We start from the raw sequence: 144,179 nt of genomic DNA, 5'->3' as shown, positions 1-144,179 counted from the left end.
GGCTAACATGAGTAAACCACTTCTGGCACAATGGGACAGCGTGACGGAAACCAGAGCACATGGAAATGCCGTTTACCTTCCTGCCACAGTGGTACCTATTTATCTACTTACACTGGTGTGCTTTTGAACTGCTAGGTTGGCAGGAGCTGGGACCGAGCAACAGGAGCTCACTGTGTCATAGGGATTCAAACCGCTGACCTTCTAATTGGCAAGCCACAAGAGGCTCAGTGGTTTAGACCAAAGCGTCTCCCGTATCTGAAAGTAACCATCTTGTGACTGAATGGAATCCAATGAAACTCCCAGGCCTCGCTTGAATCAGAGTTTATCTAAGTATGTCTTCATTTGTTCTTCTAGAAGTACAAGTGGGAAAGATACATAGGAGGGGGAAGAGAATAACACCCTCTCAGACCAAAAAGTGCAGCCAGGCCAAATAATGGGAAATTGCATGATTCCTTCTTCCTCCACCACCCCACATGTCCTTGTCAAGATCTGTGTGTGAAGCTATCACTACCTTTCATTACCTTAACGAACACTGACAGGTTCAGTTATGATGCTGTGCACTGTAATATGAAACAGAGTGTACTTGCAGCTCAGACTATGATAGTCAATAACCTTCCCTGTGGTAATCTGAGAAAATCAAAAACATCATAGAAGGCGGATCAGCAAAATCCATAAATCTAACCAAGATATCTGCATTAGTCTTTTCTCATGTAGGAGAGACAAGGCAGGCTGCAGCCAGCAGTTGTCATATATTTAATTTCTGGCAGTTTTCCTGTTAGAGTACATCAAGTAGTAGATAGTAGCCACTAAACCCTCAGTTTTGTAAGGTAATAAAAGTGAGTAAGAATGAATGTTCAGGATAAAAATAGAAGCATCAGAGCTGGACATAATACAAGAAGCAAAATCTCTCAAAATCACTTGGAAATGTATGGCCATCTAATATAATCAAAGATGTTTTTATGGTGCTTCACTTATCAAATAAATTGACTGCCTGCAGTATAGCATAGTGCAATATGACTCAAAGAACCACATGCACAATAATCTGGCTGCCCTTCTAGTGAACCTTTCCTCTTGGAATCAACATGTGTTTCTTGAGCTTTAACAACAACTTGCAGTATTTAACCTTGTTTACCAGGGACAGAACATGTTCCGCTTAGTTCTTCCTCTTGGGTTTGAACTGTTTAGGAAGGATGTGCAGTGCTTCTAAAACTCAGGTCCTTGTCAAACCTAGTTTATTGCTGATTTATTTCATTCCATCGCTTCTCGTGAAATATCTCAAGGTGATTTCACAGTAATATCACCAGCAATAAAAACAAGTTCATATGTAAAAAAACCCCCAAACAACTAAAATCATTCCATATATAAACAATTTAGAAGAATCTCATATATGAGAATACTGAATCCAATACACATAGGTGTAAGGACCTTCTGCCATCCCAGCAAATGGAGAAAGATGATAAACCAAAGGTCCCAGAGTTTACCAAGGTGACACCAATCAAAATTCAGTCTGTTGGATCCAATGGAAAACTAACATCTCACCCTGATTTCGGTGAGTCTACGCTGTATAACTGACACCGTCTCGTTCCAGTCTGCTAAACTGAATTAACTTGCTTTTGCCAGCTTTATACTATATTAACTATCCTGGTTTTATCAAAGAATCCTGTAGGAAACTGGTGTCAGGGAGCTGTTTAGAATTATTTCCCACAGAACTACAATTCCCACAGTTCCCAAGAAAAAGAGAATTAGAGTTAGAGCGGTTGAGATCAGCAGCATGGACATTCCACAGTTATTTAACTATGGGAACAAAGACTTTGCCTGCTCCCAAACCTACCAGGACGCAGGTGGCTCTGTGGGTTAAACCACAAAGCCTAGGGCTTGCTGATCAGAAGATCGGCGGTTCAAATCCCCACGACAGGGTGGAAGGTAAACGGCATTTCCGTGCACTGCTCTGGTTCGCCAGAAGTGGCTTAGTCACGCTGGCCACATGACCCAGAAGCAGTACACTGGCTCCCTTGGCCAATAAAGCAAGATGAGTGCCGCAACCCCAGAGTCGGCCACGACTGGACCTAATGGACAGGGGTCCCTTTACCTTTAAACCTACCAGGACACAACTTCTGGGGAACAGAAGTTTTATTAGGAATACCATGTGTCCTCCTTTACAGAGGACTTCAACAAATAAAAATGCCCCACCATTTGTGGCAAGCACAAAATGCAAAGTACCCCCCCCCCCCCAATTAAAACTGCATCACTGAAGGCTCAGGCCAGCAAATCCTTGTTAATTAACAGCCTCCAGAGAGTTTGGACACTGACGTATGTGGAGTGAGAATTCAGACTGGTAAGGAAAGCCGTAGTTTGAAGACACAAGACTACAGTGCAGCAGTGTTTCAAAAAGTAGATCTTGCTTGGAGCAACTCAGTGGCAAAGTACTCCTCTCCAAGCCGGCAGGCAACCATCCGATAAGAAGTGCTGAGGACTACTTAACCCCCCCCCCCCCCCGCGCGCATATTGATTCATTCAACACAACATCATACAAGTCAGCACAAATATTTGCATCAGCTATGATAATGTGATATTATTGGTACAAATTGAGCAAGCGCAGACAGATGAGAAGTTACATTTACATTTTTGCTGCTTCGGCAGATTCAACCAATATTTACTTCGCTGTGCCTTAGCATTAATATGAACTGCAAAGAGATTTCAGTTCCTCAAAATGCTTTGTCTCTTTCGGAAACCAGAATGATGGATGTAAGATGACAACACTGCAATTAATCCAGAATAGGGCAGCTAGACTGGTGACTGGGAGTGGCCGCCGAGACCATATAACACCGGACCTGAAAGATCTTCATTGGCTTCCAGTATGTTTCCGAGCACAATTCAAACTGTTGGTGCTGACCTTTAAAGCCCTAAACGGCCTCAGTCCTGTATACCTGAAGGAGCGTCTCCACCCCCATCACCCAGCCCGGACACTGAGGTCCAGCACCAAGGGCCTTCTGGCAGTTCCCTCGCTGCAAGAAGTGAGGTTACAGGGAACCAGGGAAAGGGCCTTCTCGGTAGTGGCACCTGCCCTGTGGAAGGCCCTCCCAACAGATGTCAAAGAGAAAAACAACTATCAGACTTTTAGAAGACAACCAAAGGCAGCCCTGTTTAGGGAAGTTTTTAATGTCTGGCGCTGTATTGTTTTTAATATTCAGTAGGAAGCCGCCCAGAGTGGCCGGAGAAACCCAGGCAGAAGGGCGGGGTATAAATAATAAATAATAAATTATTATATTATTATTATTACTATGCACCAGTGTCTACAAAGAGCCAGAGGCAGAGCAGAGCAGTGAAAGCATGGGGAAGTAGCAATGTGAGCCCATTCTCTAAACCATGGAGAAAGCCTGTTGTGTGAACCAGGCCCTTCACACGACTGCCCATTTAAAATTATCTACATCTGCTTTTTTTAGTAGAAAGGATGGCATGAGCCAGCCCTCCATACAGTTGGGCATTCGTGTGGCCCTTCTCACTCCACAGGCTGGCTGCATTGCAGAGGCTCACAACATCCCTCTTGCAATAAACTGCAGCCTTTCCTCACTAAATGTATAAACCAGAGCTGAGAGGAAGGGGCATGTAATGCAATTACAAGTAATTTTGCCTTTTTCATGCCTCTTAGTAGTGCACCTGCTGGATTTTCTTTAGAAGCAGCAATTATTCTCCAGCAATAATGTGTTTAGATCTTGCCCAATCACGTTTTTCAAAAGGGAACAAACAGGAGGAGAGGCCCAACTTCAACAATTCCGTCCCCTTGGTGGAAGAAAAAGTTTAGAGCTTAACCATTATTTCTGAAGCAAGCAGTATACTGAAGCAAGCAGTATACTGTATTTTTCTGTGTATAAGACTAGCTTTCCCCCCTTTAAAATAATGTAAAAAATCTGGGGGCGTATATATTTGCATCAGCTATGATAATGTGATATCATGGGGGCATCTTATAGACAGAAAAATACAGTAATTTCTTTCTTTCTTTCTTTCTTTCTTTCTTTCTTTCTTTCTTTCATACGGATACATGTCATAGCAGGGCATCATCTTAGAAAAGACATTCCTCCATGAGAGAAAAGTGGGGGAATATGTCTTTTTAAGACACTGCTTGGCACATGCAGTTTTTATAAACACATATATTACACCAGGGGCTATGGCCACTGCTTCCTCTGCTCGCCAATCTCAGTGCTGCCAATTCCCTTTGCCCCCTTTTCTCCCCACCTGTTCACCTCCTTCCTTTAACACATGACCAGCCCTGCCACCCCTCACTCATCCCAACCAGTGCAGCTTGCTCCAACTGCTCCTCTGCTCCACATACCCCAGCCCCACCCAGCTCACCCAAACCCCCACTCCATTCCCACACATCTTGCCCCAAGTACACAACCCCATCCCTCACAGCTTGCCCCCAACCCATTCCTCACAGCTCATTAAATGCCTAACAGGGGTTGGGTGCTTCAGAAAACAGTTTGCTAAACCACTCTCCGAAGCACTTTCCACCCTTATTTAAATGCTACTTCTATGACCCTGAACGGGGAGGTGCTTCAGAGAACACCATGCCAAACCGCTCTCCGAAGCACCTCTTATCTTCCTTTAAATGTTGCACCTTCCACAACAGCTTGCCAGGGCTGCCTGCCACCTGCACCTCTTGCTCGCTTGTTGTTCTGTTGTCACACTGCAGTCAGCATGGCCACCTAATGGTGTGAACTGCAGAACAATGACAATTATGCCTATATAGAGAAATATAAGGTAAAGGTAAAGGGACCCCTGACCGTTAGGTCCAGTCGTGGCCGACTCTGGAGTTGCAGCGCTCATCTCACTTTATTGGCCAAGGGAGCCAGCATACAGCTTCCGGGTCATGTGGCAAGCATGACTAAGCCGCTTCTGGCAAACCAGAGCAGCACACGGAAACACTGTTTACCTTCCCGCCAGAGCGGTACCTATTTATCTACTTGCACTTTGACGTGCTTTCGAACTGCTAGGTTGGCAGGAGCAGGGACCGAGCAACGGGAGCTCACCCCGTCACGGGGATTCGAACCGCCAACCTTCTGATCGTCAAGCCCTAGGCTCTGTGGTTTAACCCACAGCACCATCTGCGTCCCATAGAGAAATATGTATAGAGCAATATCCATATAATAAAGATACGTGACTGTTGCCATGATGTAGTTTTTGTGCTGGCAGACAGATGGCGCTGCAAACTACTATGTCAGGCTTCCTCAAAGATGTTTTGAGACTACAATTCCCATCATCCCTGACCACTGGTCCTGTTAGCTAGGGATCATGGGAGTTGTAGGCCAAAAACATCTGAAGGGCTGAGTTTGAGGAAGCCTGTAATATGTTATGACAGGCACTGGATGGGTGGCCCAGGACAGGCTGCAGCAGCCTGGTTCCTCCCCATGCCAACCCTAGGCCTTAATCCTCTGGCAACGGAGGAGGAAATGAGAAGCTCCCACTTGAAGCTGAGCTGAGTTGTAGGGACAAAGGTGATGGGATGGAGTTGATGAGCAGAAGCAGGAAGGGCTCTGCCGTTACATACAAACATGTGTTTTATGCATACACATGCATATATGTATTTAAATGCTACCTAAATAATTGGTGGCACCAATTTGAATTTGTTCGTCTTATTGTTTAATCTATCAAACACTACCGCAGCAGTATCCCACAACTTGAAGTTTCTGTTCTAAGGTAGTACGACTGGAGTAACATGAACCTCTACACCATGCCATAACATAGGTATAATTAGAATTGGTGTCCTGGGCAAGAAACATCTGGTGCTTTATTCTCTGCTTTCAACAGTTTTTTCTTGTAGAGCAAGAATCTGTTCCAGCATACCTTTCTTTCCAACATGCACAGATGCAAATTTCTTGCTCTACTTTTGCAAAGTTTCCAGTAACCCAGTTCCATAAGTTTAATCCTGAGCTATGATGGGATTTTGACCTCAACAATTCATGTCTTCCAAATTACGACTGTGTGTGGTCCAGACACATATGTTGAAAGTGCATGATTTTGCATATTCTTGAGAATGCATGACTATTAAATTTATATATGGGTTGAAATTGGCTATATCAGCTCTCCATTCATCAAAAGCAGGTATATTTTGCATGTACATAGATAAAATCTATAGAGGCAGCTAAGTGCCCCTGAAAGAACTCAATTCAATCCCAGCTAACATACCAAATGATAGACTGCTATTGAGCTTTAGCTATTGAGAAGGTGCGCTATGTCATAATTATTGAAGTATGTTTGTTTGGAGTTGGGCAGCTCAGACTTATTAGCCATTTCCAAGATTGTGTATTGCTTGTTGTGGGTTTCTCTCCGAGGTTGTGCCAAAATTATGCCAAGCTAAGCAACCTAATTAATCTTGCTTTATGATTGGTTAGTTTGGTTTACTGTAATTATTTACATATGCTTGGCAGTATGACTGGTGTATATATATATAAACTTTAAACATGGAAAAAATAGCCATTAGTCTGCCCCTTGATTAATATGTAGTCCTAGTTATAATGGCACAATGTCTTCGGTTCCCAGCAATCCTTTAGCTTGTCGGTCAGGTGCAAATAATTCCTGCATATTTTTGAGTTAAGATTCCTGCCGAGGTTCAAATGAAGTATGAGGGAGAACTGTTCAGAACAAACAGCATGGCTGCTGAGCATGCATAATGTAATAGCTCCTAATAAGGCAAAACAAGCAGGCTAATGGGAACTTCTGTAGTGCAATATTATATATCTAATAGGTGTGTTCAGCCTGAATAATGAGGCAAATAGGGGTGATTTGAGTGAGTTTTTCGGATGACCAAATTGGATTGTGTCATTAACAAGCCATATCAACTTGGAACAGTGACTCCCTAAAGTCCCAAGTCACACTCTTAAAAAAAAAAAAAAATGGCATTAAAGATAAAGTGACCAGTGTGGTGTAGGGGTTAGTATCAGACTAAGACCTAGGGGACCTGGGTTCAAATCACCATTTGGCCATGAACCTCACTGAGTGACCTTGGGCCAGTCACTCACTCTTAGCCCAAACTACCTAAAATGTGGTTTTAGGTTGTGAACCACCCTGAGACCTGTGGGTATAGGGCGGTATGCAAATTTTAATATTACTACTACTACTACTACTACTACTAATAATAATAATAATAATAAGGTAAAGGTAAGGTAAAGGATCCCTGGATGATTAAGTCCAGTCAAAGGCGACTATGGGGTTGCAGTGCTCATCTTGCTTTCAGGCTGAGGGAGCCGGCGTTTGTCCACAGACAGCTTGTGGTCAGCATGAATAACCGTCTTCTGGCGCAACAGGACACCATGACGGAAATCAGCACACAGAAACTCCATTTACCTTCCTGCCACAGTGGTACCTATTTATCTACTTGCACTGGCATGCTTTCAAACTGCTAGGTTGGCAGAAACTGGGACAGAGCAATGGGAGCTCACCCCGTCACGGGGATTCGAACTGCTGACCTTCTGATCGGCAAGCCCAAGAGGCTCAGTGGGTTAGACAACAGCACCATTCACGTCCCCTGAATAATAATAATAATAAGAGGAGGAGAACCATGTTTGCTACCTTGAGCTCCTTAGAGGAACAGTGGTATATAAGTGGGGAGGGGGGGAACCAATTGCCTTTCCAAGGAAAACAAGGGTTTTCCTGGAGAAATCACCAAAACCAAAGAAAGAAAGAAAGAAAGAAAGAAAGAAAGAAAGAAAGAAAGAAAGAATTGCTCGGACACAGATATGGAAAGCCCAGACCTGTGCCTAGAAGCACAGATCAAATGTGGGTGAGCCCTAAGTCTCAGTGAAATTTTCAGTGTCATCCAGTGGGGCAGAACTTGGATGGGTTCTTCGCAGATTTGCAAATTCAGATCTCCCACTCTAACTATGATTATTATTATCACCACCAGGAATTCATTTACCCTATGAGAACTTATTTATTCAATGCTACTCATACGACTTGGGACTTACTCATCAAGCCGTCCGGGCACATAGTGGATATAGGTAAAGAATTTGCTTGAAACTGCCTGCCAATGAATTGGCTGGGAGTTGTGCATCTCAAGCACTGCTTGGCAGGGTTTGAGTTTTGGCATACCTTTACTATGAAAGAAAAAGCACAAAAAGAACATTTTAAAGAAGAAGAAAAGTTTGCATTTGATATCCCGCTTTATCACTACCCGAAGGAGTCTCAAAGCGGCTAACATTCTCCTTTCCCTTCCTCCCCCACAACACTGTGAGGTGAGTGGGACTGAGAGACTTCAGAGAAGTGTGACAGGCCCAAGGTCACCCAGCAGCTGCATGTGGAGGAGCGGAGACGCGAACCCGGTTCCCCAGATTACAAATCTACCACTCTTAACCACAACACCACACTCCATCTCTGCATGACCATTAACTGATCTCATTCACGGCTGCCTCCCTAATGTTTCAAAGACCATTGTCTACTGAAGTCATAACACAGTAATCAACATTTAAAAAAAAACAACAACTTTAGAAGAACTCACCTTTTAAAGGAACCCTCCTTTAATCCATTTCCTGTATCCATAACGTGATTAATGATGCCATGTCTTAACAGAGCATTTGGTTAAATGGCAAAAATACTGCTGAGTCCAGGAATTGTCCCTAATTTTGATCAGCTGTTCTGTTACCATCATCAGCACATTTAAATATCTTACTGTTCATTCCCTCATTTTCTGTCACTTATGATAGATAAGGCACTCTAATAGTCTTAAAGATGTTCCCAATGGTTTCTTCACTAATGGCCAGCATGAATATCTGCCATAAATAACGCTCTTTTATACTCTTGCTAATTTTAATATACTGTTTCTTTTCATGTAGTCCCAGCAACTGCATTTTACAAGAAAATAGTTTATGTAACTTTTAAAATGAAATAGCCTTCATTTATCTTTTATCGGCTCAAACAGAAAATGTGTTTTCACAAATCTTTTCATCCAATCAAGGATATCAATGTAGCTTCTGATCTCACGGTCGGCTGTGTAGATGATGCTCAGTTATTGACATCATACTGAGACTGGGGGCAGATAGCCCAATTTCATGAATCATAGAATTGTTGAGTTGGAAGAAACCCCAAGGATCATAGAGTCCAACCTCCCACAATGCAGGAATATGCAGCTGTCCCATACAGAGACTGAACCTGCAACCTTGGCATCATTAGCACCATGCTCTAGCCAACTGAGCTATCCAGGCTGAAGTTATGGATCGTCTGTGTCATGGTTCAGTTCATGGGCGATTGAAGTCCTGGCTGGAGACGTTGGGACCGGGGGCAAGATGGCGGAGTGGGAGCAGGAACGGGAGTCCAGAAGCCAGGAGTCAGGAAGCCAAGAGTCTGAGGGTCAGGAAACCAGGAGTCAAGAAGTCCAGGGTCCGAGGATCAAGAAGCAAGGAGTCACGCAGTCGAGTATACGAGGATCAAGAAGCAAGGAGTCACGAAGTCAAGGATCCGAGGATCAGGAAGCAAGGAGTCAAGGAGCACAAGGCAGGAAACGTGTTGCTGTGGCAAAGAGCCAAGGGGAAATGCTGACCTTATATCCCTTATATCTTCTTGCCACCAGGTGCTGGGAGTTACCAATCGGCCTCACCTGTGAGGCCTTGCCTTGCCTCTTCAGAACAAACTTAGTAAGGCCCCAGTCCTGCAGCCCTTCAAACAGAGCAGACACTCCAAGTGTCCCTGTTTTCCAGGTACAGTCCTGGATTTACAGAAGCCCTCCCATGAGTCCCTCTAATGAATCCCATTAGTTATCATGGATAAATATGTTACCTCAAAATTCCTCAAAGGTTTCAAATCCAGACAACACCCACTTAATGGAAACTATGACTGCTCCTATCCTTTTTCATTTCTTATTCTGCATTTCCAACCCCACCACTACCCCCCCCCCACCCATGCTGCTTTCTTTCTCAAACAGTCATTTAAAATAATAATAATAATAATGGCTGCATTTTGCTTACAGAATGTGACTAGAGCTATTTAAATAAGAGTTGATGTGTAATTTTTCATGAAAGGGTGGCATGATGAAAGTAGCATTTTATGCATACACTCAAGAGACTATAAACACAATAAGAAAAATTGCATGCCACGTTGAAAGTGTAAGCACCAGCAATATTTGAATTTTATTAACAAAGAGCCATTTTAATAAATACAATAGCAAATAATTAATAATTAAACTGAAAAAAGTTGTTATTGCGTTCAGCACAATGGTGCATTTGAAGGAGATGATATGAATGTAGCCAAATCCAAATCGGTTTAGGTTAAATGTCCACAGAAACGTCAGCACTACCTAACAGTATGTACGTGGTGTTTCAAAAGACTCCATAATACACCAGAGATACAGTCTTTTTACCTTCAAAGTTCCCAGTGGGGAACTTAATCCTGCCTTCTTACACAATGACTGTTTTCTCTCAGGAAAATAGTAAAAAATAACTTCAGCTATATGGGAATGCTATCACTGAACCAGTTGTTTGCAACCAAATCCTGCTCAGAGACCATTGACATAGTTTGCAATGTTTATTCACTTCAGTGAGTATACTCAGAGTAGGACTAAACTGAATACCACCCATTGGGACAAAACAAAAAGCATTTTTATATGACACCTTTCTCTTCAGGGAACACATGGAGAGGGGCAGCAGGATCATGCCCAGTAGATTCTCCCCAACCTCCACACAGGCAGCTGAATGCCTTCATAGATCACACACACACACACATATACACATACAGAACTTTCTGCACAGTCACAAACCCCGGAAAAGCCAAGATTCCAGTTGCACAAACACCCCATGTGGGCATTAAATGTGGGCATTCGAAATAAGTTAGGAGCAGGATGTTGAAAAGGTCTATATTTCCACATTTTACATTTCTGCATGTTTTGTGATTTTTTTAATCTCTCCTGGGGCTTTCTCACCAAAGAGTATTTGCCCCCAAACCTGGATCTAGGCACTGAGGGAATCCTCCATTCCTTTTACCAGATTTAGTATTTCCCCCACTAAACCAACCAACCAAACAAACAAACAAACAAACAAAACCCAAACAAATGAGCATGCTAGAGACCATATGAAGCTTCTGGGTTTAACCTGAAAACCTTAATTTCACACAGTCTCATATCTTGCTTCTTTGCCTTTGCTAGTACCTCAGTGTTGTGAATTGAAGTTAATATATAGCTGTTTTTACTTTAAGACAGAAGAATATACTTGCCTTCTGCAGATAACTATAGAGCTATTTTTCCTCATACATTTGTTTGCCATGCATAATAATGCAAAAACTTTTGACACGCTTTCTTTGACAGCTTCTTTCCATAAATAATAGCAATCCGATCCCTGTGAAGCAGCTCGTGGTGATCAGTGTTTTTTGTTCTGTTTAATCTTTCTAGCTCTCCTTCTTACATTCTCTCTTCTCACATATTGGATACCTCTGTGCTCTCCCTTTCCTCTCACCAGCTGCTCTGAGTGCAGTTTCTTACATTCCTGCATTGTTTTCCACCTCCCTAACTATGATGGTCTTTCAGCCTTTTTTCCTAGTAGACCGTGCCTGTCAAGCGCTGGCAAAAACAAAATCAACATTCTCCTCAAACTGACATGTTCATAGTGTCAACAAGATAAATTGAATCATTTATAACCTGCATTTTCCCTACATTCTCATTTATGGTCTAGGACATTTGCATAATTTCTGTTCACATCATAGGAATATTAGCTTATCTCTTTTGTTCTACCCGTAAAGCCAATCACGGAGTTTTGAATTCTGAATTGCCTTCTGTCCTCATCAAAACATTAACAGAGAAGGGATTAATTGTTTATCTTGTGTCTCCACCCAGTAAAACCCTCCCTGGGAAATGAACTCATTTCTTCATACTTTAAATAAAACACACACACCCTGAAAAAAACCCCACACACCTCCTTTTCTGCCATCACTACAGATTTCAGAGACCATCAGTGATTTTCTTCCTAGTCTACAAAGTGAAGCATACTCTGTGGACATTTTGTATCGGGCGATCTCAGTCAACATGATGTACGCTACAATAACGAGAACTGATCTAAGCAGTTTGTCTGTGATGTTAAGATTAGCCAGTCATTTTGGCAGGACATAGTACACACGTAATACATTTTGTGCTCAAAATGTAAGCTAAAAATGTACATCCCTTGTTCTTAACTGATTGGGGTTTTTTAAAACACACAGTGATGGACTGTATAGATAGGAAAAACTGCACCACTTCTGATTTGAGAAGCTAGATTTCAACAAGACACATTAAAATCTGGTCCATCCTAGACACCAATATTTACAACATGGTTCAAGGGATGCATCACTGCCACCATTTCTCTAAAATCTTTTTCTATTATTTAAAAACCGGCAATCCAGATGCCCATAGCCTCAAGCAGCTGGTGCCCAGGGCTTCTTCATGTCACATGCGAATACAGCAGGTCCCTCTGGGAGCAATGACACTTGATGTTGCTTCTGTAGCTGAAGAAAAGCCACAGCTGCCCCCATGTAAACCCCAAATGCATAGTAAACCCATACAGAGATGAAGCTAATCCAAGCACTCCTCTACTCCTCTTGCTGAATACTCCAGGGGCTAATGGGAGTTGTAGTCCTAAACATCTGGAGGGCATCAGGTGGCAAAGGCTGCTTTAGGGAATCTCACCCAAATCTACTCTTCAAACAGCACACCTCTCCACAGCCTGTCATATTGTGGATGGAGATGGGCACACCCATTGCATTCTGGTCTGCCCCAATTCTGCAGGGGGCGGGGCTGTTTCTGTGTGAATTTTAAAATAAAAGTACTTATGAGGTCTAAGGGACATGGCTGCTGTAAGTTAAACCACAGAGCCTATGACTTGACGATCAGAAGGTTGGCAGTTCGAATCCCCGTGACAGGGTGAGCTCCCATTGCTCGGTCCCAGCTCCTGCCAACCTAGCAGTTCGAAAGCACGTCAAAGTGCAAGTAGATAAATAGGTACCGCTCCGGCGGGAAGGTAAACGGCGTTTCTGTGCACTGCTCTGGTTCGCCAGAAGTGGCTTAGTCATGCTGGCCACATGACCCGGAAGCTGTACGCCGGCTCCCTTGGCCAATAAAGCAAGATGAGCACCGCAACCCCAGAGTTGGTCACGACTGGACCCAATTGTCAGGGGTCCCTTTACATTTTTACTTATGAGGTAGTGCAAGGACTCCAGTGTTGCCTTTTTGATTTTTGTTTTGCAAAGCTCCAAAAAGAGTCACCCAGCCATTCACAACCTAGAGTGGCCAGTGCCCAGGTCTTCTTGCCACGAATACTTTTAATAGACTAGAGTACAGAGGCCTCTGTATGTTGGGTTGGTAGCTTTTTTATGCTTTCTCCACTAACCGGAGTCCTCACAACTGGATCTGTGGGACTGCAGATTCTAAAATGGTGTCATTATCCAATAAGGTCTGCCTAGTTTGAATCAGGTGAGTCCAGTTTGGAACCCAAGTTCTGCAGATACCTCCTCCTTTGCTGTGGATGATCTCATGCCATTCAATGCCCATCTAAGAACTGAACTCCCCTTTTCCTTTCAGCATCCTGAGAAACAGGAGTGAGAGCCAGGGACCTCACAGGAACACACCAAAGCCCAGAAAACCTTTGCTTGAAGCCCAGCCCAAATAGCAAGTCCTTTATAGCCCTTTCTGTCTTGGGCAACCCAATCTCAGCCTAGGTAGCTGGAACCAGACTAAAGCCTTGACGGTGTTTCACTTTCAAGAAGTTCCAAGGCAGCTGGACACAGACCCAAAGTTTGCTGCCTCTGGCCCTTGCAGCTTCTAGTTGTAAGACGCAGAAATAACCAGCATGTGTCACAGTGATATAAGGCATAGTCTTGCACAGTCTGTTTTGAGGACCACATCCTTAATGCTGCTCATGTTTGTGATGCCTGTGCTCCTAAAGAAACCTCTTTTATAACACTGTATAGATAATGTTTGTGTGAGCAAGAATTCCTCAATGAAAAAACAACCGCAAGCACCATAAATCGTCCCCGTAATAACAAGCACATCTTCAAAAGGAAGTCTTTGCCCTCACTCACAGTTGGTTTGAAATAAACAAAAAGCTGTGACTACATATAAGTACCTACAGAATCACGAAATAAAAACAAACTTTTAAAAATGGAAATTGCTTTTTTTATATGCAGTCAGAAGTAATTGTAGCGGAGCATTTTTCTGATGAATATAAGAGGTTTGTCATGGAGGGGGGTTTGTCATGGAGGGGGTTTGTCATGGAGGGGACACAAGAGTAAAATTAGTATACTTTTTCGGGGACTTTCAGGGATATGACTTATCACATATGAAGCGACTGGTGATGAAGAAGAAAACATTCAGGAAATTATACTGTGTTTCATTTGCTATCCATCAGTACTGGGCACATGTCCATGCTATGCTCTGGTATTTTTAAGTAAAATGAGCTGGGTTGTTCTTTACAACTCCATTAAGAGTTTTGGAATACTTAACAAATTCCACTGAGACAATCTGAACGTAAATTTGTTCAACTAAATGAATAGCCTGAATCCCCACCAATATTGGCAACTCTTTATTTGCTTAGATCATGGGTAGGCAAACTAAGGCCTGGAGGCCGGATCTGGCCCAATCACCTTCTAAATCCGGCCCACAGCCGGTCCAGGAATTACCATGTTTTTACATTTGAATGTGTCCTTTTATTTAAAATGCATCTCTGGGTTATTTGTGGGGCATAGGAATTCGTTCATTTATTTTTTTTCAAAATATAGTCCGGGCCCCCCCCCCCACAAGGTCTGCGGGACAGTGGACCGGCCCCCTGCTGAAAAGGTTTGCTGACCCCTGGCTTAGATCTTTTTTGTTTTAACAGTGCTTGTGTTACTGCAATCTCTGAACACATTATCTCCTGCAGGAAGACCACCATCTTTTAGATATCAATGTCTCTTGATTTCATAGCTGCTAAAATGCTTTTGGGCACATCTCCATAGCATCGAACCAAAGGCATTCCTCATCACTGATTCTTGCTAACTCCTCTTGTGTTAGGATTTTTAAGGCTCAAATGCATCAGTGACCATAGAATTTTTTTTTTCCTGTGGTGACCCCAGCAGCGCTTCTCAATAATGAGGACAGCTCTGGTTTCCATGCCCACTTTCTCTATGGTGTTTAAGATGGAATATTAGCTTTGATAATTTCGCAGTTTTTGTTTTTATTAACTCTGTGTGTGAGGAAGGAAAGGAATACTATTCTATTTCTATACATAGCCAAAGTATCATATTTTTCCATCTATAAGACGCCCTCATGTATAAGATGCCCCCTATTTTGGGGGACTCAGATTTAAGAAAATGGCCTCAGCACTATCTCTGTGTAAGACACCCCTTAATTTTTGACATAATTTATTAGTCTTATACACGGGAAAATGTGGTTACAGTGGTAGCTTGGATTAAGAACTTAATTCGCTCTGGAGGTCCATTCTTAACCTAAAACTGTTCTTAACCTGAGATACCACTTTAACTAATGGGGCCTCCCGCTGCCGCCGCACTGCCGCCACGCGATTTCTGTTCTCATCCTGAAGCAAAGTTCTTAACACAAGGTACTATTTCTGGGTTAGCCGAGTCTGGGTTACCCTTAAGCATCTATAACCTGAAGCATCTGTAACCTGAGGTACCACTGTACTTCATATCTAAATTATGTACCTATTTGGTATACATAAATAGGCATGCACAATGATTCTGAGGATTATAGCAGTAGGTCCTGATGGCATCACCCACAAGTTTAGAAAGATCTCAAATATGAAATTGCTAACTAAATTATTTATCTTTTCCCTAAGATCTGCCCTCACTGTGGAAGAGCAAAATGAGGAGAACTATTGACACAATTGTTCCAGAGCGCCTACACTGGCACTGTGGAGCTCACTGTATTTCTTGGTTTTTCTCAGGGTCCTATATTAGGGCTTAGCCACACTTCCTCTTTCCCACCGCTTTCCATCAGGGAAAACTGCTCTTTAGTGCTCAATTGGAGTAAATGGAAATTGGGGTTTTTTTGTTTGTTTTTGCCAATTTCTGTTTGTTCTTATTAGAGCTAAAAGAGTGGGTTTTCCCTAGTAAAGGAAGATGATAACCTCTCAGACCCTGCTTGGTTGAGCCCTCCATGTTTAACTATTCCAACGTTCTCAGGTGATCTTTAATGCAGTTATCTCTTTCACAACAGCTGTCTGGTGCCAAGCATCTTTTAGAATTGCTTACCAATCCAGATGGTGAACTGATCCTGCTTCAGACTGCAAACAAAACAGATACTCTGTGCATGATATCCAAAATTAATAATACTTAGATTGAGAGTTTATTCTATGTATCACTAACATTGACTGTCTCTCCTTGTTCTGTATACTTTGGAAGAAATATGGTTACTATGCTATTGGGGCAGGAGACGACAACAAGGATGGTCTTGATAAAATTGTGTGGAGTTTGAAAGTTAGGCTGTAGCTTTTGCAGCTGAACATTTTGTACATACTTGGATGGTCTCTTACTACAAATATGGTTTATGCTGCAATATCCTCTGCATTTTCCCATTTTTATTATCTGTAGTTATAGATAACTATATACTCAGCTAAAAATAACACGTCAGATGGTTCCAGCATCAATCCCTAAGTTCTTTCTCTGATGTCTAGAGTTTACTGCTGATCATTTCAGACAGAACAAAGACAGAAAAACTCTGAAGTCCATAAAATGAACAGAACAGCAGGGTACAAAGCCCACTCTGCCCTCAGAGGCAGGAAATGCAATAATTAAAGTAGACTCTTGAAAAGGTATTAAAGTTAATGGACTGTCCTGCAGTTTCTTGGAAAAGAAGATACAGTACTGTAGACTTCTTTTCAACAAAGTAACTAACTTTCCTCAAAGCCAATTCAGTTAACAACATATTTTACCAACTCTTCCTCTGTTCTCTTTTCACCCCTATCGATTGCCATTAAGAGAAGAAATTGTTTACTTGGTTTGCCAGAGGTATGGCAACTTTTAACCCATGTTCTTGATATTGCTAATGGGAGACCTTATACAGTGGTACCTCGGGTTAAGTACTTAATTCGTTCCGGAGGTCCGTTCTTAACCTGAAACTGTTCTTAACCTGAAGCACCACTTTAGCTAATGGGGTCTCCTGCTGCCGCCCTGCTGCTGGACCATGATTTCTGTTCTCATCCTGAAGCAAAGTTCTTAACCTGAAGCAATATCTCTGGGTTAGCGGAGTCTGTAACCTGAAGCGTATGTAACCTGAAGCGTATGTAACCCGAGGTACCACTGTATGTATCTGCAAAATGGGGGGGGGGCGTAAGTGGCCACTAAACATAACCATAAATTGAGCTATAGTGTATTCACAGCAAAAATAAATAAATACAGAAGACTGTTCATTGGTATGCCAGGGAATCATGCTATCAAAAATAATGACTGAAATCAGGGAAAACCATTGACAAGATTAAGATGCAGGACTTGAGATGAGAAAAGGCTTTGCGGTCCTATATTCATAAACAGTGGCCCTTGACACCCGGGCAGGTTCCTGATACTAATCACAATGTACAGCTCAGCTCCCTTGCTGGTTCGATAGGATGACCGTACTACGTTAATGTTCTCATCCTCCCAGGGATGTGGGTGGTGCTGTGGTCTAAACAACTGAGCTTCTTCAGGTTGCCAGTCGGAAGGTTGGCTGTTCAAATCCCCGCAACGGGGTGAGCTCTCATTGCTCTGTCCCACCTGCTGCCAACCTAGCAGTTTGAAAACACACCAGTGCAAGTAGATAAATAGGTACCGCTGTGGCGGGAAGGTAAACAGCGTTTCCATGCGCTCTGGTTTCCGTCATGGTGTCCCATTGCACCAGAAGCGGTTTAGTCATGAAGGCCACATGACCCAGAAAACTGTCTGTGGACAAATGTCGGCTCCCTAAGCCTGAAAGCGAGATGAGCGCCGCAACCCCATAGTTGCCTTTGACTGGATTTAACTGTCCAAGGGTCCTTTACCTTTTTACCTTACATCCTCCCAGGACTGGGCCCCTTAATGGTGACAGGATAACATGGGGATCATAATAATGTGTTGAAATCTAGCCACCTCCTCCACTCTAAAATATACCCCACCACTTTGCCTACATATGGTGGCCATAGAAAGTATATTGCAAATAATTTTAAAATAGGTATATATTATGTACCTAATTTTTTTTCCTTGCCACCAAAAAGGAATAAACTTGGAACCTTTTGCATGCAAAGTAGATGGTCTACCATTGATCTAGTGCCATGTCTACCTGTCTGGGTGCCTACTGAGACCTTCTCAGAATACTGCCATTATTTCAACAAGTGGGACCCCAGTTGTTGAACTCTCTTCCCAAGAAAGTCATCCGGCATCCAATTTGTGATTGTTCAGGTGCCAAGGGAAAACAGTTTCATTCTTGCAGACATTTAGTACTTCACTCTGCTGTTGGGATTATTATTTTAAAATTGATTGGATTGTTTTAAATTGAGTGTGCAAGACGTATTGTTGATTATATAATGTGTGCATGATTATCGTTGATTTAAGAATTTTGTGGATCCCTCTGTGATACGTTTTGTGAGGAACTGTGTATAAATATGTAATAAATAAATTATCAAACAGTTTTCGGCGGAAGAATGACGGGAGCACCTGTAGAAATGGAGAGATGCCAGTATTTACTTACCAGGTATACGACTACTAGGTACTGAATAGGGTTCTTTGTAAAATAATTGTCACCATTTATGCTCTACTCATCGGTATGGAAAATGATTTATGCCCTCACTAAATCTTCATATTCCATTTTGTATTCCCACCAAAGGCGAAAAAAATTGTGATTAGCAGCTGAAGGCAGAAATCATGTCCGGTTCTAATTTCCTTGTTAGTAGTGAGAAATGGATTCAAAGGTAATAGCATTCACTGAAGTTCACAACATGAACCAGCTGCAACAGCAAATGTCCAGGAATAGAGTGGTACCTGCAGACAAAATCAAGTAGTGCACCTGGTCTTTTTCATGCCAAATGAAGAAAAGGTTTTTAAACAGCGTTTTGGGGTTATCCATAAAAAATTCTCTTGATTTCTGCTATTCCAGTGGTACCTTGGGTTACAAATGCTTCGGGTTACAAAAGCTTCAGGTTACAGACTTCACTAATCCGGAAGTAGTATCTCGGGTTAAGAATTTTACCTCAGGATGAGAACAGAAATTGTCCGCCGCCGGCGCAGTGGCAGCAGGAGGCCCCATTAGCTAAAGTGGTGCTTCAGGTTAAGAACAGTTTCAGGTTAAGAATGGACCTCCGGAACGAATTAAGTTCTTAACCCGAGATACCACTGTATTGTTATTATTTTATATTTATGTTTATACCCACTTTTTCCTCCCCTGACAGAGACTCAAGGCAGCTTTAATGGCAGTATACTATAATGAAGAAATCATAAGGATGGACTAGGAAATATTCAGGCATGAAAGAAGAAAGATTTGTCTGTGATAAACAACCACAGAACAACAGTTGCGAAGTCATATATGTAACTGATGAACTACTAGGACAACTTTGGCATATTTCCAGATCTATCATGCCATGTGCTGCTTCAGGCATTTTCAATATAAAAGTGGGATGCAAATAATGATAGTGCATTGTTATTACAGTAGTACCTTGGTTTACGAACTTAATCCGTTCCGGAAGTCCGTTCTTAAACCAAGGCACACTTTCTCACGGCAGCGGGGAACTCAATTTACAAATGGAACACACTCAACAGGAAGAGAAACATAGAATCATAGAGTTGGAAGAGACCACAAGGGCCATCGAGTCCAACCCCCTGCCAAGCAGGAAACACCATCAGAGCACTCCTGACATATGGTTGTCAAGCCTCTGCTTAAAGACCTCCAAAGAAGGAGACTCCACCACACTCCTTGGCAGCAAATTCCACTGTCGAACAGCTCTCACTGTCAGGAAGTTCTTCCTAATGTTTAGGTGGAATCTTCTTTCTTGTAGTTTGGATCCATTGCTCCGTGTCCGCTTCTCTGGAGCAGCAGAAAACAACCTTTCTCCCTCCTCTACGTGACATCCTTTTATATATTTGAACATGGCTATCATATCACCCCTTAACCTCCTCTTCTCCAGGCTAAACATGCCCAGCTCCCTTAGCCGTTCCTCATAAGGCATCGTTTCCAGGCCTTTGACCATTTTGGTTGCCCTCCTCTGGACACGTTCCAGTTTGTCAGTGTCCTTCTTGAACTGTGGTGCCCAGAACTGGACACAGTACTCCAGGTGAGGTCTGACCAGAGCAGAATACAGTGGCACTATTACTTCCCTTGATCTAGATGCTATACTCCTATTGATGCAGCCCAGAATTGCATTGTTCTTATTCCAAGGCAAAGATCACAAACCAAAACACCTACTTATGGTTTTGCAGCGTTCTTAATCCAAATTGTTCCTAAACTGAGCTGTTCTTAAACCAAGGTACCACTGTATTCCTGTTATTCTTATATTGAAATGCATGGCCCACTGAGGGACAGGATAAGGTTCGAAACACTAATGCCTAGCATCAATTGCCTGGACTCCATGGAGCGAAGACTTGAGAGACAAGAACTGGTATAAAAGATCTAAAGTATTTTAACTATTACTTACAATATTCAGCAGTTAAACACAATCAAGTTTTCTGCTGTAGGCATGTAACTCTTTAGAGTCCAGAGTGGGTAGATAAGTAAATGGCCCCTCTATGGGGCAACTCCACCCTAGCTTGAAGTCACCAGAAGGCTGTGCTCTGCAGCCTACAAAGGAACAGGGTATACTATATCAGATGCAGGCACAATTTCCAAATTAGCAAAGAAACTACAGGTAATACCATCATCTGTGCTTTTATGAGATATTATAGTTTTTTATGTCACTGTAACTAAGCACAATATTTGATCATATTAATGCTTTGCAGCTGATTTGGAGATTCAACTGGGAAGACTACTAGCCCTGCCTTTTTATAATATAAATGTGCTCCAGTAAATGGCTCGTTGCATCTGAATTAGGCATTATCAGTACAGGGGAAGGGAATACATACATTTAAGTGGTACTGGAAATGATACCTCCAGACATCAGCCCAATGCAGTCTACAGAGGGAAACACAAGTATTTCAGAAGCTCAAAATTTTGCTGCACTGCTTCTTAAAATATAAATTGGTTTGGTTGGTTTGCTTTGACTTTAAGGAAATAATATTTGTCAGTGCCACAAAAAAATCACAACACATAGTATTTCAAGGGTGTAAAACACTATGTTTCTGCCAGTAGGTGGCAATAAATATCTACACCACATATAATAGCAATTCAGATTCTCAACTAAAACTTTTAAAGGCATTGTCAGGAGGCAAATAAAATTACCGTATTTTTTGCTCTATAAGACTCACTTTTTCCCTCCTAAAAAGTAAGGGGAAATGTGTGTGCATCTTATGGAGCGAATGCAGGCTGCGCAGCTATCACAGAAGCCAGAACAGCAAGAGGGATTGCTGCTTTCACTGCGCAGCAATCCCTCTTGCTGTTCTGGCTTCTGAGATTAAGAATATTTTTTTCCTTGTTTTCCTCCTCCAAAAACTAGGTGCGTCTTGTGGTCTGGCGCGTCTTATAGAGCGAAAAATACAGTAACATTTCACTCCTTGAAATAAATAATCAGATTCATACCACAGAACAGTTAAAAGCATCATTCAGATCAGGCATGTTTTGAAAACATTTTGACTTTTTTATGGCTCTTTACTTGTGGCTCTGTAGCTTTTGGGCTACATGACAGCTCCTTAACCATAGCTGAGCAGGAGGTCCAGGTTCAGATATAGTGCTAAGCTATGGTTAATATTAAGTATAAACCACCTACAAATTTTGATTAACCATCAACCTTAAGCTACTGGACTGGGTTCACACACAATACAAAGCCATGGTTTAGTTTCATAAACCATGGTTTAGGATTACATGTGAACCAGGCCAATATGAGTTTATAGCAGATTACACCTCCTTAGAAGGATGTACCAAAACAGCACCCAGGTTGACTTAATCAGTATTTATTTTATTAAGCTAGATTTTTACCTTGCTTTTTTAATACAAGATATTTAAAAAACAGCTACAAAACAGTAAAACATATCCAATAAAAAATAGATGGCATAGCAAAACACGCAGAAGAGACACAGAGACTTCAGAAACATCAACAGGTCGCATTCAAGTCAGCAACAAAATCTTATTTGGAATAAAGGTTCTATAGCAGCCTTTTGAAAAGCTAACAGCACAGCAGTAAAATCACTAGGGTTTCTGTAATCTAGATGCCACTACGAAGTGGGCAGCTTTGAAAGTATGGGTTAGCTGGTCAAGTGCCAACCTATTTCTGCCGTCTGTCCTCAACCTCCTGGCAGACAAGGAAAACTTTCTGGAAGCCAACCTGATCCACACTTTCAAATACAGTCATACCTTGGAAGTCGAGTGGAATCTGTTCCAGAAGTCTGTTCGATTTCTAAAACATTTGGAAACCAAGGTGTAGCTACCGATTGGCTGCAGGAGCTGAGTCGGACGTTCAGGCTCCAAAGAACGTTCGCAAACCAGAACACTCAATTCCAGGTTTGCGGCATTCAGGAGTCAAAACATTTCATTCGCAAAGCGTTCGACTTCTGAGGTACGACTGTACATCTCTTCCTTTTCAGGCTCAGAGCTGGACAGCTTCCCACCTAAGAAAAGCAGAGGGGAGGTTGGGAGAAAAGCAAAGGGTGGAGCTGGCATGGCAGCAACTTAGTGGCCTCAATGTGCTCCTTTCACCCCACCCTCCAATCCCATGCTCTGCACATGTTATTGTTGTTGTTGTTTAGTCGTTTAGTCGTGTCCGACTCTTCGTGACCCCATGGACCAGAGCACGCCAGGCACTCCTGTCTTCCACTGCCTCCCACAGTCTGGTCAAACTCATGCTGGTAGCTTCAAGAACACTGTCCAACCATCTCGTCCTCTGCCGTCCCCTTCTCCTTGTGCCCTCCATCTTTCCCAACATCAGGGTCTTTTCCAGGGAGTCTTCTCTTCTCATGAGGTGGCCAAAGTATTGGAGTCTCAGCTTCAGGATCTGTCCTTCCAGTGAGCACTTAGGGCTGATTTCCTTCAGAATGGATAGGTTTGATCTTCTTGCAGTCCATGGGACTCTCAAGAGTCTCCTCCAGCACCATAATTCAAAAGCATCAATTCTTCGGCGATCAGCCTTCTTTATGGTCCAGCTCTCACTTCCATGCATAAGTACATGCAAAGGCAGTCTGAATTCCCTTTTCTGGGGCTCTATCTACCTTTCACATTTTTTTAAAAAAGAGAATTTCTACTTTTCTGCAAATGTCAGCATTCCCATGTGGATGTGCCATTTTCACTCCATAAACAACAGCACTCACCACATGAAAAGTGGAAACAGAGGTTGGTGGTAATATTATGATCATTTCAATTCATAGTTCCAGGTCAGGTTAAAAACACTACGGTGAGCACAGCTAATATGTTAAATACGGAGCATTTTTAAAAAGCTGTGCATTAACAAGTGGAAACATCACCATGTACAGAATAACAAAACTATTATAAAAGCTACAAATTCTGCTAAGGCTTAACACAAACATCCTGTCTCCATCACTTCCCACTCTGTGGAGTCAAAACATATACCCTCAGGAGATAGACAACAATCCCATGACTGCAATCATGGAGCAGGAATTCTAACACCTCCCCCCCCCCAAAACCCCGGGACGATGAGCCCAGCCACCTTTTATTCACAGTTGCATAAGCACTACACTACAGCATGGCCTTAAACCTGTATGTTAAACCACTGAAATACACACCCAATATGTAGCAATGGAGATTTATGTTACTGCTTTATGAATGAACACTGTGTTTTATGAGTGGACTCTGTATTTTTGGAATTACCTAAGAGCCACCAATAGGGAGCTCTAGAATCTGACAGCTAACCAACTGGGTACTACCAAACAGCGATCCCTATTGCTGAAAGCAGGTAACCAGCAGGAAACGCTTCAGCTCAGCCTTTCCACTGTTGACTGAACACCCTCTACTGTGCACATAATGGAGAAAGCTCATAAACTGTACCCCTTCTTTTGTCCTGGCCAACTCTACTACACTGGTGTAAACCCTGGTGCACCAGGAGCCCAGAATAACAGCAAAGAAAATCTGCTCTTATGTCAGCGACTGATAAGACTTGTCAACCTGTTTTTCCAAAGTCTTCCTAGATCTAAAGCTCCAAAATACAGGCCAAAAGAGAGCAGGTCTGGAAAGAGTGAGCCATACAGTGGGCACCACCAGTGAAAAGGCCCTGTTCTGTGTAGCTCCTGCCTTGTCATTTGATAGGGTGCCCACTTGCCCTCCTTCTTAACCTGGAATGGTCTCTATTGGAGTCTCCAGGTCCAGTATAAAGACCATAAGAAGGGAGAGCAGGGACCTTGAAGTTCCCCACAGCTGTTAATCAAGCAAGCAAGCAAGCACACAGGTCACCTTTGTCACAGGACGCCTATGTCCTGGCCAGGCCTGCACCCAATCTTGTTTCTGTACACTCTTGTTTGTTCTCAGTAACAAAAATCATATTATCAACATATACAAGGAGAAAAGTTTTTTTCCTTCATTTGCAAGGAATCGTACAAAACAAAGTGGCACTAATAAAAGTTCCAGGGTGGCAACAGAAAGCAAACTAAAAATGCTTTTGCAGTTCATCAGAACTATCCAGCAATATCAAGTTATAGGAAAACTGGTGCTATTAACAGTAACCATAGTTGGTTAATTGATTTGGCAACTTCCATGCACATAAGGTCTGATGCTAATTCCGCCCGCCCCCAAGAGTTAAATGATAACTCATCAGAGGCAGCTACAGTTGCAAATGGGAACAAAATATCTATGATAGGAAGAGGAGCAGGTTTGTTCAAGTATATTGCAGGTAGAAATACTGTTTGTAATGAAGTGAGAGCAGTAGCTGATTGAATAAACAAATAAGAAAGTTTTGAGAAATCACATGTGATATTAAAATTCATTTTAATGACCTGTCAGGTGATTAACTCATCTGTCAGGAGAGCTATGAGATTCAGGTGAGGGTCATATGGCTTGTCAGTCCCTGCAGGTATATAACAGGAAGGCCGATGGCCTGCCCAGGCCATACCCGTCATCATCCTTGGCTTCACTCAATTTTGTTTATAACACTCTTCCATTTTCTTCTAGTTGTGAGGGTGGGGAGGGGCCTCAAAATTGGAGTAGCCTAGGGCCTCTCTTCATCTAAATCCGGCCCTACTCCTGAGTCTCACAGGGGTGTCGCAGAAAGACTGTAGCCGGTTAAGGGAGCCATGGTCTCAAAAACGTTGAGAACCTCAGCTATAGCAAAATGTACTACATCATTTTTCCCACTAGATGTCATAGTAATGTAGCTGTAGAAATGTTATCTTAAGAAGCTAGGCTGATTTTCACGGGTAACGCTAATAACAGGATTGCAGGTGTGCAACTTCAAGACCGAGCAATAAGTGAAGGGGATGCTTAATGTTTCTCCTGCCTTCACCTTCTCCTGCAATCTCACTGCTTTCCCCACGGTGGGTTTTTATGTGTCAGGATCAAGAGCATTACCTACAGTGAGGACTTTCATTAATAATTTGGTGTAATAATTTGGCTCCTACACATTGTGGAACTATCAAAACCAGATTCTTTTTTCTGGTTCTCATAGCACACTAGGAAGTATTGGGTAGAAATTAAATAAAGAATGGACATCTACGAACGGGGCAACTCATATTTATATTTTAAACTGGTGCCTGGTCCCTCCTTCTTTCCCACTACACATAGTGTACGAACAAATCGTTTTCAAAAATCCAGCCAAATCATAAGTTTGCTCCCAAGATGCCTCTGATATATATAATCCATGAGCAAAACAATGAACAAAAGGCAAGCAAGGTTCAAAGCAGCATAATAGGGCAAAGGCAGCCAGGATGAAAGCATGTTTGAACCATTATAATGTGGCCATTCTGGGAAATTGATTCAGGAGAGTTAAACGGACACATTTTTGCATGGATGCTATATTTATGCTACTTATCTGCACATGTAGTCCAAACAGGAACAGAGGCAGCCCTGTACTCACCTTCACCTCAGAGTAAGCCTTGTGTAAAAGTTCTGCATTGCTTAAGCTTCATTAAAGCACCACATTAAGATCTTAAGTAGAGATAATACTTTGGCCACCTCATGAGAAAAGAAGACTCTCTGGAAAAGACCCAGATGTTGGGAAAGATTGAGGGCACAAGGAGAAGGGGACAACAGAGGACGAGATGGTTGGACAGTATTCTCGAAGCTACCAGCATGAGTTTGACCAAACTACGGGAGGCAGTGGAAGACAGAAGTGCCTGGCGTGCTCTGGTCCATGGTGTCACAAAGAGTTGGATATGAATGAATGACTAAAGAACAACAAAAGTGATATATAGATCACTTTAAGCTTTGTCAAAATTCACCATTATAATAATGTTGTCGACCTAAATCCACATACTTCTTGATGTCTCTCTCTGTGTGTGTTCAGAGCAAAGTCATCACAGGTAAGTTCCCAAAGGAGACCCCAGGTGACAGATGGGGTCTTCTATATCAATTCTGGACTTCCCACTAGGTCCATTGCTGTCTTTGCTCTCAAGGCACTGAAGAGAAGTGGGGATCAAGGGCTCCTAGAACAATAGGATCTAGAATGCAGCAGTCTGATTGGTCCACAGGAGCCACCCAATCCAGCTCCAGGTGGAAGTGAATCCGCAACCTGATTGGCCTACAGGAGAATCCCGGAATTAGCCAATCACGTGGGGCCCACTGTGTAAATAACGTATATAAAGCAGACATTCTGGGGAAACTTTCATTCCTCCTCACCACTATGAGCTGAATAAAGAGCATGAAATCCACTCTCGACTCCGAGTACATTTCACTGGCGATGAGGATGGGATCCCGCTGAGCTGACTGCCACACACAGCACCGCCACCTGCCGCACCGCTGCCTCACAAGGCTTCAGCAGTACACAGCAGTACAGTGGTACCTCGGGTTAAGTACTTAATTCGTTCCGGAGGTCCGTTCTTAACCTGAAACTGTTCTTAACCTTAAGCACCACTTTAGCTAATGGGGTCTCCTGCTGCCGCCCTGCTGCCGGAGCATGATTTCTGTTCTCATCCTGAAGCAAAGTTCTTAACCTGAAGCAATATTTCTGGGTTAGCGGAGTCTGTAACCTGAAGCATCTGTAACCTGAAGTGTATGTAACCCGAGGTACCATTCCCCCACCCCCACCCATCTTCCCCCCCTCCACCCCCCTTTTTTCTCCCCCTAATGTCTCAACCAATGAAACGGATTTGTAAAAATGTTATATGGAAAAAATACGAGAGACATTACACATACTTCTGTAAAACAAGACAATCTTTAATAAAAAAAAAATACTCAAAATGGGGAAACGTTGCCAGCTATGGGGCACAGTTGTGTGAAACAAAGTACATGAAATAAAGTCACAGAGAGTTTTTGCCACGCGTGCAGCCCTCCTCATTTAACCCTGGGGCAAACCGAGGCTTCGCACGCAACGCACGTGGCAACCCAGCCACGCGCCCTGAAGAGCGGCTGGGAGGAAGAGAACCCGAGGAACTTTCAAGCGCAGCCGCGCATGCGCCACTTTAAAAGGAAGCGACCTCGCTGCCGGAAAGCCTTTCTCTTCGAGCGCATGCGTAGCCCCGCCCTGAGGAAAAAGCCGTTGCCTTGGCTGCGAGCCGCGCTTTCCTCGCCCCGCCCACCGTCGCGGTTCTGAGGCGGCGGTTGGCGGCTCGCGCGGACGGCCTTCTCCTCCCACCCCCAATCCCCAGTTTAGCCAATGGGCCGTTGAATGTCTGTCAGGGGCCGCTTTCGTTTCCCGGCGAGAGGGAGTCCAGTCGGCCGGCGGCTGCGCCCCCCGAGAGCCCCGCCGCCGCCGCCGCCGCCGCTGCCCCGCTTCCCTTCCCCCGGCCTCCGCCGACAGGGATGAAGAGGCTGAAGGGGATCTTGAGGCTCAAGAAGAGGCGGGCGGCGGAGCAGCAGCCGGCGTCGGCGGCGTCGAGCGAAGCGGTCGGCGAGGTTGCCGTGTCCGCCTGCGCCTCGTGCCTGGCCAGCGATGGCGCCTACGTGGTGCGGAAGAAAGAGTTGGGCCAGCTGCACCGGGCAGCGGCCGAAGGGAGCCTGGGCGACGTGCAGCGGCTCGTGCAGAGGCACGACATCAACGAGCCGGATAAGGACTCCAGGTGATGAGGGAGAGCCGCGGAAAAGGCACCCCGCTTCCCGAATCTGAGCCGGAGGAGGCTTCTTGGCATATTATTATTATTATTGTTGTCGTTGTTGTTGTTGTTTCGGGAATATAGCACCTCCTCCTCCTCCTCCTCCTCCTCCTCCTCCTCCTCCACGGTTTGGCTCTCAGCTTGGCCTGCTGCTGCTTCCTTTGAAGATCCAGTGGTACCTCGGGTTACAGACGCTTCAGCTTACAGACTCCACTAACCCAGATATAGTACCTTGGGTTAAGAACTTTGCTTCAGGCCGAGAACAGAAATTGGGCGGCGGCGTGGCAGCAGTGGGAGGCCCCATTAGCTAAAGTGGTACCTCAGGTTAAGAACAGTTTCAGGTTAAGAACGGACCTTCAGAATGAATTAAGTTCTTAACCCGAGGTACCACTGTATTCAGAAGCTGCAGCTAGTACTGCATATGGATCCCCATGTTTTTGACTTGGGAGAACCACAGTTATCTTACAAGTGCTGCACAGACTTCTCTCTCTCTCTTTCCAAGTACAGTGGTACCTCGGGTTACATACGCTTCAGGTTACATATGCTTCAGGTTACAGACTCCGCTAACCCAGAAATAGTACCTCAGGTTAAGAACTTGGCTTCAGGATGAGAACAGAAATTGTGCTCCGGTGGCAGCGGGAGGCCCCATTGGCTAAAATGCTTCAGGTTAAGAATGGACCTCCGGAACAAATTAAGTACTTAACCCGAGGTACCACTGTACAGTCACTCCACTGTATCTTCACAGTAGCCCTGTGAGGTATGCCAAGTCGAGAGTGAGTGAGTGAGTGACAGTATCCCAAAGCAAGGAATTCAGTCCCCTCCTAGGTCGGTGCCTCGCCCTGAACCCACTGCATTCTCATCCTGAATGCCGGAGATTGCTTTTTCAGTGGTTCAAAGATCCATAATAATAATAATAATTTATTATTTGTACCCCGCCCATCTGGCTGGGTTTTCCCAGCCACTCTGGGCGGCTTCCAACAAAGACCAAAAATACACTAAAATGTCACACATTAAAAACTTCCCTGAACAGGGCTGCCTTCGGATGTCTTCTGAATGTCAGGTAGTTATTTATCTCTTTGACATCTGATGGGAGGGCGTTCCACAGGGCAGGCGCCACTACCAAGAAGGCCCTCTGCCTGGTTCCTTGTAGCTTTGCTTCTCACAGTGAGGGAACCTCAGCATCCGGGCAGAACGATGGGGGTGGAGACGCTCCTTCAGGTATACTGGGCCAAGGCCGTTTAGGGCTTTAAAGGTCAACACCAACACTTTAAATTGTGCTCGGAAACGTACTGGAGCCAGCTCCTAGGGGTGGAGGTCACTTTGGCCTCCCCCCCTTAAAATATTTGAGGGGGCCATTCCTCATCTCCCCAATACTTTATTCAAGTTGGCACCAATTGAAGGAGTGCCAGGTGATATATGCAACAGTCACTGTATTTTCACAGTAGCCCTATGAGGTAGGCCATGTCGAGAGAGAGAGAGAGTGATAGTACCCCCTAAGCAAGGAATTCGGTCCCCTCCTTGGTGGGTGCCTGGCCCTGAACCCTCTGCATCCGAATTCTGGACGCCGGAGCCCTTTTTCAGTCATTCAAAGATCTGTAGGAGCCAACTCCTAGGGGCTGAGGTCACTTTGCCCCCCCTAAAATATTTGAGGGGGCCAGCCCCCACCCCCAAGTTGCTGGGCATGGCTATTCAAGTGATGTGTGTGCACCATGTCTTGTTGATTGATTATGTGGGGTGGGGCTTACCTGTTGTCGTTCAATATTTTATTCAAGTTGGCACCCCTGGAAGAAGGGCAGGGTGATATATGCAGCAGTCACTCCGCTGTATCTTCACAGTAGCCCTGTGAGGTAGGCTAAGTTGAGGGGGGCAGTACCCCTAAGCAACAAATTCGGGCACGACCTTGGTTTGTTCCTGACCCTGAACCCACTGCATCCTGGACGCCAGAGCACTTTTTCAGTGGTGCACTTGTGTCCAAAGATCCATAAGCACCAACTCCTAGGGGCCAAGGTCCGTTCGGGCCAGCCCCAATAAAGTATTTGAGAGGGCCACCCCCCAAGTTGAGGGGCATTGCCATTCAAATGTGTATGTGTGCTGCACCATGTGATCTGTTATGTGGGGCACAGCTTTCCTCCCCCCCCATATTTTATTTAAGTTGGCACCCCTGCAAAGATCACATAACGCCTTTGAATGCTTAACATCTGGATTTAGGGTGGGTCGGGCAGTTCCCTCGCACAGGGTGCTGAACTGAGGGGTGCAAAATTGAGAAGATTTGTGATTGGGAATATTTATTAGGGGGTGCCAAATTTTGGGCTCACACAGGAGGCCATATTATGAAAGATTACCAAAGTCTGCCCCTAACATTACATGAATAGGAGCATAGCTAAACTATGTGTCTTAAAAAGCAGCAGCTAAAGATGCTTCTGAGTAGGAAATAATTGGTCATTTGCATGATGTTTCCCTTACAGGGTAGAATGCAGGGATTGTGTAAAGCAGTCTTGGAGTCTTCAGCCCCTTCAGTACAGTGGTACCTCGGGTTACATACGCTTCAGGTTACATATGCTTCAGGTTACACACTCCGCTAACCCAGAAATAGTGCTTCAGGTTAAGAACTTTGCTTCAGGATGAGACCAGAAATCATGCTCCGGTGATGCAGTGGCAGCAGGAGGCCCCATTAGCTAAAGTGGTGCTTCAGGTTAAGAACGGTTTCAGGTTAAGTACAGACCTCCAGAACGAATTAAGTACTTAACCCAAGGTACCACTGTACATTCCTTGGGGTTGTTCTTGCCTCACTATTTTCAGGCACCTGTTAACTTCTTGCAACTTTTTACTTAATAAAAAAATAATGTAAATAATGCATTAATATTGACCACGAGAAACAGTAGGTGTGAGGAGTCTTTATTAAGTTGTGTCCATACTTGTCCCGTGAAGTTTAATAACTGTGTCAATCAATAATCTCTCAGGCTTTACTTTTAGGGTTGTTGTGAGGGGGAAATGGGCAAAACCAAAAGTGTAAGATAACAAATATTAAGTCAAATAACACATAGGAAAAAACTCTTGCTGTTCTGAGTGATGTATTGATTGTACTTAATGGTATGCCTTCCAGAACACCTTTGCATCTTGCCTGTGCTGGTGGATATACAGATATTGTTGCTTTCTTGGTAGGCAACAAATGCCAACTAAATTTCCGTGATAATGAAGGGAAGACTCCATTAATGAAGGTATGTATGAAGCAGTAATACAATACCACATTCTATAAATGCCATATCTAGTTGAAAATGCCAGTTTAGTACCACTTTTTTGTTAATGACAACCATCAACAAGTTAATTATTATAAAGTTAAAGTTATTTCTTCATGTTTCATTAAATTCTGATAGCATTAAATATTTGTTTGTATTAACATAATTTGTGGGCCTAATTTCCATTCTTTAATTGTTGCAGGCTGTACAATGCCAGCAGGAATTTTGTGCAATTTATCTGCTTGAGAACGGAGCAGACCCTAATATTGTAGATGCTCACAGTAATACTGCCCTCCACTTTGCTGCTGCTAATTCTGGTATAGCTGTTACAAAACATCTCCTTAAATATAATGCTGATATTGAAGCACAGAATGAGGTAAAGTAAAATTAGCTGAATACCATAAAATAATTTTTACTTCTGAATGCTCTTTTGAATGTTAAAATAGTTTATTGAATAAAAATAATTTTGCTTATGTTGTCAACTTGCATGCAACTTGTCTTTTGTGGCAAGAGAACATTGTAATGAGTAACTTTTGTATATTACCCACCCATCCCCAATCAACAAGTGCAACATGTACAATTTACCAAGCATTCATGTGAAAGCATAGCATGCTGGTTCTGGGTTGAGTGCGATATTATTCAAATTATTCCCCCTCTGTGGGAACAGGAAGGAGAAGAGAAAGACCTACTCAAAGTAATTAGGGGGTGGCGCTGCCCTGTCCTGCCATTGGTTACCAAAGTGGGAAGAGAGTAATTCAAAGAAGCCTGAAGCCATCCTATGTGCTTTTAGCACCTTGTATAGTACTAGTTTGGGTGCACAAAGCCCTAGAGGCCTTTCTTAAGGCAGTATTCTTCAATGAGACCTGTGAGTATAGGGTGGTATATAAATTTTAAATATAATATAATATAATATAATATAATATAATATAGCCGGGAACCTTATATTATTATTATTATACTATACTATACTATACTATACTATACTATACTATACTATACTATACTATACTATTATATTATATTATATTATATTATATTATATTATATTATATTATATTATATTATATTATTATTATATTATATTATTATTATATTATATTATAGGGTTCCCAGCTGTGTTGGACTTCAATTTCGGTCATCCCTAGACAGCTTAGCAAGCTGTTGGGGATGGTGGGGTTTTTGTTCAACAATATCTGAGAACTCTGGATTGAAGAACACTGTCTAAAGGAGCTCCCCTCACCTTCAGACTTGGAGTTCTCCCACCTTACTTTGTGCAAGCTCTGTTGGAGGCAGACAACTTTGGTCCACACACAAATGTCCTCAAGTTCTATGGAAAACAGTAAATATGTGTGTATTGCAAATTTTGTCTGCTAATTCAGTTTTATGCTTACAGGATGGGAATACTCCTCTAATTGTTGCTGTCACAGAAAACAATCGAGAAATTGTAGAGTTTCTTTTGGAAGAAGGAGCTTCTGTAAATGCCACAGATAATTCAGGAAGGTACAGTATGGCTCATTTATCTGATCTAAAGACTTAAGGACTAGTGGGGTGACTAGTGGGGTGCCACAGGGTTCTGTCTTGGGCCCGGTCTTATTCAACATCTTTATCAACGACTTGGATGATGGACTCAAGGGCATCCTGATCAAATTTGCAGATGACACCAAACTGGGAGGGGTGGCTAACACCCCAGAGGACAGGATCACACTTCAAAACGACCTTGACAGATTAGAGAACCGGGCCAAAACAAACAAGATGAATTTTAACAGGGAGAAATGTAAAGTATTGCACTTGGGCAAAAAAAATGAGAGGCACAAATACAAGATGGGTGACACCTGGCTTGAGAGCAGTACATGTGAAAAGGATCTAGGAGTCTTGGTTGACCACAAACTTGACATGAGCCAACAGTGTGATGCGGCAGCTAAAAAAGCCAATGCAATTCTGGGCTGCATCATTAGGAGTATAGCATCTAGATCAAGGGAAGTAATAGTGCCACTGTATTCTGCTCTGGTCAGACCTCACCTGGAGTACTGTGTCTAGTTCTGGGCACCACAGTTCAAGAAGGACACTGACAAACTGGAACGTGTCCAGAGGAGGGTAACTAAAATGGTCAAAGGCCTTATGAGGAACGGCTAAGGGAGCTGGGCATGTTTAGCCTGGAGAAGAGGAGGTTAAGGGGTGATATGATAGCCATGTTCAAATATATAAAAGGATGTCACATAGAGGAGGGAGAAAGGTTGTTTTCTGCTGCTCCAGAGAAGCCGACACGGAGCAATGGATCCAAACTACAAGAAAGAAGATTCCACCTAAACATTAGGAAGAACTTCCTGAACAGTAAGAGCTGTTTGACAGTGGAATTTGCTGCCAAGGAGTGTGGTGGAGTCTCCTTCTTTGGAGGTCTTTAAGCAGAGGCTTGACAACCATATGTCAGGAGTGCTCTGATGGTGTTTCCTGCTTGGCAGGGGGTTGGACTTGATGGCCCTTGTGGTCTCTTCCAACTCTATGATTCTATGATTTCTAAAGAAAACTGTTGCAGTTTCTGTCCCATGAATTGTAATATATGAAGAGACTATGGGTTGTATGCAAGAAAGTAATTGCACTTGCAGAACTACTTCTACTCTTGCAACAAAAGTTCTCCCACCGCGTGCCCTGTAGACCCCCCTGCAATCTGCTTTGAAGGTTCCTCCAACCCTTTGGAGCGGATTGAGGTAGGGTCTGTTCTTAATAATTGCCAGCTCTCCATGTTTTTATTCTCGCAGTAGAATTTCACAACCTTTAACTAGTATGCTATGGACAAAGGCTGCTGCAGTGAATAGACTTTGAATCTCATTCTGAAATGTTGCTTTGCTGGTGTAGCAATATAGTAGCCTAATCTTGACCAAAAAAAGAGAACATCTGCATGGAACTTCCTTCCTGTGCTGCCCACCCTTTCATGTCTCTGCTTTCTTCTTGACTCTCATTTCCATGCTTCCTACTCCGTCCTTTTTGGCAACCTGCTTTACACCTCCATTTACACCTTCACTCCAGTCTTGTAATGTGCTCTATGTGGGGCTTCCCTTGTGCCTGATTCAGAAGCTGCATTTAGTGCAGAATGGTGCAGCAGACCTTGTCAGTATATAACACCTGTGCTCAGATTCACACTGGTTGCTGATTTGTTCAAGCTGTTACTATTAGTATATAAAGCCCTTAGGAACTTGGGACCAATTCACCTGCAAGATTGCCTTACCTCATATATGCCCACTTGACCAGTTTGATCGGTGGAATCAGCACTAATACAGGTTCCACATTTGTAAAATCAGTCTTTTGGTGTGGCAGCATCTGCACTTTGGAACTCCCTGCCTATTGATATCAGGCAGGCGCCCACCCCGAAACACCAGATTCTGTGAGTATACCCTGACTACTAGTGGCAGGGATTCCACTAGTGGTAGCTTACACCTGTGCTGGATTTAGATAGGCACAGTTGAGAATTCTGCAACACTGGTCCCACTCACTACTGGCAGAGTTTGACAAAGCTGGGTGGAGGGATGCCTTGCCTTATCTACATTATTTTCAGTGTAGCAGATCTTGGTTTGTATTGTTCTGTTATCCAGCAGTGGGTAGAAGATCTAAGTTAAATTCATCAATAAAATTCAGCCGTTCTTGCCCTTTCTGTTTCAGAACTCCACTGTTGACTGCTGCTTCTGAAAAAAACCGTGATTTAACAAACATTCTTCTTCGACATGGCTCAGATGTTTTTCATAGAGATGGAAGTGGATGGTCAACAAAGGATTATGCTCTGAATAGCGGAGATCCCATGTAAGCTTTTATTTCTAACATTTAAGATTATTCATTGACCATAAAATAAATTGGTTGAATTTCTTCAATCATTGCTGGAATGAAAATATCTAATTATCTAGCTACTTGTGCATGCACGCACACACAAATAAATAAATGGATCAACTGTTATGTGAGAGTGGATCTTTAGAAAGTCAAAGACCCTTGCAAAAATTAGGGTTTTACTCCTTGAGTTGATGTAAAACTGTTCTTCTGGTTTGAGGTATGTTCTTATTCTCTTCTGAAGAATCAATTGTTTGTATTGTCATGATTTGTAAATATTATCTCCCTTCTACCCCTTAGTCTTCTGCAATATGTATCTGAATTTTCGAACTACAAAAATAAAGAACAGAGCTCTGGAGATAAAAAAGTATTAACTTTATTGAGCAGCCCAGAAAAACCTGGATATTCTGGCATGTTGGGCGCACCAGCTACAAACAAAGAAGGTACAATTTTATATACTAAAAATTTTATATACTAAAACAAGAGAATCTCTCCTTGTTCCGACATGGAATCTATGCAACTGAAGTGATCAGGCAAACTGAAGCTACCCTTTCTATGTTTCAAGTACCCAACTGGCAACTAATAATATTCACAAAATGATGAGAGTTGGAAGGGAATTTGAAGGTCAGTTTAAACCCTTGTTCATTGCAGAGTAGTAGGGGTTGTTGAGTTTTCATCCTGAAACAAGCCTGTACAGTATGTTAATATAGTGCAGAATGAGTGTGTGTGCATCTAAGGATTTCTTAAAGTTTATGGCACCTGAAGAATTCAGGCTTTAGGCTACTGAATTACACTGTAGCTATATGCAAACTTAGTTAAATGTATGCCATATTTGAGAGGCTAGAATAGAACAGCTTCTATAATATTGCAGTTACTTTGTGTCGTTGGCTGCTTAGTAAAAAATATCGCATTTAAGCATTTAAGTTTATACACACACTTTATAGAAGTAATTAATAAGTATTTGTCCTCTTAAACTCTCATTGTAATCCTGAACTTAATCATAATATCTCCCCCAATGGGGAAAGGGGGTGGCGTGGGACTTGGGAAGGGGTGGTCAGTTTGGAGAGAAGCAAATTCCATGACAAGGGACAAGAATCAAAACAGCAGTACACTAGGATTACTTTTTTATTCTTTGTGGGGTGTCTGCTTATTAAAATAAAAAGAAGTTCAGAATCTTGCAAGGAAGGTTCACTCTTTGATCTGCAAACTTAGTGCATGTGTATATTTACAAAGCTAGGCCCTGATACGAAAAATGATTGCCACAATGCTGCTTTGAAACATTATATACCTACCTTCATGTGAGACATCATGCTGCAACTAGTGCAACACATCCTGCCTATTCACTTATTTAATGGGTTAAAAGGAAAGATGAGTTACAAGGTCACTTCTAGCTCCGTCATTCTGTGTGGAGGGTATTGCTTGCAAGTTCAGTAGCTTTGGTTGCATGATAGATTCAGTTGCATTTTCTGGTGTACAGAGAAGTCTGGGGCTTAAGTCTACCCCCCTGCCACTGAAAGCTTTAAGGTAGTGGTGAAACTTCAACTAACCAAAACATATGATACCATGCCATATTCATATTGCCTAAATAAAACATTGCTAAGGATGTGGCCCTTAGCAGCTGTAACTTCCCAGCATTTTGGAGCTTAAGTGACCATGGAAATCCCTAAACATAGCATGTTAAACTGAAAGGGGTGCTTTTTTGGGTGGGACATCGAAACTTTGCTTCAGCCAGCATTTCATCTCATATCTTTGTGCTGTCACTTCTGCAGTAGAAACCTAAGAGTCGTGGTTATTGACTTCTAGTAATATTGTAAATTGCTTCAGGATCCCTCATGGGAAGTGATTCATATATTAAATGATGATGATGATGATGATAGTAATAACGTCTCTGAATGCACTGTGGAATGAGAGATGGCAGCTTAATTTCTGGCTGCATATCGAGCTTGCCAACAGCATTCAATTTGAACAACAGCCCTGGATTCTCAATAGTGGTATCAAAACAGCCAAATGAACAGTGCTCATAGAAAGTAGCTATAAGCTGGTGGAATCTAGGTTGGATACGTATTTCTTTAACCATAATTATCATAGTGTAAACCAGGGGTAGAAAATCTTTTCGGGTCCAAGGGTTGCGTTTTCTAATGTCTAAGCTGCCAGGGGCTGCATATCAGCCATGGTCAGGACTAACATAAAAAAGTGGATGAGTCTCCTAGCGCACATATGCACATTGCTGCATATTCACAAGTAACATGTTCATAACACTTAGTCATGCCCACAGCCCTTATACACAGAGAGAGACATGCACATACACATTTAGACTTACTGTCAACACCCTCTTTACAGTTAGTTAATCTTTCCCTCCAAATCTGTAATCTCAACAAGGATCCTCACACCCTTGCACAGTAATTGGGCTTAAAAATGCTGTTTTGTTGGAGCCATTGAGATACTTCTCCGCCCCCATCAAGCCTAATTAAGTGCTGCATGGGATGAATATTTGATGGCATTGTAGTACATGTGGAGGGTTAAGTTTTTCCTCCTCGGCTCTCCTTTTGCTGCACATCTTCCCCTCCCTCCTCAGCAGTTGGGCTTATTTTTTAAAAAAAACCTTCTGTTGCTCCTAATGGCACAAGCTCAATTGTTGTGCAGGGGGCTGTTGGGGGGCAGACATTTGTTTCTGCATCCTACTGTCCAGGGATCCTTTACATTTACCTTTTTTACATATATGTGTGTGTGTGTGTGTGTGTGTGTGTGTGTGTGTGTATGCCTCATGTGCCCCTTAATCCTGTTTTAACTGTTTAGTTTGGTGTTTTCCAACTGTTAAAATTACATTTTCATTTCTTAGGAAACACTGATACAATGTAAGTCTTTCCTTCAACATTGTCCCTTTTTTTTTTTAAAGGAATGATCAGGAAGCTTCCTGCCTGTATATATAACAAAAGTGAATACTAATGTTTCTCTTCTTAATTGGTGTTTATAAATTGCTCTAGAGTAAGTTTGTAGCATGAGAGAATTTATTTTGGTTGTTGTAACATACCCTAATGCTGGAAGGGTCAGGAGGATTAGATAGGTCCATCCACTTTGTATCCTGAGAAGCTGCAATCCTATACTCATTTAACTGGAAGTGAGCCCCATGTATCTCAGCTGGACTGCTATCTTAGAAGTGCCTCCTGAGAAATAAGACAAGAATGTTAGCATATTCATCTCAATACATTAATATATGTAATCTACCAAAATATGTAAGGAGAAAAAATGTGCTTTCACACTTGTTAAGACCAGCTCCAGATTCACCAGCAAATAATGCTAAATGGAATGGAAAACTTTCATGCCCTGTATTGGTAACCAGTCTATTTAGAAGGTGGGGGAATCATATCTATTAATGTAGTGATCAGATACAGTATTCCCAAGCAGAGAACTAAATGTATCAGCCACATCTTTCCAAACTACATTTTTTATCTCTAGTTGTGTCTTTGATCTTTTATGAGAAGTGGAGAAATCCAAATATCTGAGTGTGGGAGAGCGTTGGATGATTTGCCTTTCTTGAACTTGAATTGGTGGTTTGTTTTTCATTGCAGCATACTCATTACATTGAATGACTTGTTAGTTTATATGTGTATTTGTGTTTCTATATTTGTAATTGTTTTATGAATTCACTGTTTTTATCTATTCCTTCCATGCCTTGGCCTAAATAGATAGACAAGTGCACCTGACACTCAGTCACACAGCAGGAGATTCAGGGAAAGGTATAACAGTCTCCAAGGGTCAAATATGTAATGATTCGTTTAGATTTAGATTTTTAATTCAGATTCCCTGCTTTGGTTTGTGCTTACTGCTTTTAGAAAATCCGTAGTATATAGTTCAGTTGTAGCAAGCTGATGTGGAAATAACAGCCAAACTAGATGATGGGTTTGTGTGTGTCAGTATTGAGAAATACGGCAACCAAGGATGGATGCTTAAATCCTCTCCCCCTGCCATAGTTGTCATCCCCCCGCCCCAATGCTTTTCCTCCTGGGGAAGAAGTTGCTATAAGCATCAGTTTTATCTTTCATGGACATGGGTCTGATCAACATCCCCATATCTGCAATTGGTTTTAAAATGCAGAAATGCGAAATGCAATTTCTCATTTTACCTATCATCTAATTTAGCCCTTGGTATCTTGTTCTCTTCAAGAGTGAATGATTTAGAAGCGATTGTTGCTGTTCTGTGCTACTTGGATCCACTGTATGCTAGAGCTCCCATTGTGCACATGATGGCATTGTCTAAGCTTCACAGAGAATGTTCCTCAGGCAGTGAGGAACTTCTCATCCATAGGGTAATGGCCTTGCTTAACTAGAGCTCACAGTGTTACATGTCAGCAGAGGTAATTTGGATGAGTGAATTGTATTTTTGGTCTCTGAAAGTTGTTTCTCCATGCACTATCCAGTGTTAGGATGTGGGCTGTTCTGTGTAGCTTCTCATTCCTTTTCAGCCTGTTATGGGAAGTGATGTTCTTCAATCTCCTTGAATTATCTATTGGGAGGGGGGAGAGAATTTCCAGAGTTCTCATGTATGATGAACAGGCTCAGAAGCTTCCTTTGCAGAGAGCTGGAAATTTAGGAAAAGTACTTTGCATTTCCTACTCACCCCTGCCCCTGAAACAAGTAATTTTGGAAGACAATAGGGCTGACAATGGTAGAACTTCCATAAACCAGAAGTTTTTGAGCTTTGGATAACTCTTGGGGAAAGCCCTGATTTCTTTTCCCTCAGAATTTCCCAACTGAGATAGTGTGAGTGCTCAAAATTATTCCCAACATGGAAAGTGGCTTGTGTGCTTGTTTTATTGATTGATTTTTTTAAAAAAAAATTCTGACCTGCCTTTCAACAAGGCTCCAAATACACATTGAGGCATCTGTGAATGTGAAACTTTCTTGTACTTTGGCTTTAAAGACAACTTCACAATTAAAATAAAGATATGCCTATGGAGCCATTTTTCTACATTGATGCAATCAAAAAGCCACGACTTGAAAAGGAGTTGTGTTTACATAGATCCTTCTATTCATGCACACTTGTATCCATGTATATTGTTGATTATGGATTTGTATGCTAAATGGTCGTGCATTTCCACCATTCCCAATACCATAGGGAGCGATAAGCTTTACAATGGGGGAATCTTAGATCCGTGCTTGCTGTTTTTTATTTAGCTAGTGAACATGTACAAAAGTGCACAAGACAGTTATTTTCAGATTTTTAAAGATAATTTATCTTTGTACCTTCATATCTTCAGAGATTTGTACAGTTTAAAACATTTTAACTGAAATTGTTCCTTAAAGTTTGTTCATTGTCTTGATTTTTATGTTTTTATTGTGCATGCTTTTTAAACAGTTATTGATGACCATTCCTTTGGAGATTCATTCAGGTAAGATTTTACATCTGCTCTTTGATAAAATTAGTTCTACAAAACTGGATTTTTATTCTGATTTTTAAATGTTCATTTCAGAGATTCTGGAAAAGCAGATAATGACAGCTGGATTTCTTCAGAAGAAGAAGATTTCAGTCCTAAGGTATGTTATAACTTGCAGAAGTCAGTTGAACCATAACCTGTTAGACTTGGGTCCACCATCTGCTATTTGTACTACACCATACCTCAACCATGTGCTGCTCTGGTTCGCCAGAAGCGGCTTAGTCATGCTATACGCCGGCTCCCTCAGCCAAGAAAGTGAGATGAGCGCCGCAACCCCAGAGTCGGTCACGACTGGACCTAATGGTCAGGGGTCCCTTTACCTTTACCTATACTGCAACCAGTGTGATCAGTGTTTTCTTTTCGCTTGCGAGTTTTCCCCTGTTTGCAAACTCTAACTCCAGCAATGTACATATTTTAAGTACACTTAATTAATATATTGATTATTAAACCCCAGATCGATCGTTTTTATTGTTTATGTAGAAAATTATGCAGAAATTATGGTTTAAATAGGCTGGCTGTTTGCCATAATAAACACTGGTTGATTGATCCATTGATTGATTGATAACTCCAGTGATGGATCATTATGTAAAAGTCTTGGAGCTTTCTTCACCCACTGCTGAGAAAGAAACAACGTAATGTGGCCTTGTTAAAAATATAATATATGAAGTGTTAGTTCAGCTAAATTTTAACGTGCTTAAATTTTGTTTCCAGAAACCAGACAAACCAAGTTTGGCTCAGATAATGAATCTTTCCCAGCAAATCAAGAAAAATGGTAAGTTGCCTGTAAAACAGGTTTAGCATAACTTGCTTGAGCAATTTTTAAAAATAATTATTTCTCCTGTGTTTAATTTTTTGTGTGTGTTTGTATTTTGATGTAGTAGATGAGAAAAGTAGCATTATCAGAGCAGAACCTATAGCCATTTCACAACAGAATAAATCAGATTCTGAAGCTGAAGATCTGAGAAAGTCCCTTCCTAAGCCTTTGTTCCAAGTTCAATCCTTTCCTCATCCTGTTCTGTCCTCACCCGGCTCCTTTTCAAAGTGTTCCCAGATGACTCCCAAACTGGACCCTAAGCAGGTAAAAAAATTAATTTACAAGTTTCAATCTATCATTTGTTTATCATCTGTATTTTTATACCCACTTATGTTTGTATAAAGACAATGAAAATAATCAACCATCAAAAGAAAATATACAAGCAGTATCCATTAATTCCCCAAAGCAAGAATTGAATGATCCAAATGATTCTTCAATCATTGAAGAGGAAGAATGTGAGGAGGGGGAGGAGGAGGAGGAAGAAGAAGACGAGGAGGAGGAGGAGGAAGAAGAAGACGAGGAGGAGGAGGAGGAAGAGGAAGAAGACATGGAAGAGGAGGAAGAAGAGGAAGGAGAGGAGGAGGATGAAGAGGGCATAAAGGCAGAAATGGAAGATAACTTCAGTGAAGAAAAGGAGAATAATTTTAGTGAAGAAAACATAGAAGAAAGTTTGGGCAAGGTAGAAAACGTGAAAGGGGAATATTTTGAAAAACCAGAAGGAAGAAAATCTATTGCATCCAGTAAGCTTAAGCAGGAGGGAAATGCTTCTAATACTAATAGTGAAATAGATTTACAAAACGAAGGACTGAAAGAATCTGTTGGCGTCCCTTTGTCTTTTATTGATGGGCAATATGAACGTTCAGATGAAAACAGAGCTATTAGCAGTGTAAATAATGAACTGTCCAATTGTTCATTTGAAAAAGAAAAAAGTTCTAAATATGAAGACCAATTCCAAGAAAATGAGAAAAACACCAATATTTCACATGAGAGCCCCAAAAAAGTTTTTCCTTCATCTGAGATTTTTGAAGCAACCAAAGATTGTACAAAAGATGCATTTTCATCTCCCTCAAACAGTTGCCATGATAACGGGGTAGATTCAAACATGGGTGATGACATTGAAAACGATGATCCTGGGTCTGAGACAGAACTTGAAAAACACAAATCTAGAAAACAGAATTCCAAGGATGCTGATCTTTTGGATAATCAGAATATTGGAGAAGAACAGTACATGGATTCAGAAGAATTGGAAGAAGCAGTATGCGAACCACTAGTTCAGAAAAGTGAGAATATTGAGGAAGAAAATCTAAAAGCTTTTCAACCTAGTACCAAAGTAAGTAAATATAATATGATGGAAAAAATCATGTAGTAAAGCAAAAAATGAAAGGTAAAGATGAACTTCAGCGAAGGAATCTGCATTATGAATTAAAGGTAAAATCTATAGTTTCATATTAGCTACCCTGTCATTTTTTGTATAACTGCCATTGGATCACTGCTAGGGGTGAAGGGAGCTGTAGTGCAAAACAGATTTAAGACGGCTCATTGGCTACCTCTGAACTAGTGTAATGCATTTTATAAATGACTGCCCTTAAAAATTACTTGGGAACTGCAGTTGGTCCAGAACATAGCAGTGTAATGGTTAACCAGTAAGTGCTAGCTTTATTGTATTTTATCAGTGCTACAAAATCTGCATAGGCTACCTATGCATAGGCTACCTGCATAGGGACTAGGATACAAGAAGGACAGCTATGAGCATGCACAGTCTTTAAGAACTGCCTCAGAAATCCGTCTTAGGGTGTCTACTCTTTTTTATAGTTGGTAATTACTGTTTTTTAATTGCGAACTGCTTTCATGAGTCCATAGAGGAAAAGCACATAGAATTACAACGATAACAGATCAGTAATGATTTATGGTTAATAAAATAATGGAACTGTAGTTAAAAATAAGTAAACTATGACAACAGGTCATAGTTTAAGCCCAGCAGGTTTCCCCAAACCATGCCAACCTGCAACACCTCATATTATATCTGATGTCTGGTGCAGGCAGGTAAAGGTGTGGCTGCAAATGAACAATCGAGTTCTTAATTGTTCCTTGGCAAGTAGGGCTCACTGAGAACACCAACCAGCTGACTGGTTTCTGAGAGAACCCTCTTCAGAGTTCTTAGTGATTGACAGATTAATGGACATTTCTCCCCCTGTAATGCATTGGCAGCAGTCTGAAGCAAGATGTTTCAGATAAAAAGCCATTCTTAGTGTCTCCCACAAGAGGACCCTTGAGTGGTATTTTTAACTTTTCAACACAATCCTATATGTACATACTCAGAAGTAAGTATCATTTTGTTCAGTGGAGCTTACTCCCAGGTAAGTAGTACAGGACTTCCGCCTTAAATCTTACAAAATTTATTTGTATGTAGATTAAACAATAAGTGGGAAGTTTAATTTTTAAATTAGTACATTCTTTGCATTAGGGAGAATCTTCAGAGGAAGATGCTGAGAAAGAAGATGACGAAGAGAAAGATGGGGGGAAATCAGATGTTGTTGATAAAAAAAGGATACATATCAGTAGCCCTCAGAATCCCCTACAAGATGGTGCTGTTAAAAAGGGTACAAAACTCAAATTTTCTTTATATATATATCACAGATTATAATGTTAATATCATTTTGGAATTTCATTTCGGTCAGTCGCATATTTAAAATCTGAAATACAGTGACATGTTACAAGCATTGGTCTCAGTCTGCCCTCAGACAGCCTTTACTTGTGTACCTGTCTACCTCTAACCCCGTAGTTCCCAATGTGGGGCACATGCCCCACAGGGGGGCAATTTAGAAGCTTGTTTAGACCAAGTTAATGGCCTTTTAGGCTTCCTCCACATGAATAGGAGTTCACTTTTTGAATAAGAAGAATTTTATGTCACGGGGGGGGGGGTGCATCAGGATTTTAGAGCTGCTTAGGTGGGGCATGGCCAAAAAAAGTGGGGCAACACTGCTCTAACCTGTCCAGGGGATGGCATTGGCCGTCAGCTTCTGCCACCTTGTGTTGCTCTTGTAGAACTTAGCAGAAAGGAGAATGGGAACACAATAAGAATTAGTTGATTTAGTTCCACCGACTGTTGGTCGACCTGTCCATTGCCCAACCAGCCACTACTGGTTGAAAGTATCAGCAAGTCAGCAGAAAAGCGTATTTATTCGTGTGCTAATGCTACTATAACAGCATAATCCTATGCATGTTCTCCTCTAAGACAATGCACTCCAGCTCAACCATCTTGGTCAGCTCAGAGTGTTCCAGCATCAAAATAAGGAAACCTAGACATGGTGACACTCTCCAAATGTCTTTGGCATATGTATTTTATCCTAAAATGCTATGACCACCCCCCTTGTCTATCATATGGCCATGCACTCTCAATGTTCACCCACTTAGATCATAAACATTTCCCTACTCATCCCTGATTTGTTCTGAACCAGGTGCTGCTTATTTCCTGTCTTTCCTGCTTCAATCCATTTAAAAATTGCTCTGCCTTCTTTTTAATTTTAAGTCTTAACTGTCTGGTTCCATCCTGGTTCAAGTAGAGTTTTCTCCTTTTGGGCAGACCCAGTTTGTCCCAAAATTTTCTCTGGTGCTAAACAAATCCAAAACCCTTTCTTCCAACACCACTGTCTCATCTGCATGGTTCACCAGTTAAAGCCCATTTTGGACAAATATAACTTGCCATGGTACTCCAATCTCTGGTGACTTCCAGATTGCATTATCCCAATGTATTCTATGCGGGGCTGCCCTAGAATCTACTCAGAAGCTTCAAAATGCAGCAGTCAGGTTACTGGCTGGGGTTCTCTTTAGAACTCGTATAACCCCAGTTTTAAAGGAGCAGTATTGGTTGCCAGTTTGTTTCCAGACCCAATTAAAGGTGCTCACATTAGTTTTTAAAGTTGCTTAGGCCGCAAATATCAGAAAGAGTGTCACAATGCAGTTAAACCGATACTGTGATGAAATGAATACTAGTACTTTCTCTAGCCAAGCAAATGCTCAACTCAGCTTTGCTGCTTTGTCACTTGCTGTGATGGTTTGTCAGCTGGGGCTGCCCTCTTGCTTGTGGCGGAAAATTTCTTTTATAGAGAAAAATCAGTTGATCTTTTATTTTGTAGCTGCATTGACATTTGGAATGTATGAAGAAGAGGAAGAGGAAGAATCTTCATGGACTTCAAAGGTAGGCTACTTTGCACTACTGACGAGGCTTTCAAAGAAACATTGCTCTTTTGAGCCTCTTCTTGATTTCCTTATATATTATCCCATATGGGGATTGAACTTGCAATCTTGACATTATCAGCACCACACTCTAACCAACTCAGTATGTTCTATACTTTACATACTTACCAAATCGTAGTGTGTATACGTGAGGGAACAGGTCATAGGTAAGATTTGGAAGTGTAACATTGAATAGCAGAATATGTTTTTTTAAAAAAATATTTTTATTAAAGTTTTCTTGGTTTACAAAGGTATGTGCAATGTCTCTTTTTTCAAGTTACATTTTCCATAAACTAGTTTCATTTGTTGAGACATGGTAGATGAGTTGCAACCAATGTATCATGGAGAAGCTGCCATACTGAAGTCACCAATAATGGTCCTAGGAAATGTTTGGCTGCAAGCATTTGACCCTGCTTGAGTGAATTTTATTGTATGAAAACAATGGGAGATATGTTAATTTCTATATGTAGTATCTGGCATTCAGTCACAAACCTGCTTTACACCATTAAAATTATTGGTCCAGCAAACTTCCCACAGTGGAAGAGGTGGTCGTCTCACATGAATCTAATTACTTCAGTTAATCATCATAGCTAACAGTCCAATTCAGATGTTTCATCTTTCTTTTTTGGATTGTCTTTGTTGCAGCCAAAGTCTGATAAAGCTAACTTCAAACATGATGCTGATCCTCAGAGGGCAGAAAGCAAAGAAAAGCAAAAATCAGGTAATGCGTTCTATGATAAATTATTTGGAGGAAAATACACATTTTGTTTACTACAGTCATACCTTGGGTTGCAGACGCTTCAGGTGGCGTGTTTTCGGGTTGTGCACCGCGTCAAACTCGGAAGTACCGGAACAGGTTACTTCCGGCGCATGCAGAGAAGCACCGAATTGTGACCCGCGCATGCGCAGACGCAGCGCTGTGGGTTGCGAACATGCCTCCCGTACAGATGACGTTCGCAACCCGGGCGTCCACTGTATCATTTTCAGCTGACATACTTTGTATTTTTTCTTCTTTCAGATTTACTGGAAGAACTTGGGCTAGACGCTGCAGATGATCTTGAAGGTTCTTAGTTATTTTTATTTGTGTCATGCACTGAAAATACAACAATAAACTATCCTATGCTTCTGAAGGAAGAACTTAAGGCCACCATATATTAGCTTAGTCTCTCTCAGGGCAGGTGTCAGGATCAGGTCAGCAATAATTCACAAGGTGTCAATGAAGTTAACTCTTTATTCAAAGAAACAAAACAGCTCAGGCCTGGTGAGCACAGGAATACTTCCCAGCAGGTCCTGCCCTGATGAGGCAGTTGCAAGGATTGAAGATCCCTGCCTTCTCATAGCTTCCTAAGTCTCCTCCTTTCCTGGGTCCTCCTCAAGCAATCTGAGGCTCCTTTGTCTTGCCCGTCTTTGCTCTGCCTGCTTCATACCTCTCCAGTTCTGGGAGACCAGGGAGGGGGAGAGCTGGTCACAGCAGGAGACTCCCAGGCTTCTTCAGCATCCTGCTTCATCTCTGCCTCTTGCCCCCCCCCCCCTCCAGCCCGCTTCTGCTTCTGCTTCTGGTCTGTTCTATGTCTTGGACTCTTCCTGCTCACTAAACCATGTTACCTGTTCAGCTTCTGACACCACCTCCTCTCCCTCTGACCGCTCATCGTTTTCCCACCAACAATCCTCCGTCTCTAAGCCTTCTTCCCTTGCGGGTTCCCCAGCTGGTTCCTTTCACCACTCCTCTGCATCTAGCTAGTCCATGACACACTGTCAAAAATAAGAGAGGGATTCCCACCATTAAGTTCTTGAGAAAAGGCAGAAAATGTGGCCTTGGTACATTCTATGCTTCCATATACAGATGACCGTGTTTCTCTTGTGAGATGCATGAGCAAGTATTGTAAACAGAAGATCCTTGCATAGAGGGCTACCACTGAAATTCCTAAAGAAGAGCTGTGGTCATCCATTTTGAAGAGATGAGTATTTCAACTCTACGGAGCTTTCCTTTGTTCATAATAGGTCATAGATCTTTCTATCCATAAATTGAAAACATATTAGGTAATTTTGGTCTGTTTTCTAGAACAAGTAAATGTGTCATGGCGTTTACTTAAATACAATGCATTTTGAACTTTCTAAAACTATTCTGACTTTATCAGATACATCTGACTGGGATTCTACCAGTAATTCAATGAGGACTGTTCCTTCTGCTAAACCGTTTAGCTCTCTGATGCAAGATGATGCATCTCTACTACAATTAACTAAAAATGATGCTGCAAGCAATACCGGTGTTGCTGGAAGAGCAGAAGAGTTATCTGATGTTCGAACAAGAATTGCTTCAAAAGGTAGTTGGTTTCATTATTTGCAATATTAAAGGTAAAGGTAAAGGTACCCCTGCCCGTACGGGCCAGTCTTGACAGACTCTGGGGTTGTGCGCCCATCTCACTCAAGAGGCCAGGGGCCAGCGCTGTCCGGAGACACTTCCGGGTCACGTGGCCAGCGTGACATCGCTGCTCTGGCGAGCCAGAGCCGCACACGGAAACGCCGTTTACCTTCCCGCTGGTAAGCGGTCCCTATTTATCTACTTGCACCCGGAGGTGCTTTCGAACTGCTAGGTTGGCAGGCGCTGGGACCGAGCAGCGGGAGCGCACCCCGCCGCAGGGATTCGAACCGCCGACCTTTTGATCGGCAAGCCCTAGGCGCTGAGGCTTTAACCCACAGCGCCACCTGCGTCCTTTTGCAATATTAAGATCTGCTTATATACCAAAGAGCAGAGAAAATGCCTTACAATTCTATTCACAACTCATTTGATATTTAGTGGGCCCACTTAACAGAGTTGTGGATTGCAAGGTTTGAAACTGGGTTAGTTGTTTTAGTTAGTTCTGGTTCTAATCTATGTTGAAGAATTAATTTTAGTGCGAGTTGGTATTTGGAGGGATGTCCTAACCACATTTTCCTCCCATTTTTTGGATTACTGCTGGAAATATTCTGTCAGTGCTGAGTGCCCTGGAATGTTATTTGATTACTTGCATTGGAAGTCTGAATACTTCTCAGTTTAGTATAGCTAACTTGTTAGGTTTTTTTTTTTATTAAAAAAAAAACAACTATCAGAAGTGTTTATACTATCTGGGTTTTCTGTGGAGTACAGTGAAACATAGAAATTATAATAGTTAACACACATTTTCATGTAATATTTTACAGATCAGTGTAATGAACAAAAAGGCATGAAAGAATTAGAAAAAGATGAGAACAAGGTAAGTATTTGAAAACAGTACACAAGTACAAATGAAAACATTTGAATACTGAAACTGAATATTGTTTCTTATGTAACTGCAATAATCCTTAAGATTATTTTTTAGTTTTTCAGTGATTTTGAAGGTAAATTGATGAATTTGATACCTTCATCATCTCTGCTTCCAAACTCTATGTTTTTTCCTACTTGTTAATTTCAGCCAGATTTCTCATCACTGCCCATTCTCTATTTCTAGAACTGTATTGTGTTTATTTGAATGGGAACTCCCTTAAGGCTCTTGGTTTCTTTGGTCTCAACACATTTATAGATCCTTTCCTCTATGAATGAATAAATGAAAGAGGTAGGGTAAATACAATTATTTTTGAAAATATGGACTGCTGCATGTCAAATGTTGAGCAAAGGAAAGAATTAAAAGCTATGCCACTGATAGAAAAGTATATTTAGAAAGACTTTTATCAGCAAAATGGCAATTACTGAGGAATTCAAAATAATGGGCAGACCTTTGCAATAGTCTGGCAAATCAATGTTTGTATCATTCTTTCACATGGAATTACTTGGGCGTATTACTTCTTGTGGTCGCTGAAAACTACAGCCCCACCAAGAGAGATTCCCCAGCCTACATTTTACCACAGAAGCACTTAAACATACAGTGTCAAAATTTCTCCAGTAATATTCAAGTATCTTGTAGTTTCGCAAGGCAGGAAGATATGTATTTAGAATAGATACTGAGCACCCTCCAGTGATAGCAAGAAAAAAATTACAGCTCCAATGAATTTCAGTACCCCTTCCTCCTTTGGGAGCCAGATCCAAAAGTGGAGATGTCTCAACCCTCTGTGGACCTGTCTTTGGATCATAACGGTTCTTATTTGTTGTGTGTATTTGTCTTTCTATCCTTCCCTTTGTTGACCATGTGGGAAGTCATTCGATTCTGTGGTTTGTCTGGTTCCCTTCGCCCGCTGTTCTGCCCGACACTTGATTCTTCTCCCGATCATTCCATGTCTTTTCTAGGGTCTGTTTCTCCCTGTCTTCAGTGTTTCATCCACTTGTTCGTTTCCTCCTTGTGTTCTCCCCTTGTTTGAGGTTTTTGTATCATTGTTTCCTTAAGGTTTTTCCATGGGTGGGGATAGATGCTTGTTTCACGTGAGTGTTCACAGAGCTGAGCACAGTGTCTTAAGAACTGAACCTTGTCCGAGTTCAACCGTTGCCTCATAATGGGAAAGGCTCTTCAAAAGTCTTGTTTTTCCCATAAACATAGATCGGATCGTTCCCATTACCTGTCTGCTTCTTTGGAAGCTGCACCAGCCCTTCAGCCACAACTAATGCAGTCATTGTTTTCCATTGTTTTGCAAGTGGCTATGTGTGGCTTGCACAGATTCCCTGTGATAACCACCAGTGCCAGTCCATGCAAGTGGTGACAATTGCTGAAGTGGGAAGTGTAACAATGGTGTGTGAGGCCTCAGCTTGGGAAGAAGTTGTGACCTGTTGAGTATTCCTATCTATCTGAATACATTAGATTTGCTGAGTTCTAATGGTTTTGAGAGCCGTGAATTCTCAAAAGATTCACAGCTCTTCTCCAGCTTCCTCAGTTATTCTTGCTACGCAATAATTGAAAATCTGTACAGGGAATACTTAATATTAGTACTTGGGTTTTTTATTTTACTTTATAAATCTGTCCAAAGTGATGAGTTTAGTAAATTACACACACATACACGTGCACGAAAGGAAGAAATATATTTCATTTATTATGATGCTGCAGTCCCAACATTTTTGTTAAAAAATAAAAGGCCAACACTAAATTCCTTCTTATAATATTTGTAGCATAATTATTGGTTATCATTTGCTAATTCTTCTTTGTCCATACTTGCTTGCATAAGGATATAAATATAATAGGCACATCCAACTCTATAGAGAAACCACCACCTGAAAATCAGACTGAGAAGGCAGAAATTGCACATAGTTGTGATGAAAAGAAAACGGAAGCAGCTGTTTACAATGCAGAATCAAACAATAAATACAATCATTTGTATTCAACACTCTGGGAAGAAAGATATGAAAAAATGTGGGTTGCAAGTGAGAAAAGGGAAGTCAAAACACATTTTAAGAGCATTACAGCAGAACTAAAGCAGATGTTCGGCGAAGTTAATGGAAATGAGAAAATATGCAATACTACTGAGGAAGGAATATCGCAAGATGGCTTCAGTGGTGTATTAGAGGGTACGAAAGAATCACCGTCACCTCATCTGTCTAAAGGTACGATTGGTATACATGGAAAGAGTGATGGAGAGTCAAACTCTGTGATCACAGAAATGGAATTCAGTACTGAAAACACAATTTTATATCCCCAAAATTCCATTTCTCAGAAGCCTCTTTTTAAACTGTGTAAGAATGAAAATCAGAATATTGAGCACCATTGGAACACATATGATGAGGCATTGTCCAATAATACAGGAGGTACAAAAGTGAACCTAGGTGAAGAAAGGAGTGGCAATACAATTGAACACTTGGAAAGAAATAAGAGTGGAAAGACCTCAGCTCCAATAACAAGTCCCAGTTATTCACCATTGCATACTTGTAAAGACAGTGTTTCAGATGCAACTTTTAAGACTGCAGGTATCAAACAACCGATCATGACGGACAATTCAAACTTACATTTTGATGTAGCAAATGAAACAAGTAGAAAAACTCAACATAGTTTTAAGACTGTTGTAAGCGGTTGTAAAGATACCGATACTGAGATTGGAAATAAAGCGAGAAACTCTGAACAAAGCTTCCATCAAGCATCAAAAGAAGAACTGGATAAAGAATTGGAACGTGATGTCGCAAGGTTTAAAAATGAGGTAGGAATGCTGCAGATAGTGTTCCTGGCTTTGGAGAACGAAAAAGCCCAACTGCAAAAAGAGGTAGAGGTGTACCTGCTGCTTTTCATTCTTTGATCTTTCTTGCACTTCAACCATCCTGTTCATTTTAGCTCTTCAGCATTTATCAGAAAGCCCTCTTTTTAAGCTTCACACAATTATTCTTAAGCGGATCACGAAGGAAGAGATATATTCCAACTCTATGATTCTATGATTCTATGCTTTCATTCCATTAGATGACGATTTTAACAATTAATTCACCAATTTGTTTTTATCATGTATTTTTGTTTTTGTTTTTTTTTTTTGTATTTCTATGCTGTGAACCACCTTGAGATCTACGAATCAAGGGCAGTTTACAAATTTAATAAATAAATGAATAAATTTAATAGTTGACATGAAAAGGCTGTAAATAGGTGCAATGGCCTAACAAATTCACTGCACCCATTTTAAGCAGGGTAAGAATTTGGGCCAAAATGTGTAAGTGGCTTCTGAACAGGGTATTGATCAATATTTCCATTTACTGTCATTCTTGCTTGGCACTCTTCACTTTTGCTGTGTGAAATGTTACTCTTGTAAGATTCATTTTCCTCATTTATAGTATTGTTGGTCACTTTTCTAAATAATATTTTATCTGCTTTCACTTAAATATTGTTTGTGTTTTTCTGTCACTAATACATGTATTCTTTCATTACTACCTGTTATGCAATACAAATTCTTATTAACTTGCAAGCTTAGTAGTGTGTGTTTTCTTTTCAAGGGTGAAATGGTTGTTTTCCTGGAGTGTTGAGCAAAAAAAAAAAAAACAATTAAAATTAATTGGCTTTCTACTTGCATTCTGACAAATATATTGACTTGTTTGTTTTAGGTTGAAGAGGAAAAAAGAAAGCAGAAATGGGAGGAAATGGAGGTCATTGGAAAAAAAGAAACTGCAAATGTTGGGAAAAAACTGGCTATGAATATTGAACAAAGGGATCTAAAGCCCTCAGAAAATGAAGGTGAAATGATGGAAGAAAGTCAATTAATGAGCAAAATTTCCTCAGACAGAAAGGGATTACTTACAGTAACTTTTAAGAAGTGAGTATGAATAATAATATACACATCTGTACTCATATGAATGTACTGAATGAGATAAGTAACTATACAACCATCTGATGTAGACTATATTTACATCTCCTTCCTGGACATGTGAGAGCATAGTTCATCATTTTGAATTGAAATAGTCATACTGTTGTAGTTAGTAGCATTTAGTTCAAATTTTCCTCAAAGAGTCCCAAAAATCATCTGCCAATAATTTTTCCATCTTTAAGTATGTTATGGTTTCATTTTTGTCACTGTATAATTTTTTTTGTTTTGCTACAGATGCATTTGTTTTAACCCAGTGCAATTTTTTTTAAGATAGTGTGGCTTACAATATTTTGCTGTAGCTTCTTAAATATTATATTTTTTCTGCATTTGAGGGAAAATCCTATTGCCAAGGTGAAGGATGTAGAAAAAACTGAAAATAAAAAATGGATTTCAAAGCAGAAAACCAGTCAGGAGATTATTGAAAATCTACATGAACTTCATGATGACAGCAGTTTAAGTGAAGCATCTTTGGAAGAAGAGAGGTACTAAAAGCCATAATGTTGTTTGTTTACAGGGGTCAGCAAACTTTTTCAACAGGGGGCTGGTCCACTGTCCTTCGGACCTTGTGGGGGGGGTCGGACTATAATTTTTTATTTTTGGGGGGGTGGGGGGAGAACGAATTCCTATGCCCCACAAATAACCCAGAGATGCATTTTAAATAAAAGGACACATTCTACTCATGTAAAAACACACTGATTCCCGGTCCGTCCACGGGCCGGATTGAGAAGGCGATTGGGCCGGATCCAGTCCCCGGGTCTTAGTTTGCCTACCCATGGTTTAGAACATTAGAATCATAGAATTGTAGAAGGTCATCTAGTCCAACCCCCTGCAATCCAGGATATCAACGTGGGACTTGAACCCACAACTCTGAAATCAAGAGTATTAAGCTCTACAAACCAAGCTTATCCCACCATTGAATGCGTGTTACTTGTTTGGTGGGTGTAAAAAGCTCTGTTATTTGGAATAATGGCAGTGATATATTTAGCCAAGTATCACATCTCCAGATTTACCAGAGCCTTCCAAGTTCTCCTGAAGAAGCCTTTGCAATTATGTGTTCATGCTGCCATTTTGCATTTGGTTTAATTTTGAATTTGCCAGACCTATGCATCAGTTCTCTGTGTATCCTGAATTATCAGGTGATTCAGGATGTGTTCCTATATTTTTGAATCTGTGCCTCTAACAAAGTGTCTCAAAGCCTCCCAGAGACTCCGTAAGATTCCAAGTGTCTCTGTAGTCTCAACTCAAACGCCTCATTATTTCAGGAAGCTGACTCAGGAAATAACTTGGGTACCAGCAGTTGTTGGACTACAATTCCCATCATCCCTGACCGCTGTTCCTGTTAGGTAGGGATAATGGGAGTTGTAGTCCAACAACAGCAGGGGCCCCAGGTTTGAGAAACACTGGTTTAGACACAGAGGTCTAACTTTTAATCACAGTTAATTATTTCCTGAAAGGGATACGGGTGGCGCCGTGGGTTAAACCACATAGCCTAGGACTTGCCGATCAGAAGGTCGGTGGTTCGAATCCCCGTGACGCGGTGAGCTCCTGTTGCTCAGTCCCTGCTCCTGCCAACCTAGTAGCTTGAAAGCACGTCAAAGTGCAAGCAGATGAATAGGTACTGCTCTGGCGGGAAGGTAAACGGCGTTTCCGTGCGCTGCTCTGGTTCGCCAGAAGCGGCTTAGTCATGCTGGCCACATGACCCGGAAGCTGTATGCCGGCTCCCTCGGCCAATAAAGCGAGATTAGCGCCGCAACCCCAGAGTCGGCCGCGACTGGACCTAATGGTCAGGGGTCCCTTTACCTTTACCTAATTATTTCCCAGGGCACTCCAATCACAGTGATCTGTTGTGGGACAATTAAAAGCTGTGTTTTTAATGTGGATCTATGTCTGTCCTTATGCAAGTCAATAGGGACATCTCAGTTGTATCCCCACAAACTCAGGGAAGGGATGTCAAGCAGCCTCCTCCCCTTTTTACCACTACTACCCTGAACCATTAGAGTAGCAGGATCATTGTGTGTAAGAAGGTGACATTTCCTCTACCCTAATTTCTTGGAGTTCCATACTCACACCTTGCCCCTATGCTTCCTATTGTACCCACCAAAAAACAGTCAAGGGGATGACCATGTCTGCAAATTGTATCTGGTTTGATAGAAAATGGAAAAAGTTATACTTTCAATTAAAACATCAAACTTTAAAACATCAGACTTTAAAAGTGCCTTGCACGCACCCTCACACTGGGTTTATCTGCCTAAAATTTGACAGGCTTCTGCACTTTGTTGGGGCTGCTACAGGGGCTGCTAATTTCATCCACTTAAGTTAAAATATATGTACTGTTTTTAGATTCCTCATTATAGTGAATGATGGGGAAACAGTTTCGTTTTTAACAGATCTAATGTAGTTCCAGATAAAGAGCCTAATTAGAAACACACAAAGTGGCTCCAAAACAGACTGAGCTGCTGCCCAAAGACACAGATACAAAATTTGTGTACATTTTTAAAGTTAAATGTAGTTTACTTGCAACACTTTCATACTGAAAAGTGTTATGTTTGTTTTCTAGACATCAAGCCCGAAACGTGAATGAAACAAAAAAGGTACTGTAAAATAGGCTGTCTAAATTTTACCTTAACTTCTAAACATTTGTACAGAACTATACGTGGCAAGGGTATTTTCACCAATTTTTGAGGAAGAAAGAGTGGCCACACTCATGACATGCTGATCCAAGGTTTAGGATAATGTGCAAAAGCAGGAATGAGTTATAGCAAGCCTTGGACATGCATATTCCCTGGATGTGTGAAGAGATCTCTGCGTGGGGAAAATCTGCACTTGGTGGTTGCTAGCAAAATAACTGTTGCAGTTTGACACTCATAATCTGTCACTTTCAGGAAGTCAGTTTAATGATTCAGTCACACCAATGGAACTTTCTATGACTTCTTTTAATACAGAACTGGATGTGAGCTATAATAAAGTTGTGAATGAGGGGCAAATTATGCCAACATTCTGGCCATGGCTATATAGAACTGTTAAAGAAATTGGGAGAGAAGAAGTGTGGGTACCAGCACCTGGAGAGTTAGAAATCAGCAGCACTATTAGGAAAGCTAAGAGCTGTTTGAAAGTTGTTAAGTAGGCAAGTTCTCAGCTAGCCTTCCGCCTAGGGAGAGCCAGCTAATGACAATATAGGTGTACTGCTATTATGCATTCAACTAAACAAGGTAAAATGCTTTGGCATAAAATCCAGAGACTGTTTGGAAGTGGGTGAGCTGACAGAGAATGTGGCACAGGGGCATCATGTGGTACCCTCCATGTGTTATTAGACTAAAACTCCCATCAGCCTCAGACAGCATAGCAAATGGTCAGTTTCAATGGGAGTTATAAGGCACCATGTTGGCTACCCTGGATGTAGCACAAAGATGAGTTTGTGTAACAAGCTAAACCCTGGTTTGCTTGCATATTGGACATCAGGCCATTGTTTAGGACCAAACTGTAGATCTGTTCGCATGTGGACAAGAGGGGAGGATCATGGCACCAAGGTCAAGGAGAGTCATACTTCTCAAGTGTTTTGTAGTGAAATAACCAGCATGTGAACTGATCATGGTTTGATTTGACTGAATTGTGCTGAACTGAGCTATTGCTGTATTCTTGAAACACTATTTATGGCCTGATAGTTAAAAAGAAATGGGCTGATTTGTTATGATGTTTTACTCTATTTGATTATGTATTTATTACTTATAGATCTATAGAGCAATGGGAGTTGCCAATGATTTTGATGACTTAACTCCGTCTTCAGATACACCTACAGACGATATTGAGTTACCTACTTCATTCTATAGAGAAGCTATGATGTTGATAGAAAAACTTAGTTTGGATAGTAAAGGTAAGCACAGTGCTATTGTTACCCATAATATTCAGAACAAAATAAATTTAACACCCAACAATGTCAACCTGCTTGCACAGCTTTTGCTCTTGTAAACAAGACTTCCTCTCCCTCTATTTTACCCTGTATGCCCCTAAATCTAATTGGCAGGGTAAGGGTGGGGCCATCTGAATATGTTTGTATGTCCTCCTCTGGGTGATTTGCAGTAGATCAACAAGTATTTTTAACTCCTAGCAATAGTAGCAGCAGCAACAAAGCAACCACTCATCAGGGAATTTGGACCAAACAACTAGCAGTATGTTGATGACATTCAGCTCTGTCTCTCCCTTCTATAAGTGTTAGAAGAGGCAGTGCAGGTCCTGAATTACTACCTAGAGACAGTAATGTGGATCAATGAGTTGAACCTTAATTCAAACAAGACTGTGGTCCTGTGGGTGGGTAATTCTTATGTCTGAGATTTGGTGGAACAGCTTGTTCTGGAAAAGGCTGCACTCCCCTTGAAGGAGCAAGCTTATAATCTGGGAGTGTTCCTAAAGCCATCATTGTCACTTGAGGCCCAGATTCTTGGAAGCGCAAGTGCATTTACAATACATGTGCAGCACAGCCCTCAACACTGCAGTGAATTTGGAACCCTAAACTTACCAGGAATTCCTTGTGTGAATCACACCTCAAGAGTACACTCAATATGTGTGGTTTTTCCCAAGCACATTTTTCCAGGGTATTGACATAAAGCTATACATCACTCACTTTTTCTTGTTGCTGTGAATTAAAATTTTGAACAAGTAAGTTAATACTACACTGTTTCCCCTAAAGCAGATTCTGTGAGTCTCCTGAAAATTCAAAATATATGTCATGAATATGAAAGTTTAATTGAACGTGAAAGAGGATGTTCTATTCATCTTCGAGGAAAAGTAAAAAAAATTGAGAATGAGAAAAAAGAGCAACAGAGAATACTGGAAGAAATGACAGAAATGAAATCTACACTGGATCATAAAAAAGTTGAATGGGAAAGTACTATCAGCAGTCTCAAGTAAGCTGTCATAAAAAAATTCAATTCCGATGATCTAAAAAAAAAAATGGAATCAGTTTTATTAGATGCTTCTGCTGTAAAAAGTTGGAGACTTCCTAGGACGGAGTCAGCATTGTTAAACTAAGGTTTGATTAGAGTAGCCTGTTCTTAAACTGGAACAACATACAGAAATGGCACCACTTGATGTCTGCATATTGTCACATTTCCACAGGGACCTATGTGCTTAAGTCCAAAATGTGTAGGCCGAATGTTGCTATCAGTGTGCATATGTTTTATTACTTAGCATCTGTTTTTGTGTTGTAAACTGCCCTGAGATCTATGGATGAAGGACTGTAAACAAATTTAATAAAAATAAAAATACTACAAAGGTCACTGTGTAAACATTATAGTCTAATGAACAGGGGCTGGAGCAGGGCAAACAAGCACCGCTCCCTCATGCACATAGCCTCAAACATCTCTTATAGAGGTATTTTAACCTAACATTAAATGCCTGCCTCTGTATTCATACACGTCTTTCAAAATGGTTATTTGCCAGATTTTCTTTGAAACAAGAAGAAGAAAAGAGGACAAGTGCTGAAAGGTTGTACGAGGAAAACCAAGAACAGTTAAAGAAGAAAGAGGAGCAGTACTATAAACAAACAGAAGAAAAACAACAACTTGAGTTAATGCTGAGAAGTCTGGAAATGGAATTTAGAACACTGAAAAACCACTTGAAACAGGTTAGATTAATTTGGAAACATTAAACTGTAGAGTTGGAAAGAACCCAAAGGGTTTTTAGTGCAAACCATTGCAATGCAGGAATCACAACTAAAGGCAATGGAGAAATAAAGTAAAAATGCCTATGAAAGTACTGAAAACTTTTTTAACAGCTTGGATTTGTAGTAAGCATTTGTCTGAGACTACAAATTTACCTATTGTACTCTCGTGTTATATTTGGTTGTTTACAAAGAATATGAACAGAAATCATTTTTTTGTGGTAGGAAGTTCTTACTCATATTCCATTACCTCTGAGTCTAACATAAATTGGTTTACAGGGTGATCCTAATTATGTTTACTCATGATAAAGTCCCATTTATTTCAATAATATTTACTTTGGCCTAAATATAGTTAGAACTACTGTCTTAGAAACAGGCATTATTTCTGAACATTAAATTTGGCCTGGGATCAGTGCTTGAAATACAGCTCACCATCACCACCAATCTTTTGTGGTGCATCTCCTTAGCTCCTGTCTTAGAAAGCTCCAGAGATGACTTAATTTGTCTCCATACTTCTATTCAGGAACCTCCCATGCCTCCCTACCTTAAGCTACCTTACTGTGCTGGCTGGTATCAAACCATCTATCCTGTGATTCATTCATGCAGATCCCAGGCAAGATCTCACTTTAACTAGTTGCTTGCCTGTCTGTCCTTGCTCTGGGTTTTGTCAGCTGATTCCAGACACACTCAGAATTCCGGCTACCTTAGAATCTAGGTACATTTTCTGGTCTAGGCAAGTGGGAACAGCTTTGCTAACTTGGGCTATGTCTGAATCCAAAATAACCCTGACTCCAGAAACAGCACATTCTTGGACTCCTCCCTGTCTTGTCTTCCTTAATTCCTTGCTGCAATTTAACTCTGGCACACAGAAGGGGTGCTTTCTGTCTTGTTGGGGTGGAACTTGCAGGTCTAGGGGCAAATGGTGAACTTCTGCTGTTGAGAAAATGCATAGCCTTAGCCAGCTTCTTTGTGAAGATCCAGATTGGATAAAATCAGTGTATAGATTTCTGAAAGAAGTTATGTAGAGTTGAAGGGGTGTTGAGAATACATTCCCATGCAAAACAAGGCAAACCCATGTGAATATTATTTTGTCCACAGTGGGAACACAGACTAGTACAGAGAGGTTGCTGGCCAAAGGGATCTTGACTAATGAAAGCAATAATTCATGGGGATCACTGATAAGCTGTAGCAAATGATTCTGTTTCGGGAAGGTTTTCTGCTTGGTGAGCCTAGCATAGGAGGGAGGGCTGAACAGAGATTGTCTCTCCCTTTCTGGAGAACTAGTGAGTGCAAAAAAATGAAGATTTTTCAGATCTATGCTTTGTTTTGCAACAGGTGCCAATAAATAATGCTCATGAGAAAGACCTAGTTATTCTATTTCAGCAATAAGGACTGTGTCTTATGAGGACCAATAAGAGACAGTGAAATTGGAAGTCAGGCAGGAGGTGGAGCTTATGGGTCCACTTCATGAGCATTATGGACCCCTTTACTCCCCCACTTCATAATTCAAGTGTTGATTTTTCTCTTATTTGATTTCTCCATTTAGCCAACCTACCTTTTTAAAATGTCAAACTATTCCAGGTACTGAGCAAAATAGGGATGGGCTCCACATTCATGTCTTGGGTTAAGCTGATGTATTCTAAACCAACTGTCTCAATATATGTAAACAAAGTTCCACTAGAAACCTATAGGTTAAAAAGAGTGCTTGCTAGGACTGCCCATTCTCTCTCTTATTATTTAATCTATTTATCGAACTCTTGGGTGAAATCATCCAACCATAATTTAGAAGTATCTAAAATTAATTTTCTATGCAGAAGTATTGCAATGATTGCCAACCGTTTTGGGACTTAGGGGGACATTTGTGATTTTGAGAAGATGCTGAAGGGACCAGTCAGAAAATGGCCTAATACTAAACTGCTGCCATATCCAAAAGAGCAGAAAAGGAACATAAAATGTTTCAAGTGTGGGAAAATCTGTTTGTTTTATTTTAAATAGAAATGCAGAATCTTTAACTAGGTGGCCTATGTGCCAGCTTACTCATACTGATGGTGGGCAGTTCAAGACGGCTGCTCGCCCTTCTTCTGATTTATAAAGAATCACCTTAGACTGGACAACCCTTTAAATAGGAGACACTTTCAAATTGAGAACTGTCCACTTTAAATAAGAGACATGTATAAGCGGTGTACATGTCTACTTAGAAATAAATGAGAAATACATTTTGAATAAGGTATACCCTCTGGTAGGTGTGTATACGTCAAAGGGCGTGTAAGCTGAGCAGTCAATGTACACAACAACCAGCCCATGGTCAAAATTCTAAATAGTATATGCAGTCTTGCTACTTTAGCTTCTGTTAAATGAATGAAATGAATGAAAAAATATGACTTCAGGTCCAGAAAGGCTGCATAAGGCCTATTTTATGACAATGTTTGATCTCCTAAATACCAACCTGAAAGATATAAATATTAAATCCCCTAATTTACGTAAAAGTAATAACTGATAATCAGTAAGCATGTTTTGCTTAATTAGATCTTACTATTTCTGTTGCATTTAGCTTAAATGTTTTAGGGAGCAAAAGGAAAATAGACTTTTAAAAAGTTTAGTGACCTCATAATTAACTAGATAGGCCAAGTGTTTTGTGATGTCAGCTGAAGCTCAGAAGGAGAAATGGCTATGTCAGTTCTGTAATAGACAGCTTTACAGTGCTCATCCATATTTTAATGTTTACACTGTTTAAAACAGTATGCATTCTCCTCGTTTGAGTTCAGTTTTAAAGATTTTTGCCCCTTTCCGTTTCCTTTTGATACTGAAGAAGCAGCATACTTAAGGACTTTTTTGTTATTCCTTATTTGCTTGATACCTTGAGTCTGAATTTCCTTTCACAAATAGTTTCATGCTTCTAGGTGGTATGTTAAACTGAACAAAATGTTTTAGTAGAGTGAGAAAATGCAAAATACTTAGATGACATTGAAAATGTTTGGTCATCTGCCAAATCTGATTACTGAAAATTGGTCATTACCAGCATTCAGAATATGTAGAAGTATTTTTATCTGGTGCCTAGGAAGGCTGGAGTAAGCTACCAGCTGTATTCTGATTTTAATAGAATGAAGAAAATTGACCAACCTAATCAGGAATGGATTTCCTCATTTTCTAGTTATCCTCGGGGCAACTCTAGCACTTACCTATTGGGCAGAAAATTTACATCTGGTAGATATCAAGGAAGCTTGCTTCCTAGTCTTTCCTTTTCTATTCCTCCTGTGAGAGAAAGCATTTTAGAGAGGATCAATTCCTCATCAAATGCATTAGATTTGAGTTTCAAGGAAACGCCTCAGGCAATGCAAGACCTTGTGAATGCTGTTCGACAAATGGTAAGCTTGTTCAGAAATATGAGAAACTCAAAATTAATATGCAAGCTCTAGGTTTTTTCACAGTTTACGTATTTTGAAAAAAAGGTAACATGTACTTTCTGTTCTTACAACAATAGTATGTACTTTGAACTCCTTTCTTATCAAATAAAAGAAGATGCTTCAAAAAATTTAAACTAAGACTCTTTGGGAAATATGAGAAATTGAGAATTTCACCTTAATTTCTGTTAATCCCAGAAACAGAATAAATGCATGGAAAAACAATTATTACATATAACATTCAGTGCAGTGACTTCTGTTTTTACTAAAAGTTTTCACTTTTAGTGTATTTTTTAAGGACAGCTGTGTTCTGAATTCAAATGTGTATTTTTTAAAAAATTGTATATTGTTCTTTTAGATATCTTTAAATGCATTTTTGTAGATTGAAGAAGAACGCAATGAAGCCCAGCAACAGCTGTCACAAGAAAAGTCTGCCAGAGCTCTGCAAGAGGGTATTTTAAATACTCACCTCTGGAGGCAGAAGGAATTAGAGGAAGAGTTGAAAAAAACAGCAGCTATACAGTCAGAGGTATCCATTTTATCAAATCCTTAAAAGTGTAAGAGAGTTAAGCACAAATATTTTTCCAAGACGCACTAGCACAGAACACTTCCATAAACTTAGGTAAAGACTGGACCATTAGGTCCAGTCGTGACCGACTCTGGGGTTATGGCGCTCATTTCGCTTTTGTGGCCGAGGGGGCCGGCATACCGCTTCTGGGTCATGTGGCCAGCATGACTAAGCCGCTTCTGGCGAACCAGAGCAGCGCATGGAAATGCCGTTTACCTTCCCGCCGGAGTAGTACCTATTTATCTACTTGAACTTTGACGTGCTTTTGAACTGCTAGGTTGGCAAGAGCAGGGACCGAGCAACGGGAGCTCACCCCATCATGGGGATTTGAACTACCAACCTTCTGATCGGCAAGTCCTAGGCTCTGTGGTTTAACCCACAGCGGGACAGTAAATTTTTGCTTTGAGTTCACTTTTACTACACCGGGATTTCTTGCATGCATTCTTGCACTCCTAGATATACTGTATTGGCCTGAATATAAGCCGCACCTTTAAAATTGGGAGGGAGGGAGAGAGAAAATACCCAAATATAAGCCGCTCCATTCGTTGCTGCTCCTGGATGCATACTGGCCGCGCTGCATTGCTGACGGCCTTTCCCCTTCTTTCCTTGCTTGCTCCCTTCCTGGCTTTGGGGAGTGGCTGCTTTGCCACGCTCCTGGCTGTATACCGTAAGGTCACAAATATAAGCCGCATTTAACTTTTCACAGTCAGAATTTGGGGGGAAAGTGAGGCTTGTATTCAGGCCAATACGGTATGTCAAAGGGCTCACTATGTTCTAGTTATGGTTTCTTGGTACGTTTAAAGACCTTCATTTGTCACACTTTCATGTGGATTGTATTGTTTGTGCATAAGCTTTAGTTAAACATGATTAATATCTGTATGCAAGATATTTCCAGGTGTACAATAGGAGATGGGAATTGGGGGATTGGGAAGCAATTCAAAGAGGTTCAGATTCCAGAGAGGTCTCTCCTGAACCAATGTTCAGATCAGATTATGGCCTGCTTCTGGAATTTGCACTCCACCAAATTCTTTTAGTCTTTTTTCTTCCTCTTTCTTTAACAAGCACTGCATAGGAAAGAAAACATGGACCTATAAGAGCAGCCATGTTTCTTTCCATATGCTGTTCTTGAAGGTGGCTGTTATCACCAGTTCTCTCAAGGTAATTGCAGCCCCTTTTACATCTTGCATGGCAACAACCATGCTTCCTGTCTGTTCCAGCTGGTAGATATCAAAGATGTCAGCTGCCCTGTGGCTTCCTGTTTGTGGAATGCCCTCTCCAGGGAGGCTTGCCTGGTGCCATCATTACATATCTTTAGGAGCCAGGCAAAGGCATTCCTCTTCTTCCAGGCCTTTAGCTATTTAAAGCTGGTGGGGGTATTTTTGTTTTGTTTTGTTTTGTTATGCTATTTATTTCTTGAGGTTTATTTTTGAGGTTTTATGCCCTGTGATCCTCAAATGAAGGGTGGTATATAAATCAAATAAATAAGTATATAAATCCACGATAATGATGAGGAAAATAAAAGAATTTGGGAAGATTTTTAAATTAACTTCACCTTATGTTTATAAATCATTCAGATGACTGATAATCATGCCCAAGAAAAGGAACTGTTAAATAAAAATCGAGTGCTCGAAGATGAACTAACGGTGTTAAGATTAGAGCTTGAACACATAAGGGTCAAGCACCAGGAAGAGGAAACTAGATATTTGGAAGAAAATGAAGCTTTGAAAGAAAAAATAGAAGAACTTAAAAAGGAGCTGAAAGTAAATGAAGAAACGTTGACTCAAACAATTTTTCAGTACAATGGACAAATCAATTTATCAAAAACAGAAGTTGCAATCCTAACATCCAAATTAGAGCATTTTAAAGAAAATAAAGAAAGATTGGAGGGAGAACTTGACTCGGTTCGGTCCCGCTCAACTTCTGCTGCTCAGGAACTTGAACGATGCCAGATATTGAAAAATGATCTTGAACGAACGCTGCAACGAGAGTGCGATGAATGGCTTCGCTTGAAAGAGAAACTGAACCATGATCTATGTCATCTGCGAGAAACAAACAATGGCATGTCTGAGCAGTTAAGAAAAGCTGAAAGTAAAGCTAATAGTCTCGAACACGAACTTCATCAGGTAACACATAGTCTTAGAGAAAAAAGCATGCAATTAGAAAGCGTTCAAAGGGATTTAAATCAGGCACACTGTCTAGTGAAGGAACTTGAGAATACGCGGCAAGTTGACAAGGAGCAAATGAACAAATATGTGGTAAAACAGGAATCTATGCAGGAACGATTAGCGCAGCTCCAGAGTGAAAATCTTCTACTCCGGCAGCAATTTGAAGATTTTCAAAACAAGGGTATTATCAAAGAAAAAGTAGTGAGTGATGTTCAAGATCGGTTCAATGATATTTTCAATAAACTCAGAGCTGATACCGAAAAACAAGTGCAGATGAAGGAAGAGGTAAATAAGGAATTAATTGCAAAATGCAATAATTTGAAGGAGGAAGTCTTGAAATATGAAGCAGAAAAAGCAGATAGAGAGGTAAGTGTGATATATTCAATCAGTGCATCTCTAAACATTAAAATACAAGTGATGCAATCCTCTTAGCCACTAGCAAAAAGTCTGATTGCATTAACAAATCTCTGTTTGTACCTAGCAGTACTATGGTTTGACATAGAGAGTTTTCTGCAATTGTCTTCTGAATGAGCCTTATCCTGAGATGTTAAAATTGCACACCATATAATACTGTGGGATATACTACAAAGGGGAACTGCATTTACAACCAGTTTGTGTATTTAAAACACTTTGATAGGTCCTTTTTTAAATCTTTACATTCAGAATAAATAGGAATGAGTGCTAGCTAGAAGCAATCGTGTGCTGTCCAAGGTTTCAGTTGGTATTTAGTCAGAAAGAAAATCTATTGCCAGGTGCAAGAGTTTTGTATGAATCATGATTTGAGAACTAAAGTGGGGCTATTTCAGAGAGATTCAGGGCTTCTTGGCTTCAAAGCAGGATCTCACTGAATCACCCTGAACAGAAACAGGATCCTCTGAAGCACTTTGGGATACTTTGGAGATTTTATGAAACACTGCAGATGGTATTCTGCAAAAAAATCTCTACAAGCTATAGGCATTTAAATCACTTTTTCTTTTCTTAGGGTACAATAAGACAACTTAAACAAGAACTTGCAGATTCTCTTAAAAAACAGTCCATGTCCGAAGCTTCACTGGAAGTTTCTACACGTTATCGTATTGACCTAGAAGAGGATAAGCAACATCTTCAAAAGGAGATAGACAGGATGAAATTCAAGGTATGATTAAAATAGTTTATTAAATGTTGACTAATATGTCTTCAGCCTATTATTCGCTTTTTAAAATGCTCATTTTGAGGCAGAATAGTGGCATGGGAGTGCCTGATCACCTCATCTGTCTCCTGAGAAATCTATATGTGGGACAAGAAGCTACAGTTAGAACTGGATATGGAACAACTGATTGGTTCAAAATTGGGAAAGGAGTACGGCAAGGCTGTATATTGTCTCCCTGCTTATTTAACTTATATGCAGAATTCATCATGCGAAAGGCTGGGCTGGATGAATCCCAAGCCGGAATTAAGATTGCCGGAAGAAATATCGACAACCTCAGATGCAGATGATACAATCTTGATGGCAGAAAGTGAGGAGGAATTAAAGAACCTTTTAATGAGGGTGAAAGAGGAGAGCGCAAAATATGGTCCTAAGCTCAACATCAAAAAAACGAAGATCATGGCCACTGGGCCCATCACCTCCTGGCAAATAGAAGGGGAAGAAATGGAGGCAGTGAGAGATTTTACTTTCTTGGGCTCCATGATCACTGCAGATGGTGACAGCTGTCACGAAATTAAAAGACGCCTGCTCCTTGGGAGAAAGGCGATGGCAAACCTAGACAGCATCTTAAAAAGCAGAGACATCACCTTGCCAACAAAGGTCCGTATAGTTAAAGCCATGGTTTTCCCAGTAGTGATGTATGGAAGTGAGAGCTGGACCATAAAGAAGGCTGATCGCCGAAGAATTGATGCTTTTGAATTATGGTGCTGGAGGAGACTCTTGAGAGTCCCATGGACTGCAAGAAGATCAAACCTCTCCATTCTGAAGGAAATCAGCCCTGAGTGGTCACTGGAAGGACAGATCCTGAAGCTGAGGCTCCAATACTTTGGCCACCTCATGAGAAGAGAAGACTCCCTAGAAAAGACCCTGATGTTGGGAAAGATTGAGGGCACAAGGAGAAGGGGGCGACAGAGGACGAGATGGTTGAACAGTGTTCTCAAAGCCACAAACATGAGTCTGACCAAACTGCGGGAGGCAGTGGAAGACAGGAGTGCCTGGCGTGCTCTGGTCCACGGGGTCATGAAGAGTCGGACACGACTAAACGACTAAACAACAACAGTGGCATGTATGAATGGAGGTGGATATAATTTCAATAATGTTTGTACCTTTATATAACCAATCTCGCTTGAAATAGAGATTCAAAAGGGTTGTGCCATAGAAATGAAGAGACTAGATTTCATTTCATTCCATCTGGTATTCTTTCCATGTAGGTATTTTAAAGCTGATCTGTATAGCCAGGGGAGACATAGGGAAGCTGCAAACCTCTTGGTTCTCCTGGAGCTTCGAAGAGTATCCTCTTGGCATATCTGTTAGAATTGGAGATTAAGGGCACCACTTAGTGACTTTGGTAGAACTGACATGCAGAATTAATAAATAATTGTTGCTATTGGCTTCAGAGAAGAAATTACCTTCTTTCTCTCACATCACAGCAACTTTGTTCTAGTTCTATAAAAGGTAAAGGGACCCCTGACCATTAGGTCCAGTTGTGGCCGACTCTGGGGTTGTGGCGCTCATCTCGCTTTATTGGCCGAGGGAGCTGGCATACAGCTTCCAGGTCATGTGGCCAATATGACTAAGCCGCTTCTGGTGAACCAGAGCAGCGCACGGAAATGCAATTTACCTTCCCGCCAGAGAAGGTACCTATTTATCAACTTGCACTTTGATGTGCTTCGAACTGCTAGGTTGGCAGGAGCAGGGACCAAGCAACGGGAGCTCACCCCGTCACGGGGATTCGATCCGCCAACCTAATGATCGGCAAGTCCTAGGATCTGTGGTTTAACCCACATCACCACCCGTGTCCCTCTAGTTCTATAGTCAACTGGAAACATGATTATCATATTACCAAGCCCCTTTAGCCAATCATGTATGTTCTGTTGCGATTTCTTTCTTTTTACAGTTGCAGGAGTCAGAAGAGCAACATCTTCAGTCTGAAAGACACATTCATGAATTTAAAAATACTTTGAGTGACAAGGAACAAAAATTACAAGATCTGGTGGTAGAGTTAACAGGAACAATTAATTCTAAAAAACAATTAGAAGACCATATACAGAGGTAAAACATATTGCCACTGTGTGCACATTGTATTTTAAGCATGCGATGAAATGAAGAGCTGCTGTGTATCAAATGATAATGTTATCAAATAGTGTTTACTGAATTGTATTTGTTGTGAAAACTTACACTCAAACGTATATAGAATATATATATATATATATATATATATATATATATATATATATATATATATAAAATGTGCTAGCTTGAGACTTTGGTTTTTATTTATTTATTCCCTTTAAGTCTTGAAATAGAAAATGCCAGACTGGAAGCCACAGCTGCTCAACAAGCTGGTCGAATTGAGATACTTCAAAAGGACCTGCAGAATAGTGTCTCTGTAAGTCATCAGTAGGATTGGGAAAGGAGAGGGTGATGGGTAGGAAGATTGTTTCTAGATGATTCCAGCAACTGTCAGTTTATTATTATTATTATTATAAATTAAATTTATTAGTCACTTTATCTTGCCCAGGGCAACCCAAAGCAACTTAAAAAGTCAGAAAGGAAAAACTCCACATAGATACATTGAAACCAAGGGAGAAAAGAAATCCTAAAAGGCCCCACATAGTTAAAGGCCAAAGGCCTGGTTATAGAGGAAAGCTTTTGCCTGGCACCTAAAGATATATATATTGGTGGTGGTAGGCGGACCTTCCTGGGGAGAGCATTCCACAAACAGTAATCTGCTACAAATTATGTAGGAGCAAAGTAATGTTATGAGAGCAACAAAGATCTGTTAATATTTTAAGTCACCTTCAGAAACTTTAATCAGGTTAATTCAATGTTACTGAAATGAATGTAGTAGCTTCAAGATATCTGGAGAGAACTATTTCAGTTTAGTTTAGTAATTTAATTGTTGGTTTCTTTTTTTAAAAAAATAGATTCATAGTCGTCTTGAGGAATTGATAAATGGTTTACAAAGAGCAAAAGTCAATTTAGAGGAGCAACTAAAGCAACAGGTGCGGTAAAGATTTCTAATGTGCTGATGATTTGTCTGTGATTATATATGCTCATAGGATAGAAGTGAAATATGGGGGGGGGGGTTCTGTTTTAAAATGATGAAAATTAGCATGCAGTACCTTGTGACTATCCAAAGGTGAGGGATAAATGTTGATCCTTGCACAGTCAAAATGGCACCACTTACACATAAGAGGAAGATATATCAGCAGGCTTGGGGGAACCATGAGATTTCTAGAAAAACTTAAGAAAGCAAAATCTTAAGAAAGCAGAAAGACAATAACCCTAAACAGAAAAAAGATGTGTCAGGTATGAAATCACTTAGCAGAAGAAAGGAAAGTAACACATCTGTCCTTCCTCAAGTTTCCTCTTCTGGACTACCTCTCCACTTGAGAAGGGAAAGTTTTAAAGGCACAGATGGAGTCAACTGATAGCTGACCCAAGTTGTGCTTTCATGGGCTCAAAGATGTTCAACTGGGGATGTAGAGAAGAAAAGTGATTATACAGGTGACTCTCAACTTCCATGGAGGTTCTGTTCCAGGGATAGCGCGTAAAGCCAAAAGTGCATATAGTCAACATTCATTGGGTTCAAAGGCAGGTGAGATTGCCATAGTCATTTTTCCCAGACACCCGCACCCTTTCTACCCCCTTTTAAATTATATATATTTTTGCTAAGTGCATACAGCTCAATGGGCATAAGTTAAATGTGTGTAAGTTTCAGTCAGTGTCTTCTACATAGAATTCAAACAGGGAAAGTTTAAGTGTGACAGAAATCACTGGTGAATAATAAAACTAGCTTTCAGCTGGTAGATTGAAGGCAAAGGGTGATAGCCAACCTTAATCATGCACAAAGCAGGCCCACTGAAATCAATGTATCAAGTCAATTGATTTTAATGGGTCTCCTCTGAGTTTGATTTTGTTGAATATCACTTCAAGTCTTTAAATATTCTGAAAATTAAACAGAATTTGGTTCATAAGGCTGAAAATAATACTTGATTTCTTACTCCATCATCATCATCATAATTAAATAATAATTATGATTACATAGAATTTTAATGTATAATTTTAATAATAATTTATATTTAAAATGTATGTAGCAAATTACTCTTCTCAGTTGTGATGCGAAAAGGGCTGATACAATTGTTTAAGTGGGTTTCAATTCCTGTTTTTGAGGGAAACTACAATTAGGTTAACCACACTTTGCCTAATTCAAGCATTGTAGCAAATGGTAGCAAAGCAGGGAAACATTGGAGGAGGAGTATATGTACCAAGGGCTGGTGGGGATCGGGGAATTAAGAAGTGAGCAAGCAAGCCTGTGGTTACTGCCCCTATCACCAAATTATGGCTTGGTAGTTGGCTCTGTGACAACCTAATGGAGTTTATATTTTTATATAAATGCCTGGATGGCTTTTTCTGTGATAGTTCTCCATCAAAACACATTCTGATTGCTCCATAGGTCCAGAAGCAAAGCATATTTTCAGCAACAGCGCAAGATACTCAGAGTATGTGGGAAGAAGAAGTAAAGTCAAAATCAAAACTTGAAGCTCGCCTTTCTGAGCTTGAGAAGGAAAAGACAGAGCTAATGGCTCAGGTGAGTCCAGCATGAATGCAGTTAAGCCTGTGTCAAACTGTTCTGTGTTTCTTTACACTCAGAGTAAACATTAGGTACCTCTCAAGTAATTTTATTTAGTTATTTATTAAATTTCATCCAATTACAATTAAAAAGAATAATACTCCCAAAAATATTTTAAAGGCCATAGATTGTTTAACTTGCCAAAAGCCTAGAAGAAAAGGAATGTTTTTGCCTGGTGCCTAACAAATACACTTGAACCCTTGTAATCATCTGTCAGAGCCACCCTGGGTCCCAGCTCACAAGAGACCAAAGTCCAGTCCAAGTTATATACAAAAGGTTTTATTGAAGATCATTGTCGTCATTACATCCAAACTCCGTGGCTCCACATCTGTTACCCTTAGATGTTAGAAGTCCCCTCTGAGTCCGTCCCTCCCCTGCACCAATTTAAGAGGCTTGTGCTGCTCCACCTTTTCCTCTCCTTCCTTTTCCGCAGGGTCTTCCTGCCCCCCTGTGTTCCCTCTTTCCGGGACTCCCCAGAGGCTGAATCTTCTCCTGCCTGCTGCCCCCTCCTTCGTGCTTTAGCACCAGGCTCCTCCCCAGAGCTCTCCCCACTTCCGCGCGCCTCCACATTTGAACTTGGCGCGCGTACGTTGCTCCTGACCTTCCTTTCAACAGCCACACTGCTCCCGGTACTGCTTTCCGCCCCTTCCGGCAGGACGTCTTGCCCCGATCTCCTTCCCCCCTCTGCTCCTTGTTCTGTTCCTCCCGACACACTGGTAACTCCACCCTCTTCACTCCGTTCCGGTGGAGAAGCAGGTCTCGATCTCCAACTCCCACTGGCGGTTCCCCCTACGTTCCCCTGCTCCTGACTGCTTCCCCCTTGGGCTCCCCTTGGCTTGACCAGGGGGGCTCCCTTTTGGGAATCCTCCGATTCACTGGACGGACTCATGGACCATCTCGGGTCATTGTCGTCCTCTTCCTCGTCAGGCTGGAATCCTTCTCCCTCACTCTCGGTCTCCTCCCTCCTCTGCGCCTCTCTCCCTGAACCCCTGACATCCATCCCCCCCTCGAAGCCCCCCCTTCCCCCCTCCCCCCCATCGGGTGCGGGTTGTGGGAACTGCAGCTCCTCGGAGGTAGATGCAGGATACAGTTCGGCTACGTCCATGACCTCTGCTGGCAGCTCGGTGTACGTGTGTTCGAATTCGGGTTCTTCACCCAAAATGTTCGCAGTTCCCTCTTCCATTGCTACTTCGTCTGGTGCTGCCGGCCAAGGCCCCTTCAGCCATTTCTTGCGCCAGGCTTCCTCTGGTTGCTCATCCCACCAATAAGAGGGCTCTGTGTCCACCCCCGAACACGATCCCCTGGGCGAGTTTGAGTTCGGCGTTCTTTCCTCGGCTGAAGAAAAGCCGTGGAAAGTGCTGCCTGAACATGTGGGGGTAAAGAGCCAGTCATCGAAGTACTCGGCTGGCATGGGTCTATGTGGGAAAAGGGCATGGAACTCGTCCTTTAAAAGAGGTTCGTCTAAAGCGTAGTCCGGCACCCACCCACTGGCACTGACTGGTGCACCCTCTCTGACTAGAAAGTATTCTACTCCCTCTTCCCCCCATCTCGAGTCCAGGATCTCTGTGACCTCGTTGAGTGGTTCGACCCTAGGCGATCCCTCCCTCCTAGGTGACTCTGTGCGTGGCTGCGGTATTGTTTCAGACTCCTGAAACCTGTGCGGGGCCTTGTAGGGAGTGAGCACCGACCTATGAAAAACCGGGTGGACTCTGGAACCTTCGGGGAGGGCCAGTCGAAAAGCCACGGGGTTGATCTTAGCCTCCACCTGGTATGGTCCTAGCTGCCTGTGCCCTAGCTTCTTCTTGGCCAACGACTTGGTTGGCATCGCCTGGGCCGCTAACCACACCCAGTCCCCCACCTGGATGTCCTCTCCCACTCTTCTGCCTTTGTCTGCCTGCACCTTATATGCTTGTTTGGCTAGCTCCAAATGTCTCCGCAGCTCCTCGTGCACCTCTTGTAGTTCTGCAGCGAACTGGTCGGCCTCTTGCGGCTCCCCCTCTCTTGGTGCTACGAACCCCGGGAAGGTCCTGGGATGACGTCCATTGTTCGCGAAGAACGGCGTCACCCCCGTCGACGCATGCTTCGTGTTGTTGTAGGCAAACTCCGCCATCGGTAGGTAGTCCACCCAAGCTGTGGGTCGCTGATTTGCATAACATCTCAGGTACTGCTGCATGATCGCGTTGACCCTCTCGGCCTGGCCGTTGGTTTGTGGATGTCTTGCCGACGCTAGGTTGATCTTGACGCGCAGGATACCTAGGAGCTTCTGCCAAAAATTGGAAATAAACTGGCGCCCCCTGTCGGACAGGATGGCCCGCGGCAGCCCATGCGCCCGGAACACGTGGTCGATGAAGAGCTTGGCGGTCTGTTCCGCCGTCGCCACCTTCGCGCAGGGAATGAAGTGCGCCATCTTGGTGAACAAGTCCACCCCCACCAGTACCGCCGTCTTGCCTCTGGAACTGGGCAGGTCAGTGACGAAGTCCAGCGCCACCCTCTCCCACGGTTGCTGTGGTGTTTCCAGTGGTTCCAGCAAGCCCGCCGGCTTCTGGTGTACTGGCTTGGACCTCTGACAAGTGTCACATCTGGCGACGTACTCCGCTACTTCTCCTCGCATCTGGGGCCACCAAAAGTCCCTGGCCACCAGTTCTATTGTCTTCTCCCTGCCGAAATGGCCCGCACTGGGAGCGTCGTGCAACTGCTGCAGAACCTTTGCTCGGAGCTCGTCGCTCGGCACGTAGAGGGCACCCTTGTGAGTTAACAGTCCGTCGCGTAACTGGAACTCATCGTCTCTCAGCGAACCCCGACGCAGCTCCTCTATTTTGGATTGTGCAAACTGATCTACCTGCAACGCGCGTCGCACTGCGTCCAGGTCGACAGCGATGGCAGCGCACGCCCACGCCTGCGGTGCAAAAATGTGCCTGGCTGCTATTGGCGCCGCTTCCTCAAGATATTGCGGTTTCCTGGAGAGCGCATCGGCTATAACGTTGGAGTCCCCTGGGACGTACTCTATCCTGAAGTCGAAATCCGCGAAGAACTCTGCCCAGCGCATGTGTCTTTGGCTCTGGAGTTTCGCCGTGCGCCAATACTCTAAATTCTTGTGATCCGTGCGGACCTGCACTGTGTGCTTGGCTCCAATGAGGAAATGTCGCCACGCTTTGAACGCTGCGTGAATGGCTAACAGCTCCCTGTCCCATATGGTGTAGTTTTGCTCCGCTTTGCTGAGCTTTCTGGAGTAAAAGGCACCGGGTCTCCAGTTTCCATGTAGATCTTCTTGCAGGAGTACTGCTCCAACCGCTCTGTCTGACGCGTCGGTCTCTACTCGTATGGGCTTGCCTGGATTCACGTGCAGCAGCTGCTCCTCGGAGGCGAAAAGGCTTTTAAGCTTCTGAAAAGAGCGCTCCGCCTGTTCCGTCCACACGAACCTCTTTTTCTTGGAACTGAGAGTGTCCGTGATCGCTGCCGTCTCCTTTGCAAAACCTCTGATGAATTTGCGGTAGAAGTTGGCGAAGCCGATGAATCTTTGGACTTCCTTCCGATTACGAGGGCTCTTCCAGTCCAACACCGCGCGGACCTTGGCGCTGTCCATGGCCAGCCCCTTGTCGGACAGCTTGTAGCCTAGGAAATCCACGTCCGTCACATCAAACTGGCACTTCTCTAACTTGGCGTAGAGCTTGTTCTCCTGTAGTCTCTGCAGGACTTCCTTTACGTCCTTCTCATGGGCCTCCTCCGTTTCCGAAAAGATCAGGATGTCGTCGAGGAAACACACGCATTTCTTGTAGAGAAGTCCCGCTAGCACGTGATGCATAAATGCTTGAAAGACGTGAGATCCATTTTGGAGACCAAATGGCATCACTCTGTATTCGTACGTGCCCAGAGGCGTGAACATGGCCGTCTTCCACTCATCGCCCTCCCGGATGCGTATGAGGTTATACGCTCCACGCAGATCCAATTTGGTGAAGATCTTCCCCTTCCTTACGGTTGCCAGGAGATCATCTATCTTGGGCATGGGGAAGGCCTTGGGTTTGGTCTTACTGTTTATGAATCGATAGTCCACAATGAGTCTTTTTTGGGGCGTGTCCTTTTTCTTTACAAAGAAAACAGGACTGCCCCCCACCGCTTTCGATTCTCGGATGAATCCGCGCTTCAAATTGTGCTCTATGAACTCCCTGAGTTCTTGCATCTCGTCCTCAGACATGGAATACAGCTTTGCAGTCGGCAACTGCGCCCCTGGCACCAGGTCGATGGCACAATCATAAGGCCTGTGGGGCGGCAACTGGTCAGCTTCCTTCTCGCAGAAAACCTCCAGGAACCCCTCGTACTTGCGGGGTACTGCCTGCACCATGCCAAGTTGCAACTGCTGCTCCGCTCCCTCCTCCTGGCTGGACTGGATGCAATGTTGAGCACAGTACGATGAGCAAAAGGTGATCTGCCGTTGGTACCACGCTACAGCAGGACTGTGTCTCTCCAGCCAACTCATGCCTAATACTATAGGCGTGTCTGAAAGGCGGGTGACATTGAAGCTGATGACTTCTCGATGATTTCCAATCCTCATCACCATGGGAGGCGTCTGTTGCACAACTTGTCCTCCTAGCAATTTCCTGCCATCCACCGTGACTACGTTCAGAGGTGTTGTCGCTGGCAGAAGCGCTATGCGATGCTGCTTGACAAAGTGCGTCCCCACAAAATCTGCGTTGCTCCCAGAATCAATCGTGATGGGGACTTCCAGGGTGGTTCCATTCGGCAACTGAAGTGTTGCAGTGAGCTGCACCGCTGGCTTGGGTGGTAAAGGGTCTGTGCGTTGCAAAAGCGCTGGGGACTGCTCTACAGATTCGCCTGGCTGAGCCCCAGCAGCTCTGCTTCCAGCCAGGCACTGTCGTTTCCCTGAGGTTGCTCTGTTTGCATCATTTCTGCTGCAACAGTTGCTAAAGCTGCAGTGTGTTTCTGCAGCCTCTGGGGACACTCTTTCGCCATGTGCTGTGCACTGTCGCAAATGTAACACTTCCTGGTCCCTCTAGGAGGCTGTGCCTTTACTGCACCGGAAGCTGGGGCTCTGGCTGTTGCTTGAGCCTTAGCACCACCAAGTTCCATGGGCTCCTCCCCCTGCCTTCCCAGTGGCGAAGGATGTGACTGACTGAACTCCCTGGGGATGAAAGAAGACGTCCTCGCTGGTGGACGCACCTGACGTTCTTCCTCAGTGTGCCAAGGACGTCCCTCGTGCCTTATCCCAATCGCCAAAGCCCTCTGCACAAGCTCCTCCAGGGTCTGGGGTCTGTCTCCCCTGGCAAGTTCATCCTTAATGGGACCGCTGAGCCCCTCCCAGAACAAATCCCTCACAGGTGCACAATCCTTCTCCCAGCTTAGTGCAGTCAGTAAAGCAAAAAATCTGGAATGGTACTGACGCACAGTGGCTTTGCCTTGCCGCAATCCAAAAATTTCCCTGCGTGCAAGATCCACATCTACAGTTGACTGGAAGCAGGCATCCATTGCTTTAATGAATTCATCTGCATCGCGGCGGGCAGGGCCATCTTCACGCCACAAATTGCGCAACCAGTCTCTGGCCGGCCCATGCAAGTGAGAAACAATAAACCCCACTTTCTCCTCCTCATCTTTAAAGTCATGACGAAGCAAGTGCAATGCATACAAAACGTCTGCTCTGAAACTGGGGTAGTGCTTCAGGTTCCCATCGAAGTGGGTGACTAGGCTGCCCCCCCTCCGTCCAAGTCCAATCCCTTCTGATCTGGACCTTGGGAACCCTTCCCTGCTTGCACGTTCCCACCTGGTTTGCAGGTCCTGGCAGCGCTTCTCCATTTCGTCATGCTTCTTCTGAGACGCAAGGACTGCAGCAGTGAGTTCGGAAACTGTAGTTCGCAGAGCTGTCAACTGCTCCTCCGCACTCATGGCTGTCACCGTTCGTGAGCTTTGCAAAAAAAAAAAATTTTGCGTTCTTTGGAGGGGACTTACTGTCAGAGCCACCCTGGGTCCCAGCTCACAAGAGACCAAAGTCCAGTCCAAGTTATATACAAAAGGTTTTATTGAAGATCATTGTCGTCATTACATCCAAACTCCGTGGCTCCACATCTGTTACCCTTAGATGTTAGAAGTCCCCTCTGAGTCCGTCCCTCCCCTGCACCAATTTAAGAGGCTTGTGCTGCTCCACCTTTTCCTCTCCTTCCTTTTCCGCAGGGTCTTCCTGCCCCCCTGTGTTCCCTCTTTCCGGGACTCCCCAGAGGCTGAATCTTCTCCTGCCTGCTGCCCCCTCCTTCGTGCTTTAGCACCAGGCTCCTCCCCAGAGCTCTCCCCACTTCCGCGCGCCTCCACATTTGAACTTGGCGCGCGTACGTTGCTCCTGACCTTCCTTTCAACAGCCACACTGCTCCCGGTACTGCTTTCCGCCCCTTCCGGCAGGACGTCTTGCCCCGATCTCCTTCCCCCCTCTGCTCCTTGTTCTGTTCCTCCCGACACACTGGTAACTCCACCCTCTTCACTCCGTTCCGGTGGAGAAGCAGGTCTCGATCTCCAACTCCCACTGGCGGTTCCCCCTACGTTCCCCTGCTCCTGACTGCTTCCCCCTTGGGCTCCCCTTGGCTTGACCAGGGGGGCTCCCTTTTGGGAATCCTCCGATTCACTGGACGGACTCATGGACCATCTCGGGTCATTGTCGTCCTCTTCCTCGTCAGGCTGGAATCCTTCTCCCTCACTCTCGGTCTCCTCCCTCCTCTGCGCCTCTCTCCCTGAACCCCTGACATCATCCATTATATCTTTTTGCAAAAATACAAACCTAAATATCATTTTTTGTAGCCAACCTCAAATGGACACTTGCAAGAATTTTTGGGGGGGTGATCTCAAAGTAAAGGCTCTCAATGAATAAACAAACATACCGTATTTTTCGCTCTATAACACGCATCTGACCATAACACGCACGTAGTTTTTAGAGGAGGAAAACAAGAAAAAAATATTCTGAACGAAACAGTGGGTGCATGATTTTTATGGTTCATGCTGTGGCCACAGACATATGATCTGATGGTGAGTTTGGGGTAGCCCAATGCAAAAATCCTGAGGATCCATGTGGATCTGTGCTTTGTAACCACGTTTTAAGTGGGGAGGGAAGGAAAAGCACTCAAGGGACAAGGAGCACGCGTGGAGAAGGAGTTTTTCGGCGAGCTGAGCGGGGAGGAGGGAGGGAAAGAGCACTGTTGCTTTAAAGGTATACTTAAGGTACTTGCCCTGTTTCTGGGTTTTTTTCCATTTAACAGTTTGCAGCCTTTTCCTTCTGCTCCTTGTTTTGAGGCAGAATAGATTTGAGCAAGTGAGGAGGACTTGGATTGCAGGGGATTCACCATTAGCTGTGTAAAAGCGCTCCTCCTTGTAGCCTGAGTGATAAGCAGCCACCAGCAGCAATAGAATGGAGCACAAAAAAGTGGTAGGGGCACTAGGACCCAGACAATGCTCGAATCCTGCCTGAAAACAAGCTGCTCCCTCCCAGCGGATCAGCTGAGACGCGGGGATTTGCGAAGTTTTCCCCTCTCCCTCATCCCCAGCCTTTTTTTTTTTAACTTCCTGGTTTTCACTGCGTGGCTCAGAGCTCGAGGTTGGTTTTATTTTGCTGCTGGTTGCTTAAATTTTATCTTTCCTGCCGTCCCTCTGCAGCCTCATTGCTCTGTTTAAAGACCGCATGGACCTTTGCTAGCGTCTGTCCCTCCTCCCGTGTAAGCGGCTGCTGCCCGCTTTGCTGCCATGGCTCTCCTTCCCTCCCTCCTCCCCGGCTCCAGGTCGCTTTAAAGCAAGCAAAGCGAGAGCCTCGTAGAGTGTGTAAGCGGCTCCCGCTTTGCTTGACTGACGGCAGCCATGGCTCCGATCCGTGCATTCGTTCCTTAACATGCACAGGCATTTTCCCTTACTTTCTAGGAGCAAAAAAGTGCGTGTTTTGGAGCGAAAACTATGGTATATAACCAGCATCAGAGAACAGTTTTTTAACCTTTTCTGGCTGGCAATTGAGCAGTGAGGCCTGGACAGACCTGAAAAGCCTATATAAAAATTCCACTAGTTCTCAATATGTAGGTTTGCTGACCATCTGTGGTGGGCCTGGCATACACCCAAGAGCCCACCAGAGTCTGCAAAGCCTTTTCCAGGCTGTTGCTTTTTCTGCAGGTGCCGCACTGGATGTTGATAACACTTCTCACTCAGATTTAGCTATGGTAGGTTCTGTAGCAAGATCTTTGGTGGCACAGCTCTCCAGGACTTGCTGGTTGAATCTAAAGATAAGAAGAAGGTGTTTTCATCAGCCTGAAAGAAGGATGATCAACATTCCTTTCAGAAGTATTTCCAGTGGTACCAGCCCCCGCCCCCAGTCCTTTCAGTTCCACCACCTAAGGCAAGTGGATGGAATTTTTGGTCCTCTCATCCCACTTGGTCTGAAAGGTGAAGTGAAGCCAAGAGACAGCAACAGTATCAAAGTTTGGTTAGTCCATCCTGTCAAAGACCTCTAGGAACCAGTTCTGATGCTTCCCTCCCTACCAGTAGGAAGCTGCCTAAACCAGGTAGTGGGACAGATGGTGGAATGTAACATGAGAACACGTCTCAGAAGTAGCTTTTCCCCGGAACTGTATTTGTGGCCTCCCCACACCTTCTCCCTATCTCTGGGGTCCTCCTCTGAGAACGAGGAACATGGTCTGCCTAGCAATCAAACATCTGGAGATTGGGGGAAATGGGAATTTTCCCAATCAGAGGAATATCTTTGCATTTTGTTTTCTGTTTCTCACAAAGCACTTGAGCACAAGAGGCAAAACATTTTTTCCGTGATCGGAAGGCCAGCTTGATGTGTTTCTTTAATGTTAATGAACAGTGTTAGTGTAAAGATGTTGTGCTTACTCTCTTGAAGTTGGAGCATGAAAAGAAAAAAGTGAAGAAGTTAGTGGAGTTGAAGCGATCGGTGGAAGCACGGCTAGAAGAAGAAATGAAAAGAAACATAGAACTACAAAAAGAATGCAGCGGGTAAGGAAGTTTCTGTTGTTCTTCTGCTAATAATAAATGGATGCTTTGGTTTTATAGAAATACTTTTAACGTTACCCTGTTGAAAGTAATCATTCATTTAAAAGGCAGTTCCCTGCTTCTGTTGAGTAATTTACTTCGCATTTAGTGCCCTGCGCCCTCTTGAACTGTAAAGAATCATCTTTCCACTGTTTAATTGGGAGCAGCAGTTGTGTGGCAGTGAGAGCGAGGTGAGCTTGCCACAGTTGATGGCCTCAGAGAGATGGAGGTGATAGTTTTCTGCCTTTTGTGGCTGGGCCTGAGGCCAGTGGAAACTCGCAAGACCCCAAGACAGTCAGTGCTTCTGGGAAGTGGGGCCTCAGACAATACCTGGGTGAAAACTTCACCAATTCCTGTCTGCTTTGGGGGTCTAAAAGATCATAGAATTGTAGAGTTGGAAGGGATCCTGAAGGTCATCTAGTCCAATCATTTGCAATGCAGGCAAGAAGGTAAGCGGTAAAATTGCCTCTGCAGGCTTTACTAGACTTCCCCTCCCACCCTCCTTAATTTTTGGTGATTTCAGGGTTGCCCGGGGTTACCCTAGTTTCAGATCTTGCTCTGAATAGTTGTCAGTCATTGATTTTTTAGGGCCAGGGAGGAATTTGTCCTGCAGGCAAATTGTCTAACTCTGAGGGTTTTGCCTATCTCGTTGCAGTTGTCACAACTTTGAGGGCAGAAGAGACATTGCACTGAATCCTTAGTGACAGCAGGTTGGGGGTGGGATCTTGCAGGACAACACTTCCTGTCCAGATCTCTGACTTGGGCGCTGGCCCTGCCAGCTTCTGGATTCACCAGAAGCAGTTTTCACCATTTGTCCATCCAACAGCAGACGGGCTGATTAGATACATGCCCAGTGCCTGCACCAAACCTGTTTTATCTGTAATCAGTTGTAGCCTAAACTGATCCCAATACATGTCCCCTTGTGTTTGTTTACTGTCTGCTCCCCCACCACTGCCTTACTGTGCCTGGGCCCACAGTGTGTGCAACATGAAGACCCTGTGGTGTCAAGGGATGAAATAGTTATTGTATCTCAGGGTAAGCAGTGACCAAAGATCCTGCGGCTGGGTGAAAGTAAAAGTGGCAGCACTACAGAAGACGGGGAACTGGAAAAGAAGTAATAATGTCTTCTGTGGCAGTGCTGTTGTCATTACCAAAGGCTGACTTGCCTGCAGTCCATCAAATGGATGTGCACGTTTGCTAAGTAGTTCATTTACCTATATTGTGAAATAGCTAAGCCCATTTGAGTTTGCCTAATTTTGGAACTGAAATTGAGCCTACAAGCTTTGAAAGGAACAAACCATTCTACTTTCAGTTCTCTTGTATATTCAGCCATGAAGACTATGTTTCTGCTGGAGTAATGATAGAGAGAGAAAGCTCTATTGAGTATTTTAAGCAAAAACTATAATTCGGTTTTCTCATCAGTGTTTAATGTGATTTCTATAATATTACTCTGTAGAGTTAAAAAGTTTCTAAAAACAGCTAAAAAGAAGATAAAAGAATATGAGAGTCTAGAGAGTTCATCTCTTACTACTATACATGGAGAAATGAAGAACAGATTCACTGATGCTGAGATGGAAGTTAGCAACCTAAGAACCAAGGTATATTTCCCTCTTGCTTTAATACAATTAAAACCTTTCCTAAAGTAATCATTTTTCTTAAGTAATTGTGTTAAATAGTATTTTCAAATGTTTTAATCCATTTGTTCAACAATAATGCATTCCTTGTTAAAAGCACATAGTTTGTTTCCTCAACCTACATCTCCCTAGGTCTGTAACCAGATCCTCAATATATCATTTATTGCTACAGAGTTAAATGTCAGCAGTATTCTTGTGCATTTATGTAAACTTTTCTTGATTTATTTTACAGTGGTGCCCCGCAAGACGAATGACTCGCAAGACGAAAAACCTGCTAGACGAAAGGGTTTTCCGTTTTTGAGGCGCTTCGCAAGACGAATTTCCCTATGGGCTTGCTTTGCAAGACAAAAACGTCTTGCGAGTCTTGCGATTTTTTTTCGCTTCCCCCCCTTTTTCTAAGCCGCTAATAGCCGCTAAGCCACTAATAGCCGCTAAGCCGCTAATAGCGCTAATCCGCTAATAGGGTTGCTTCGCAAGACGAAAAAACCGCTAGACGAAGAGACTCGCGGAACGGATTCTTTTTGTCTTGCGACGCACCACTGTATTTTGAAGAAGTCTTAGTTCCCTTTTGAGTTCTTGCTGAACTTTCTCAACAGTTGGAGGTTGAGTCAGCGAGACGTGTTCAGGTGGAATCTACAAATTGTGAACTACGTGATCAGTTGTCTTCCATGAAATTACTGGAGAGAAGCAAACAGCAGCTAGAAGAAGAAATAACTAATCTCAAACGCCATATACAGGACAATATGATGGACCTCAGTCAAATTGAACAATACAAGAGAGAGATTGAAGAAAGAGCTAGGCAAGATATAAGTCAAAAACTGGAACAGGTCAATTTGTTTTTGCAGGTAAATGTATCAACCATTTGTTGCAATTTCATAGACAACAGAACTTGCTAAATCTTTTTATCAAATATATGAACCTAGGTGATGTGGCAGCCAATAAGCACTCTGGCTAATCCTTGTTGTCTGTCTTTTGGGTTTCTTTAAAATATGGGTGTTATGAAGACAGCTATCTTAATATAAATCTTCTAAATTAATACTATGACACTTTGTGTCCCAGACACAGGCTGCTTCACAAGAAACAATGGAGCAGATGAGAGCTACTAATTATGCTTCCTTGAGAAATCAGCTGGAGAACAGAATAAAAGATCTAGAATGTGAGCTGGCTCTACTGAGAAACAGACCGCAAGACAACAACTTACAAAGAGAGTCAGTGCATTCAGAATTGGAAAGATATAAAGCACTGTACTCAGAAGAACGAAAAATGAGAAAGTCTTTGGGAAGTAAATTGGATCGGTAATTCAGAAGTCTTCTGACAATTCTCTTCCTTGTGGCTTGTGCCAGGGAAACTTTAGGGAGAAGGATACATTAGGATGGGAAAGAAAATGCTTTCTCTTAGCCTAATAGAATTTCCCTTTCAAGAACTAAAATGAAGGGACAGAACCAACCTCTCTCCCAAAATCCTCTCCCATATACAGCAAAGAGAAAAAGTTAAGTAAGTACATCCAGCTAACCTACACAGTAGTACTCAGGTCTGAGATGAACATGAAGGTACTCATCTAGCCCCAGAGCTCAGTAGTCTTCCACTGCTGTACTGTAGAATATATTTCTAACTGTTCAAGTCCAGCCGCTATATCCGCAAGGGCCACAGCTTATTGTGATACCACACTTGATTGACCCATGCTTATTAGCTGGGAGGAAAACAGAACCAGAGAAGGTAATGATTTCTGCTTACCTGAGAATTTGACCAATTTTGCAAAACATGTATTTGTAGATTTAGAAGAAAATAATGGGTGACCCTAAAAACTAAGCATGTTTATTAACCTTCCCATCCCCATAAAAGGATGCAATTGTTCATGATGGCCTATCATTAGCAGGTGATGGGAGGAAAAATCCTCCCTTTGCTATATAGAGAGGTTTTAAATGAGGAGAAAGGGGGCATCTCTTTCCTTGTCTTCAGAAACCACCCCTCCCCACAATCATGTTTGGGGCTGACAGCCAGGCTTGTACCCAGCCCTTAGTCTTATATAGCACAGTGGAGAACAGTTTCAGGATGGAGAAGAAAGGGGTGCCATTTTTTCCTGAGTGTCCCTACTGACTAGCCCCATGAATCTGTACAAGGGCCCTTTTCCAGGCTAGCTTTAGCCCTGAATAGGAGCATTCCTGTTATGGGTTGGAAACAGCACTTTATCTAAAACCCCACTGCTACAAATGTTAAATGTTTTCACTTTTAGACAAACTGTTTTAAGACAAACTGTTGCTTAACTTCTCACTTGCCTTTGACATTTTCACAGAGCTAATGAGAAATTAACAGAAGCCAGCACCAAACTCTTACATGAGCGCCACAAAAGCAAGTCTTTACTTGCCAACAGCTTTATGAGTGGCAGCTATTCTTCAAGTCCTGTCTTGGAAACAGTTCAGGTGGGGAGTCTTGGCAGCAACTTAGCATTAAGCAGATCTCCTAGCTTTGGAGGTGCATTCATGAACCCAACGGGAAGTACAGCATCCTCAAAAATGAGAGTGGAAGCTTACCTGGCAAAGGTGAGTAACATGAATGTCATTCTTAAGCTATCATTTCTGTAAGGCTGTAGCTTTAGATCATGTTCACATGAACAGTTCTTTCTGTTTAACAAACACTATTTAAAACAAAGACATTGGCATTCTTTAGTTCTTTTGCTGATACTAGCAAGACAAGAAATAAAATGCTGATTGTAGAGTGCAGATCAGTTCAAGGTGGTCCCTGAGGTATTGCAGTCCTCAGCTACTTAAGGCTTTATAGGTCAAATCCAGCACTTTCTGTTGGGCCCAGAAGCTGATGGGCAGTTGGTGCAGTCAGGCCAGGATTGGTGTCATGCTCAAACTGTCTTTTTCTGCTGAGCAATCTGGCCATTGAGTTTTGCCCCACATATAATGCATTGCGGTAATCTAACCTAGAGGTTACCAGAGCATAGACGACAGAAGTTAGGTTATTTCTGTTCAGCTGGGCCAGCAGCTGAAGCTGATGGAAGGCACTCTGTGTCACTCAGCCTCAAGTGAAAGCAAAGGATCCAGGCGAACCCCCAAGCTACATATCCTCCCCACCAGAAGGAGTGCAACCCTTTCAAGAGCAGGCAACCTCCCAGCCCTCTGGTCTAAGGAACCACCTACTAACAGTGCTTCTGTCTTACCTGAATTGAGCTTCAGTTTGTTGGCTCTCACCTAGTTCATTACCAAGGCAAGAAGTAGGTGCAATATGATTCTTCTTGTTCAGCAGAAAGCATCTCTTAGAGGTAATATCATCTACACTGATGCCATTGGCATTTAATACTAGATCAGGGGTTCCCAAACTGGAGTCTGTGGCATATCTGTAAAAATACAATTAAAACTCATACCTTCTAGCACACCGCAGTATAATTTGCTCCAACAGGCAGAAAAATATTTAGGTGGTCTTCCAAGATCCTTAGCAAATTTCAAATGGAAAAAGTTTGGGAGCTCCTGTATTAGCTAGTTCTTAACAGTCTCCAGTTGAAACTGATCAGAGTAAAGCAGGGATAAGGAAACTGTGGCCGTTCAGTTGTTGCCGGACCGCAACTCCCATCATTCCTGCCCATTGTCCACACTTGGAGTATAACATCTGAAGGGCCACAGGTTCCCCAGCCCTAGGATAAGCTGTAAGGCGTGGGGGGAAAGAAAAAAGAAAAATATGGCAATTCCTACCTTAAGTGGCACCTTCATGGTCTTGTTTTCAGTGTAATGTCTTTGGTCCTTCTTTTAAGCCTTGCCTTCTTTCTCCTTCCTCCCAAAATTCATTTGCTTGTTTCTAATCCCTCCATCACAAGGATATTATAAAATTGAAATTATCAAAAAAATGCATAAAATGGAGAGAACCTCTGCCTAAAACCCTGCAAAAAAGGAAACATTAAAAAGTTGAAAATATATGCATTCGAAAAAGATGTTTACTGTAATGTCATGTCTTAGAGAGAACTAAAATTGACTATGGTATGCCCTTGCTCTTTCCTGCTGTTAGCTTCCCTGCCTTCCATTCCAGCAGTGCAAATGGGCACCAACTGTTATTAAATACTAACAGATTTTGTTATGGTGTAAGCTTTTGTGGACTAGAGTCAATTTCATCAGGTGCATTAAATATAATCCTCATATGGGTGGTGGAGAAGGCTTCTAAGCAGGGAGCCCAGTGAGAAATGCAATACAACAAGTACTAATAGTGACCATTCAGTTAAAGCTAGAATGCATGCAGAACAAAGCCATGACAGAATAGCTGTTCCTCTGGGAATTTGTGATCACAGCCTTTCTAATTACTAATTCTGGGCAGGACCCAGAGGAAGTCACACTTTAGTGCTAGGCATGAGTATCATGTCATTGATTTTCAATAGACTAAAACATGCCTAATTTCCTCTGGCTCCAACCCTGTTTCCAGGCTTGCAGCCAGCTGCTATGCATGTTTACTCAGAAGTAAAGCACACTGAGTTCAGTGGGACTTACTCCGTAAGTGTATATGATTGCACCCCCAGAGTAGATTAGAATTTTTTCATTGTAAAAGTTTCCCTTTTTCTCACACTTACAAATTGGTCATTTTCCTTTCTGCCTTCAAGACCTATACACTTATGGCTTGTTCTTTACTTCTTCAGCTCCTTGATCAAAAGTCTATTTCTTCCTTTTCTTCTCTACAGCCAGACACTTAACAAGGTGTGTACTCCGCATTGCTCAATGCCATGTGATTCCTTGTACTGCACAAAATTCAGTGACATTTTAGTTTAAAATTATGCATTACACTGCAGTAGACTAGCTAAAAAGAAGCTAAGCTTTTGCTGCTACACTACATATTTAAACTTCTCAGATGGTTTTTAATATTTATTTTTTCCCCAAAAATATGTATAGCATAATTTCAATACATTATACTTATTCCATTACCTTTTAGAACAAAGAAAAAGAAAAATAGAAATAATTAATGAAAACTATAGCCTTAGTCATATATGCCTCAATTAGTTCCTGATTTGGCTTCTCAATTAGAAATGCCCTTGTTTTACCTGAAAATGGAGATTCTAGCTGATATAATGGATACTAGTAAGTAGGGAATATGGTAGGCATCTACACAGCATGTAGATCTGATCTCCAGTTTAGACATTGGATCCTATGCAAATATTCTGGAAGTAAAACCCAACAAACATAGCAGGGCTTACTTCTGAGTAAACATGCATAGGATTGCGCTGTGAGAGTCTCTGAACGATTCAAAGAACACGTGAACTACAATGAGTACTGTCTTCCTACATTAAAAGCCTTGACATGGGATTGTGAGTGATTGCTCTTAATTTACTCAGTTTGCTTAAGTAACTAATCAGAAAAAGAATAATTTAATTACCTTTGCCACTTTCACCCAAGGGTGTTAAAAGTGATTGAAATTACCAGCTTCTTAGAACATGTACTGTATGTAGAATTCCTCTGAAAAGATTTTTAAAAATCTTTTTTTAAAAACCAAAAACCTCCTTTCTTCCTCTTTTTTCCTTGGCATATACTGTGGTAGTATCTAATATTTATGATCCACACTTTCAAACTATCCTTGACTTCTGATGTCACATTACCTCTCAGTTGCTCATTTTATCAAATAGTCCAAGTTTTTTAAATAAAAAGTTAATTGTCTATAATTTGATTGAGGCTACCTGAAAACAGGGAGCTGAAAATTGGTAGCAAAATAAGAGATGGAATATTTGACCCAACATGAAAGTTGCTCTGATGTTGACATTTCATAATGAATAATGTACATTTGCATCTATAATTTTATAGCTACTAAAATATCACATAATGTAATTTCAGATGCGGACAGAACTAGAAAAAACTATCGCCAAGGAACTAGAACAAGGTATGTTAACAAAACAGCATGCTAGCAATTTAAAAACTCATCCTGCTGTGAAATATTCATTACAAACTGATACCAGTAATAGTATTCAGAGGTGGTATGCCAAAACACTGTTTTATTTTTGCAGTTTCCAAATTAGATAAATAAATAATAAAACCTTACTGAACGATTCTTTTCATGAACATTTTAATTGGTGTAAATTGTACATGATAGCTGCCTTTGGGCTTTATCACGACTGTTTCAGAATGTGCATTATAATTTTCTTTTACCAAAGATTCTCAGTAGCTGAATTGGTGTACTGATCCTCTAATGAGTAGCAATGATTTAGTGACATAAAGTGCAAGAAGGCTGGGCTTTCATTATTTTTTTCATGACATGTATTGCCAGTTCTCCATTGATGAGCTTGTTTGTCTTCAGTAATAAAGCCAGTAACTTCCACACATGGTTTTATACTTAGTCATAGATAGCTTAGTTGGTAGAGTATGAGACTCTGAACCTCAGAGTTGTGGGTTCAATCTGCATGTTAGGCAAAAGTTTCTGCATTGTAGGGGGTTGGACTAGATGACCCTCATGGTTTCTTCCAACTCTACAATTCTGTGATTCTATATGTAAAGTTTAAACAATGTGATTGAAAACCTAGCTTAAAGTATCCATTCACGTTGGCATGCACCATTTTTTTAAATGAAGGATTTTCGCAGATCTATATTTTTAAGCAAATGTTCAATACAAAGTGTTCATTTAATACAACCATATTAAGATACACTGAAACAGAAGTCACCAGACCCTTCTATATAGTGAGAAGGTGGGGAGGGGTATTACTCAGAAGGGTGGTGGGATTGGGTGATTGGCAGATAGCTGTCTGCCAATCACCCAATCCCACCACCCTTCTGAGTAATACCCCTCCCCACCTTCTCACTATATAGAAGGGTCTGGTGACTTCTGTTTCAGTGTATCTGAAGAAGTGTGCATGCACACGAAAGCTCATACCAAGAACTAACTTAGTTGGACTTTAAGGTGCTACTGGAAGGAATTTTTTTATTTTGTTTTGACTATGGCAGACCAACACGGCTACCTATCTGTAACTGGAACCATATTAAGGTATGCCATGGGCTTATTGTATGGATGAACACTATAACAGTGTAAAGGATTATACAAATAATTAAGTATACAGTCTAGGGCTAAATAATTATATGGTTGGTTTTGTTTTTAATTCAGTAAGAGCATTTTAACATTAAAGAATCTCACTTTTTCTTGGAAAACTGCTTCAAAATGGATTTGTGAAATGAAATAAATTTGTCGCTAACCAGTAAGTTCCAGCAGTGGAGACTGGGGAAGCAGGGCACTGCTCCCCTAACCTCCGCTGGCCCTGAGCTAGCTCCCACCTGCCTCCCTTCTTACTTACAACCAGTCCAAGGACAGAACTGTCCATCAGGTTCTTCCCCCTTAGTTTCAGTGTTGTCCTTATAGAACTCAGCAAGGAGAAAAATGGGGACAAAAGTAGAATTACTGGGGAGTTCCATGGAGTTCCAACATAGTGCCAGTAATAAGACTTCCACTTCCTCTGCTCCCCCAGCAGCACCCAGTGCTCCCAGCATCTTCTCAGGAGCATAGGAGGGCTCTTCCGTGCAGATTTTGTGGGTGCATGGGGGGGGGAGGGAAAGCCCCATTGGACAAACAGATTTCCACTGTGCTGGCAGGTAGACATTATTGGATGTCACCCGCAGCTACAAAGACGAATGTCCCCCCAATAGGAATTTAGTCCCTTGAAATCCACAGAAGGTAGTCATAACTACCTCATCCCTTTTGAAATCCATAGAACTAACAGATGTCTTACTTGGTATGACTCCAACTCAAGGTCATGCCCAAGTCCCTGCCTACATCCAGTGGTGAGGTAGGATCTGAACTTGGTCTGCCAAGTTGTGTAGCCATTTATCAATCCTGGCTGCTTCCAGACTACAGGGTTAATCTAGATCGTCATTTTCATAGAATCATAGAATAGAATCATAGAATCATAGAGTTGGAAGAGACCACAAGGGCCATCGAGTCCAACCCCCTGCCAAGCAGGAAACACCATCAGAGCACTCCTGACATATGGTTGTCAAGCCTCTGCTTAAAGACCTCCAAAGAAGGAGACTCCACCACACTCCTTGGCAGCAAATTCCACTGTCAAACAGCTCTTACTGTCAGGAAGTTCTTCCTAATGTTTAGGTGGAATCTTGTTTCTTGTAGTTTGGAACCATTGCTCCGTGTCCGCTTCTCTGGAGCAGCAGAAAACAACCTTTCTCCCTCCTCTATGTGACATCTTTTTATATATTTTGTTCACTCCCTTTTTACTAGATCATCCAGCTGCAGCTATTGTTCTTTCATCGCTTCCCTGTTCTTTTGTTACTCAAATTCAGAAGAGCACAAACTCAGCTAGAGTAGATTATCTGTGCACTATAGTTTCTTTTTCTGCTTTAGACTTAAAGCCATGGTTTCCCCTCTCCTCATTCCCATGTTGCACTGAAATGTGTGCTTAGGCTCTGAGATGGGGGTGGGGAGCAAGGGGCAGGCCCCTCAAGTTGGAGGTGTTTGCAAAGCAATGAAATGCCTCACTGTTTTACTAAAGCTCTCTGCAGAACTGTGCCAGGAGGAGTGATTCCCTTTCCCTTTTTTTTACTTTCATGGCACCATTGAGCTTTTTTAAAAAATCAACATTTTATTCAAATACAAAGTCACAAGCCACACACATGCAAAGTAGAATAGATCTAGCAGTAGATTTTATCAATCTTAGCACTTTATGCTACTTTTAATGGTCAATGTAGTCATGTCTCTTCTTATTGCTTTCTGCAGATTGACTTACCGGTTTATACAATCAATCAAATTTTTATGAAGGACTGAATGTTATCCCCACTTTGTGCATCTTATACCAAGGTCCATATTTGAAGATACATAGGTGTTGGAGGATGTCAAAAATCTGCTCAGTTAGCAAATGTAATAAAACTTCAATACCACCCAGAAAGATTCCAGAGAGTCTAATCTTCTTATCACCCTTAACTGGTGTGTAAAATTTCTTGGCGATGGCAATATTCCAGACATATAGCAGGGGCTCAAATTTAGCTACTTTGAGGTCTTCTTCCACTGCTGGACAGCCATGCTGCTGTTATTTAAAAATATACGCAAGGCGTTGGCCATGCCAATGTAATGAATGGCAGGTGCATGCAGCTCTGTCTTGGCTGCATTGTATTTTCTGATGTCCCTATAAATGGAAAATGAGAAAAATCTAGGAACACTTACGTAACTACTCTCTTATTTGGCATACCAATGGGTACATTTGGACAGACAGGCAGAACTGTGATCAGCACAAATGTTTTAAAATAGAAGATTTCATATGGTATGATGCCATCTCAAAGTCTAACAAACCAAGAGTGTCCAAAGAGAGGCCATGCATATCAATAACTTGTAGTATTTCCTGATTCCAAGATGGAATTGCTCTATTGTTAAGATTCAATGTCTGCCTGAAAGCAGAAAGCACTAAAATGGGCCCTATCCCCTTTTAAAATCTTAGTCAATACCTAAGGGCATGGATATGCACTGCAGCCTTCACTGAACGAAGACCAGCTTCCAAATGATGAACGGAAGTCTCAGTTGCTTTGGGGAGCTCAAAAGTAACAGAAGGATATTTATTTTGGGGTATTTCCAGGTTCACTTTTTTGAAGAGATCCCCATATTTGTGTGCCATAACAGATTTATGAGGTGATTTTGGCTTCATAAATTTTGAGGGCTGGGGGAATATCTCTAGCTCCTTTACACCATTAGAACCTTGATAAAGGTTCACTGTATCAATAACCAGTATTTGTATATGAGAAGTGTTTATTCCAACTTCCAGATGAAGAAAAGCATAAACCTATATATTTAAAGATTTCGCCCACTCTTTGGGGTGCCCATCAATTTGCCACTTGTGTTTTTTAAACCTATCGGCAAAAACCAAAACTTTTATTTTCATAATTTTTAGTTTTTCTTGGACTGCCAGTTGATTAAAAGATTTCTTAACTCTTATTGTGCCTGAGACAATAAAATTGGGTCATTAGCATACCAACTTTCTTGGTTCCCAGTACAGTGGTACCTCTGGTTACGTACTTAATTTGTTCCGGAGGTCTGTTCTTAACCTGAAACTGTTCTTAACCTGAAGCACCACTTTAGCTAATGGGGCCTCCTGTTGCTGCCGCGCCACCGCTACACGATTTCTGTTCTCATCCTGAAGCAAAGTTCTTAACCCGAGGTACTATTTCTGGATTAGCAGAGTCTGTAAGCTGAAGCGTATGTAACCCGAGGTACCACTGTATAGGGGGTACATAATTATCATTGTTACTCAAATCATGAGTTAATGTAAATGTTAAACGATGTTGGTGCTAATAAGCATCCCTACTGGATACCCTGTGTAGCATGGATCGGATCTGAGAGCGAACCTGAAAGGGATATCCTAGTATCAGAATTAAGTTCCTAGATCAGCTTGTTATGAGGTTTCTGGCTGCTGTTCATGTACACTGCAAAACAAAGATCTCTATGGTATAATAGCAGATCTGGAAGGTTAAAGCTGTTTCCTGGGATTGGAAACTATAGTTCATGTAATGTACTTCCCAACCCACCATATGTTTTTGAGGTCTGTTGTGGACATAAGTGCAAACATTTGTTTAGCTGTGCATCTATACATTTTTTAAATGACATTTTTTCACCCAATATACCAGATTTGCACAAAAGAGCAGTCAGTAATTTTTTAAACCCATGTGTTGCTTCAAGCCAGACAAGGATTTGAAGTCACTCCCGTGAAAGGCTGCCACTTCCTTTTATCCCTTTTCCGTTTCCCGTCCCCTGTAGCTGCAAAGGCAAATGTTACTGTTATAGCTGTTTTGCACAAGAGCATTTCTGTACAAAAGAGGTGTTTTGAAAATAAGCATGCCGGTACTGACAGCCAGTGGGAAAGGGCAGGCTGTATCCTTTCCTTTGTGCTGATGGAAGCAGAATGAAAGTCGGGTTTGGTGATAAGCACCCAGCAAAATGTCAGTGCACATGAAAAGAATCCCTCCCATACAATGAACTTCATCGCAACTGCGCTCGGGTAACATGATCTTTTTTCCCCCTTCCTTTATTGGATTATCTGCAGATTGGAAAGATCTGGGGGAACGTACATGTTGCTATTTGGAATAAGAGGATATCATGTGGACACTGCAAAAAAAGAGAGGGGGTAGAAGACAAAGCAGGTTCAGATCCACTGCTATGTGGATGAGCCTTCAGTATCTAGTAATACAAGTGCAGGTTCAGTGTTGTAGCGACACACTGTCACACTACTGACCAAATTTTGTGATAGCTTTAGTGAAGTGGAGGGATGCAGGTGGCGCTGTGGGTTAAACCACAGAGTCTAGGACTTGCTGATCAGAAGGTCGGAGGTTCGAATCCCCGTGACGGGGTGAGCTCCCGTTGCTCAGTCCCTGCTCCTGCCAACCTAGCAGTTCGAAAGCACGTCAAAGTGCAAGTAGATAAATAGATACCACTCTGGCAGGAAGGTAAACGGCGTTTCTGTGCGCTGCTCTGGTTCGCCAGAAGCGGCTTAGTCATGCTGTCCACATGACCTGGAAGCTGTATGCCGGCTCCCTTGGCCAATAAAGCAAGATGAGCACCGCAGCCCCAGAGTCGGTCACGACTGGACCTAATGGTCAGGGGTCCCTTTACTTTACCTTTTAGTGAAGTGGTCCAGAAAACTTTCCATTTGTTTCAGTCCTAACACTACTTACATGAGACTAAGCCTCACAGATTTCAGGCATACTAAAACTAATAACTATTTTCAGTTACTTTAAAAAACAACAACACCCAACATTACATGCTTTGAAATATTTCCAAGTATTTCAGTAAAAATAATTTCAAGGTAAAGTCATGTATTGGTTTCAGTGTAACATTTTAATCAGACCCAGTGCACTTTTAATCTTACTTTTTTCCTCACACAGTATTTCATTGGAAAAAATGTTTGTGATGCTTGTAAAATTAACATGCATATACTTCTTTTGTACTAAATACAAATGAGCATGCAAAATCATACTTGTCTATTTCAGTGCAGAAAATTATTAGATTTTAAAACCTCCAGAAAAATTACATCACTGAATTGTCTGATCAATGGTTTCTATTACACTGCAATTTGCACTTAAGGCTCCAATATGACATTTTCTTTGAAGCTAACATATAGAAGCGATCTAAGTGGAGCAAGATCAAATCATATCTGCATTTCATTGTTCACTAGCAAAATAAGCCCTGTTTTCCAATAATAATTTTCCAATAATAATTCTGCATTTGTTCTGAGAAAGTCATCCATTGAATTATTATTTTTTAGTCACCCTGATGGGTAGTTTAATGCCATTTTTGAAACTAGTAGGAAACCATAAGCCTTTCTTGTTTTTCAGCTACAGTTGAACTTGATGCCGGACCTGTTAGAGTCTCCCCTATAGGATCAATTGATGAATCATCAAAACAAGATGAAGTGTCCAAGGCCAGAAAGGAGTATCTAGATGTTTTAAAGAAAAACTATATGATTTGAGTAAATTCTGATAATCTTGTAGATGATGCTTTACAATATTAAATAAACAAAATGTAATTTTTTGTAGTTTGAAGTGTATTATAAATTATAAATATTTCAGGCATTTTGCACTTGTCTGGAAAAATGTTATATAGCTGTATAGCCATATGGTTCCTTCTTTCATTTGTTATGAAAGCTGTATTATTATTATTATTATTATTATTATTATTATTATTAGCAAAAAAACACACTAGCCTAGAGATGTTTTACAGAACTGTCCATGTCCCCTTGTCCTGTATATTTAAAACCAAAGTATTTCTTGACATGTTTAGTGTAATTTGCTACTTGAAATGTTGTGCAGGATTTGTCTGTCGTCGGGTAACAGTTAAAATGCTGGTCTGAAACATTTCCTGGGTACCTTTTCCTGCACTTTTACTACATTTACTACTTTTGTCACTAGTGATTTTACATAGCTTAGGACTGCCATAAGACATTCAACAATACAGTGGACGCTCGGGTTGCAAACGTGATCCGTGCGGGAGGCACGTTCATAACCCGCAGCATTCGCTACCCACAGCGCCGTGTCTGCAGGTGTGTCCATAACCCGAAAAAACGCAACCTGAAGCGTCTGTAACCCAAGGTATGACTGTAGTGACTTTACTGCAGTATTTAAATGTTATACAGTGGTACCTCGGGTTAAGTACTTAATTCGTTCCGGAGGTCCGTACTTAACCTGAAACTGTTCTTAACCTGAAGACCACTTTAGCTAATGGGGCCTCCTGCTGCTGCCACACCGCCAGAGCACGATTTCTGTTCTCATCCTGAAGCAAAGTTCTTAACCTGAAGCACTATTTCTGGGTTAGCGGAGTCTGTAACCTGAAGCGTATTTAACCTGAAGCGTATGTAACCCGAGGTACCACTGTACTGACAGAAGTGCCAACAGACTTGTTATTTGTATTTTTAAATGGTACATAAAATGCACTGAAGTTTTTAATTGAATAAAAACTGGTCTACTCGGAGTTCCTGATACTTTATTCCATTGGTAGTAGTGACATCTATCTCCAATTTTCTTACCATTTCCCAAGGTTGATGCTGTTAAATAAATATAAATTCATTGTCCTCTTTCTCTACCATTTACTTCCCAAGGTGGGGAAAAGTGCAGAAGTGGCAGCTCAAAAACAAAGCATTGATGAATTCAGTCTGTAAATTTAGTGGGACATAAACCTACATAGGACTGCCTGCCACTTCTTAATGTTATTTTGTGTTGAGAGTTTGTTTTGAAAAGTTTGTCTTTTGGACAATAAACAGAAAATGGGCATGTCCCGATAGTTTGTGCTGCTCTGTGTACATACAGTGGTTGACTATAAATTTGTTGTCTATCAGCAAAGAATTTGGAGTTGCCGTAAATAAGTAAATCTGATTTCTTGATATATTCAGGTATTCAAAAGGCAAACAATGAAAAATTAAAAGGAAAAGTTTGCACAAACAGCAAATAAAATTCATTTATGTTGACAACTTCCTGATGAGTGCTCACATTTTACTTGATGATAAGTATCTCATTGTATCATTCATACTAATTTTGGTTAATTACTATTGGTATAGGCTTAACCAAAGGATAAAATATAGATGGATAGTTATTTGGAAACCAGCTTCTATCTGACAGTAGATTGTCAAGCACATCACTGCCTCCTGTTGTGATGGTAGAGCTTTCTGTGTAGGAGCAAAGCTTCCTAAATCTGGTTCCACCGAACAACTCGGTGTAATTCAGCCCTTTTAAAACCCATCTAGTCCTTATGTAAGCTCAGACCCCCAAAACCTCTTTGGCTATTTGATTTCAATAGAGCCACCCTCCTATAAAAAATCAGATGGGTCAAGATAATTCCTAAATTAGACTTTTGCACATAGCTATATTTGTTGTAAATGCATGCTGAGGATAAGACTAAAAGCAATTGAATTTCTGAAAAATCCAGTGCCTTTTTCCAGCTGGGAATCTTGTTCTGAATTCACTTCTATGCTGCTAAAAATATATCCTCGTGTGTCCAAAAAAAGCCTAGGCAGAGAACTAAGCTACATATTTAATCACTGCACCAGGATGAGGAAGGTTTTTTGAGGCTCACATCCCCCTGAGGAAGTTGTGCTGTTCCTCTGCAGCAAGAGAGATTGTGCTTGAGGCAGGGAACAGTTTAGGAAAGAGCAAGACAGTGCCATGATTCAGTAGTTTCAACATGAAAATGACTTCTTTCCCCATAATAACTTAACTTTCCTAAGTGTATATCTTGCTCACTAATGCTGCTCACTGATTTCACATCAACTATTCTCTATAACGAGGGTCAACAGGGAACTGAAATTCCCTGAATGACCCCCCCCCGCCCAAAAAAATCAGTTATCCTATGGGGTTTCTAAATATTTCAGTTTCCATTGGTGTCAAAGCCACTCTCTACTACTAGGATGTGACAATAAGCACATAGGTCTGCTGCAGAACATTCTGGCATTCTGTGTCATGTACTTTGTGCGATGCTGGAACAATCATGCGGTAGAATGCTAATGGCCAATTTGGAATTAATGCAGCTGTAATAAACACCCTTAAAATGAGAGAGACAATCTGAAGGAGGTAGCAGCCTTTGAACACAATTTGCTTCTCCTAGAAACAAAAGCTGTCTGACAAGCAGTCCCCAGGAGTATTCTATTTATCCCCACAGGCCTTTAGTTGGCAAACACCTGACCTGAATTTGTTTCCTGCAATAGCAGTGACTGGAAAAGCAATTATTCAGACAGGATTCATTTTTTTAAAGTGTGTGTGTGTGTGTGTGTGTGTGTAAATGAATAAACCTAAGATGAGGGGTGATTTCTGGATGCTTTTTTTCACATCAGGAAGTGCTCTGATGGTGTTTCCTGCTTGGCAGGGGGTTGGACTCGATGGCCCTTGTGGTCTCTTCCAACTCTATGATTCTATGATTCTATGACATCTGTGGGTGGTATCCAGCACAGCAATCTGCTTTTGGAACAGACTGCCACTTGCATAATTGAACATTAGCCCCTCTGCATACTCAAAATCTGCTCCAGAGGGTTAGAAGCAGCTTTTTGTGGGGGTGGGCAGTGAAAGAAGAGGTTGGGGAAGTCTCGGTGCATGAACAGAACGCAGCTTACACATTGTTAGGTACAACCCTGTATGTTCATTCTTTTCCTTTGATTTTCACTCATCTAGATATAGTGGTTTTATTTGATTGTGGTTATGGCTGGGGGTGTATGTGTCTGGCATCAACATGGTATTTCTAAGTAATGCTTCATATTGCCTTTATAGTGAAGAACTTGTGCAGATCCCCAAGGGGCAGATAACAGTGAAGACAACTTTGGTCTTCATTTCACTGATGAACATCTTAAAGGTAAAGGGACCCCTGACCATTAGGTCCAGTCGTGACCGACTCTGGGGTTGCGGCGCTCATCTGGCTTTATTGGCCAAGGGAGCTGGCGTACAGCTTCCGGGTCATGTGGCCAGCATGACTAAGCCACTTCTGGCGAACCAGAGCAGCACACGGAAACGCCGTTTACCTTCCCGCTGGAGCGGTACCTATTTATCTACTTGCACTTTTTGGTGTGCTTTCGAACTGCTAGGTTGGCAGGAGCTGGGACCAAGCAACAGGAGCTCACCCTGTCGCAGGGATTCGAACCGCCGACCTTCTGATCGACAAGTCCTAGGCTCTGTGGTTTAAACCACAGCGCCACCTGCGTCCGCTGATGAACATCTTAAGTATGTTTTTTTTAAGCAAGATCAACTTTACTTGCCTTGTGCTCTTAAAAAATTGACTAGCTTATAACACAATTCAAGTAGCTTTGCAAATCCTTAGTGTACTGTGATGCAGCTCTCTGAAGTCCTTGTGCTAGAAGCAGAGCTTATAAATAGAAAGTCGCTGTTAACCCAAACAGGCAAGTTCCAAAATGAGAACTGCTTGGAGCGATGGTATCACTTCTGTCAGTGACAGGCATGTTAATTGAGCATGCATGATGCCCTCAATACAAATAAGGATTGATTGCTGTTAGTCCAAAGGGACTGGCAGGTTCTGTGCAGTTAGGACCATAGCCATTTGCCTGAGGAGTAATAGAAGCATTTGACTCCACCCATGTAGGTTGGCATCATTTCTGTGAACGACTGCAAGTGACTTCTTCACAATGGCTAGAACTAAGTGAGAGAGCAGCTGAAGTATCTCAAATACTTCACTAGCTGTTCATTATTGACTCACTTGACTATTATACTATTGATTAATGCTCAAGATGCTATTACTGCTTGAGTCTTAAATGGCCCTTTCAGAACCATCTAAATGAAGCTCTGGGGAAGGGGTAAAGCGTTGCCTTTCTGCTTGTCTCAACCCAATCAGCAATTGGCTAAATAACGATACTTCTGGGAGCCATCACAGCTCTTGTTTCTAACAATTGTTCATTGGAACTACCCTGAGGAAAGTGTAGGTGCCTTAATTGGAATACGGCGCCAGTCCTTAAACTACAGTGTGTTGTAATGGTTAGAGTGTTGGACTAGGACCTGAGAGGGTAGGGTTTGAATTCTTACTCAGCCATGAAAGTCACTTGGTGACCTTAAAGCAATATCATCACTACTAGGCCACCCTGATACACACCATTCACTGCAAATCAGGAGGCCCCTCTACACACAGAACTCCCCAATCTTCTCCCATTGCACCACCACATCCTGTCTGAAGGTCTTCAGCTCCCCCTCCCCCAAAAACGCCACTCTTCCTTTCTCCTCCCCATGCTTGGAACTGCTTCTGAGAACAAGGTCAATGGGTGACCATGGGCCAGACACCATCTCTTAGCCTAAGCTACCTCACAGGGTTGCGAGAATGAAATGGGGAGAAGGAGAACCATGTAAGCCACCATGAGATCCTTGGGAGATAAAGCTGGTATATAAATGTAATAATACATAAAAAATACACTGCCTGTGGCGTTTGCCCTCCTAGGTGTGTGACATCATACTGGGTTCATAAGGAAAGGGTTAACTAATTGTAAAATGACTAGCCTATAGGAACCCAAGGGGAGGAGTTAGAGTTGTTAAGAAGTCAGTCTGGAGTTAGAGAAGAGAGAGGGAGGATAAGTCTGTGGGTTGGGCTAGTCTGAGGTGAGAGAAACTGTTAAGTTGAGATAATCAGTTAGAAGGCATTAGGAAGGTATAGGCCGGTAAAGAAACTAAGGATAAGAAACTGACAAGAAAATTAACTGAGAAACCATACTTGTTAATGCTTACAAAATAAACTTGTTTATTTGATTTAATTTTAACAGCTGTCTGGACTCAGTGTTTTACCCGAGAGTAACGGGTTGGTGGCAGCGGGGAAGTGAGCACAGTGGTGGCACAGGGATCAATAGACCATCAAATGTCCAGGGACCTTGTGTGATTGCCACACTGCCTTTATTGAACACAGTTCAAAGTGCCGAGGTTGACTTATAAAGTCTTCACAACTTGGCATCAGCCTACCTTTATATTAAGCTCGTTGTTGAGGGCACAGTGAATAAGCTAGGAGACAACAATCATCCTGCTCTCTGGCCAAGCAGATGCCTGTTACAAGCCCACAAGCTGGACATGACTGGGACCTCATTCTCCTGACACATGCATTACAGCAGCGTGCCACCTCCAATAACTAGAAGTATTAAAGACCTAACATCAAAACCAGTAGGTTTTGACAGGCTTATCCAGTCAACTGGGTGGGAGACTCAAGACAGCATTTCCACTTGAGATATTATTAGCTTATTCACTTGTTTCAGACATGTTCTTGAACCTTGATTGCACTGTGAGATTGTGGGGCAAACGCTGGAATAAAAAACAACTGTTTGTCTCAAATCTGGTTATTTCAAAGGGAAATTGTTCAAGGGTATATTAAACTCATTGTTAGAACATTGGCTTCCTGGCAGCTGGGTTCATGAACTCAGAAATCTGTGACTGACAGCTTTGTCTGGAAAAAATTGGGAACACATCAAGCAAATAAAACTAGCTCTGAAACTGGTGTGTTAGGCACTCACACAATGCCTCTAGGTAATTCTGTAATGACATGCATTTGCAGAAGAGGAGAAAATCATTCAAGGCCATGAAGGAAACTGGTGGCAATAAAGATAGCTTTTTAAAAAGGTATGCAAGCTGGTATACCATACAGTTTTCCCTTATACTATAACATGCAGTAAATTTTATATCCATATTCCAGTTGCTCCCATGTGTCTACATCTGTGTGATGACCTACATCAGTTGCCCAATGTATCATTGAAGATTTTCCTTATTTATCTTTTGTTTCCCATTCCAATAATATATATTTTGCACAGCACTTTAACATTATATTCCAACAGTTCTCTTTCCAAACATGATGATTGTTCTCCAAACCCTTGTTTCATATCTTTTTTAAATACTTTAGTCAAGTGGTGGTATTGCATCCATGTTGTTAATTCTTTAAATTCTTTAAATTTATATTCTCCTCCCTCCTCTCTCTTAATTAATTTCTATAACTTACTCATCCTTCCATTATATATTTTTTTCTTTATCACTATAGCTTCTAATGGTGAGAGCCAGAGTGGTGTTTTCGTCTCCAATAGGTTTTTGTATTTATCCCAAACTCTATACAATTTTTTCCTGAGTATATGGTTTGCAAATCCTTTCGCTTTTTCATTCCACAGATACGCATGCCAACCAAAATTATTATCATGACCTTCGAGATCTAAAATATATGGATTTTTCAACGTCAACCATTCCTTCAACTAGCACAGAAAAGATGCTTCATAATATAATCTGCTGGAGGGCTGTTTTCATTCCGTGGGCTGAAGGTTCCCCAACACTACTTCAGCAGGTTTATGAGTTTGTAGGATGCTAAACTTTGAGCTAAAGAATGCGGGTGGTGCTGTGGGTTAAACCACAGAGCCTAGGACTTGCCGATCAGAAGGTCGGCGGTTTGAATCCCCGCGACGGGGTGAGTTCCTGTTGCTTGGTCCCTGCTCCTACCAACCTTGCAGTTCGAAAGCACATCAAAGTGCAAGTAGATAAATAGGTACCGCTCCGGCAGGAAGGTAAACAGTTTCCGTGCTGTGCGCTGCTCTGGTTTGCCAGAAGCGGCTTAGTCATGCTGGCCACATGACCCAGAAGCTGTACGCCGGCTCCCTCGGCCAATAAAGCGAGATGAGCACCGCAACCCCAAAGTCGGTCACGACTGGACCTAATGGTCAGGGGTCCCTTTACCATTACCTAAACTTTGAGCTATATGCGACACTGCAGCTCCACTGATGCAACAGATATCCAGACATGCAGTGGGATTTTTCTCTCCCTTCCAGCCACCTACGTGCTCTCAAAATCAACTCTGGAGTATTTTGAGGATCATCTGCAGCAGATTTTGGAGGGAAAACGAGTTCTACTTGCATAGCATTGGATAGAACCCTTTTGGTACTTTCCTCGTCAGTGATAGCTATGCAAAGAACAAGGTTTGTGTTCGTTTGTGTCATAATTCTGCTGGATGACAGGGAGGAGGAAGAGGATCCCAGCGAGGACTGACACAGCAGGGCAAGCTGGGGATGAGGAAGGAGAGGTTGGTGACAGAGGATGACAAGGGGATGGGGGTCAGGGCACAGAAACCAGAGCAGCAGGGCCCCTGTCTCCATGAACAGAAGAAGGGCATGCCAGCCAAGAGCCAGGTGGGGCTCGCTAACTCTGGGAGGAGGGGCGTGATTCCTCAACTGGTGTAGGCTCAGAACAGGTGAAGGTCGCCTGCCTCATCAAGCCCAGATGCTGCAATCAGCACACAAAGTATAAAAGGGAAGCAGAACTGAGGTGCTGGGTCTGCTCAGCTGCCCATGTTGATACACTTCAGCTTGGGTGTTCCAGGATCTCTATGGGACTGTGCTTTGCTATGGACTTTGGACACATGTTGAAGCAATGATTCTTCAACATCAGCATCGTTGAACTGTGCGAATGCCTGATTATCGTCTTCCAAAGCAACTAGTCTATTCTGAACTAAAAAATGGTAAGCATAATGCTGGTGGTCAACAAAAGAGGTTCAAAGACTCTCTCAAGGCAAATAAAAAAAATGTAGTATAAACACTGACAACTGGGAAACACTGGCCTGTGAGTGCTCCATTTGGAGAACAGCCTTTACCAAAGGTGTCATGGGCTTTGAAGACACTCGAACTCAGGATGAAAGGGAGAAACGTGCTAAGAGGAAGGCACACTTGGCAAACCGTCACCATGATCATATCCTGCCCTGAAACCTATGCCCCCACTGTGGAAGGACGTGTGGATCCATAATTGGCCTCCACAATCACTTACGGACTCACTGTTAAGACTGTGTTCATGGAAGCCAATCTTACTTGGCTACGAGTGATCGCCAAATAATAATAATAATAAGGACACGTTGATCGATCCCGGATTGGGGACCTGACATACAGACTTGCTGTCAGGTAGGCCAGGGGTTCGGGACGCAGGTGGCGCTGTGGGTTAAAGCCTCAGCGCCTAGGGCTTGCCGATCGAAAGGTCGGCGGTTCGAATCCCTGCGGCGGGGTGCGCTCCCGCTGCTCGGTCCCAGTGCCTGCCAACCTAGCAGTTCGAAAGCACCTCCGGGTGCAAGTAGATAAATAGGGACCGCTTACCAGCGGGAAGGTAAACGGCGTTTCCGTGTGCGGCTCTGGCTCGCCAGAGCAGCGATGTCACGCTGGCCACGTGACCCGGAAGTGTCTCCGGACAGCGCTGGCCCCTGGCCTCTTAAGTGAGATGGGCGCACAACCCCAGAGTCTGTCAAGACTGGCCCGTACGGGCAGGGGTACCTTTACCTTTACCTTAGGCCAGGGGTTCAGGACTGTTTGTTTAAAAGTAAGTTTCCTGAGCTTGTTTGGAGGTTCTAGCAGGGGAGCGCAGCTATCGTATACCCTTGACCAAAGAACGGTACACTCCTATCTGGGATGGTTGTCCTCTTCCACTGAGTGCGCAGCTTTGGGAGGGATGCACATGGAGCGGTGAGGGAGGAAGGGGACACCCGCCTAGCCAGCCAGATCAGCCAAATCAACCCTGGCGATCAATGGGGTGACAGATGTTGCAGCCAGATTGCCCTAACCCTAACCATTAGAAAACTAAAAACTCTAAAATGAAGATGCAAATGCTCTATCTCCTGCCCATGTGGAATAACAGTGGAGTATATACAGTAATTCTGGGGTTAGGCAAGGTTCCCTTATGATGCTTCCCAGAAGCAGCTTCTGAGAAGGTCAGATGAAATTGACTCAGCTCCAGGAACTCCTAGCCACATTTCAGCATCGAGCTCTATCCTGGGAGCACAGCAGGCATCTGAAATAATGGATGTCTCCAGTTCTGTTCAGAGCCAGTAAGAGCTAGAGGGTAGAATGACTCAGTGCACAGGAGGTAATCACAAAATTGCTGCTACAAGAAGCCTTCTTTCTTTTCTGGTGAATAATTGGCTCAATATTAAGAGGTGGAACTCCTACACAACCCCAAACTGTTTTAACGATGCTACCAACTCCTGTGCTCTGACAAAAAATGAGTTTAATATAAATTCACTTTTTAAGGTGGTAATTCTTCAGTCCCAGTTTTTCAATTACCATGATCTGTGAAGCATTTAAGTAGCCACTATATGATGTGCCAGAAGGAGTCTTCTGTCTTCTTATGGCAGCTAAACAATATGAGTATAGCAATTCTTTCATGATCTTGTTTGTCCTCACAACACTTCATGCTGAGAAGTAAGGATTAATCAAAGTCAGCAGATGGCAGAATTTCAGATAATGAGGATCTGTCCACATATGAAACAGTCAGGTCGCTTCTGCCATCTTTAATTTCCTTAGGTTGTTCCAAGGCAAGAATACTCAACATGGTACCCAGGGCGCCATTATATTGTTGAATGCCAATCTCCGTCAGCCCCAGCCAGCATAGCCAGTGGTCAGGGATGATCAGAACTGGAGTTGAACAATAGGGGGTATCATCTTGTCTACCACTGTTCTAGGGTCTCTTTGCTGTATGAGCAACACTTTCATAGATCACTGTATCGGTACGGGAAGCAATCACATTTGGCAACAAAAATTATCTGTTTTCTCTCTGCTTCAAGTCTTGCATCATCCTAACCTATAAACAAAATTTAAAAAATCCTTCCAGTAGCACCTTAGAGACCAACTAAGTTTATTGGTATGAGCTTTCGTGTGCATGCACACTTCTTCAGATACACTGAAACAGAAGTCACCAGCCCCTTATATATAGTGAGAGGGTGGGGAGGGGTATTACTCAGAAGGGTGGTTGGCTGATAGATGTGGTAAACCTGTTGACGACTGTTAACGACTACCGAGTATAATTAGCTACGTAAAGACATGGGGTGATCTTGCCCACATAATTTGGAGTTAAGCTGATACAACTGGATAACAGGGATAGACAGCCTATTAGAATGATTTCACATCTTTTTTGAACTTTCGCCCTGTATGATATCCTCTGTCAGGAGAGAGAGAAGGGAAAGATGTCCTTGTTAATTCTCCTCGACCTCTCAATGGCTTTCACCATGGCATCCTTCTGGAGTGGCTGTTTGAGTTAGGGGTGGGGGCACTGCTTTATGGTTGTTCCAGTCTTACTTGGATGGCCATTTCCAGAGGGTGATGCTCGGGGAATGCTGTTCAGAGTGCTCACCCCTTCCCACCTATGCTTTTAAATTGACCCGATCCAGAGGTCACAGATGGGGGGGAGAGGGTCCATGCACCCCACTGACGATTATGTGATGGACCCTTCTCCCAGTTCTTTGAAAGTTTTCCCCCTGTTGGCTCTAACTGTGGTTTATCCATCATCAGGATGATTCATAAATGCACCTGAAGACTCACAGTTAAGAACCCAGCTCTTGGCATTTGTTCCGTTAGTACTTAAGCATTTTTGGAGGCTAATACTTAAAATAAAATATAAAAAGTCTAGCTAAATGACATTTTAGGACACCCTACCTTATGTTTGCCACCGTCAGTAGCTTCCTTACCATGCTGGTGGCTTTGTAAACTTAAATCAAATTCCTTCACTGACGTTTAGAATGCACCATATTCAAACCATAACCTTCTGTAAACTAGGCAGAGTCGGTGGCTGGGGGGGGGGGACCTTCAGTTTTGGCATATGGTAGACATTTCCAGTGTACTGATAGTTTCAAAGAACAGATAGTCATGGATCATATTACTAGAGTGATTTAGGTGCCTATTCCTCCTACTCAAATATATTTTTGAGCATATGAATCAACACTTATGACCAATCCCTTTTGAATTGCATTTGAAATAACACATGCCCAAGGAGTATAATGGAAATATATTAGTTATTTGACTGTAACATCAATGTATAAGAGGGGGAAGCTTGTAAAGACGTGGAATTGTTTTAGAATATAAAATGAACAAAAATCTCCCCAGTTTATAAAGTTGAACTGAGATCTTGAAACCTGAGATTTCCTATACAAAACCAGATGCCTTACATGTGACATAACACAGCAGAGTGGGTACACAAAGGTGTTCAAATTCATGGGATAAATTATAATTTCAGGGTTCAACAAGGGCAGGGCAGCTCTCTCCCTCTTGTATTTGATATGTCATAAATGGATTATCAGATGGGGGGGGACCCTTATTCCTTTAAATTTATGGTACCCTTTCTGTCATAAGAACACATACACAATTTTCTGACACATTTGGATGAATCACTGTTCTAAATTTCATCCCTCACTGGGATGAAAGTCCTCACACCCAAAACCAGATTTTTAAGACCCCTCGCTGAATAAATTTGCAAAAATTAAGCTCCACCTACTAAAACAGTGAGTTTTAGGAGGTGCCAAGCTTAGAGTGAAAATGGTAGAAGAATCTTTGGGTGGGAAGGGCAGGTAAGGTCTTATTCAGAGGTGAGGAACATGGGGCCTTCCAGACTTTGTTAGACGGGGCCTGGTCACTCTTGCCAATGGTTAAGATGTTAGCTGTTCATTACTTCTAGTTATTGGGAGTGGTATTCCAGCAACATCTGGATGGCTACAAGTTCCCCACCCTTAACCTAGTGGGAGTGGCACTTTTTGTGCAGACACCAGTCGGTTCTGCATTCAAGGGTTATGCAATTCTCTCATTAGTGCCGATTCCTAAAATTGGAATTCGTTCGGGAACTCTCATTGGTACAATTTAGCATCCCTCTCCCCAACCAGAACAACAGAAAGGTCTTTACTGTCTTCTGCATTAAAACTCTATCATCAGCCTATCATTTCAGGAGAGATGATACTTGATGATACTGGAAAAATCAATGTGTGGGTGTTGTGCCTAAAAGGCTATTGAATAATGTTGTTGAATGTTGTATCATAGTGTGCATTATGTGTTATTATATATGACTCCTAGGAACAGGTACCTGTCTGGATTTCTAGGTAGAGTTTTGGCTGGAAATGACTTGGTTTGTTATTTACTATTGGATAAAGACATGCGTATATGTATATGAAAGTATAGTCCATGGAACGGGATTAGACCAAAATTGTTTTGTCTTACATAACTTGCGAAAGAGATAATCTTCTTAAAGATTCTGCATGATATGGGTAAGCTTAGGATTTCTATGAATGACTGGTATTTGAGAAACCCTTTTTGTGATTACCAGTGGTGTGTGTGTGTGTGTGTGTGTGTGTGCACTAAATAAAATAGTAAACTATACTTGGCTAAGTGTCAGTTCTGAGTAACAATATCTTGGATTCCCCTTTGTAGTTTTAAGTGATTGCTCAGTATGCCCCCTTCCCACCAAATATGCATCTCAGCATGAAATAATGACATTTATTGTCTGATCAGAGGCACCAGCTTGTGAGATTAATAGGGAAGGGCAACGTCAAACGTGTGATGTCCCGAACCCCATGTGCGAAGATAGGATGTTGGGTGGAGCCAGGGGCGGAGTCAAATGCAGCGGCCACAGGGTTTCAATGGCCGGTGGCTCCTTGTCCTCCACCACTTGGCGCTGCCACCAGCGGCAGGCTGCCTCGACCCTTCTTCCCCTCCATAGCAGGAGGAGAAGGAACTTACCACAGGAGCAGTCATGTGGTTAGCTCCATGCTTTGCCTCTGTGCTCTTTGGACATTGGAGGTGTTGTAAACAAAAAATCTGCCCTTTTTCCCTTATGGGGTATCCAAGAGCCCATATAGAGTCCTTACATAGGTTCCCTATTGGTAGGAGAAAATAACAGAGGCCAACCAGAGAATATTGAGAAGCAAAGCAGCTAGTAAGCCTGGTCTTTATTGATCTGTTGCAACAGGGTCCTCACTCACCACAACGCAGTAGGGAGGAGGAACCCAGAACAATGGTGCGCAAGGCCTTATATAGTCTTTTGAAATTGACACCCTGTAGATGAAGACCACCCCCAGAAACATCATACGTACATCACAGAAGGGGTGTAATCTAAGACCACCCCCCAGATACATCCTACCTACATCACAGAAAAGGCGGTCTCAGAAATTTGAATGTTGTTTTTCTCCTGTTGTTGTTTATCTCCTGTCTGGCAGGTTACTTGATTGGATACCCTGCTGACTTGATTGGATTGCCTGGGGAGCCTGGCCAGTCTTTTGCAATGATAAATACTTAGTTCCTGGGCTAGGTCACAGATTCACTCCCTATTCATATCTTAAATGTGCCCTTAAGACAGGATTTGTGAAGGAAAAGACAATGGGGAGGCTTTTCCATTTTCCTTTGACCTTGCAGAGAAAACATATGCTCAGTTTGGGAATGAAAATGGTTTCAGGTCGGTCTTCCTGTGCTGAACTATGTACATGCTTGGTTGGTACACTTATGAACATTTAACATATATCTAAGACCTCAAAATTCCTATCACAGAGGGACCCAGAACCTACCCCCAAAATATGGGGTGGGCAAAACGGCTCAACCCCCTGGAGCTGGCATCCAGGCATCTGATTTAGGATGCTCAGAATGGCAGCTTGAACTGAGCAGTGCAATACATATGGAGAGTGACCACACTATGCAAAGTTGCAGTTACAGGACAGCATGCTTACCTTTGTCTTGCTTGCTTTTGTAGCATGAATCTGTGTTTTCCTCTCTCTCTCTCTCTCTCTGCAGCTCCTATCACACCAGCCTTTACTGTCAAGATAGACCTTGTTTATTAGTGAAATCTACCATTTCACTACACAGCTTTATGTACATTTGATTTACATGCATTGATCCAACTTCTTAAGCTCCATTTTGTTACATAGTCTCCTTTGATGCTGATTCTCAGTAACTGAAAACAACACTACCTATTAGAATCCTGATCTACCCTCACCCATTTGCCACAGATTTTCTAAAATATTCAGTGCTGGTTTACACTTCCTGGATTTAAGGAGCCATTTGCCACAAGAGGGTGCTAAAGCAGCTGTTCCTGTTGAACTTTAAAATGTCTGTTTGCTTATTCGGTTAAATGAAATGAAGAAAATTCCACTGACTTTATTGGTGCAGAATCAGGCCATAGTAACTTTGATCCTATCACTGTTGATGGGTAAAAACCATACTTCTATTATGCACATTCATTCCAGATAATGGTTTGCCTAGCTCTATCAGTGATTGAATGTCATTGCCTTTTAGCATGACTTGGAACTCTCCTATCTCTGTCTCTTAAACTGAAACGAGTCTTGAAAATATAGCAATGATTACAGAAAATCTTTTGCATAATATTTTCAGGTCCACTTGAAAAGTGGTATATATATATGCACATCCAAAATAAATAAAATGTCTAGCTTGGTGATAAAGATGTAGTCATGTTTGCCGTACAAATGGGTGGCTCCTGATCCTGCTGCTTTGGTTCCTGGAGCTGATTTTCTGACCAACAGAGAAACTGTGCTTGTACAGCTCCAGGCTGCAAGGATGTCAGTTACTATAAGCAAAGCTTGGTTGGTTCTAGCCAGTACAGTGGTACCTTGGGTTAAGAATTTAATTCGTTCCGGAGGTCCGTTCTTAACCTGAAACTGTTCTTAACCTGAAGCACCACTTTAGCTAATGGGGCCTCCTGCTGCCACCGCTGCACCGCTGCTGCACGATTTCTGTTCTTATCCTGAAGCAAAGTTCTTAACCCGAGGTACTATTTCTGGATTAGCGGAGTCTGTAACCTGAAGCGTCTGTAACCTGAGGTACCACTGTACTTGAATTAGGAGCCTCCAAGTGTAGAAAGAATCTGGATGTAACATATCTTGGACAGAATCAAGTTGCAGTGCCAGTGTCCTACAGAGCATCTATCTGCCTGCAACGAAGCTTTTACGTCTCATTTTCAAAGATGGGTACCAAAAATGAACTATGTCCTATTGGCCACTGAATTTTCTGTTGTCACAAATACCCACTTCAATGTTTTGCTTGTTCCTGGAATGTGGATGTTGAACTTAGGGGTTATGTTTTCAAATAAGCCTTTATACTTCAAACTCCTGCTGCTTTTGTGTGTGTGCGTGAATGAGAAAGAGGGAATGAATGATTCAATTTAAGGAGGGAATCTAAGGGAAATAACTGAGAAAAGTACGGAGAAGTGACTGGCCACTTTTGTAGGTTTTCTTCGCATGAACAAATCTACTATATATTTTGGAAAGCTGTTTGTTCATAATGTATTTGGACAGTTCTTAAGACATCATAACCATATTTTGCATGATGGTTTCTGAGATCAATAAGTTCTGTCTGCATTTGGATACTATTGGGTGCCATTTTTAATCAAGATAGTGGACTCAATCTTTAAAAACTGCCCTGATTTTTACCACTGACATCAAAACTATGGTGATTGGGGGGGTATTAGAATTCCCAATCAATGCTGGGTATGAGACTGCTAGTGAATCATATCTCTAACCTACAGAAGCTCCTGAACTTCCCCACAATCATAGTATATGCATTTTTATGCAATGGTGTATGCAGCAGTAACACTTTTGCAAATTACAGGACACTTCTGCTATCATGCTGTCCTCCTCTCCCTCCATTATCTATGGGACACAGTTTAAATTATCCATTGCTGGTGACGTGATGTTCTCACTTTCTTGTCATTCATGTACAGAGTTTATTCTGCTACTCTTGGTTGTGAACCTCCAGATGAAGAGCCTTTTCCCATCACCCACAGACTTGTTGCAATGCAGTTTGGGAGCTCAAAAACTTATGAGAACTCAAAAACACTTCTCAGGCATATTTATTGGAGCTAGGTGTAATGGACTACTAAACCTAAAAATGTTCATCACCATTGCAGGAGTGCTAATGAAGAAGCTGGCTATTGACCTAGATTATCCAAGTTCAGGTTTCATTGCAGAAGCAACATGGAACTGATGACAAATCTCATCACTGCATGCACCACGTAATAGAATATCTAGGTAAAGGTAAAGGTACCCCTGCCCGTACGGGCCAGTCGTGACCGACTCTGGGGTTGCGTGCTCATCTCGCTTAAGAGGCCGGGAGCCAGCGCTGTCCGAAGACACTTCCGGGTCATGTGGCCAGCATGACGAAGCTGCTCTGGCGAGCCAGCACCAGCGCAGCGCACGGAAACACCTTTTACCTTCCCGCTATAAAGCGGTACCTATTTATCTACTTGCACTTAGGGGTGCTTTTGAACTGCTAGGTGGGCAGGAGCTGGGACCGAACGACGGGAGCTCACCCCGCCGCGGGGATTCGAACCGCCGACCATACGATTGGCAAGTCCTAGGCACTGAGGTTTTACCCACAGCTCCACCCGCGTCCCAAATAGAATATCTAGCATACGTAAATCCATTTAGTTCACTTGAAGAATATTGTACAATAGCTACATACATTTCCCATTTTAATAGCCACTGCTGCAAAGTTAGCTTGGTTATTTTGGCTGCAAAATTAGAAATTGTTACCCTACCGAACTCAGGATTACATTGAGTAAAGTGCAAAAGAATTGCTAACCTATAATTGTATAATCTCACTGAAGTCAACAGGCTTACTCTGAGCATGCTATATGCTCCATATATTGCATGTGCAAAAGAATTTCTGCCTTTGTGCTTATTTTTGCAACTGTGAAACCTTGGCAAAAATGACTGGGTTTCTACACTACCTAGTAACTGTTGCTTTGGAAACTAGATCCTTGGTAGTTCACATTCAAATGTATGCATGTCTCTTTGGTTGAAAGAAATTTATGGAAGTTACTTTCTTCATCCTTTGATAGCTCAATTATCTATCTCCCCGCCCCCACCAGCCACAAATACTTTACATGGTAAGCTGTGAATTGAAGAAGAGGAACGCAATTTTCATCAATTCCCCTTTCAGTCATCTGTCCCACCTCCTATGCTGTTTTCCTAACCTTCTTGGTGTAATTTCTCAGATTTACCTTTTCCCCTTTCACTCTTGGAAGTCGAGAATGCCCTTTAAAGATGGCAGGCCCAACTATCTGGAGCTTTTCTCCAATTGCACCAATACGCCCACTCTAAATGTTATGATAAGAAGAAAGTGAGTTACGGGGACTTCAGGCTGCTGTTTAGGAGTCCCCAGGGTCCCCATGACCCAGCCTTAGCAGTGCCCCTACTTATATCTGCCTCCTCCACCACAGCTGTAGGATTGTCACATTTTCCAAGCTCTGGTGGTGATCTCAGCTCACCAGGTGGGTAGACCTTCCCAGCAGGTGGATCACAATTGCTTCTGGGGAAGGAATAGGTGACGGGGAACTCAATGCAGTGCAACTGCTTCTTCTTCTTTCTTCTTCTTTGGCAATCACTCGTAGCCATGTAAGATTGTCTTCCATAAACAGAGTTTTAACAATGAGTCCGTAAGTGGCCATGGAGGCCAATTCTAGATCCACATGTCCTTCCACAGTGGGGACATAGGTTTCTGCATGGGAGTTGATCATGGTGTGGATTTGCCAATCGTGCCTTCCTCTTAGCACGTTTCTCCCTTTCATCCTGAGTTCAAGCATCTTCAAAACCCATGACACCTTTGGCAAAGGCTGTTCTCCCATTGGAGTACTCGCATGCCAGTGTTTCCCAGTTGTCTGTGTTTATACTACACTTTTTTTAGATTTTCCTTGAGAGAATCTTGGCTGGATTGACTCTGCCTGTGCGTTTGCACCGCATCAAGTTCTTTGCTGCCTTGCCTCTCTCCCTCCCAGTAAGCGACAGCAACCCACCAACTGGGGAGACAGAGCAACAGCTGTACCCCACCCAAGGAACCGTTTCTGCCATGAGTCCATCTCAGTGACCATTTTGAACTATTAGCCTAACAAAGGGGGCAGTCAGCCAGCAGCTAACAGCAATACTTTTGGAATCTGCGTTGACCTGAGGCTGAGCTCTAGCTTCCTCTGTTAGTTTCCAAAAAAAATGTCTTGAGGACTATTTCCTCTCAGGCTTTCCCTGATTCAGGCTCTGCTTCCTTCCTTCCCTCCTTTCTCCTATAATACTATGCCTTTAAATCATAAGCCTCTAGGAAGAGCTCATGATTGTCTTACTGTTCTATATAGCACATAACTGACTTCCCTGCCAAATGACTGAATGAGTGACAGACCTGGATGCTGCCCATTTTAGGACATACCCTCCAACATTTCTCCAATGGAAATAGGAACGTCCAATTCCATAATGATAATTTTACTATCTATACCCCACACATCTTACTAGGTTGCCTCAACCACTCTGGGCAGCTTCCAACATACAGTACAGTGGTACCTCTGGTTGCAAATGGGATCCGTTCCGGAGGCCCGTTCGCAACATGAAAAGAGTGCAACCAGCAGCAGCGCATCTGCGCACACGTGGGTTGTGATTCGGCGCTTCTGCACATGTGCGTGACGTCATTTTGCGCTTCTGCGCATGCACGAGCAGCGAAACCCGGAAGTAACCCTTTCTGGTACTTCCAGGTCACCGCGGGATGTAACCTGAAAGAACGTAACATGAAGCAAATGTAACATGAGGTATGACTGTATATAAAAACATAATAAAGCATTAAACATTTAAAAAAGCCTTTCCTATACAGGATTGCCTTCAGACGGCTTGGCGTTCAGATAACTCCATACCCTCCAGCATTTCTCCAATGAAAATAGGGGCATCCTAAGGAAAAGCAGGACATTTTCGGATCAGATCAGAAACAGGGAAGGCTTCTCTAAATCAGAGACGTCCCTGGAAAATGGGGACACTTGGAGGGTCTGCTGCAGCCTTCAGACTGCTTACCTCTGAGCTCCACTTCCCTCAGCTCCTGAGATTCTCAGGGAGTGAAAATTTCATTTTGGGAGCAGGGGAGTACATTGCAGCCAAATGTCACACTACATGTTCCTTGATCTAATGACTGGGTGGCCATGTTGCATATCATCAGAGAACCACTTGCAAACATGTCTAACTTGCTACTTAACTACTTGTGGTCTGTTTGGATCAGCTATGCTGTTCATTTTTAAAATGACACACACACACACACACACATTTAAAGCACATTCAAAGCTCATTTCCCCCCTCAAGGAATTCTGGGCATTGTAGTTTATCCCTCAAAGACTTATAATTCCCAGCACTCTTAACAACCTGCAGTGCTCCGGATTCTTGGGCAGGGAGTGGGGATTTGTTCTGAATGGGCTTTAAAGGTATTGTATAGCCACAACAAATATACAGCTCTATGGAGAGAAACAAAGACCTCTTCCAGACTGGTGTGTTATTGTGGGTGTATTCTGCAACATATTATCAACACAATTAATTAGTGCTTTACTGGTAGATTTTTTCCCTGCTTTATTAATCATTCTGCAATGCTTCCCCAATGCTACCACATTACTGCTAGCGCAATAAATGAGTGACACATACACAAAACCCTACCCCTGAACATTTGGGGTATGAAAGCAGACGGTTACAGGATATGCGCTGATTGGAAGTGAAGCTGTATGCCCGTCCCTATTTCTATTTTTTTATTTTTTGCAGGCATGAGTAGGATTGAAAGCAGGATTGTGTCTGACCACCCTGAATGCAACATGAGCACAAATCATCTTGCATGCACAATAAAAAAGATGTGTCTGGAAGGGCCCACACTGGTGCATATAATTTACAGTACTAGTTCATTGAACTGTGCACTGTTCTAAGAGTGGTCCTAAGGCAACAGAAGCTTTCATTGCACCAAGTTTATGTCAGACTTGCACATTCACTCTTTATCTTTGTCCCTGGGAAATATTTCTAGGAGAAAATATTTCTGTGTCTCATTGCCATTTGTCTGCAACAATTTCACAAAGTGCAACAGATTTAAGCGGGGGGGGGGGGGGGAGGAAATAGTACCATAATATAGTATTTAGTGAGGCAAGTGCTAAGCGATGTCTCCATAGCAACTCAGCTTGCACACAAGATGCTGTCTTTAACCTTAGGGAGCTCTTAAAACTTTTCATTCCTGAAATAGCTTAAGTACCATACTATAATTCTTATACAGTGGTATCTTGGTTCTCAAACTTAATCCGTTCTGGAGGTCTGTTCCAAAACCAAAGCGTTCCAAAACCAAGGCATGCTAATGCAAAATGGAGTAATCTGTTCCAGACTTTTAAAAACACCCCCTAAAACAGCAATTTAACATGAATTTTACTATCTAATGAGACCATTGATCCATAAAATGAAAGCAATAATCAATGTACTGTACTATAAAATAAATAAGACAGTATTGTAGATGATAAAAATTAACATTAATATTTTTTTTCTTACCTGCACTGATGATAGTCATTGTTTGGATGGTGGGCTTTTATCCATTTCCCCAGTCACACTATCAATCGATCAGTAGCTGAACTGGATTCCACACAGTCACTAAAACAAATTAACCAAAAAAGCCTCAAAAACAAAAACACAAAATAAATAGCAAAAACAAAAGTGCCAAACTTAATCTGTTCCGGGAGTCCGTTTGACTTCCGAAATGTTTTAAAACCAAGGCGCAGCTTCTGATTGGTGCAGGCACCCCAGAAACAATAGCCAACAACTGCATTGGATGTTCAGCTTCCAGAAAACGTTTGAAAACTGGAACACTTACTTCCAGGTTTTTGGCGTTTGAGAACCAAGGCGTTTTGAGTTCCAAGGCATTTGAGAACCAAGGTACCACAGTACTAATGTGAATGATCTTTCATCTCTGCATCAATGTTTATTAAAGAGGAATTCGATATATACTTTAGCAGTACAACTTCTACCTAAAAACCAATTAGTTTTCAAACGTATTAGAATTCTAGAGTTGGAAGGGACTCCAAGGGTCATCTATTCCAAATCTAGCTTGATGCTTTCAATATAAAATATTCTTGGCCTATTATAAATCCACAATATCATGCTCCATGTCATCAGACAAGGCAAGCCATTATAGAGACATTTTAAAAATTCTGCTTGGCATTATTTGGCAACAATTCTAGACATATTCAGTAGAGAGTAAGCCCCACTGAAACACAACATGACTGAACTGCTTATTTGTTCACTCACACTATCTAAAGACCTGCATGTTAATTCATACCAAAGCAGGCAGCCTGGATTTCATCTCACCAGGCCCCTTAGAACTTTGGTTTGTATTTCATAATCAAAATAAAGCTCAGTATTTGAACAGTTGCAATGTTTCCTTCTGGAGTTTCCACATTGACAGTCCTGGCCTAAGCGTTTTTTAAAAAAGTGAATTCCTCTGAGGTCAATGGGACAAAGTATGTGTCCAATATAGCATTGTAGCTCTAGCATTAGTGTCAAATTTCACTCATGATTTGGGGTTATGTGTGTAGGTCCCTTCTGATAATGTTTTTCTGTTTAGTTTTAAATTAAGAGTGTCAATTGGGTACGGAAGCAGACTAGGGAAAGTGATGGAAGATTAATATGTCAAGTATGGTACATGCAACATGGAACCAAAGCAATGAGCAATGAGGTATCACTATGATGAAATATCTTCAGTTTTGCACAAAGGTGCAGCTGAAAGTGACAATTACTATGTATTCATGGGAGACATACCAAAGAAATACATCCATCACAGTGTGACATATGCAACATGGGGTTTACTGAACTATTAGACCACATCAAACTCGGACCCTACAAGTATTTGCCAGGGACAGTCCCAGATTTACAGAAGCCATCCTGGTTTCTGATTTGATCCCAGAATGTCCTACTTTTCCCCTATGGTAGGACATCCCTATTTTCATCAGAGAAATGTTGGAGGGTACGGCTATCCTTGTAGCACTTGCCCTCCCAGCTACAGCATGTGCAGGGTGAAGACATGGCTGTTGACAATGAGTGAAGATCAGTTGTGTGACTTACATTTGCAGAGTGTCCATAGAGAAAAGTTGAAGACCTGTCCCAAGAAGAAACTGAAAAAAAGGTTATTGTCTGGTTTGGCCAAGACCTTAAAACTCCAGTTTAAATAACAATTCTACTTTTCTTTAGGTCATGGACAGACAAGCATTAACAAAAAGGTCTGACTCATTTTAGCCTTTATGTCTGGCATTCACTACAACCAAAGCAGATTTTGGGTAAAATATGTGAAATCCACCTTTAAAAGTTTTCACATTTGGTTTAGAGGCCTATAGTATTGTTGTTCAGTGGACAAACTGAAGCTGTATTTCAAAGTGTCTTATTCTGTTAAATGGACAAGTGAAGAGATTTGTTATCAATTAAATCTGAAATGTAAAATCCCATACAATATAGTATATCACCAATAGGCACAGCTCACCATTGGTTCTCACTGCTTCACTTCAGAACCATGTAATGGGAAATGGGATTCAGTCATAAGAAGACTGCAAATAGTCAATGACCTGTAGCAGCAAGTCATGTTGTTGTTGTTTAGTCATTTAGTTGTGTCCGACTCTTCATGACCCCATGGACCAGAGCAGGCCAGGCACTTCTGTCTTCCACTGCCTCCCACAGTTTGGTCAAACTCATGCTGGTAGCTTCGAGAACACTGTCCAACCATCTCGTCCTCTGTCGTCCCCTTCTCCTTGTGCCCTCCATCTTTCCCAACATCAGGGTCTTTTCCAGGGAGTCTTCTCTTCTCATGAGGTGGCCAAAGTATTGGAGCCTCAGCTTCAGGATCTGTCCTTCCAGTGAGCACTCAGGGCTGATTTCCTTCAGAATGGATAGGTTTGATCTTCTTGCAATCCATGGGACTCTCAAGAATCTCCTCCAGCACCATAATTCAAAAGCATCAATTCTTCGGCGATCAGCCTTCTTTATGGTCCAGCTCTCACTTCCATACATCACTACTGGGCAGTAAGTCATAGACGTTGCCTATCCCTCCGGAATTATTTCTGCAGACACCTCTGTATCTTGGTCTTCAGCAGTTCCAGGAATAATAATAATAATAATAATAATAATAATAATAATAATAATTTGTTATTTGTACCCCGCCCATCTGGCTGGGTCTCCCCAGCCACTCTGGGCGGCTTCCAACAAAGATTATAAATACATTAAGGAAGAAGTCAGTTCAGTAGGCTCTCTCTAAAGGCTGGTGCAACAACTCTGTGGGGTAGCTCTTTGTGTAATGAGTTGCAGAGCATCTTCCATGCCTGTCTGGGTGGGTTGGATTGGACATAGTGTTAAGTATGTCAGAGAGAAGCCTGAGAAGTATAATGAACAGCATGAGTAGCAATTAGAAATCAGGAAGCAACGGGAACGAGGTAAGCCTGCTGCTTACAGCACTGTTTAAAAATAGCTGTATTTACCAAAGTGAAGACAAGGTTCTGCCCCCACCCCCACCCCATGATGAACCTTGATAATACCTTAGCATTTCGTTTGCACCTGAAGTACTCGGTACAGTGCATGTTGGGAGCACACTGTGTGCCAAACACAAAGAAAGGCTTCACAACCAAAAGGCCTACCTAATATGAATAATAGGCAGAGTCTGTTTAAAAGACAGAAAACTTGCAAAAGCATTCAGAAGAAACAGCAGGCTACAGCGTCAGGAAGATGATACAGAAGGCTCTTCAGTCCAGATGCCGCTTTTAGAATTCCAACTTGGTGTTCAGGGTGTCCTGCCATATTGTGGTGCAGAGATTGAAATCAAGTTGCTTTCTTTTCACTGCTTGGTGTCTTTTTGTAGGGACGTGGGTGCGCTGTGGTCTAAACCACTGAGCCGCTTGGGCTTGCCAATCAGAAGGTTGGCGGTTCAAATCCCCACGATGGGGTGAGCTCCCTTTGCTGTGTTCCAGCTCCTGCCAACCTAGCAGTTTGAAAGCACACCAGTGCAAGTAGATAAATAGGTACCGCTGCAGCAGGAAGGTAAACGGCGTTTACACGCGCTCTGGTTTCTGTCAGTGTTCCATTGTGCCAGAAGTGGTTTAGTCCTATTAGCCGCATGCCTAGGAAATCTGTCTGTGGACAAACGCCGGATCCATCGGCCAGAAAAGTGAGATGAACGCCACAACCCCATAGTTGCCTTTGACTGGACTTAACCACCCGGGGATCCTTTATCTTCTTCTCTTTTTTTACCTTGTAAAGGCACACACATTTTGTAAAGGTGAGGGGGCAGGAGACCTGTGTCCTACAGCAGTTGGAAATGCTCCTTGGGGCATTCCTTAACAACATCATTGTATATAGATAGGAAAGTATTCAAACATTCAACTCCATCCTTACCTGTACCCAGAAACAGTATAGCCCAATAACAAACATGTCCCACGGTGCTCCTGCATATCAGTTCCAATGCCTGTTTATTTTGGTGTAAGCTTTTATCGAAGTAACTGAACGGAATTCTGAAAAAACATGCACTGTAGATCTTGATTTGGAATCTATGGCCAACTTATGAGAGATGGGGGGGGGAGCTATATTAATAACCTCCTAGTTGTGAGAGCGAGAGACAAGTCTTCAGCTTGCATCTCTCCCTTCCCAACCCCCCAAAAGCTTTTGTTTTGAATATCCTAACTGTACAAGCCTAGAGTGGAGTACTGAAGGGCCCCTATGGGTCTGGGTTTGGCTCATGGATGTACATGAATGCCTGGCAGCCATTTTACCCCCTTAAGCAGCAGTGGGAGAGCCAGGGGCAAGTACAGGAAACTTTGAGTTTCCATTCTCTGCTCCCAGGCGTTGACTCATGGCAAATGTACTTGAGACATGTGCACATTAAAATATACAGTGGTACCACGGGTTACAGATGCTTCATGTTATAGATGCTTCAGGTTACAGACTCCGCTAAACCAGAAATAGTACCTCGGGTTAAGAACTTTACCTCAGGGTGAGAACAGAAATTGTGTGGCAGTGGCAGCACAGCGGCAGTGGGAGGCCCCATTGGCTAAAGTGGTACCTCACGTTAAGAAGGGTTTCAGGTTAAGAACAGACCTCCGGAACAAATTAAGTTCTTAACCTGAGGTACCACTGTATATCAAAAGTCTTCCCTCAAATTGTCTCAAAGGGCAAGATAAGGTCAATCATTTACCTGAGAGCAGGTACCAGAAAACCTGTGGCTGTGACACATTGTAAAGCATTGCAGCAGCTGGACTGATGCTCTGGGATCATCAAAACAAATGAAAAGAAGAAAAGGAGGAGCAACGATTTTAGGACACTGCTTCTCCCCATCTTATCTTGAGCTTTCTGACAAGCCTACGCAGAGAAATGATTAAAAAAAAATGGAACAAGGCTCAGGATGCTAATTTCTGCTCTCCAGTATGATTTATGGCAAGTCATCTCCTCCTCCTCTGTAGCAAGGTAGCCTTTGTTTTTGCAAGTTCAGATGTTAATTGGATTAAAAATAACACAGAAGGCCGAAACGAGATTTTACGCGCTAAATTGATTCTTAAGCTATTTTTCTTGAGTAATCCCCAGAAGATGGCCGCTAACTGGGTTGAAGGAATGTAGAACAGAAAAAGCTCCCCCCCCCCTGCTTCATTTTAACTAATAATTGTGAAAAGCCTTGGGGAGATGTAGCCAGGACAGCATGTACTGAGGAAAGAACAAGGGAAGAAGAAACCCAAAGCCTTAGATGCTGAACTGACATGTGAATCTATGTCCGCATCTCTGGGCTAAACCCTCTCAGTGCTGAAACTGCTCAGGCCTTTCAAACACAAATGAATTAAAAGACCCGTTGCATGGGGATATAGAAATGTCAGCGTGCTTATCAGCCAGTGACACATCGTATCAAGCATATTTTAACTTAAACTCTGCAGAATATTCAATAACCACAAAGACAACCTCCGCTGCTGCAGCTGTGGTGAAATAACAATATATTTGCGGGCACTTTTAAACACCATATTGGTTTCTTAAATGGCAATTTATACCTCTGCAAAGACCAGCGGGGATGGGTGGAGGTGGTAATGGAAATTAATTTGATTTCCCACCCCACCCCGCTTCATTTGTGTATAGCAATATGAGCACTCGGCTATAAGGCATTTATTCCAGTATGTTTTTTGGCAAGGGAAAGCATTCAGGTTGTTATGACAATAGCAGAGGAGCATTGAGTTCTTGCACCCCCACCATGTTTCTTCCATAGGTGTTTTCCTCACACAGCGCTATTTTGAGTGGGTTCCCTTTGCATGTATTCACCGAGTTTCTGTGAGGGGGAATGTTCTCATTAAAATGTCACCTAGTGAGTGAAGGCCTGGCTCGAAAAGGGATTCGTGCAGTTTGGGCCTATTTCATGATGACTCACCAGCTATCAGATTCATAAAAGCCTCTAATTTGGTCGGGATAGATTCAGCAGGCAGCTTAAATAACAATTATGTGAGCAGGCATGTTTTTCTTGTTGCCATTAAAAAGAAACGCTTCTCAAGCGATCTATAAATAAGCTGGAAATACAGTAAGCGACTCTTCTTGTGACTCCTGTAAGGTTGAGGGACACTGAAGTCAGGGACGATATTATAAAGGATTAAAGAGTATTACAGAGGGACGCTGTGGGTAAAAGCCTCAGCGCCTAGGGCTTGCCGATCGAAAGGTCGGCGGTTCAAATCCCTGCAGCGGGGTGCGCTCCCGTCGTTCGGTCCCAGCGCCTGCCAACCTAGCAGTTCGAAAGCACCCCTGGGTGCAAGTAGATAAATAGGGACCGCTTACTAGCGGGAAGGTAAACGGCGTTTCCGTGTGCGGCTCTGGCTCTGGCTCTGGCCAGAGCAGCGATGTCACGCTGGCCACGTGACCCGGAAGTGTCTCCAGACAGCGCTGGCCCCCGGCCTCTTGAGTGAGATGGGCGCACCAACCCCAGAGTCTGGCAAGACTGGCCCGTACGGGCAGGGGTACCTTTACCTTTACCTTTACAGGGAAATAGGAACCAACCAGGTTATGACCCTGTGAAGATATATTATGATGAATCCCTTCAGGCCACAAGAATGCTGGAGAAAAGTATTAAATATTTGCTGATAATGACAGCACCTTGCTTTGGAAATCAACCATGAAACGGTGGGGTCCAACTGATCTGCTTTTGGAGGCATATGGTTAGTAGGTAACTTGTTTATGCTGCCTTTTGGGGGAAGCTACGGCTGTGATGTATGGAAGTGAGAGCTTGATCATAAAGAAGGCAGATTGCCAAAGAATTGATGCTTTTGAATTATGGTGCTGGAAGAGACTCTTGAGAGTTCCATGGACTGCAAGAAGATCAAACCTATCCATTCTGAAGGAAATCAGCCCTGAGTGCTCACTGGAAGGACAGATCCTGAAGCTGAGGCTCCAATACTTTGGCCACCTCATGAGAAGAGAAGACTCCCTGGAAAAGACCCTGATGTTGGGAAAGATGGAGGGCACAAGGAGAAGGGGACGACAGAGGACGAGATGGTTGGACAGTGTTTTCAAAGCTACCAGCATGAGTTTGACCAAACTGTGGGAGGCAGCAGAAGACAGAAGTGCCTGGCGTGCTCTGGTCCATGGGGTCACGAAGAGTCAGACACGACTAAACAACAACAACTGTTTAAAAGTGGTATTGTACTATTTTAAATGTGTAATGCAGATGGGGCCAAAGTCAGATCCTTAAGCCATGGTGCAGAGTGCAAAGGATCTCTGACATGCACATACTTTCCTTGGTCTCATGCTGAACATAGCTTTGTACATGCCCCAGCTGTCTTAGAAGGGTAATATGCTCAAGCAAAAGCATATACATGCATCAAAACCGCTGGCTCAAAACTTGTAATTCAGCATAAAGTACCGTTTTCTACATTCAGGCAAAGCATACTGAAACCAATAGTACCAATTTCCCAACTCTAGTTCAACACAGGGCATAACTGAATGTGATTCATGATTGCGTCAATCTCCGCGATTATGTACACTACTAAGTTTAAATATTTCCCCCTCTCTCTCTGCTTTAGGACCATCCATTTTTGTGGCATTTGTAATAAATATCCATGCAGAGTTTCTTGTACAGACAGGGCTATAGAAGTCAAAAGCAAATGTTTCATGTTTGTCAAAACAGCGTTCTTTTTCCGCGTTGGGACCATTGGCCTTTTAAATCCATTCAAATAATGGAAAGTCTAGCTGCTTTAACATCAAATACAGCATTGCATTTTTCAAGGAGGCCCTGGAATGCCTCAGTAATTAGAAAGGATGCAAAATTGTGCTCTAGTGAGCTACAAATAGTCAAGAATAAAGGTGCTCCAGCCTGATCAATGATGAGGCAAAGCAACTTCATATGAGTCCACCCAACCCAATATTGTCTACACTGACTTGCAGCTGCTCTCCAGGCAGAAGTCTTTCTTATGCATACTACCTAATGCTTTTCTTTCTAACTGGGGATGCCAGAGATTGAACCTATCCCATGTAACTCATCACCTCTATTCTATTTGTCCTTTCTTTGTGGAAACAGGCAGCTTAGTCTTTTGAGCAGGCATAGGCAAACTCGGCCCTCCAGATGTTTTGGGACTACGATTCCCATCATCCCTGACCACTGCTAGGGGAGATGGGAGTTGTAGTTCCAAAACATCTGGAGGGCCGAGTTTGCCTATGCCTTCTCTTGAGGTTTCTTGGAAAAGGTTACTAACTGGCCTTCAAGAACAGCTATTAGCAAATGGGCAAAGGCAAGACTGAGTAAGATAATAATGTGTAAAAGATACATTGCAGTAACTTAGCCAGCGCAACAATAAACAAAAGAACTGTCACATTTGAAATATTGTTAAAAATTAAATGTTTGGATCTGCCTCTGGATCTTGTCATGTTTGTGCAGTATATGTGAATGATGATTAAAACCTTATCTATGTGCCTTACATCTCAGGACTATATCAATCCATTTATTCTCAGTGTTGCTGATTGCATCCATTATTATATGCATCCATTATTAGCTGCATTCCTTGCCACTGTACTGTGGATGCAATCTAAGATTCTTGGTTTAACATCATGCTTTCTGGTTTCTTGGGAAATTAATTCTGGTGTCTGCCTTGGCGATACTAATAAAATGAGGTGATGTGAAAGTAGGAATTCTCTCCTTTCTTTAAGAAAAAAATGTCAGACGCTTAATTTGCTTTATATCAGACCTTTGTCTTTCCCTCAACTTGTTCTTAGGCCTTGTAAAGGTAGATTTTGGTGTAAATCAGAAATAATTAAACTGTGGCCTTTCAGATGGTTATGAACACATAACTTCCACCAGCCGGGGTGGTCTGCACAACATCTGGAGAGAAACATGTTCTGTGTCCCTGAAGGGCTAGTGTTTTCTCTGTCATATTACTGGTTTTGTAAAACTTTTTTTTTCTTTTCTGAAATTGGTTTTGTAGGCTTGGTGGTAGATAACTTTGACAATTATATGGTTCAGACTTTAATTTCAGAAGTTATTTGATGTCGATTTTTCTAGCGAGTATATCCCTGCTTAGAATATATTTCCTAAGGATAAAAGGAACTAGCGAACTGTCAGGGAACTGACATCGGAGCGAGAGGAGGAGGCAAGGCTCCAAAGCGATGCAGGAGAGGGGACCAGCAGGGGGGAAGGAATTCAGCGTAACACCGGTAGAGAAGGGAGGGAGATGGAGGATTCGGAGAGAGGTCTCCAAGACCCTTCACCCGAGACCAGTGGGGAGAGCGCGGACACGCCTCTGCCTTCCCCTTACTTGCGCAGACGAGTCCCACGCAGGGAAAGTAGGAGGAGACTTGGCGTCAAACAGCTCTTATGCTGGAAGAGGTTCAAGAAACGCCCACTGACGGATTCTGCAAGTGACTGACCGGCCACGGAGTGTGAGCTGTCAGCCAAAGCATGGTTGGCCAGGCAATCTAACCAAAACTGAAGGCAACTTACGCACAAGTAACCCCTTGCAACCATTACACGAACAAAATGAATTTCAATAGGGACAAATGTAAGGTTCTGCACTTAGGCAGGAAGAACAAGATGCACAAATATAGGATGGGGGACACCTGGCAGTACATGTGAAAAGGATCTCGGAGTCTTGGTGGACCGCAAGCTTAACATGAGTCAACAGTGTGATGCAGCAGTAAAAAAAGCTAACACTATTCTAAGCTGCAACAACAGAAGTATAGTGTCCAGATCAAGGGAAGTAATAGTACCACTCTATTCTGCCTTGGTCAGACCACACCTGGAATACAGTGTCCAGTTCTGGGAAGTTCTGAGGTTTCTAAGCAGAGGTTGGGCGGCCATCTGCCATGGATGCTTTAGCTGAGATTCTTGCCTTGCAAGGGGTTGGACTTGATAACCCTTGAGTCCCTTCCAACTCTAAGATTCTATTATTCTAGTTATCTTCTTTCATTAAGAATGTAAGAACATGAGACAAGCCTGCTGGATCGGGTCAATGGTCCTTTTGGTCCAACATGGTTCATCTAGTCTCACAGTGGCCAGTCATATGTTTTGGGGAAACCTGAAAGCAGGATATGAGAGCAACAGTACTCTGCCCACTAGTGATTCCAGCAACTGGTATTCAGAAGCACAGTGCCTCTGAAAGTGGATGTAACATTACCCATTATTACAGACGGTTATCCAAAAAATCAGATTGGAAAGTAAATAAGTTGAATAAGTTGAATCCTGACAAGACAGAAGTACTGTTTTGGGGGGACAGGAGGCGGGCGGGTGTGGAAGACTCCCTGGTCCTGAATGGGGTAACTGTGCCCCTGAAGGACCAGGTGCAGCCTGGGAGTCAGTCTGGACTCATAGCTGTCCATGGAGGCACAGGTCCATTCTGTGTCCAGGGCAGCTTTTTATCAGCTCCATCTGGTACGCAGGCTGAGACCCTATCTGCCTGTGGACTTGTCTCGCCAGAGTGGTACATGCTCTGGTTATCTCTCTCTTGGACTACTGCAATGCACTCTATGTGGGGCTACCTTTGAAGGTGACCCGGAAACTACAACTAATCCAGAAGGCGGCAGCTAGACTGGTGACTGGGAGCGGCCGCCGAGACCATATAACACCGGTCTTGAAAGACCTACACTGGCTCCCAGTACGTTTCCGAGCACAATTCAAAGTGTTGGTGCTGAACTTTAAAGCCCTAAACAGCCTCGGTCCAGTATACCTGAAGGAGCGTCTCCACCTCCATCGTTCTGCCTGGACACTGAGGTCCAGCGCCGAGGGCCTTCTGGCGGTTCCCTCGCTGCGAGAAGCCAAGTTACAAGGAACAAGGCAGAGGGCCTTCTTGGTAGTGGCACCCGCCCTGTGGAACGCCCTCCCACCAGATGTCAAAGAGAAAAATAACTACCAAACTTTTAGAAGACATCTAAACGCAGCCCTGTTGAGGGAAGCTTTTAATGTTTAATAGGTTATTGTATTTTAGTGTTTTATTGGAAGCCGCCCAGAGTGGCTGGGGAAACTCAGCCAGATGAGCGGGGTATAAATAATAAATTTTTATTATATTCATCTCCACCCCCATCATTCTGCCCGGACGCTGAGGTCCAGCGCCGAGGGCCTTCTAGCGGTTCCCTCATTGCGAGAAGCAAAGCTACAGGGAACCAGGCAGAGGGCCTTCTCAGTAGTGGCCCCCGCCCTGTGGAACGCCCTTCCAGCAGATGTCAAAGCGATAAACAACTACCTGGCATTCAGAAGACATCTTAAGGCAGCCCCGTTCAGGGAAGTTTTTAACATGTGATATTTTACTGTATTTTTGGTTTTTATGGAAGCCGCCCAGAGTGGCTGGGGAGGCCCAGCCAGATGGGCGGGGTATAAATAATAAATTATTATTATTATTATTATTATTATTATTATTATTATTATTATTATCTTGTGGATTTATAGTTCAGCTGAGCCCTATAAATCCAGGGTGATGTCTTTAGATATCTACAAAACATTTCCTCTTTTCTACAGATGCGACTTCTGAGTTGTTGTTTAATTCCTCGTGAAGCACATGTAGTGACCGATGTCTCATCATACATCAAATTCTTTTGGTGAGTACTCCATTAAAATGGCTTGATCCATCCTCATGATTAATTGTGGCGCTGAAGATTGTCATTCGCAGCATGTTATGCAAGAGTCAAACTGTATTACAGAGCTCAACGTTTTGGATCTCTTGGGTCTTATTTCTCTAATCACAGAAATTGTGATATACCCTCTCCCAGGTTCTCGCAAGTTGAGCTCTGGTGGCCAGTTTGCACAATTACTTAACGGTACAAACTGATTCCCTGTTGCCTAGGATCTCTTGGAGCACAACAGCACTTACTTCTAAGCAAAGATGTGTAGAGTCAGGCTTCAAGCCAGCAACCTCTTAGATTGCTGTAAGTGATCCAAGAGTTAAGTCCAAAGTTCAATTGAGTTAAAAAGCTAGAGGCTTATATCTGTCAACACAGCCTTTGGCCCTTAACTTTGCACTGCAAGAATGTTCTCTGGAAGACTCAGAGCGGCGAAATGTGCTTGGGTAATTTAGGGCAAGAAGCACAACTCAGTCCACACACTGTTTTTAAATTATTTTTAAAAATATTGATTGAAAATATAACAAAAGGAAATAATATAAAATAAAAACATTGCATGCTGGCATTAAACAATAATAATACTCTATCAATACTAATTAAAACGTATAGATTAATCATAGCTGGAATGTAATAAGTCATTCCATCCCAAACAGGAGATGGAAACAGAGGTTCCATAGGAAGGGAAGGTTGTTGCACATAATTCAGCTTAGCTTGCTTCCACACAAGCTGTTTTCTTTTATGCTTTTTGATGTATTCATCTAGTTAATGCTGTTGTAATGAGGTTGTTGTCAACGTAAGAGGTGGGGTAGTCTAGGAGAGCCTGCTTATACCTTCCTGTGCACAACTGCTGCACAACAGTATACCTGTGCTGGTCTAGCTAGTTACAAATAGGCTTCTGGTCTGCAGACGATGGCAGATGGTTGGTGCCCACTGGGATTGGGAGGCAAGGAGGTCAACAGTAGGTGAAGCCAGAGCCCATGACAGGCAGATTCAACTAATTCTGGTTTTGTCCCCATCCTCCTCCTTGCTAAGTTCTACATGTCAGCAACCATGTCATTCTGTAGAATGTATAAACTTATAGTTGTTTTATTCTTGATTTCTTAATGTTATTATATGACTTGATATGCTCAGCTTTTTAATGGCTTGAGCATTGTAACTGTGATGTTTTGTGCTTTAACTGTGATTTTTAAAAATTGCTGTTGATTAAATATATTGTTTGAAAGCCACTTTGGAATTCACTTGAATGGAAAGTTGCAGACAAGTGAAATAAATCCAATCATAAATCAACTCAGAGCCAGCGAATGAAACTTTTGAGTGTAGGAAATTTCCAAAATTCTTGCTGCTTGTTGCAAGAATGAAAGGCCTTTCCAGATAACTAGCACTTGCAGAGTGTGTGGAGGTCATTTATTATGATTATCATTATCATCCTCAAAGCAAGGTGTATTTCATTTAAGTTTCAGCTATTACATGCCTGTTTTCAATTAAGTTGGTCAACGACCCCCTAATGCCACAAATAAGATCTAATGAGGTCTGAATCGGAGTTTTCCTGCTATATGTACATTAAATCAAGGGTCAGGGTTCATGGGATCTTTCTGTTTTGTTTTTTTCAAATAATTTTTATTAAGTTTCATATTACCAAATTAAACATATCAAACCAATTAGTCCAAATTATAACAATACATATAAAATCCAATTATTTGCCAAATTATAAATTCTTTTTGTGGGGGGTACCCATGCTTTTCGATCAGCAGGAGTCCAATCCTCAACTGTTTTCTGTTGCCTTCATGTTAAGAATGATATTTTCAGTCTCCTCTTCTCAATCCTTGTCGTTACACATTTTCCTTTTCCTTCGCCTCCGAATTACTCCGCAAGTGGGTTGGGGGGAAAAAACAGTCTTATTTGTATTTCTGTGTGGACTTTATACTGCTCTCTCGTAAATCCCAATAATCCAGGCATTTCCGCTCGAGCAAGCACTCGCCATCTTGTCGTTCAGATGAAATACAGTCTAAAGCTCGCTCTTTAGCTTTCCCGACCTGTTGCATTGTAAATTAGCCTTTTTCCAGGAGGGCTGCCCCTTCCAGTTCGCAATCTCATCGAAAAAAATAAATCTTTGGCTCGCCCTCCCCCAAGACCAAAACCTCCTGCAACACAGGTCTCTTATCCAGTCTCCATTTTAACTGCATCACAGAGAGAGCCCTTCTTTCCAAATCCTTTACAGGAAATTTATATCATTCCCACACAGTTCATATTCAGTCCCATTTGCCAATTAGTTGCTGTGACGGATCCTCTCAGAGGGAGGGTTATTAGTAATCACATAGAAGGGGAAAAGATAAAAAGTCATTCCCGGCCCCCTTTAAGTTCCGTTGCACTGCAACCCACATGCCAGCTTGTCTGTAGTGCTTTGATTAATCTTCCGTCTCAGTCTTCTTCATTTCGGTGGTAAAATTGTTAGCAGATAAAAACCTCCTGCCTCTCTTGAAGCATGTGCGTTATCTTTCACCAATTTTTTCCTTTTAAGTAATGAAACTAGTTTCGCTCTTGGAAGTAGCTTCGGAGGAGTTCCGAGATCCGCCGAGGGTTTACACCCAGTGCCTCACCCCCTCCTTCTTCCGAACTCGGCGGTGATTTACGGCAACCGCGGGTGAAAACGGCATCTCTCCCCCCTGGAGAGATGAAGGGAGACTGATATACTCCCCATAATCAGCCTCTAATTACCTCGTGCGGGCTGGATAGATGTTAATATCCGCCATCTTTCAAGGCGCCCCTAGCCGACGTGTGTGTATGGGTGTGTGTGTTTCCTTTGTACGTTCTGTCTTCCCTTTTTGCTGCTAAGGAATTTTCATAAAATCCATTCCATAAACTCACCAGCAACACTGTTTTCTCTGGTTCACAGGGCTGGCCCGATACATTTTGCTGCCTGAAGCAGAGCAGCAAACAGGGCTGGTTCTAGAATAAATAGCGCCCAGGGCAAGGCATGCCTTTTGTAGGGAACAAAACAGTTAAATCGTTGGGTTAAGTTGTCTTTGAAGAAAGATTGCTCGATGGAAAGAAAACAATGCCATATTTGACGTGACTGAAAGGGATAAGCAAGCTGTGTTATGGATAAGAAAACAATTTGGAAACATCAGGAGATGGAAAATGCAACAATTCATTCTGTAGAAGCCTCAAAGAGATTAAGCACTTAAGCATAGCTAATAGTATAAAATAGGGTAACAACAAAGGGGACTAACTGTGTGTGTCAAAAGGTATAAAGGGGATTATTGGTTTGCTTCGTATTTGTTCTTGTTTTTATTATTTATTTTGTGTTTTTTTACCTTGTGAACTGTCCTGAGATCTAGGGATGAAGGGCAGTATGTGAATTTAATTAATCATAATAATAATAATAAATTGCTAGTTGATTAGGGACACTGAAATGATGCTTTATGACTGTGTTGAACTAACATAATGAAGGCGGATGTATATGATGATATTATGTTGCTTTATCTATGCTTGTGAGGGATGCGGGTGGTGCTGTGGGTTAAACCACTTAGCCTAGGACTTGCAGATCAGAAGGTCGGCGGTTCAAATCCCCGCAACGGGGTGAGCTCCCGTTGCTCAGTCCCTGCTCCTGCCAACCTAGCTGTTCGAAAGCACCTCAAAGTGCAAGTAGATAAATAGGTACCACTCTGGTGGGAAGGTAAATGGCGTTTCTGTGCGCTGCTCTGGTTCGCCAGAAGCAGCTTAGTCATGCTGGCCACATGACTCGGAAGCTGTACGCTGGCTCCCTCGGCCAATAAAGTGAGATGAGCACCGCAACCCCAGAGTCAGCCACGACTGGACCTAATGGTAGGGGTCCCTTTACCTTTATCTATGCTTGTATTGCATTTGAATCCTTCGTAGTGACTTCCACATTGGTGTTGTTACCTTGCAAGCAATAAATGTTATAAATGTTAATACTGACCTGCTAAAGTTAGAACCCACCTTCTCAGTAGCACCTTTAGAAATAATCTAGCAGTTATTCCATTCATCCGTTCACCCGATTCTCAACTCACTTGGCGAAAGGTGAGTAATGGACGCTACAGTTGTATGCATGATTGGAAACTTTGGTCATGCCAGTTCCTTCTTATGCACATGTAGACCTTACACAAGTACAGTTCAGGATGCAGCAGGCCTCCAAGTCTTAACATAAAGAAACTAAACAATGCTTACGAATTCACCATATATTTCATAATTGTTACCTGTTTTTCCTCATTAGTTTTGCTTGCCTCTTTGCTGCTCCACATAATTTAATAATATCCTATAAATCACCCCATCATTAGTACAAATAGAAGGGCTTTAATTCTCCTGAGGAAATTATTCAGTTTCCTACTGGGACTAATCTGAAAGAAGGTATTAATAGAGAGAACCAATGTTCATCTAATTTCCCTTGCTGTTAATTAATACATGAAGTAGAGCTTTATTTCCTAGTGTAGATTTTCTTCAAACTAGATTTCAGAAATCATAATCTTTAATTTTGTGATGGAATGTCTTAGTGCTTACGTAATTTGTGGCATCATAGGAGAAAGAAGCTAATCTGCTTTGGCTAATTTTATCTAATTAGCGGGGGTTTTTTTAAAAGTGCACTTAAAGGGCTCTTTTCATTGCGACCTTTTGAGACAGTTGTCTCATTCCTTCCGTCCCTCGCTTCATCCTTCCTCCTTCCTTCCCTCGTTTCATCCTTCCATCCTGCTTGGTCCAGGTGCTCTGCTTTAAATGGCTGGATCCAGCAACAACAACAACAAATGTGAAGGAAAAGCAGCTGCTTATAAAAGACTGTCTTTACTTAATTGACTTGAACCACTGTATGCAGGGACACAGGTGGCGCTGTGGGTAAAAGCCTCAGCGCCTAGGACTTGCCGATTGAAAGGTCGGCGGTTCGAATGCCTGCGGCGGGGTGTGCTCCCGCTGCTCGGTCCCAGCGCCTGCCAACCTAGCAGTTCGAAAGCACCTCCGGGTGCAAGTAGATAAATAGGGACCGCTTACCAGCGGGAAGGTAAACGGCGTTTCCGTGTGTGGCTCTGGCTCGCCAGATGCAGCTTTGTCACGCTGGCCACGTGACCCGGAAGTGTCTCCGGACAGCGCTGGCCCCTGGCCTCTTAAGTGAGATGGGCGCACAACCCCAGAGTCTGTCAAGACTGGCCCGTATGGGCAGGGGTACCTTTACCTTTACCTTTATGCAGTGCGCAATCAGGGTAAGGCCTTGGGGTAGAAGTCTAGGACCTCACTCAGCAGAATAACCAGCAGCCATCCCAAATGCAGCAGGGTTCATATCCTCCAACATCTCTCTGATGAAAACAGGGACATCCTGTTCCATAATAATAGTAATAATAATATTTATTATTATTTAAATGCCACCCATTAAACATTAAAAAACCTTCCCCATTCAGATGTCTTCTAAAGGTTGTATAGTTATCGCCTTGGTTTGGGGGAGTCACAAAACTGCACACCCTCCAACATTTCTCCATTGAAAATAGGGACGTCCTAAGGAGAAGCAGGACATTCAGGGATCAAATCAGAAACTGGGACGGCTTCTGTAAATCTGTGACTGTCCTTGGAAAATGGGGACACTTGGGGAGGGTCTGAGGGTTGTCTTCCTACATTTTGAATTAAAATACATTATTTTTCTAAAGGTGGATTCCCCATAAGACCATTTCAAAGTCTAAAATTACAGAACTGTGCCATTGTAAGCATTAAGAAGTAACCATAACAAATGCTGAAGGGCCATTGTATCATCATGCCTGAAAAACCGTAGCAATTATTAGAATATTGTGACATTTCTAGTAAAGTTATTACCATACTGCGGCTTTTGAATTGCTAGCGTCTGCTGTTCCACAAGGGTTTTCAGACATATGCATACATGTGCCTATAAGTCCATAATAGCAGGGGTTAAATCAAACAGGCACAGAGAGATCAACTCTCTTCTGTAAATATGGAATAAAAGATAGAAAGAACACAATAAAATCTAAGCAAGAGGTGCTGGAGAGTCAGATGTCCACACTCTTGCAATTGCCAAGCAACCTGTAAATAAAACCTGTCCAAGTAAGAAGATTTTTGTGCTAAATATGAAGAGTTCTGGAACAGCAGTCTGTTGCAAAATTGCTGCTTCCAGGAAAGGCGGTACACCCACATTGGAACATCAACAAGCTAAACAGGCCACTTGTAACATGGTTTTATCATCAATGAGCATCAGGAAAAGTTTAGCTCAGAAGAATCCTAGAACGCTTTTCACCCCTCGCCACCCATTCATTTCCAGGCCTAAGCATAAGGGGTTGGTTCTCGCTTTTAAAACTCTAAATGTAGACCTCCTTTCCCTTTGTGTTTCTCCACAGCCAAGTATTGTACAGTGGTACCTCGGGTTAAGTACTTAATTCGTTCCGGAGGTCCGTTCTTAACCTGAAACTGTTCTTAACCTGAAGCACCACTTTAGCTAATGGGGCCTCCTGCTGCTGCCATGCCGCCGGAGCACAATTTCTGTTCTCATCCTGAAACAAAGTTCTTAACCCGAGGTACTATTTCTGGGTTAGCGGAGTCTGTAACCTGAAGCGTATGTAACCCGAGGTACCACTGTATTCAACATCTCTCCTGTAGATTCCTTCCCTAGCTGAAGTATGGTAGGTATCTATAAGAACAATATAGTAATAATATAAGAATAAGGCTTTTGTTGTGGTGGAGAGAGTGGGTTAGCCACAACACACACACACTTTTCTTTAAACCTGCCATTTTATGCTAGTCTGATATATTGGAAAATGTGTGTGTGTTTGTGTGTGTGTGTGTGTGTGTGTGTGTGTGTGATGGCCATGCACACAGGTAAACAAATACCTGTATTCATGTCCACCAAGGACCTCAGGTTGCCTGGGGAGGGTGTGGAAGTACTAATTGAAGGGAGGGGGGGCAACAAAACTCAATGCAAATACATCCCATCAAGTAATGCCTACTGGTGTGGACAGGTTCAGTGGAAAGCTCTTGTGTATGAATGAACATGCACAAAAGCACACACAGAAAAACTGGATCAATGTGATTCAACCGCAAGTTGACACTTTGGTGTATACACAGCCTTAACCTAAAAGGAGTGTTGTTTGTCTGCTAATGTGGGTTGTATATTAATTAAAACTAGTTTTCTCCACTGAAAGAGGATGACGAAATGAATAATCATACACTATCCATTGTTATATCTTTGCAATCTTTTTTGTGTGTGCCTCTAGCTGTAAAAGTGCTTTGCAATAATATACTTGAACTTCTAGGTCAGACATATGTCTTAAGAGACTGGACTCTATATCCTATGAAATTAGATTGGATTAGAGTAATCCAGTGTTTGTGTGCAGCAGGCACAAGATGAGGCCATCCAGTGTTTTGCGGCTGTTAGAATTACCAAGTGAAGACTGTGCACTGATGAAAATGAGAAAACACCTTCAAGTTGTTTGGAAAAAAACTGGAGAAAAAAAGCGGGGTGAGGTGGGGGAATCCACACAGTCTTTATGTGAAGGCTACTAAATTTACAAGGCAAATCCTTGCTTAAATATAAAATAGTCCTTCCAAAGCTAACAGCAACATATGGACAAGTAGAGATTTATTATACATATTTGAATCTTGGTTTTAGTTGCAAGTCTTGATAAGGATTAGAAGCTGATTCTTCTAGATATGGGTCAGAGTAATCTAAGAAGGCTGCTGGCCTGCACTTTTTCATTGGAAGACTTTTCATTAGTGGAGCTAAAAAAAGCAAACTAGCCGTATACAGAATTCCCTCTGTCCCCAGACCTGACTATTATCTAGTAGGAAAACATCACTATAACTGCCAATGTAGCAAATTTCACCAGATGAGAAGTCCCATCAGGATAGCCTAGAAACCATAGCCATTTGCAGAGAAAAGGGAAATACAGCAATTCATCAAAATAACCAACTGGATAGCTCCGCTGGTTAGATCATGGTGGTGGTAATGCCAACGTTGCAGGTTTGATCCCTGAAATATACTCAGAGTCCTGCAGTGATTTCATGCTCTTTATTGCAGCTTGTAAAACAGTGATTGAACTGACCCCCAAACCTCAGGCCTTTATATACATTATTTACACAATGAGTCCCGTCTGATTGGCTGATTCTGCTTCCCTCCTGGAGCCTGATTGGTCTTCTCCTGCAGGCCAATCAGTTGTTGCATTCTACGATCCTACCAGCCTAATAGGCTGATTCACTGCCTCCTGGAGCCTGATTGGTCTTCTCCTGCAAGCCAATCGGTTGTTGCATTTTAGGATCCTACCTGCCTATTGTTCTAGGATCCAAGCTTAGTACATAACAATCCCCATATGGAACAGCTGCATATTCCTGCATCCCAGGAGTTGGTCTTCATGGTCCCTTCCAACTCTACAATACTATGATTCTATGAAAATGGGAAGGCTGTAAGTCAAGACACACTGGACTGTCTCAGTAGAAGCCTTCCTTAATCCAACATGACAACGACCTCGCATACCTGGGGCATCTCTTGCAAAGACTGAATCCAACTGAGAGCTACTAAAGGACACTTTGCGAGTGCTCTGCAACAGCAGTAGAACTGAAAGAGTTCTGCTAACAATCTGCTAAATCAGAAAGATTTCTCTCCCCAGCCATCCCCCTTCCATAGTAGCATATCTATGACAGTGGTTGGTTAGACCTGGGTGAATCTACCTTTCATTTTGAGCAGGGCGTGATTGGCATATCAAACACACTGCTATGTGTTGGCTGCTTTCATGTGCAATGTTTATAGAACCTATTGAACACTGGAGTACAGCACTGCTCTCACATTTCACCTTACAGTTTTGGGATCCTGCACAGCGGATATAACTGAAAACAGTGGTCTAACCCTCCTCCAAGAACTCTGTCTGAATGGCCAGGGCTGTGCAAAGCTGGGAATAGGTCCAGGCCAGGTGGGAAAGGTAGACCCCATCTCAATAACGTATACCAAAGGGTCCCCCTTTGCCTCTATCAGGAGGGCTTGGAGTAGCCCCCCTCAAAATCGTAGTCCCGTGCCAATTGGCTCACCAGATCCGCGCTCTGTTCTGGCCTTTGAATGGCACTTCAGTATCTAGAATAAGGGTTAGGAAGAGAGGAGCAAACTCAGGGATGTGGAACTTGTAGCTCTGCAAATGTTCTCGGACTCCAACACCCGTCAACCCCAGCCAGCATGGCCAATGGTCAGGGATGATGGGAGTTGCAATCCAGCAACATCTGGAGGGCCACAAGTTCTACATCCCTGAAATACACACACACACACACTTGTGCATCTGGCATTTTTGTTACTTCCAGATTCCAGTGTTCCCTTTTCCCTCCCTTTGGGGGCAAAAATAAATGCGGACCTTTGTTTCGGCCTACCTAATATCCTGATTTAGGTCTTGCCGTGGTGTTAATTTCCTATAAGCAGAGGTTATAGACCTTAGAAGCTAGAACCAACATTTTGCTTGTTGATTTAATTGACTGCAATATTTATATTGCAATGTTAATAAAACTACTTTTTAGGTTAGAGTAATCTAATGTGTTCAGATCTGGTTAAGATCAATTCCTGTGTTTTTTCCTTGAGAGCTTTTAAGCCAAGCTACTGAATGCGTATATGTTAACTCTTTGAGTTGTTGATGGGACAGAGGTTGGGAAACGACAAAGTGATGATTCTCAGGATACTCAAATCCCCTCTCTGCAAATCCTGATACTTGAGAGTCTTATAGCTGTATATATTGAGTATGTGGTGATAGCTAATAATTTTCAGGGATATTAGGTAGGTTTTGTCCTGGGGTAAAGCTGGGGAAACCCAAAACCCATTTATGTTGGCTTATCTAGTGACCCTCAATGGTGTCAGATTAAAGGAGAGGAGTATGGACTCTCTAAAGAACTCTGGGGATATGTCACACTGTCCATCTGCTTGATTTGGCTGTTTTTGAAAGCAAGTTTAAGAACTTACAGGGGCATCACAGAATTAATCTTAGCCATGTCAACTCTTTTATTTTTCTCAGGCAATAAGAAGAAATGTCCAGAAGTTAGTGGAATGACTAATGATGAAATACTGCATTTTTGACATTAGCTATTTTCTTATGATTAATTTCACTTACTGTCATCTTTTATATAAAATAACTCTAATGGGGGAAAAGTACGTATTCATTTATAAGGAGAACAAGCTACAATTACAAAGGAATGTATTGTAGCTACCAGCATTTTATCAGTTGGTATTCAGAGCATCAATTACAATAAAAGCAACACATTAAGAAAGATCGTTCTGGATCTTGGGATAATTTAGCCTGAGGAAGCTGAATGAGGGATTTGAAATTTGGCTGGAATTTAGAATGATTATCTGCCATTACTTAGCTCCTGCATGCTTTCTGGATCTAAGTATACCCCCAACAGAAGTTGGTTACCCATAATCTGAATTTTATGGCTCTGAAATCTGACCTAGATCTCTGTAGTCCTGACTTTCTCCCCTCTAAGGCTTAAAGTCCAACATTTAAATTATCACTGGCTTTTCAATCTTTGCCTCCTCCTTCCCAATTGGCTAATTTTGTTTCCTCGCGGTTATTGAGCTGTACATTGCTCTCTTTTTTAATCAGAATGGTTAGAAGCTAACAGAACACATTCCTGAGAAATTAATGTTCAGAGATGCCTGCTCATTACAAGAATTCTGGCCTAGTTAAAACTGCAAAATCCTCCACCCCAACCATCCCTACATGCATGGTCTCATGAAAGAGGCAAAGGCTGTGCTACAGGGTAGTGGGGGAGGAGGAAGAGAATCTCAAATGTGAATAAGAATAAAGATTTCATGGCCCAATGCATTTTTTAAAAAAAACACCCTCTGGGAGCACTCTGATGTACAACAGTAGCCCTAGCCCTCTTATGTGCTCAAGCTTCACAGGAATGAAGGAGACAGCAGGAGCAAGTTTTTTGGGTCTGCTCCTTCCATCATGTCCTGGCTTCACTGCTTTCCATGTACAGTGGTACCTCGGGTTACAAACACCTCAGGTTACAAACACTTCAGGTTACAGACTCCACTAACCTGGAAGGAGTACCTTGGGTTAAGAACTTTACCTCAGGATGAGAACAGAAACCGCGCGGCGGCAGTGGGAGGCCCCATTAGCTAAAGTGGCACCTCAGGTTAAGAACGGTTTCAGGTTAAGAACGAACCTCCAGAACGAATGACGGTAAGTTTGTAACCAGAGGTACCACTGTATTGTGAAGGGAGGATCTGCAGAGCCACCACTGAAAAGGACCTTTAAAAAGACTGCCACCATCCAGACCTCGTGGGAGGGAGCACATAAAGAAAAGCTCAGACGGCGATCGCAGGGTCCAAGTCAGTTCATAAGCGGAGATGTGGTCTTTGAGATATAAAAGTCTTTAGCTGCATAAGACTACCAGCACTTTGATTTGGGCTTAGAGGCTGATTAATAGTCAGTGTAGCCAGACCAGGATTGGAATTCAGACAGTCTTGCTCCAGAGAGCAACCCAGCTGCAGTATCCAAACCGTCTTCAGCGGAAGCCCTATGTATAACATAGAAAACAGAAGTTAGGCTATCCCTGTCTAATTCGGTGCACACCAGCTGAATCTGATGGAAGGCACTCAGTGCCATCAAGGCCACTTGAGCCTCAATTGACAGCAAGGATCTAGGAGTACCCCCATGCTATGTAGCTGCTCCTTCAGAGGGAGTATAAACCCGTCAAGAGCAGGCAACGATCACATCCGGGGAACCACCCACTAGCAGCGCCTCTGTCTTAATCTGGATTAAACTTCAGTTCACTGTCTCTCATTCAGCACATCCCCGTCACAGCTGCAGATGTAAAGGAGAAGTAGAGCTGTGTGTCATCCGCATGTTTTCAGATGCCACAACCTTCCAGAAAATTGCTCCCAGGAAGCAGCACCTGTTAGCATGGTTGCTCCAAGTCAAATGTTCCTCCACGCTGTTGCTTCCATAAAAGTGGAAGTATGGAACATTTTGCACTGTCTGTACTGGGCTAATATCCTACTTTCGTTTCTCTTCACTTATCTGGGGACTGTTCACATATGGTTTTTGTAATTTTAGACTCGTTTTGCAGAGCTTGGCATTTTTTTGTCACTGGAAGAATGGGTGTGTTATTATACTTTAAAAGGTAAAGGACCCCTGGCAGTTAAATCCAGTCGCGAACGACTCTGGGGTTGCAGCGCTCATCTCACTTTACTGGCTGAGGGAGCCAACATTTGTCTGCAGATAGTTTTTCCGGATCATATGGCCAGCATAACTAAGCCGCTTCTGGCAAAACCAGAGCAGTGCACGGAAACACCGTTTACCTTCCCGCCAGAGTGGTACCTATTTATCTACTTGCACTTTGACGTGCTTTCGAACTGCTAGGTTGGCAGGAGCTGGGACCAAACAATGGGAGCTCTCCCCGTCACAGGGATTTGAACTGCCGACCTTCCGACTAGCAAGCCCAAGGCTCAGTGGTTTACACCACAGCGCCACGCGCGTCCCTGTTATTATACTTACGCTCACCAAATTTCATGGAATCATCATACCATCATCTTTCAATCAGCAGATCTAAAGGCAAAAGGAACAACAGTTTTCTCACTCAGTTCTTCAAAAAGCTCAAAGTCTGAGCAGCTGGAACTTGGCCACTGGCACGGAGTTGCTTTTTAAGTGCCAAACATTTGTTCACACACTTCTCAGTCTTTCCACTCTTCCCTCACTTTCCACTTGGCCGAGTGTTTTGTGGCTCGTGTTACCAATTATAATTCAGACCAAGATTATGAAAACTGTTCAAAACTAAAGCATAATTGGTGTTACACAGAGTCAACTTGTGCACCTGGTGATAGAAAGCAATCGCAACATTTTGGTTTGTTGTTATTTTAAAAATCTACTGGTATTTTTTTTATTTTTTTGCTGTGTAAAGAGTGGGGGGGTTATTGGGTTGTTGTTTTTATTTTGATTCTATATTTTGTGGTTTTATATTTTGATTTTGTTCTGTGACCTATGAGTATAGGGTGGTATATAAATTCAATAACATAACAACAGCAACAACAACAACAACAACAACGTGTGTTATAGTGTGCTGTGATGGGCTACAGGGACAAATGCAGATATTGAACGAAGGAACATGGGGAATATCAACAATCAGGATTCTTGCACCTTGTGTATATGTATGTGCATTAAGAAATGTGACTACTATGATTCCTACTAAAAGAATTTTACAGGTAACATACCCCTCTAATCAGCAGTTAATTGTGTGCAACAAAATATGAATAAGCAAAACTAACATTACTAGCAATTGTGAACAGGAGTGTTAGAAAAATTGTTTCCAAAGTTTATTTCAAAACAATGTTAAAACAATATTTCTTCCCTTTAACCCCAAGAGTATTATAAGAAGGAGGACTCTAGTCTGAGAAGCCCCACAATCTAAATTTTGTCAGTGAGAAGGTAAAAAGTAGCAGATTATGAAAATTTTCTGTGTTCCAGTTTGTCTGGTTGTTTTTCTATGATACATATGTCTTTTACATGTTAAGGATTTCCACAGATGCAAATCATAACTTTAGTTTTATGCCAGCATAAATTGAATGTTTGCTTGATTTCAGTATATTTATAAATCTAACCCATGCTCCTTGTGGGTAACTAAATACAACGTCCTTTGACATGCAAGCAGGTTAGTGCAGACAGCCTACTTGGTATTCAAATCACACCCCTCTATAATGTTACATTCATGTTTAGTCTCCAAAGCACGAATAATTCAAACATTAATGGAAAGGTCTTTTTCCTTTGCTCCTTGAATACCACAGCACTTCTGGAAGAATTGCAGTCACCTGTCCATCATGGAAAACAACAAGGTTTGCAATCACTTGAGAGCCTGTTAGGCACTTAATAATTCTAGACGCTTTGCTCCTGATTGGTTTAAAACACACTGGAAACTCAAGCCATCTCTCTTTTATGTCTGAGGTATAACCTCTGTTTTCAGAAGGGTTTATATAGCCTCGTCTTATTTGACTTTGTTGTAGCGTTTGTGTTTTAGTAAATGGGAAGCAGCCACTATTATGAGAGGAAGTATTGATCGGCAATAGATATATAACGATTGCCTGTTTCACTGGCAATGATTACTTAGGAGTCCCACTGTGTTCAGCTGAACTTTTTCCCAAGTAAGTGTGCATCGAAGCTTAGCCTTAATGCTTCCCTAGACATTTGGGAAGACCCATTTTTAGTTTAAGAGCAACTTCGATTGTGTTGAAACAAATGACTTGAACTACCTTCTTTTCGTTTTTATTTCAAGGGCTCCTAAATCGCAAAGCGGGCTGACTCCAAGTTTTTGTACTTTCCAAGACTGCCCATTGGCAAGGGACTGTGCATGCACAGGGAAGCGTCAGGGAAGCCAGGGTCAGGGAAGCGTCAGAACCAGGCAGGCTGGGTGAGGCAGGCAAGCAGAGCAGTGAGGAGATGTGTGGAAAGTCCTCACCCAGCTAACTGAATGCAGTGAAGACAAACCATTGTTTTAACAGTAGCACTTCTATGTTGCTTCTGGAGTTCACTGGATCAAACTGACTGAAAATGTTCTTGGGTTATAGGCACAAAATGAGATTGTTAGCAAGTTTAGTGGCCTTTGGGACTGAACTAACACTTAAACCAGAATAATGTTGTTGTTTAGTCATTTAGTTGTGTCCGACTCTTCATGACTCCATGGACCAGAGCATGCCAGGCACTTCCACTGCCTCCCGCAGTCTGGTCAAACTCATGCTGGTAGCTTCGAGAACACTGTCCAACCATCTCGTCCTCTTCTCATCCCCTTCTCCTTGTGCCCTCCATCTTTCCCAACACCAGGGTCTTTCCCAGCGAGTCTTCTCTTCTCATGAGGTGGCCAAAGTATTGGAGCCTCAGCTTCAGGATCTGTCCTTCCAGTGAGCACTCAGGGCTGATTTCCTTAAGAATGGATAGGTTTGATCTTCTTGCAGTCCATGGGACTCTCAAGAGTCTCCTCCAGCACCAAAACCAGAATAATAATAATAATAATAATAATAATTTATTTCTACCCTGCCCACCTGGCTGGGTTTCCCCAGCTACTCTGGGCAGTTCCTGACAGAATATTAAAAACACAATAAAAGATCAAACATTAAAAACTTCCCTAAACAGGGCTGCCTTCAGATGTCTTCTAAAAGTCAGGTGGTTGTTTATTTCCTTGACATCTGATGGGAGGGCGTTCCACTGGGAGGCCCTCTGCCTGGTTCCCTGTAACCTCACTTCTCGCAGGGAGGGAACCGCCAGAAGGCCCTTGGGGCTGAACCTCAGTGTCTGGGCTGAAACAGGAGGGTGGAGATGCTCCTTCAGGTATACTGGGCCGAGGCCGTTTATGGCTTTAAAGCTCAGCACCAACACTTTGAATTGTGCTTTGCATAGCAGCTTGCACACCCTCCAACAATTCCTCAGATGAAAATAGGGACATTTCTCAATCCCCTGCCCAACTGACCCTCTTCAACCCTCCATTTCCCCCCACCTCATCATTAGTTTTATGAATCTGTAGGTCACGCAGGCAAACAAAGCAGATGTATAGGTGTTCCTTTGGGAGGGTCAGGATTTAGCCATGCCGATGTATAGGCCTGAGGTACTGGTATTTCCTGAGGGCCACATATGAGAAGTGACAGGATAAGCTGTCTTCCTCCTTTCCTTTTCTTCTTTGCCAGGTCATTCCTACATCCAGATCTTTAAATCCCACTGAGCCTTTTGCACTGTTTCAGATATCTCAGATAGAATATCTGCGATCAAAATCTCAGAAATACATTCAAATGACCTTAAAACCAGTTTTGCAACTGTGATTTACATGGAGAGCTCGTTTTGCTAAATTAGATACGATAGCTGAGAGAGAACTGTGAAATAAATAGCATTTTCAGCAACTTTTACCAAAGAAAAAAGAATCAATAGATCTGAACACCATGGCAACAGAAGAGTATTTTGAGCCTCATAACTGACATCCATAATGGCATCAATCCCTCTGAAAGTCTTGTGGACTCTTGCCGCTTCTTTTTCCAGCTATCTGTCCAGTCTGTTTCTCATTAAGGTAAATAAAAATTGAGTACCTTGCTAGGGTTTTCAGAGATGCAATAACTTTTAGAAATGGCTTATTGGAGCATACTATGTTCTTCCTGAGGGACGCAGGTGGCGCTGTGGGTTAAACCACAGAGCCTAAGGCTTACCGATCAGAAGGTCGGCGGTTTGAATCCCCACGATGGGGTGAGCTCCCATTGTTCAGTCCCTGTTCCTGACCACCTAGCAGTTCCAAAGCACATCAAAGTCCAAGCAGATAAATAGGTACCGCTCCGGTGGGAAGGTAAACGGTGTTTCCGGGCGCTGCTCTGGTTCGCCAGAAGCAGCTTCGTCATGCTGACCACACGACTCGGAAGCTGTACTCTGGCTCCCTCGACCAGTAAAGCGAGATGAGCACCACCACAACCCCAGAGTCGGTCACGACTGGACCTAATGGTCAGGGGTCCCTTTACCTTTACTTTTATGTTCTTCCTAGGGCAAGATAGCTTTTTAGAGGTACTGTACATTGAATCAATGTACTTATTTTAAAGGCAGTTTAGTTAGGAACTAACAACTGAGATGCTGAGGACTAATTTGAGCATGCCTGGTAGGGTTTTTTATTTTTATTTGAATGGTACACACACACACACACACACACACACACCACCTTTTGATAATCAACTTACCTCAAAAGTGGTTTGCTATGCAAGATGGCGGGGGCAACAAATTGCAAAATACAAGTTCCTTGGGCACGCTGAAATCTATGTGCAGTTCTTTGCAGCCCACTGTAAGGCTTCAAGCTGCAATCATTTCTAATGCCTGACATTAAAGTACATAAATAAGATTGCTGCATGAATCTGTGTAATTTCAGGTTCAAACGTCACAAAAGGTAAGAGACCTGGAAGGGCTCTTCTGTCTATCACACCACCCCGGTAATTTGAGCACTGTATGAAAGGATCTGAAAGGGAAATCGTAGGAAAGTCCAATGCAGTACAGCCTGTTTCTTTAACACAGCTGATTGAATTATTGCTGTTTCAAACTGAGATATAATGCTACTAAATTGCTGCCCTGGTTTTATGGCTCAACACCTTATGCCCATGAGGGGGAAATGGTGGTATGTAATGGCTAGTTATAGATGCTTTTATTGCTCACATAACTCCCAAACTCCTAAATATAAAGACAAAAAGAGCTACCTTATGCTGAGTAAAACAAATGACTCATCTAAAAAAGCACTGGCTACTACACAGACTCCTAAGTCTTAGGCAGAGATTTATTTATTTCTTTATAACCCTGTCATCTGAGATTCTCTAACTTGCAAAGAGGGTTGATACAGACAAAGAATGTGATGAGACTTCTTATTGCCAAACTAGTTGAATGTACTTGTCACCAAATTGTTTTGAGTTCCAAATACGTACATAGCTTTTGATCAAGTCAACATTTCAATGAATCTGCTGCAGCTTAATTTTGATACCACCAAGGGAACTTTTCTCACCCGTGCATTATTTTTTTGAGAAAGAAGATTTGAGGGAGCAAGCTAAACCCATGGTCAGCATTCTCAGGGATTCATGGAGTGCATTAGCTACCACAACAGTGCTCACTAGCGCAGGAGGGGCGGCCTAGCAGGAAAACAGGTCCAGCTTTGTTCAACATAACAGACACACCTAACTTAGGCAACCAAGATCTTCCAAACTCAGAAAATACAGGATCTCATTCACTTCGCGGCTGTACTGTCCAGAATTATTTTATGCTTCCTATTACGATCTTGGGCCTGTCATAATACTGTCCCAGCCACCACTTCACAGGGTGGCCTTGAAGAAGCAACTGATGATTTGCCTTTTTTGGTGTGCAGATAGACAAATAAGCAATAAGATTAGATGATAGGTAGATGATAGATAATAGATAGATATAGATAGAGATGATAGAGATGATAGATAGATGATAGATAGAGAGAAATTAATGAATGGTCTATCTCTGAACATGTTTACCCCTAAATAAATCCCTTGAGACTTATGATTGCAGCTGAAGAATCAGGCTGCAAGTGTGATTACCTGTGCAGGGATATGAATAAGAAATAAAAGAATAGAAAGAATAACAATTGGACAATTTTGCGAGTTTTGTATGTGGAGTTATGATGGAACTGGAAATATTGAACTTGGCAATGTAAACCACTATCTGCAGAACTTAATATAAAGAAATTTGTGGCAGAGGTAACTGAGATAAAAATAGATTAAAAAGGGGGGAGAAAACTTAGAAGATCAATAGCAATCACTCAGGGTTTTTATGCTCAGTCGAGAAGAGGCTGGAGGGCACAAGTATGAAAATATGGCTCTTAATATTCAATAAAAGGCCTGTGCATTTACTGAAGAATCTACAAGCATATTAACTTGACATCACTGACGAGTAGAAAATGAATTGCTGAGGGTGAAGTTTGCTG

The 144,179-nt window shown here is 42.4% G+C and overlaps 1 protein-coding gene across 9 annotated transcripts; it reads left to right on the top strand.

Annotated features, from left to right (window-relative positions):
- Positions 1-27,657: 27,657 nt before the first annotated feature.
- On the top strand, positions 27,658-94,643 carry ANKRD26 (ankyrin repeat domain containing 26). Of its 9 annotated transcripts, none has more exons than XM_079994013.1 (38): positions 27,689-28,182; positions 31,319-31,433; positions 31,654-31,827; positions 32,845-32,951; positions 35,106-35,243; positions 35,565-35,707; positions 38,951-39,001; positions 40,620-40,653; positions 40,735-40,798; positions 41,410-41,470; positions 41,857-42,842; positions 43,977-44,112; positions 45,649-45,710; positions 46,394-46,469; positions 46,767-46,811; positions 47,887-48,072; positions 48,929-48,981; positions 50,855-51,880; positions 52,701-52,909; positions 53,293-53,442; positions 55,518-55,551; positions 56,690-56,831; positions 57,645-57,861; positions 58,397-58,580; positions 62,400-62,546; positions 64,160-65,116; positions 65,733-65,885; positions 67,834-67,988; positions 68,232-68,325; positions 68,864-68,941; positions 70,396-70,530; positions 79,448-79,560; positions 81,053-81,194; positions 81,827-82,075; positions 82,290-82,525; positions 83,524-83,770; positions 87,038-87,083; positions 93,512-94,643. In XM_079994013.1, the coding sequence occupies exons 1-38, from the start codon at positions 27,926-27,928 to the stop codon at positions 93,643-93,645; spliced, it is 7,536 nt and encodes a 2,511-aa protein (XP_079850139.1). In that variant the 5' UTR covers positions 27,689-27,925; the 3' UTR covers positions 93,646-94,643. The 9 variants fall into 9 exon arrangements, 7 of the variants coding, with proteins under 7 accessions (XP_079850137.1, XP_079850139.1, XP_079850134.1 ...); XR_013843186.1 differs by lacking the exons at positions 38,951-39,001; positions 41,857-42,842 and adding exons at positions 41,577-41,776; positions 85,855-85,912 and having other exon boundaries at positions 27,692-28,182; positions 93,512-93,602; XR_013843187.1 differs by lacking the exons at positions 38,951-39,001; positions 41,857-42,842; positions 93,512-94,643 and adding exons at positions 41,577-41,776; positions 85,855-85,912; positions 89,913-90,081 and having other exon boundaries at positions 27,692-28,182.
- Positions 94,644-144,179: the final 49,536 nt, after the last annotated feature.

This window comes from Podarcis cretensis (genome assembly GCF_951804945.1).
Source record: "Podarcis cretensis genome assembly, chromosome: 10".
Taxonomy (NCBI): Eukaryota; Metazoa; Chordata; class Lepidosauria; order Squamata; family Lacertidae; genus Podarcis; species Podarcis cretensis.
This window is presented reverse-complemented; position numbering and strand designations above follow the sequence as displayed.

Bases quoted from the DNA above. Each gene is read 5' to 3' on its own strand.
- ANKRD26 (XM_079994013.1), top strand. From the start codon at position 27,926: ATGAAGAGGCTGAAGGGGATCTTGAGGCTCAAGAAGAGGCGGGCGGCG. The intron at 31,434-31,653 runs GTATGTATGAAG...TAATTGTTGCAG, and splicing joins GGAAGACTCCATTAATGAAG to GCTGTACAATGCCAGCAGGA. The intron at 57,862-58,396 runs GTAAGCTGTCAT...GTTATTTGCCAG, and splicing joins AGTACTATCAGCAGTCTCAA to ATTTTCTTTGAAACAAGAAG.